Raw genomic sequence first — 141,621 nt, forward strand, 5'->3', positions numbered from 1 at the left:
CCAACAAATCCATCGTAAGCCGTGAATGCCTTGAGTCGAAGACGCATTTAAAACACCTAGTCCACCCGACGTCATAGCCCAGCCTGGCTTAAACGTTCTCAGAGCACCCGCATTAGCCTGCAGTTGGGCAGAATCGTCCGACAGAACGCCTATTTTATAAGAAAATGTCGAATATCTTGTCATTCATTCTGCGTCTTGCTTTCACACCCTCGTAAAGTCAAAAAAACCCCGTCCGTGGGACCCTCGAAGGTGAGGGACCATCACTATGTAGCTTCGCTGCCACGCCACGTTCAAGTGCTTTTCTCGCCCAGCTTTGCTCCTCCTGGGCGCACGTGCCCGCTGTTTCCTCCCTTCCGCCCGGAACCACTCAGGCGTCCACTCGTGTTCGCGCGCTGCGGAGCCGGACCTGGCCTGCAGCTCCGGGCTCGGGCTGAGTCCCGCGGACTCGGGGCGTCGGCGCGCGTGGTGTCGGGAGCCCGCTGTCAGCGCTTCTCCCGTCACCGTCCCTGTCCGCTGGTTCGCCCGAGAACACAGCTACTAATTTTTGAGAGAGCGGGAGGAGGGAGAGAGGGACTTGGGGATCCGGTGTGCCTTCCACGCGCGCGCACAACCAGGGATGCAGTCACCGCCCGGGTGAGTGCCCGCGCGCGTGGACCGTCCCAGACCCCAGTGGGGAGGACGAGGCACGGCCGCGGAAGGCAGGGATAAAACCGCGCCCCTGATCGCGCTGCGTCCTCGGTGGTGCCTCCTGGCCCTGGGCCCAGGGAAGTGCCGTTGCACCCTCGTCGAAGCGCAAAGTCCCCGCTGCCTCCATGGCGGGGCGCGGGCAGTGAGGGCCTCGCGGAGCAGGAGGTGGGGTCCGCCCGCTGCGTCAAGAGCGGTTCCCAAGTCTGCTGGAAGGACCCCCGTTGCAGGCGGAGCGGGGACGCAAATGCGGATGAATGGTTACAAGGACGAGCCATTGGTATTCAGGACGGTATGGCAGCCCCGAAGAAGCTCACTGAGAACCGAGGAGTGGGGGAGTTTCCAGAGGGTGAGGGAAGTGGGGGGCGCGCAGAGGAGGAACGCGGGGCCCGACCTGCTGGGCGTGTTCGGACCCGCTGTGCAGAGAGGACCGCGGGGCGGATTGTGCGGGCCGCGCCCATCTGGGACACACGCTCTGATCGCCTCTCCGACTTCGCTCGCGCCTCGTTACTTGGCAGCCCTCTCCTTTTCTGCCCTCGCCGGCCCAGGAGGTTCGGCCCAGGCGGTTCGACTGCGGACGGCGCCTCGCCCGCGCCCGCGCCCTGCTCCTGGACGTTCCCTGCGTCCCCACCTGGTCCCCTTCCCCCGCTTCCCCGGCAGTGCAGGCGCCTGGCGGTCCTTGGCAGGCTTACCAGATAAAATAGAGTGCGCAGTTAAATTTGAATCTCGTTCTAAATAATTCTTGTATAAGTATGTCCCAAATGTCGCAGTTCTTTGGACACATTTAAGCACCCCAACTACTAACTAGTGCTGAAACAATAGAACCCACCCCGCTCCAGGCCAGCTGCCCGCGGCGAGTTTTCTCGGGCCCCACGGGCGGTCTGGGGTCGACCCGCGGCGGAAGACGCACTCCGGCCGGGCGCAGCCTGCGACCGGCTTTGTCGCGAACGAGACCGGGTTGACCCCGTCCACCTGGTTCCCCCGTCTCTGTCCCACTTCCTCCAACGTCAGGCGAGCAGGGGCTGCTTCGTGGTCCGCACAACCTCTCGCCTTAGACTCCGTCGCGGCGCCGCGCCCAGGACGCGCCCGGAGGCCGTGCGGGGGTCCAGCTCTGCACGTAGCACCAGGCGGGGCAGCTCCTGCTGCGGGTCAAGGTCTCGGGTCCACGCGGGTTACTGCTGCTCGATGTCCCTCTGGCCGCCGGTCCAGGGGCGCCTTTGACCCGGCGACTCTGCGCCCTGTTTGCGACTCAGGACCTTTTTCGAGACGGCCCCTCTCCGGAGTCTGGGGTCTCCCGAAGGTGGCCTGGGGGAGAGCGGGCAGGACCGACACCCTCTCTCACTTCTCCAGCCCGGGGTTTCTCTTTCCCGCTCCGGTCACCTGGCCCGTGTCCTTCTTGCCTCGGGCTCCACTCATCTGGAAGCCCAAGAGGGAAGCATTTAAAGATTTTATCTAGTAGAGGGAGAGGAAAGAAGGAAGGAAGGGAGGCAGAGAAACGTGTGTGCGAGCAACAGAGATAGGCTGCCTCCTGCACACCCCCAACTAGGGGGCTGGCCCGCAGCCCAGGCCAGTGCCCTGACCAGGAATCGAACCTGCAACTCAGCGGCACCAGCCAGGGCTCCTGGGGCAATCGGTTTGCCTTCCCCCCTGCTGATGACTTCCCCCAAGACAGGGAGCGTGGAGCTTAAGCATTTCTTTGAGCTGTGAAGAAAGGTACAGAAAAATAGAAATATAACAAAATCATCGATACTATTCATCCACCCACACATGGTTGATGTACCGGGCCTCGCCATCATGATGATTTTAAATAAAAGTGGGAAAGAGAGGAAGGGGGTGGTGGGTGGGTCCCGGGATGGGTAATAATAAAATTCATCTCAGCTCACAGCCCTGGCCTCGAGGCAGGACCCTCAGGGACCCTCATCCAGGGCATCCTGCCCCCAGCAGGGTCCTGGGGCAGCTTATGTGATCTCCCCACCGGGACCAGCTGTTCCACGCCAAGGTCCACCCTCTGCAGCTCCGGTCTTTGCTTGGGTCCTGCAACTTCAGCCATTGGCCCTCTGGCCTGAGTTTTTTTTTTTTTTTTTTTTTTTTTTTTTAAGGAAATAAGAATTGGATTTTATAGTCTTGTCAGCCTGTGATCCTTTCCCAAAAAGCACTTGTGAAACAGAAACAAAAACAGGTTAACAATGCACTGCATTTTGTCCCTGCACTCCCAGCGGCTCCCCCTCCTCACGGATGGGGGAGGACAACCCCAATGGTCTCCACTTCCCTGTGGGCTGAGCGTCAGAAGCGCAGGTGTTTGTGAAGCGCTTACAGAGGAGCCTGGCCCTCGGAGAGTGCCCCAGAGCGTCAGTCCAGCAGCACGAGTGTGTCACGAGTTTTTCTTCTGCGAGGGACCCAGGCCACTCACAGGGAGGCCCCAGACCACCCCACCCCCAGCGCTCCCGCTGCTGCCCCCCCCCACGGGAAACTCCTCAGTCCCGAGGCTGGTGCGGCTGACGCTCAGGCCACCGGTTCAAGTGAGCGTCAATGTTTTGAGCCAAACAGGACCTTCCATTTGAAGTCACGACCTTTGCACTTCCCGGGGGTCATTTTCTTCTGCAAAGCTGAGGATAGTGTGAGTCAGCAATGGCCCACTGGATTCCTCAAAACATTCTCCCGGCTCCTGGTGCGGTGCTCGGCCGGCCCAGGAGGCCCGGCCTGCAGCCACGCAAAGGTGCCGGCGGGGATCTCTCGGTCACGGTCAAGGGCAGCCCAGCAAGGCTCGGCAGGTGCCCAGATGTGTGAGAACAGACAACCGGCAATGACATTTGTGTCATTATCTGCTTGTGTCCTGTTTCTGCACTTGAGCCGCATGCTCCCCGTGGATTATGGCACTTGAACTTCCCCACAGCTGATGAAACAGGTGCTCCTGTTATCCTTCCTCACTTAATGGACAGGAAACTGAGGCCTCGCACTGCTCCTCTCCTCAGCGGCCAACCTGGTGTGGGCCTGGTTTTCTAACCCAGAACCTGCACTCTGCTCCTGGTTCTGGGCTCTGGTCTGGTCACCGCCGAGGGGCAGAGGGGCAGAGGCAGAGGGCAAAGCCAGGGTGCTGCCTGGCTGCTGGGCCCCAGAGCACAGCTCTTATCCCTACAGCCTGCGGCACACCAGGGCCCTGCTTGGCCCCGCCCCTAGCTGTCCCTTTCTAGCCCCTCCCCCAACCTGTCCTCCCTTCCCTGAGGCCCAGGAAACAGCAGGGGGATGTGCTGCTCCTCCTCCTCCTGGGAGGAGTTGTTTTCCCACCTTCTGGCAAGTGTCGCCCTCTCCCCCACCCTTGGGTCACCGTGGCTTCTGCCCATGGTTGGCTCTGGCAGGGACAGCTCCACGGTAGCAAGTCCAAGGTTGGCACCTGCTCTCTTGAATTTCCAGCTGCCTGCATTTGAGTGAGTTAAACCCACAGTCGGTGAGATCAGCCATGCCACAGAGACCTTAGCGCACGATCCTCAGGACTCTCTCGAAGATTAAATGGAATGATTCGTGTAGAGGGTTTAGAACCGTGCCTGGCACACGGTAGGGGCTTAGACACTAGCTGCTATGATAACTGAGTGTGTTCAGCAGTGGGGCAGGCCGCGGTGCCCAGAATGCCCACCCACCCGAGGCCCAGAGGAGCCCCGGGCACTGACAGGCCCAGTGCAAACCCTCCCTGCTCCCACAAAGCAGGCAGGAACAGAACGAGCCGTGGGTGAGCACACAGGTGTGTTTCCACGTGCGTGTGGGACAGTCGGCAGGGGCACCCTGTCCAGGGCGGGTCCTGCCTTGTGCCACGAGTTGCCCGGACAGGCTCTGGCTGCCCCTGACCCTGAACTGAAATCAGTGGGTTGGAAACAATCCTCTCTTTACTCACCTCTCTCCAGCACAGCTCACGCTGACTTCAGCGTGTACTGCTGGAGGTGGCTGTGTTACAGGGTGCAGCCAAGGGGGGGGCCCCAAATAGGCATTTGAAATGGGGTCCAGAACTTAAGGTGTCCAGATTTTGGGATGTCTCCATCCCCCCCCCCCCCCCCCCCCCCCCGGCCCACCCAGGGTGTGGGTTGGGGGAAGGGACAAATGGAGCAGGGCCATTGAGAGCTGTTTAGCATAGCAATAGCCTTGCAGCTAAGCTCTGGCGTGGTCGTTTGGCATATCTATAACCTTTGACTGGTTGCATAGATATGTTAAGTAGCTGTGATCAGCTCTAAGCCAGGGGAATGGAAGTAACTTCCCCACCCAGATGTAACTGGGGGGGGGGGGCGGGTCCCCTGAGTTACAGTGCCTGGGTGGGAGCTCAAAGAGGATTGGCTCCAGGACATGGGGCCACGCCTGCCCAAACTCATGATGGCAGCCCAGTAAAGCTGGAAGGACACGAGTTCTGGCATGTGAAGCTGAGTGTGGGAGGAGTTGGAAATGAGGCTGCAGAGGAAGCTTGGCCGCGGGGATTTAAAACCCAGATTTGGCGGCCATTGAGGAGGAGAGCCCTGCACAGCCCTGAGAAGGAGAACCATGCGCAGCCCTGAGAGAGGGAGAACCACGCGGCAGCCCTGAGGGAGAGAACCACGCGCAGACCTGAGGAGGAGAGCCATGCACAGCCCTGAGAAGGAGAGCCATGCGCAGCCCTGAGAAGGAGAGACATGCGCAGCCCTGAGGAGGAGAGCCATGTGCAGCCCTGAGAAGGTGAACTGTGTGGCTGTGGAGGTGCAGAGAGGATCACGGCCATTGGAGAGAGAGCCACACAGCTTTAGCAGAGTGAAGACTCCCGCAGCTCTGAGAGAGGGAGAACCACGCAGCCTTGACAGAGTGGGGACCACCCCCCCGCAGCTTTAGAAGGGGGAACCACCACCTGGTTTTAGCAGAGATCCCGGTGACTCAGCCGAGGGTGCCGGGAACCCAGGGAGGTCTCCCAGTCGAGATGGAGTTCTAACTGGGAAGAACCAGAGGACTGCCTGAGCCATGGACTTCTATTTCCTTTCCTGAGATACGGTACTCTGGACTGGGCAAAGGGGGAAGGAAGGAAGGACTGTGTCTGTTTGTGGGTGTTTTTAGGGACTTTGGGATGTTGGTAAAGACATTAGGTCACTACTTTAAGTTGGTATAGCATTAAATAAATGTTTCCTTTCCTTTTCACAAATCTCTGGCATTGAGAGACGTCTTTCCTCGGGCGGCGGACATAACGGACCCGGGGCCTTCTTTCAATAATAGTATATCGTCCCAGGCCCCCCTTGTTGTGTTCTGTAACAGCTGAGTCTGTGTTCAGAAGTCTGGTGGCATCCATGTGACGGAAATGCGCTGTAGGGGCTGAGCTCCTGTCCACACCGGCTAGCCCGGGGTGGCAGGGGTTTTGCTAAAGGTCGTTTCCCTCCAAGGCGCAGTTTCCCCACAACCTGTTGGCTACGGCGGGGGCGGGGCAGGCCGGGGAGCTTACTGTGTCTGTCAGCCGCGCCCTCCTCAGAGGCAACCAGAACTGAAGAGAGGCGCCCTGATGCCAGAGAGGGAGCCCCGAGAAATGCACGGACACCCTCCCCAGGGGCCCGCTGCCTCCCGCCTCTGGCTCCAGCGGCGGTGTCGCACTCTAACTCAGGAATCCACGTGCAAGTTCGCCACGCGAGCGGCCAAAAAATGTCAGTGACAGGACTGGGCTTTGTTTTTCCAAAACGTTGTTTTATTTTAAAACACACACTGGCCGGACGCCACTGCCTTCAGGCCCGGGGTGGTGGAGACGTTCGCACCGCCCGCTTCAACCGCTCGTGCGCCCCGTCCCCCGAGCCCCAGCCCCGAAGTCTCGGGGAGCAGGAGAAGAAAGAAGGGCCCTTCCCTTCACGTCCCTGCTTGCTGTGACAGGAGTCCTCGGACACTTCATGACCGACATCTCCGTAACCGTTTGGCAATCGTTAAAGTTTCGCAGTTGCTGGTTTTCCTACTGGCGTCTTACAGCCTGGGGGGAAAGAGACAGCTCATGACAGGACACACACTTGACCTTTCCCTACACCCACTGGAGCCGCCAGCAGAGAGAGGCTCACACTTGGGCTGAGTGCCGCCCAGGTGGACACGGCCCCCGCGCCCGTGCTCGGAGGTGGCGGCACCCCGGAGAGAGGCGAGGCGGAGTGAGGCAGGCTACGCCAGCGCCCTGCGGGCAGAGGCAGGCCTGAGCCCAGTCAAGCTCTCTGGGCGTCCAGTCCAGGATGCCCCCGCAGGTTCACACCGGTACCGTAGTGGCCTTCCGTCGTTGAGAAATCGGTTCCATCATCCTCACAGAACGAGGGGTTTGGGGTTGTTTCAGCTACTTGCCCCTCTCCCCAAATTCAAAACGGAGCTTCAAGGTTCCACGTTCCGAGACTCCAGTTTCAACGTCTCGATCTATGTCCATGACTCCTCTGCCCTCTGCTGCACCCCCTTTCCTTTTACTACATGCCCGCCCTGGTCTTCCCGCCCACCCGGCAGACCCCCGTCTACCGCTCTCCCGAGCAGGCGTGACGAAGGGGCTCCGCAGGGTTGGGCACGGACACATGACGGGTAAGGATGCTGCTCAGTGCTCAGGGCTCCGTTCGACACAGTCGGCAGGTGATGCTTTTCCAGCGCCGACACCCTCCCCTTCTAAAGCCAGCCCTCAGCCCTAGGAGATGTGGCCCCACCTCTTCCTCTGGCACACTCTGGACTCTGGCACTCGCGTCCTGTCCACAGCGCCCCCACCCCTGGGGGTGAGCGGGTCCCCTGCGAGCCGACGGCCTCCGGAGAAGAGGAGGGTGGGACACTCCCCTGAGGACGCATCGTCTGCCACCACCCCCGAGTTCAGAGCGTGTGCGAGAGTGGGCGCCCGCCCCGCCCTGCCCCCGGGCCGGAAGGCACCGAGGGCCCAGGGACAGAATGAGTGTGAGGCTGGCATCATGAGCACGTGTGCCACACCCGCCGGTGCCCATGCCAAGGGCCGGGACCTGGGACCGTGAGTGGCCGGGTGGCGGCCTCCTGGTGGTGCAAGATGGCCTGTTTAACCATGTGGCGTTCTTCTGGCAAATTCCCTCGAACCTTCTCCCTAGTCCCCTGAGAAAGTCCGAGGTGACAGAACAGCTCTCAGTCTGTATCAGAACCCGACTGCGGTCCGCTCCGACCCGTACCTGGTGCCACAGCCCACCCTCTCGTCTCACTGCGTGTGGACAAGCGTCACACGGCACCCACTACGCCTAACTGAGCTGTACTCACCAAGCATGTCCTGTAGCTTTGTCACGACGGGCTCATTCACAGTAAGTACACACTCATTGTTTCTGGGGGAAAGAGCAACGAGCCTTCTCACCGCACAGACCGGGGGAGAGATAGCCTTCTCAGTCCCCGGTGCAGAGAGACGGCCTTCGGTTGGGTCCATGGCCCCTGGCCCCCTCCCGTCCCCCTTTCTGGCTTTTGGCTTCATTCCTTGGGCCACTGAAGAGACCCCCCACTGAGCTTTCTCACTCTCACATCTGTTCACGCAGAAGAGCTGTCTACCCCCGCACAGGTACGCATGTGTGTATTATATGTGTACGCACATATAAATGTACACACGCACACTACTCTGCACTCCCCAAGGTCTCTCTTACACTTTATGAACTTCAGCATTAGGCCAAAGTCAAGGGCTGGCCCGAAGCGCTGTCTTTCTTTGCTTCACTGTCACTTTTGTGTTTAACCGTGCAGAGCTCCCAGGGGAACGCCTCCCAGCGCAGCGGGAGGCGGGCAAGCGAAGCCCACCGCTGTGTCCCTCTGGGCTGTGGGCAGCTGTCACCAGCTGCCAGGGCCCCGCTGGCACCCACGGGAGTCTCCACTGCACTTACACCTTCTTCTTCTCTACCGCACCGAGCTTCACCAGAACCGCTAAGGCGTTCTTCTGCACGTCGGAAGACAGCACGTCGTAGCACTGCGAGGCACCTGCAACAGAGGCGGTGGGAGCGTCGGGACCGCTTCCGCTCTCGGCCAGAGAGGTCGCCGCCCACAGACACGCGACTGACCTTGATCGAGAAGCTGACTCGTGAACGTCCTAACTCTAGCCAAGTACTGCTTCTCGGTGAAGTGGTCTTCCTCTTCCTTCAGCAGGTATTTGCAAATGATCTGATTTTAAGAGGGAGGGTGAGGAGGACAGGGAGAGGAAACGGGCAGTCAGACACGACAGAACAGCAGACGAGCCTGCGTCACCTCGCTTCGGAGAATGACGCGTGTCAGAGCAGCCTCAGCCCCGGGAGGCTGGAGCACAGAACAGCTGCGGAACTGTTAAGTGCTCTGTTGAGCTCGTGTCACTGTTTACCATTAGAAACAAAGTTTTGCAATCGTATGGACAATTATTAAAATATAATGTTTACTTTAATGGGTTGCAAATTAAATGAATTACTATCAGGTTAATCTGTCTTATATTGCTTAGGAAGGAGGGCCCAGGTTTTTTGTGACTTTGTTTTTTCTGTAAAAGGACCTAACACCATGCTAGACCCCAAATACCTGGTGATTCCTACTACGAGCGGCGCCTACAGGCAGAGACAGTACTCACCCACTACCCCCCGAGGGCAAGGCTGTGTGCGTGGAGGCCACGGGGCCCCGTCAGCGACCACGGCACCCGGTGCCGGAAGTCGTCCCGGCGTCCCTTGCCAGCGCGGAGCTGACGGCCACGGAGGCCTCTCCTCGCAAACACACGGGCCCTGACGGCTTCCATCGCCCGCAGCCGGCCCCCTCCCCCACGGTGCAGGCACGGTTCCCGCTGGCCCGCACACCACCCGCTCCTCAATCCTCCTCCTCGGGGCTCTGCCACACCTTCAGGTATGCGCACCGGAACCTTTTCTTTTCCCTCCCAGCTGACTTTATGTGTCATTCAAATCTTGCACCTACTAAGTGCTACTCTGTGTCAAACACCTCGCTACACACCCTGAACGAACAAGTGTAAGGTAAGTGCAGCGGCACTTGGGTGTCCCTGTGGCTACAGGAAGACTGTGCTCCAAGGTGGCAGTAAGCTGTCATCCTCTTGGGTCTGCAATGGACCGGGTCTCCTCTGTGTGCAGGGAGCGAGGTCTCCCCTGACAGGGGACATCACTCACCCACTAATCGGCCCTCGTCCTCCCGTTCACCTGGGAGGATACCGCCCTCCCGGCCAGAAACAAGCACAGGGCAGGAAGATCTTACGGAAGGGCAACGGGGAGCTTGTGAAGTAAGTACGTACCTGGTAACACTCTATAAAAGGTTTAAAGAGTCCTATTAAAAACTCTAGCACGGTTTTTCCTTTCTCTGTCACTAGGATGTCCCTCGCTGTCATCTGAATGGTCTCACTTTTACTAAGCAGGTAGCAGCCTTCTTCAAAGTCCTGGGGGAAGTGGGAGACGGAATGTGTCACTCGGTCAGCACGCTGCCGTGTGTGGCCGGTGCCGGCGGAGCAGGAGGGCGCGAGCCCTGCCATGTTCCTCCCCAGAGGGCGCCGGCCATGACACGGGGGCCAGCCACGGGAGCCACACAGAACAGTTCGGGGCCCGTGGAACGACAGCCTGGGGGATGGACTTTCTTCCACTCTGCAAAGCCGCGTTCTTCAAGCGTAAAAAGGCAGTGCCAGCAGCAAGTCCCAAAACACTTAGAATCTCACTCAAAAGCCTGCACCCTGCCCTCCTGCTCGGCTGCAGGGCCCCCGTCCTCCTTAGCACAGCCTCCAGAGCCGGCCCTCCTGCCGAGGGTCCTGGCCACCCCCACCCCAGCGCCCAGCAGCCCAGCTCCGGCTCCAGGCACAGGCAGCCTCTCATCTTCAAGCGGCACACGCCACTCATTCCCACAGGCTGTTAACAAGAAAACGCGTGCTGGCTGGTAACGTTTTGTAAAATACAGCTGATTTACTCGGAGTGGCTGCACCACCAGTTCTGAGAACAACCCTCTTCTTCCCAACCCCTTGGTTACCGATCAGACTTAACCGAGAGCCAAGCCGAGCATGCTGGGTGGTGAGCGCCCAGCGGCGCGGCGCCCAGGCAGAAGGGGGCACACCGTGCACCCGTGGCCGACGCCCCAGCACTCGCGCCACACCTGTGCTCGCCCTCCGGCTGCGAGGACTTACCTGTAGCTCGCTTCCCGGAAGGAAGATGAACTCCTCCGACAAAAAGCCGCGCAGGAAGTGAAAGTAGCTGTAGATGTCCTCTGAAACACATTCATTACAGACATTACAACATTGTTCTTAAAACTTCAGGGAGTGGCAGGAAGTCCACGCTACTACCCCTAAAATGCGACATTCCGAGGACACTGCATGCACCTGTCAGGGACTGGAGGAGTGGAGGCCCCCAGTGAGAGCTACAGCCAATCCCAAGTTCAGCTGCAGAGCCAGCCGTGGTCCCAGTCTCAATGCCGAACCTCAGCTGTGACCAAACCCCTCCTCGGTCAGTCTGCAGTGAGCAAGACACCACACTCCCTAGAAACTGGGGGGCCCCCTTTGCCGACCCCAGGTCCCTGCAGAGATGAGACGGGTCCGTCATCCCTTCCGACTCTCTGCTCCCACCTCCTGACCACACCTGGGGCCCTGGGGCCCTTTGGCCCGGGAGCACACAGCAGAGAACGCTCTCTGGTTCCCCGGACGTGCAGGGCTGCCTGGCCCACCAGCTACAGAGGCTCCGCACCTTTCTGGCCTGTGCCGTGAACTGTCTCTTTAGAAAGACACACACACAGGCGACTGTCAGATGTCGCCTCCAGGCTTGGTGTGCCTACGATGCCCTGGAAGACCACGCGCATGCCCCTAGGTCACAGACGAACTCTGAGCACCACCTCAGCTGGAGCTGCAACAGAGACTTAGGGTCTCTGTGTCCTGAACTGAGTCCTCCGAGCTCTCTGGCCCACTCCTCCCTCAGGGACAAAGCGAGGGCACAGACTCAGGGCCTCCGAGGCTCCGCCCAAGGCTGCCGGTCTGGCTGAGGCCAGCACCTCTCCACTCCACTCCGAATGTCCCCGAGACTGACCCACGGAGCTCTGTGAACAAAACTGCAAGGGCCAACGTCCGGCCCACACTCCAGACCAGCTGACTCAGGGCTCCTGGGGGTGGGGCTCGCCCTCCGGTGCTTCGGCTGTGTGGCCTGGGCAGAAACCCCTGGCCTTGGCGACAGGCTCCCATGAGCAAAAACCGTGTTCTACTTTCATGCACACTGCGACCAGGGTGCCACTAGGGTGCCTGCCCGCCCCGTCTTGCCCAGTGAGGGAGCTGCCAGAGCAGAAAGAGCGTCCGGAGACCTCTGCTCCAGTCCCAGATCCTTCCCAGGTAATTATGCAACCTTCTATGCCTACTTTCCCATAGTTATAAAAGGAGAGGCTCAGGTTTCTTAGCAGATGGCCATGTATTTAGGGGGAAAACCTAACTTCTGAGTGTATGGGCCCCGACACTGGTGGCCGTGAGGGCTGCACACGTTGGGCTGAGCATTAACGGCTTCACTACGCACAACTGAACGGCCAGTCTCTTCCAAAATTCAAGACCACAGTCCCCGAGGTTACCTTTCCTGCACCCAGGGGCCATGTGCAACGCCAGCGCTACCAGGGAGGGACGCACGAAGGTGTTGAGCAGCTGGTTCCTGTAGGCCGCGCACGTGAGGAGAATGACGTGCTGGTGGATGAGGCCGTGGACCACTTCCGAGTCGCCGGAGTCCAGCTTCAGGGCCACCCGGTCTTTGACAAGGCTGGCGACGTTGTCGTGCAGGAGGATGCTGGACTGGACCACCTCGTCCGCGGGCTCGTCATCTGCACGCGAGACAATTCATTCAGGCCAACGGCAGAAAAGGGGGAGGGGGCGCTGCCGGGCCCCCACCCGTCCGTGCAGGCAGCCTGATGCGAATGCCAGATACTGGTTTTAGGCTCTTCCAACCGAGCTAAGGACATCACAGGTGAAGGGTGATTTATTTACTTTATTTTTATTACTATTACTTTTAATCCTCACCCAAGGATATGTGTATTGATCAGAGAGAGACAGAGAGAGAGTGCGTGTGTGCACAGAATATTGATCGGTTGCCTCCTCTACGTTCCCCAACGGGGGATCGAACCCACAACCTAGGTATGTGCCTTGACTGGGAATCAAACCCACACCCTTCTGTGGTACAGGGCAACGCTCCAACCGGCTGAGCCACACCAGCCAGGGCTGTGGAGGGTATTATAAAAATTCTGTTTCAAAAACCAAACTCTCTCTGTAAGGACATGTAACACATCCCCCCAAATTTTCCAGCCGTTCTGAAATGCCCGTCCGTTCCCACTCTGAAAACAAGTACTTGCTCAGGAACCAAGGGCACCCAGAGTTTTGTGAGCACGTCAAGCTGCCTGACTTGAAAGTTACGTATATGCGAGTTTAACAATACTAAGACAAGACGACCCATTAGTATCCATTAAAACATGCTTCACCCCACCCCTTGCTTAGACCAACTCCAAGCAGAATATCACTTTGCCACTTTACAGGTGAATCCAAGGGCAACGCAAAGCAGCCCCCCCCCACCCGGCGTCGAGCCTCCTGGAGTGCAGAGGGATGCCTTGGGGGTTCTCCGGTGTGCCTGCATCGGAGATCACTGAGGAAGTGGGCCCCCAGCAGTCCCCGATAACCCATGAACAGGCACCGTGATGTCCTGGAGATAACGCAGGAGCCTGGCTTACAGAAGCACAGGGAAGAGATGGAGGCATTTAATGCATCTTCTTGGCAGCGAGACTATTTTACTGTTCACCTGAACCGAAGGGCCGGGTGGCAGGCTAGTGGTCAGGCACGCTGCGCACGCAGGGCAGCAAATTCTGCCCGGGCTCCGGGGAAAGGACCAGGGAGAAGAGCGGGGTTTCCTCCGGAGGCCTCCCGGTCACTCTGCACTAACACGCCCTGTGCCAGCCGCCTGCTTGCGGTGATGACACAGAGTGTGATGGCACAGGTGGGAGAGGGGCAGGTTTATAGGTGTTTGTATGGGAAACAGCAGCACGGTAAGCAGTAACACAAGAGTAAACTGTTTCATACTCACAACTGTAAATCTACTTTTGCCCCACCCTGTATTATATGTGGTACATTTTTACATACATAATACAATATGTTCTATAACGATATACATCATAAAAAGCTCTAGAAATGAGAGCTTAACAATGTGCAATAATTTGATCGAAAATACAAAAACTGAGTACACATAACATTCTAACTTAGAGAGGATGTTTAATCACACCCACTATTACCGTACTTAGATACCAATGGCTTCTCACTTTGTAACAAGAGTTATTTCAGTGGCTGAGCCGATATTCCCAGCTATGGATTGGCATGTATTTGTCCCGTCTCGGAAGGAACAACACGGAAAGACAGGCGTCCGTGTGTTCTCATGCTCTGGGCCCAGCATGAGCTATGAGCTGGCCGTCTCATGACTTTCCATTCTGCCTTGTGTTTTAGCATCAGCCCGCGCTCTGCCTCCTGTCGGACCATTAAAGCACTGAGAACAGACACCGAGTTCACCTTTGCTTCCCCATCAGTGACCGACACTCGGCTGACAGCCTCTTCGGCAAGGAATTCCTCCTCAATACCGCCCAGCTCCACCCAGCGTGGCCCGGGCTTCTGCGTTTCTCATCGGGCACAATGGCCTCCCTGCCGCCCCCTCCCCACTGCTGTCCACCCTGAAACGGGTGCCAGGCTGCTTTCTGAAGGCCAGCTGGTCCTCCTTCCCTGCTTAGCACAGCCGACAGACAGCAGGGCAGACCCCACAGCACGCCGCAGGCTGGCAGGACCCCTCGGCCATCCGCCTCCCCCCAGGGCCCCATCCTCACTGTCCCCACCCCCGCAGGCCAGGCCAGGCCAGGCCAAGGCCCCAGCCCTCTGTCAGCAGCTCTCCTCTCCCACCTTCTTCCCGAGGACTCCTGTTTCCACCAGGGCGAACTCAGAGTCGTTCCTGCACACCCGCCCCCGAGTGCGGGCCCTCCCCTCTGCAGTGTCCTCGGCCCGGCTGCAGCCCTCTGTCCTCACTGGTCTGCACGGCGCCCACCCCTGCCCTGGACGCACCAGGAGGGCCTGCAGGACAGGCGCTGCACCTTGCTCATCTCTGCCTCCCTGGCATCACCAGCACCAACGAGGTGCCCGACGCAGGTTCCGTGCGTGAGCAGCAGGTGCCTGACTGCAAGTAACTGCCTGGTCTTAGCAGGAATTGCACTTCCAACTGCAGTCTCCACAATTTTAAATCAAAAAGGTTGAAAACTTGAGCTGATTATTGTCATCCACACCCCAGCTCCCAGCACAGTACCCATAACTCCAACGAACTTTCCACAGAGTTGCCATTAATACTCACAACAGTGAGGCAAACAGGTTGCAGATACCATGCGGTTTAAAAAGACCTGCGTGTAGCGGGAAGCTATGCGAAGCACATAAAGACTCAGTATTTATTCTCCCTTCCGCTAGGTGCCCAGGAGGCCGTGTTCTGCTCGGTCCTCGGGACAGAGTGCCATGGGGAGAAGTGACACGCAGACAGTTATTCTCAGAAAAACCAACGTGCAAGAGTGGTAAGAACGGATTAGGTTTCCTTTCTCTCTCTGAACAATGCTTGGCTCTCTCAGTCCTCTGCAGCTTTTTCACGTCTAGGCTACACCTTCCCCAAACTGGGAGGAAGAAGAGCTGGCATTCTCCTCCCGTGCATCCCACGGACGTACCTGGCCAGCTGAGAAAGCCCCCGAAGGTCTGGGTTAAGCCCTTCAGCCACAGAGTCTTCTCTACCAGCGCGCTGAAGCCCACGGACGGCCGGTTCTGCAGCAGGACCGCCGCGACAAGCACCCACGGGCTCAGCACCAGGTTCTGGATCTGCAGAAGCTGCACTCTGTAGGCCACCTCGGTGACAAAGGTGTGAGTGTCCCCCGACTGCTTCTGCGGAATGTACCTGGAGGCAGAGGACAGCAGGTTACAGCTCTGCCACCGAGATGAGTGCGAAGGGAGGGGGGCAGGAGGGGCCCGGTCCCCCAGACGGCTTCTCGGACTTTGTGCCAGCCAAGCTCTCCCAGGTCCCCTTGCAGGGAGCCTGCCCAGGCTTACTCTCTCCGTGTCTCCAGGCAGGCTCTTGATGGGCGACAAAAACACTCAAGAAAACAGGGTCCTATTATCTCTGCTTTGGTTGCTTCTGTGAAAACCGAGCAGAAGGAACCACTCTGTCTCTCCCAGACCCATGGGACTCAGACCCCCCCCCCCTCGGGAACGCACGGATCAGGTCACAGGGTAACTGCTCCTGTCCGCACTGGACAGGTGTCCAGGGCGCCTGACTGCCATGCTGTCCCCGACAAGCTTCAGCGCACCTACGGGGCACTGCCATGACCCTCATCCCACAGGGTCCTGAGGCATGGACCGCCAAGCTGAATCAGACGACACTGGGCACCTATAGGGCTGGCTGGGGCAGGAAGGCACATCTGACCTAGAAGCCAGCCACGTAATCAGGTGGCTCAACATAAAAGCCGTAGCCAATGAGGGTGCCCCGTTTGAGGTAACAACCTGATCTGAGCTCTACAGAGAGAAAGCTGTGAGAACCAAAGCAGACACCCACTCCGCAGGCTCACGGAGCTGCCAGTGAGGGGCTGGCTGCTGTGGGGCCGATGGGGGACCCGTGACTCAGGAACGATGCTGCAGTCACACGCTGCCTGGCTGGGCCAGCGCTTCCTGTCTCCCTGGCTTCCCCAGGTCTGTTTCTCGTAGTTAAGAAAACCTAAATGTGTGTCATACCTGCATCCTGAAAGAACCTAATTCACTTTCTTGCTCATAAAACTCCCCCCTTCCTGAGAACAGAAACTCACTCCTACTCGTTATTATTATAATACGATCCTTTCTGGGATCTAAACTATTCCGTGTGCACACCAGCTGGCCTACCACTTCCGTACGCTCACTCGTTAACAACGTGTCCCCCCACCCCCCCGCCGCGAGTCGGGTCCCGGCTGCCCTCGGAAGGAGGACCACTGCCTGACTTCGCACAGTCGGCACATGTGCCCTGCAGCTCACTGTTTTTGGCAAACATGGTAATTCTTCAATTGAGGCTTCGTGCTTCCCGACCGTGTGATCTCAGATAACCACGTTTCAGTTCTAGAAGCAGTCCAGAAAACCAGTCCCCACTCTCGGATGTTCACCCTTGTTTCTGCGTCAGTTACGGAAACACCAGCCTCGCACCTGGGAACCAGGTTGTACGGGCTGCGGCTCATCCTGCCCGCGGCCAGGGACCGCAGGGACAGGGGGTCTCCGAAGTACACGTGGACGCTGCCAAAATTTTCGGAGAGAATCTTCCTGGCTTTCAGCAACCCCTAGCAGCGTCACAGCAGGGGAAAGGAAAATGGAAAGAAGTAAATCAGGAAATTTGTTGATGTGTAAACTAGCGTTTCCCTGAAATCCCAACAAAATCGGGGGTGGCCACCCTTTACGTACAGTGGTGGACTCTTTCGGCTTGGGGACCCCGAGAAGCTCGTACGCATACAGAGTTTCCTCCAATATCTTATCGTAACTGATGCTAATGGGAACAAGGTAGGTGTCAAAAACTTCTTTTTTGAGAAATGGTTCCATCACGATATTCAGAAGACCTGTAAACATCAGGAGAAATGGTTTTTCATAAATACCAGTCTGAACACGAGAGCACAGGAACAGGACTATATGGAAAGTGCACCTTACATACAAGCCCATGAACAGACCGGCGTACACAGTCACACTTACGAAGAAAACAATACTTTGCAAAAGAGGTGTCAAGTGCATTGAGCAGCTATAGGGACACCGCGCCCAAACCTCTGGGTCTCTACTTCTCCCCCGGTTTGTAAGCCACCTACCGAATTTAGGGGTCAAGGTCTTGGCAGAGCGGCTTCTTGTCCCTTCGAGGAAAAATTCAACAGGAGCATAACCATTCTTTAAAGAGAAAACACAAACAAACAAAACAAAACACAAAACCCATTGCCTACGCTCCAAGTGATAAAGGCTTCTTCTGGCTCTGCCCCCCCAGCTCCCGGGTGGCCGGCGGGAACACAGGCCACTCCCGTGAGACTCCGACAGGAGAGGCACACAGAGGAGGCGGCCCTCTCAGTGCACGTCCCTCCAGGGGGAAAACGCCGCTCAGCGGTCCACGGGGAGCTTAAGCATCCAAACGCGATCTTTCAGCAAACTTCAGTGGGAAGAACACACAGCTGGAAAGCACGTGGTGCTTCTGTGCATTTACCCGCAGCATGGTCTTCACGTACTCCGAGAACACCGCCCAGTAGAGCCGGTTGCCGCGGAAGGTGCGCCGCATGAAGAAGGCGCCCGCCATCCGCAGCAGCTCGCCGACCATCTTCATGCCCAGGAAGTCTGAAACGGGGAGCGGCGGGGTCAGCGCCAGCCCTCGGAGCCGGGAACCTGCTGCAAGGCTCCAAACTCAAACTCCATTGAGAAAGATCTCGCGTATACAAGACACGCCCGAGGAGTTAATATTTCCTGAAACTCAGATCCCCAAGGAGAGACGTCTAGTCGGATTACAGAGAAGAAGGGACCCTGTGGACAGGTGCTCGCTGGGAGGTCACCCTGTGTGCCCTCCGCACACGGCTGCGTTTACCATGGGACCAGCCGGAGACAGAGGCCCGCCGCCAGGCACGGTGATGGCCGCCAACAGTGTCAGCACGCCGACGTCCCCAGTCAGCACTGCTGCTGACTCCACAGACCGACAGGCGTCCACCACACGCCCACCACGCCCTGGACGGCCAGGCCAGCACGCGCCCACTCTCGTTTCCACCCAGCAGGTGGAAACATACGCCTCTTCTCAGAGGCACCGACCTAACCGAGCAAGCCCTGGAGAAGGGGAGGAGGTCTGCCTCTGGTTTTACCACAGTCCCTCTTTCCCTTCCCCTCACTTTCCAGTAGCCTCCTCCCATGTCTGCACAGATGGGCACGCCTTTAAAGTGCTCAAGTCCCAGCAGTTTTTCCTCACTGTTCACCGCACTCATTAACAAAGGCACAACCTTAAACCCACTGCCCTGGAAGACAGTAAAGAAACAGCTCATTTGCCTTGGCAACCCTACTTTTGGGAATCACTGCTAGAGGAATAGAAGCACTGATATAGAAACATACTGCAAAACTGTTTGCAACAGCAAACCCAGAGTATCATGCATCTACCACTGAATACTCTACAGCTATTAGACGTGTCAGACATGAAGTTGGACTCTTATCTAACACCGGGGACAATAATTAACTCGAAATGGACCAAAGGTCTACACGTGAGACCTAAATCTATGAAACTCAGAAGAAAGCCTCATGACATTGCATTTGGCAGTGTTCTCTTGGATATGACACCAAAGGCACAGGCAACAAGAGAAAAAAGCAAATGATGGACTACATCAGAGTCAGAAACTTCTGTGCATCAACGGACACAGTTGACAGGGAAAGTTGGCCCATGGAAGGGGAGGAAATATTTGCAAATCATACATCTGACACGGGGTTGACATCCAGAACACATAAAGAATTCCTATAATGCAACAACAAAAAATAAACAAGCAGATTTAAAAATGGGCAAAGGATTCGAATAGGTATTTCTCTTAGGAAGACACAGTAACAGTCACCACGTATATGAAAAGATGCTCAGCGTCACATCATTGGGGAAGTGAAGTCACTCCTGGTGGTGTGAAGATCTGCACACACACACACACACACACACACACCCAGCAAACCAGAAAACAGCGAGAACTGGTGAGGCTGTGGAGAGACTGGAACCCCGCGCGCTGTGAGTGGGAAGGCAAAAGGCTGCAGCCACCGTGGAAAACAGTGTGCGGGTTCTCAAAAAATTAAAAATAGTATCACCACAGAGCCCAGCAATTCTGCTTTGGGGAGCACACTGGGAGACTGAACGCACAGCCCTGAGTAGACTTCCGTGCCCTGCTGTCCACAGCGGCGTTACTCAGAACAGCCAAAAGGCAGAAGCAACCCTACCGGCCATCGATGGGTGGGTGTGTAACACAACGTGGTCTACACACACATCGGAACATTATACAGCCTTAAAAAGGAAGGGAATGCTGACACAGACCACGACGTGGGCGAACCTGGAAAACACCATGCTGAGTGCAGTAAACCGGTCACAGAAGGGCAAATGCTGTGTGATTCCACTGATACGAGGTGTGTAGAGGAGTCACATTCACAGAGAGGGGGTACAGCAGCTGCCAGGGCCTTGGGGGCGTGTACCCGGGGGAGCCCAGTTTAATGGGGACAGCGTGCCAGCGCCGCAGGATGGGAGGACTCCTGCAGGTGCTGGTGGTGACAGCGGCATGATGCGATGTCCTTAGTGCCACAGAACCGTGCGCTCGGACGCGGGTGACGTGGTAAATGTCACGTTCTGTGTATTTTACCACAGTGTAAAAACATACTTAAAAAAATTCAGATGTATTTACTGACCTGCAGTCTTCGGTATATTACCAAAGTAAACAAAGCAAAAGGCAGGTAATGCACAAAGGGAGTATAATCCCCTTTTTCAACCCAAACCAGAAACCCTACAGTGCATGTCCTTGCACGCCTGTGGGCATGGCACAGGGGACACGTCCTTACACGCCTGTGGGCATGGCACAGGGGACATGGGGAGCATGCCCTACGCCTGCAGGCAGAAGGGAGGGGCTATCCTCCCCGTCTTCTTCAAATTCCTCGGCAAGGCTGAAGTCACTGTGGTGCTCGTTTTAATTTTTACAATGGGAAAAAACAAAGAGCCACACATACCCACTCCCGCGGCGATGACCGGCACGGGCAGGTCGTAGCTGTACAGGAGGAAGGACAGCATCAGGAAGTCGATGTAGCTCCGGTGACTGGGCAGCAGGACGACCGGGTGCTCCTGGATGGCTCGCTGCAGCTTTAGAGGAAGCAACGCGACGTGTTCGTGATTTCGGGTTTTAACTGAATTTACGGGGTGGCCCTGACTAACAAAAGTGTACGGGTTTCAGGTGCACAGCTCTACAACAATGTAGGTTTTCGCGTGACTGCAATCGCACCTCCAACCAGAACACGAAGGGTGCGGGCCTGTGGCGGGCAGGTGACAGTGTCTCTGCCCTTACGGCACGCACAGCACTCCCCTCAGAGGTCTCGTCGGACGACCTCACGCGATGCAGGCACGTGAAAAAGGTGCGTTTTTATGGATCTTCAGAATAACAGCGATGATCACAAATGCACGTGAGTTGGGCATCACATTAAGCGTTTTATGTGCCAAGCTTTCACACACACTGTTCACCACCACACACTGACGGGCAGCCTGAGCTCCCTTGTCTGTGACACGGTCATGCGTCTAGTAAGTGACAGAGCTGGGGACAGAGGTGAAGTCGATCTGAACTGAAAAGTCAGCTGTTAACTGCTGTACCAGACTGGCTGTCCACAGAGAGAGAGAACAAACTTCTCCCTGGGCAGAAAGTCTATGAATTTTGAGGACCAATGAGGGGAGCGATATTACCAGGGAGGAGGAGGGCCACATGGCTGGGAGGGATGCACCTAGCTGCCAGATGCGGTCCCGAGGCCGTCAACCCCCACAACGGTCACTGCAGTCAGTTAAGACTCGGCCCGCCCACACGCCTCAGCCCCACAGGCTGCGGCCCCACACGCCACGCCAGTCATTCTCTGGCAGAGATCCAGCGAGTGCCGGCCATCTACAGAGAGTCACGGGGGAAGAAGCTGGGGGACGTTTTTCCTTACGGGAAACAGCAAACGGGTAACAGAGTGATGTGATTAGAAAAAGCACCATTTGGCAATCATTACAGTAACAGCTGGTTCAGGAAAAAATCAATCAGTGGTCATAATTCTCAAAGTACCTCTCCACAAGATACTTATTGATCACAAAGTGGAGAAACCTGGCGAATACCGCCTTAACCCACTGATGCAAGGGAGTGGACACCGCCCGACATGGGACAGACGGACACCGTGTGTCCAGCTCTGATGCACGGAGGAATCAGCATCGCCTCCGCGGTGGGCCTGCCCACAGGCTATGGCCCGAGCCTGCTGCCGAGAAAACGTCACTCTAACTCCCATCGAGGGGCCCACACAATAACCGGTCTGTTCTCTCTGCAAATAAGACCATGAAACGCAGAGACCAGGCAACGGGCCCGGACTGAAGGAGTCACGGGGGATGGAAGCCGAGGGCAACCACACAGCTGCAGGGCAGGGGGCGGCAGGGACGGCAGCCTTGTATCAAGGTTAAACTGCTCACATTGATAACTGCACCGTAAACGAATGTCCTCGTTTATACAGGAGACACAGAACGTTGAGAGAAGGGTAAAGGAAATGTGGGGGAGTCTGGGCGAAGCCTACACAGAAATAACTTGTTTACTGCTGTAACTTTGTGAACACCTGTACTTCCGTAACTCTGTGACGTTAGCTTCGTCTGCCAGTCTTACCCGCCCGAGCAGGTTAGTCTGGAGTCTCTCGGTCTGAAGGCCAAAGGGGCAAACGCCACCCTGCACACAGGCGGAGCTGCTCCTGCCGGAGGGAGGCCTGCGGACCGGGCCTGCCCACGTGGTGCGGGGCGAGGAGTCTTGGAGTTCACCAAGTAGCTCACCAAATAGTGAGGGTGGAAGAAGGGACTGTTCATAAGAAGCAGTACTCACCTTCTGAATACCTTCTTCATTGACACACACTTTTGAGAAAATCTGCTTAAATATCTTGCTCAGGGTGAAGGCCAAAAACCGGATGGCTCCCAGCCGCAGCTTGTGGCTCATCTCGTCCAAGATCTGGGAGGCCTCCTCGCGGAGGGCGCCCGCGGACTGGAAGGGCTCCCTGGAGAGCTGAAAGGGAAGAGAGAGTGGGGCTACGTTTCTAGAAAAAAAAAAAAAGGGGGGGGACGCCAGAGCCCTCGTTACTCAAGCCAGTTCTGAATGGACCGATATTTTTAAACTCAAAAATGGTATGTTTTCTCCTTAAGTTAAACGCACACTTACTTTCCAACAAAAGCAGATAAGCGGCCCTATTTAGACAAGCTAAAAGACTCGAAATTCAAGCAGACTCAGCTTTGCAGGACAGCATCTGAGACCTAGGAGCACCTCTCACCCTCCACTGGAGGCGGTACACCCAGGAGCCAGGGCCCTAGACCCACGTCTCTTAAATCTGTCTGTGTCTCATCTTCTACCACCGCTTAGCAGTCTGGGAACTGCAGTCCCACACGGGGACTATTGAAAGAGCATCGTAAGTAGATTTCTTGTCTCCATTTAACAAAATGGGTTTCTAGAACATAAACGGGTCACACGAACTCCAACTTGAAATCCTGCAATGGCTTTGCCCAGAACTGAATTCCTCTATGGGGCTTACAAAGCCTTCGGGACAGAGGCCCTGCCTACCTCCCCAGTCTCCATTCCACTGCCGCCCCTTCTTTGCTTCCTCGGCCTGCGCGCACTGAACCACTTTCAGCGCTGAGAGCATGCACGTTCTCCGGTCCGTGAGACAAGCTGGTGGCCCCCGAACCCCTCCAGACCCTGGAACCGGCTTCTTTAAAGACTACTGAAGGCAGGCTCCCTCCCTGACATTCTGATGTGGTTCGTGTGGGGTGAGATCAATGCTCGGGAACTTTTAAAAGCCCCCGAGTGATTTTAATGTACAGTGAGGTTTGAAAACCACAGGGAAAAGTTACGGTATGTGCGCTGCTGGGAATACTGTTTTTCACGTACTTCACCTGGAAGACCCCTCACCATCTTCCAGGCCTCATTTAAAGATATCCCTCTCCAGCTTCCGACACAGAGTCAGCTCCCCATCTAACTGGTGGGCCCGCGTGTCTGGCGCCGTAACTGATTATAAAACTGTCACCATTCCCCATCAGACTACACCCCAAGGACCAGGAGCTCTGCTCAGCTTCCTCACTGCCAGACCCCCGAGTGTCTTGCCCAGAAACTAATGCACGCTGTGGCTCTCATAACCATTGGATGGTAGCTGGCCCTAAAAAGATACATTAAAGATAGCAAAACGCAGCCACAGAATCAAGAAGAGAAGGAACTTGTTGACAGTGAGCAACCCTGGCTGTGGCTGAAGAGGGACTCACTCACCTGTTTGATGACATAGACCACCGCTTCAGAGCTGAGCACGCTGCTTTTAATGTCGCTGGGCTTGCACGGGACGATCCCCTTGTACAGGAGAGGGGTGTAACACTTCATCGCGAACTTCAAGTCACTGATGTGCCTCCTTTCCTCTAAAATGTCTTCAAACTCATCCCACTTTTTGGGCTGCTTCTGCGGATGAGGCGAATGAAAGAAAGTAATGTACACACTGTAAAATAAATTAGGACAGAATAGGGCTATACTTGTACGGTTTCATTTTTACCGAAATTTTCATTCTGGGACACGTGAATAGGACCAGAGTGATCTGATGTTAGAGCTTTGTATACCAAGAAAAAATGCAACCAGGGTCAGCACACTGACACTGAATAATCACAGCGTTTTTTATTTTTATATTTCTGGCAGCTATCTGTGTAAAGCCAGGGCCCCTCTTGGGAAGGTTACAAAACAGCAGAGACGAGACGTTAAGCGGTGGAGGAATCTGACCAATCTTACAAGGTTTCACCAATCACATCGATAAGCTTGCTTTGTCTGCTTCCACTTAGCTTTAAAAATTACATCAAAGCATACCTCAGAAACTCAAAATTTTGTCAAGTCAAATAAAACTACGTGGGTGCCCACAGAAGGAAGATTCACTCGAGAAAAAAGCGCTCCCACAGAGGCTGCCATCGAGCAGCCCGCATCTGCTGCGATGACTTCATCTCCTTTCCACGCTCTGCGGTTCGGCTCCCACCACCGCTCCTGCAGCGGCTGTCTATCGGCTGCCGGTGACTTCTGCACTGTTAGTTCTTAGAAGTCTGTTTTTATGACTATAAAAGTCACAAGAGTAATAACAGTCACAGCTAACACACACAGTTGCTTACTAAATGTCGGGCTCTATTGTAAGAACTTTACATCCATTAAGGAACAATCTTATTTTTTTAAAAGATCTTATTTATTTATTTTTTAGAGAGAAGGGAAGGGAGGGAGAAAGGGAGAGAAATAGCAATGTGTAGCTGCCTCTCACGTGGCCCCCACTGGGGACCTGGCCTACAACCCAGGCACGTGACCTGACCAGGAATCGAACTGACAACCCCCTGGTTCGCCACCCACACTCAATCCACTGAGCCATACCAGCCAGGGCAGAACAATCATTTTTACATGCTAATGCATATTTTAAAGAGGTACAGTCCTCACAACAAACCCAGGAGAGCTATGAGGCAGTTTTGATTAGAACCCTCATTCCACAGCGGGGAAGCCGAGGCCCGGGGAGGAGAAGCAGCCCTGCCGAGGCCCCGCCCCACCACCGAGCATTCCCCCAGTTCCCACAGCCCGGCGACACCCAGACCTGCAGCCCCCTACTAGCCAGACGTCCTGTGGCTCCCCTCGTCTTTGCTCAAGTGGTGGCCACCTCTAGGGATAACTCTCATGATCAAGTACTTGAGCACCTACCGTATGCTTGGCACTGCGGTGAGTGCTGGGATTACAGACTCAGTCTCTTTTGGGAGTAACCAGATGCATGCTGGGCCTTTACAAACGGCCCTTCCCTGCTGGTCACCTGGAAAATGCTCTGCCATCAACAACAGCTCCTGTTCACCTCCTGCACCGTTTTCTGATTCTCCCGGAACCTACACTGAACTGGTCATCTTCTCCATTGAGTTTTTACTGAACCGTCAATACGTCTTCATGATGGCATGTAAAATGGTCAATAAATGGGTGTTTGGTGCCCCCCGCCCCGGCCAAGAGTGTGAACTTCTTGTCTGGGTAGGTAATGTGTCTTACATGTTTTTGTATTCCCAGTTCCTGGTAGGAATGCCATCGTTACAGAATGTAAAGGAAAGTTACTGAGTGAAGGTACTTCTCAAACCCTGTTGATGATTCCCTGCTATTCACAGGCTCAAGGTCAAACTGCTGCCCATCTGGCCCTCACCTAATGTCTAAGCCAGTGACTCTTAACCCAGGTTGCACATTAAAATAACCCGTGACACTGAAAAAATACCGATGCCCAGGCCCCCTAGAGATTCTTGATTAATTTGGTCTCTGAGAGCTGCCTGGGCATCAGAATTATTTCTGAAAGTACGCCAAGAGGTTCCTACACACAGGCTGATTAATTAATTGTCCTTCCCTATATCATGCTGGAGAAGCATTTACCCTGAGAAATAAATACGTTTACATGGCTACTCACCCATGAGCACAGTAGAGAGGCGGCCAAGTAAGATGTGGGTGAAGTCTTTTCCTCCCACTCTGTTTTCCTATCCTATCTCATCTAGGCCTGCCCTGATCCACAGCCCACCCAGCAGCCCTCCCTCCCCTTGCACTTCCTTTCCCTTCACCTGATGTTGACTGAGACCCACAACTACCAGGCGCTGTCCTACAGGCTGAGAATACAGCAGGGCCAGAGCGGGCCAGGAATGTGCCCCGAGGAAGCTCGCTCCCTGAGGAAAGATAGTGCTTTCACAGGGGCACTCTGCCAGCGCCAGCAGCAGCACCAGCAGCAGCCGCAGCTGCACCAGCAGTAGCGGGCCGCTGCTGCCGTGGGACTGTGGGAGAGCCCTGCCTCACAGCATTGGCCCCCTTCTGGGCCATACAAGTGTGCTCCCTACCATAGCGGATTTTGAGCTGCCAGCACAACCCCACTGGACACAGAGTGGGGAGAGGTGTGCAATCGGCCGCTGTTTCATGGGCTCTCCACCTCACAGCGTGATCGATCACCTGACCTGGGCAAACTCAAAAGCACAAAGAGTGAAATTTCGGAAGAAAATTAGGAAGTGCTGAGATTTGAGTATATATCACTTTTGTTTTTAACAGGATTTACTTAATGGTAAATTTATAACCTAATCTTTTTTTTCTTCTTTCTTGAATTTATTGGGGTGGCATATATCAATAAAATTATATAGGATTAGTTATACAATTCTGTAATACACTGTATATCGTATTGCGTATTCACCACCCCAAGTCTAGTCTCATTCCATTACCACCACCCCGGTATCTTCCCCTACCTCTCCGCACCCCCTTAATCTTTAATTTTAAACAATGGCTGTGTTTCAACAATGGGCTTGCAAACTTCATGCAAATTTAACAATCAGCCTGGCGGCGAGTACAAGACACTGCAGCCACCACTAGAAAGAGAACATAAGGACAGCGAGACAGAGTGAGTAATGAGAAAGCGAGCGGAGCGCTACTTTAGACAAAATGGTTGGTGAGTCCTCTCCAAGGGGGGATGATTTGTGCTGGGACCTCAACAACAAAAAAGCCAGCAGTGATGGCAACACACAGCAGCCACGCAGAGGGGACCCCACACACTCTGAGGAGAGGGCATGCTCACTGCTCCCTGTCTGGGAAACACGGAGCTGGGGTGGCTGCGGCCCGGCAGGAACGCGGAGTACAATCAGAGGTAGCGGTCACTTGGTGATGTAGCGTCTTGTAGCACATGGTGAGGACTCGAGATTTTTCATTCAGACCCTAACAGGAAGCGACAGTTTGGGTGGAGGGGATGCCAGGGACACCAGCGATCACCCATCCCCAGTCTTCTTTTCATTCCGTGGCCTTGGTCTCACTGAACGATTTCAAGCAGACCTGTGGCTTTGGACACAACCTATTTGCTGATGGCCGCCACATCTACACATCTAGGCCAGCCCTTCCTCGCCTGCTCGGCTCCTACGTCTAACTCTGTTAGGATGTCTCCCAAGTCCTTGTGAAGTGCCTGGTCCATAGCATAATAATCCACAAATTAAAAATCACTAACTCCGCCTCTCACATTGCAAACAGAACACAACCCCAAGTATTATACAACGCTGATAAGCCTTCTTTTATCCTGCATTTCCTATCTGTGAAAGGCGTCGTCACCCACCCAGGTGCCACGTCCCAGAAGCCAGGAGTCAACTTCAGACCGACCGCCTCCTCTTCCTCAGGCTGTTGTCCCTTCTCTGGGTTACTGCAAAGGCATCCGGACCCAGCTCCGTGAGGGAGGCACCAAATTTCCTCCCCAACCAGACTCTTTGTTTCTTATGCCCCCTCTATTCTACCCTCACCTAACGACTTCATTCCCCCAGACACGCAAGGGGGTTTTCTCACACCGATGTCTAGAACAGCTTCCTCTCCCTCATCACCCATTCACAGCTCAAAAACTCAGCTCAGCGTCACTTTCCCTTCGAGTCGCCAGACAGGTCAGGGTGCTCCTTCTCCTTCTCCCACAGCACTCTGTACATACTTCAGCCACTGCCTTTATCCCACTTCACTGTTGTTATTTGTTTGCTTTATGATTTCCTTAGAAGTCCTTGAAGGCAAGGGCCGGATCTTTAACTTCCATGCCTTGGACGCTGAGAATGACAACCAAGGACACTGTAGATACCCACTGCTGGAATGTCTGTCGCAATCAGCAGGACCTTAAATATCTCCAGTATCATTCTCAGATTAGACAGAGCATTGCACAATCGCAGTGTGGCTGAGGAAATAACGACGGCCCAAAATAGTTAAGAAACAGGTTACGAGTTAAAAAGTGTGCAGTCATGAGAAGTGTGCAGCGTCAGAGTGGAAAAAGCTCTCCTACAACTGCTCCAGTCTTGCACGTGAGAAGGTGACAAAAGTCTTATCGTAGAGAGCCACTGGTGAATGGGGAAGTAAAATATGAGCAACAGTTTCCTTCCGAGAGCTGTGCTCCATTCACAAGCCAGTTCAGGACTGAAAAAGCTACCCACCGGGAGGGGAGGCAGAGCTACAGGGCAATCCCCATTCCCGCATTCCTGGCATTCTCCCTCTGGAGTAGCAGAGTTAGAGGTCAAGACATTTCGGACTCAGGGTGGGAAGGCCCATGAGGAGAGGGGCTAGAGAAATGGACATTTAAGCAATTAAGAGCTCTCAACTGCGACAAATGGAAATCTCCCCATGGTCCAAGGAATACTGATGTCCCAACTTGAAGGTAGCCACGCTCTTTTGAAACTTTTTGGGGGGCATTTATCTTGCTTTTTTCTGTCTTCCCTGTTTTGACCTTCCTACACAAATTAACATTATGTTTAAGTCAGAAACAGACACTAACCGCTTACGAATGCAGGTAATGTACCATTAAAATACATTTTTATTTCCTCCTAAAGTAGATAAAAATTAATCTGGTGGTTACAAAAAAACCAAAATGACCAGTTACCCCAGGATTGTGTAATCCTGAGCTACAAAGCTCTCAGGAAAATTGTCAGCGATCAATAAACGTTTTATTGACAAAAGAAACAAAGAAGGACCCGTTCAGGAGAGAGAGACAGGCAGACACAGACAGACAGGGTTGGGGGTAAAAAGACAAGTTGGAGAAAGGCTAGGTGCCATTCATTGTCTTCCAAAATGACAATTGTGGGAAAAGCACAATGACAGATGGAAGACAAAACAGGCAACACAGATTTCCAAAAGTTCCAAATCTTCCCAGATTAAGAAAAGACTGAAGTCGTAAAAACTCTATGCCCACAGATGAACCAAATACTGTTCTGCCAGGAATACAGGATCAGCAAAAAGGCGGGGTGGGGAGCTCGGGCTGGGTAGGACCCGCAGGTTCCTCAGGTTTGCCCAAAAGGCAGTCCGACACGCCCTCGTTAGAGATGCAGAGCCTCCAACTCTCATGCCTCGTTCCCGAGTCAGGCTGGGGCTTTCTGAAGGCCCAGCGCCTAGTGGAGGGAGAGAGAAGGAACGCGTGGAAGGGAATCGGAGGAACCACCACCGGTACAAACTTCTACGTACACACACATTCACACACACAGCGAGGCACTGTTGCCGTGGAAACCAAGTCAACCACCCAATCCCTCCTCGCGGAAGTCCGGACCCGCTCTTTGGGCCAGGGATCGTAGCCCGGAGGAAACGGGACGGGGAGAAGGGGGTCCCCTGTCGGGCCCGCCCCCGGCCTTGCTTCCCTGGGCGCCTACCGAGTAATGCAGCACGACAGCACCGGGACTGGTGGAGCCGACGGAAAAACAAGAGTTAGATGGACTGGAAGAATCCATGGTGCGGCTACTGTCCCGGGCAGGCCCTGGGATGCTTTGCTAGGCGGAGGTGGTGTGGCGGCAGGGGGCGGTTCTTCCGCACGGGGCGGCCCGACCTCGCCTAGGGCGGTGGCACCCTCTGCGACCGCTCCGCGGGACCCCGGGCGTCGCCATCTTAACCAGGACGGAAGCCGCGCGGGGACCTGCGGCGCGCGCGCAGCCGGCGGAACCCGGAAGCGGGCGCGCGGCGCTCACGGCGCTCACGGCGCTCACGGGTGCGGGTGGGCTCTGGGGTGTCCCGCGGAGTCCCACCCCACGATGGCGCTGGAGCAGGGACTGGGATCCTCCTCGCCCCCGTCTTCTCAGCTCCTGGACGCAGTGCTCCAGAACCTCTACGACTTTGGTGAGTGCGGGCCCTCGGGGCCCACGTGGAGAGCTGATTTGAGGAGCCGAGGGTCTGCTATGTGCCACGAGCTGGGCCGGCCTCCGCTTTGGGGCTAAAGGTTCTTGCAAGCCCAGCACCCCTCAGTTCACCCGCTCTGGTACCGTACTGGGTACAGGACACACCTTCTCCGCCTGTCACCTTTCTCCTGCCCCTGTGGTTGAGCTATTCTGCATGAATCAAACCTCCCAACACTTCTCTTAAAGTGGGGACCAACCCAGATGTCGGAAGCACCAGGGCTTTCAGATCTAATGATGGTGGAGGTGGGTGGGTGATGCACACAGTTTCCGGACCTCCGGGAAGCCCCCTCACCTCGCCATACCCAGGATCCAGCTTGACCCTTGTACGTTAGTTAGTATCACCTCGTCACATGATGGGGCCTCGTCCTATAGAGTGTCTCCTTGCCCAGGACTTAAGAGAACGTTTTCACAGGAAGCTTTTCGCAACCTTAAATTGGCAGATTTATGGTCTCCTTCTTTTATCTTGATGGGAGGAAAGCAAAATAAACACTTGCCATTATAATTTGGCAACCGCCGTTTCCACACACTCAGAAGAACCGAGCCCAGGGAAGGAACGAGTCGCCCGCCTCTTGTTCTTGCATCACAGACAATCTTCTTAAATTTGGAGCATGATGTTGCAAAAGCCATTCTTATTTTGGAGCCATTGCTCAAAATTCTAAGCTCAGTTAAACAAAGTTGAAAACATACCGCATACTCTATGCTTTTCACGTATTTACTCATTTAATTTTCACAGCAATCCACAAACTAGATACTGTCAATAATCCCATTATTACAAGTGTAGAGACAAGCATGGGAGATTAAAACCCTTTCTGAAGCCGCTAGTGATCTGCAGAGGCTGGGTTCAATTTGTAGAGTCTAGCTCCAGTCTCTGCACTTGTGTTGACTTTGTACTGTGACCAGGGCATTGCTGTTCCCTTGGGAATATTGGAAGGGAGAGGAGACTTAGTTTCTGACTTTGAGAAGCTTACAATGTAGAGGAAAAGGCTAAGCTGCAAAATCCTGGACAGAGTATCTCTGAACACAGGATGGAAATGAGGTTTTGAAAGCACGGGGTGTTAACTGCTCATCGTTATATCCCAAACTCCAAAGTTTAGTTGGCTCTTATTACTGAGTAAAAGACTAAGCAAATGTAAACGATCAGCTGCTGTTTGGAGAGTTCTGTGGCATTTGTACTGTTAGGTGAGGGATGAGGCCGGAATTCTCGTCTGAACCCTCAGATGAGTGGTCAGAGCTGGAACAGGTGAAACAAACAGAAGCTATGGGGATTCAGACAATAAAGGTGTTCAAAATAAGCCCGGTGTCTTAGGTTCATTTTCATTCACAACTGACAGAAGAGAAGAAAACTAGAAGCCCTGCCTGTAACCCTAGGAAGTGTTAACAAGAAACACTAGCTGTGATTTTTAGTGCCCAGCGTGAGCCAAGTAGGTTTACCAGCCTGGGGCTATTGCCATGATGACACTTTAGTAAGGACTAAGGTGAGGGCTGAAGCAACTATGCTAACAGGAGTCAAAGACTTAAGTGTAGTTACTTAGGGGCAGATACTGTGCATTTGGGATTCTGTGAACTGTGCAAATGCAACCCTCTTTGAAGAAAAACAGTTCGTTTTTTCCTTTGTGTGCATACCAGGGTGCTTCCAGCTGGGGCACATGTATACATGCATTCACATGATTTGATATGGGTGGTAGCTAAAACCAAAAATGCTTATTTTTCCTTCTCGTGTTTGAGCAAACAGGGCAGACGGAAGAAGAAGCAGAACGGAAACGAATCAGAAAGAAGAGGGAAAACAAGAGGAGAGCTGGGGAGACTGCAGCGGCCTCGGGGGCGGAGCCAGCTCCCCCACCCGGTTCTCCTGTCAGAGGCCAGAGGAAGAGCGCTTCTGCCTTCTTCTTGGAGCTCAGAGAAGAGCTGCAGGGTGCCCCTGCCTCGACCCCCACTGGTGCCCCTGCAGGGCCACAGGTCCCTCATGCTGCCGCAGCTCCCTCTGCCCTGGACAACAGGGAGCGGGTCCAAGTGGTGGAATTCCACAGCAGAAGTAAAAAAAGGAAACAGAAGCCGGATCAAGGCGAGAACACAACGGTAATGAGTGGGCCAGCTTATATGTAAAGGGTGAAAACCCTGATGTTCAAATATTAGGTGACTATCTCTGTAGACTACACCAGGGGTCCCCAAGACCGCCCCCAGGCTCGAGGGTGTGCTAAAAGCGCTCATCATACTGCAGACACAGCACACAGTCACTGTCACAGGTATGATTTATCACAGCAAAGGGAGACAGCGTAGCATCTGCAGAGGTGCCTGGGGCGGTGTCTGGAGGAAACTGGGCGCAGTGTCAGGGGTCCCCTCCCAGGGGAGCCGCATGGGATGGGCTTCATCTCCCCAGGGGTGACGTGTGACAGCCTGTGGAAAGCGCTGCCAAGTAGGGGGGTGCGCCCCAGCCTGGGCATCCTGGCTTTTTAATGAGGGTCGGTCACGCAGGAGTGCAGACTGGCCCTAGTGAAGTTCTAGACCCACAGAGAAAAAGCAGGTGTTCACCATAAATCGCGTTGTTGGTGCAACATTCCCCTCTCATTTGTGGTTTCTCTCTGTGTGGTGTCAGTTTCCCACGGTCACCCATGGCTCGAAAAGATTAAATGGAAAATTCCAGAAAGAAACGGTTCATAATTTTGCAGTTGCGTGCCATTCTGAGGAGCGTGAAAAGCCTTACCTCATCCTGCACTGTCCCGCCTGGGACACGCATCGTCCCTTTGTCCAGGGTACTCGCACTGCAGGCGCCCCTACCCCTTAGGTGCTTGGTAGCCGTCTTGGTTATCAGAGAGAGAGAGAGAGAGAGACCACATGACTCTTCTCACAGTATGTGGTCGTGGTCGTGCTGTGAGTTATTGGTAGTCTCTTTCTGTGCCTGACTTGTAAATTGAACTTCGCCGTGGTCGTGTTTATGTAGGAAGAAGCGCAGTATACGTAGGGTTCAGCACTATCTGCATTTCAGGCAGCCACAGGGGGCCTTGGAATGTATCCCCGCAGGTGAGTGGGGATGGCCGGCCGTATTAACTCTCTAGGCAGATTTGGTGCCTACAGGGTGGGGCAGGGCTTCAGCTGTGAAGAAGCACTCTGTCAGAGAGAATATTCTGGTTGCTCCATCCCCAGGAGCCAGCCCAGGGCCAGTCATGAAAATAGCTTTCTTGGGAGGTGCAGGGTTTGGTAAACCCAAGCCTGCCACGGCAACCCTTCCTGCTGGAGAGCGCGCAGGGAAAACTGTCACTCAACCACTGTTTATTGGCCACTGGTCTAGTCACTGGGATACAGCATTGCACAAAATAGACAAACTCCTTGCTCTCAAGGAGCGTACATCCTGATGCAAAGTAGTTTGACTTCACTGAGCAGCAGTCTTTCTCAGACTGACTTCGTGAGCCTCACTCAAAATTCAGCCCCTGACTTTTTTCGCGAGGATAGCATGATGGTGTGGTCACGTTCATTGCTAAAATCCAGATACTCCATTCCTGTAGCGTTCCCCATGCCCTGCACATTTTTGTGTATCATGAAAGGATAGTGTTCGTTTCCTAGGACCGCTGTGTGGATACTCTGTCTCCCGATAGTTCTGGAGGCCAGAAGTCCCACATCAAGGCGGTGGCTGGGCCGTAATCTCCTCTAATGGGAATATTCTCCTTGGCTTCGTCCGGCTTCTGGTGGCTCTAGACTGCAGAACTCCAAACTCTGTGTCCGTCTTCCTCGGGCCTTCCTCCCTGTGTGTCTGAGTCTCCACTCCTTCTGCCTTTCTCTTGGGCGCCTGTCATTGGCTTAGGGCCCATCCTAAATCGAGGATGGATCTCATCATGACTTTCTCATTTATGCCACTAAGTCCCTTGTTCCAACTAAGGTCACGCCCACAGGGGATGAGAGCCTGGACGTAGCTTTTTGCAGGCTGCAGTTCACCCCACTGCAGAGATGGTGGTTTCTGAGCACATGGACGCGGGCTGGAGCCCAGCGTTTACCACGTCCTTCTCATGGTTTAGCACAGCACCTGTGTGGTCTTTGTACGGTTCGGGGAGCGTTTCCCATCCAGCTCAGCAGTGTCTCCTCCTCACAGAGTGTCGGTGCGTTCCGTAGTCATCCCCACCTGTATTTTAGGGTTCTAGGTCCGCTCTCCCACAACTGTACTCCCAGTTCCGAGGCACGGGAACTGTTACAGGCTGGCTGGAAGGCAGACTCCTTCAGCCCGTAAGCCCGCCAGAGCTCCCAAGCTGGCTGGCCAGGGCAGCTTACAGTGAGTAGCAGTAATTACCGTGTGTACCGTATAAATATTAGGATTTTCTGTATGTACCACTGCCTTTATTTAAAAAAAATTATTTATTGATTTGAGAGAGAGAGAGAGACACCAATTTGTTGTTCCACTTATTGATGCATTCATTGGTGGATTCTTGTGTGTGCCCCGATGAGGGGCTGAACCACAGCCTCAGTGCATCGGGATGGCACTCGAGCCAACTGAGCTGCCTGGCCGGGGCGTGCACCACGGCTCTGCCATACAACTCTGCATCTGGAGACCTTAGCCACCCTTGTTCCCTCGACGTCTAGGTCTTCAGTTTCCTCTTACACTCACTTGTCTTTCTCTTTCTGGAATGGGAAGTTTCCTTTTCAATAGAAAGGACAGGTGTTGGCATCGGGTGAGTCTGCATTTCCCTGTCTCTTAACAATGGCATGCCTGCGGGAGGCTGTTGAACTGTCTTCTCTTCCTACCCCAGATGGGCCCTTTTCCAGCGTAGTTGGCTTTTGTTGGGAACCTCGGTTCCTTCTACGTTGTGGACTTCCTAACATTAGTGAAAGTTTCCAGTTGTCCTCAGTGCTCTGCCCCTTCCCCCTTTTTAAAACTTAAACTCTGAAAACATGAATGTGTCTGGCTACGGAGACACTGTGTGGACACAGGAAAGACCATATAGGCACATAAAAAGGCTTTAGAATGTGGACGTTGCACCGTGTAAATATATACAGGTGAATACAGTGCTATTTATTATGTCGTATCCTGGGTGTAGGGGATGCCAGCTAAAGAATAATCAGTCAGTTGGGGTAATTGGGACATATAATGCTAAAAGGTTGTGTTGTGTTTTTTTTTTAAGATTTTATGTATTTATTTTTAGAGAGTGGGGAGGGAGGGAGTGAAACACTGGCCCACAACTCAGGCATGTGCCCCGACCGGGACCTGAACCTGCAACCCTTGCGTTCACAGGCTGGCATGCAATCTACTGAGCCTCACCAGCCAGGGCCTAATGCTAAAAGTTTTTATAACGTGGTAAAACATTGCGTGCCCTGGCTCTCTAAAAGCTTTCAGGTTATCATAGGACAGCCCAAACAGATACGGAATCAGCAAATGTATATGATGAAACAGTGGCGGCCTCCCTTGATCAGTCAGTCATGGACTCAGCTGGTCATCTCTGAAGAGTACTCGAGGACAGAGGAGGCGTTGGCGGCCACTTGGGCAGCAGTCCAGCCTGGACCCAGGAAATGACCGTTCCCGGAACTCGGGCTTGTGCCGTGAATGCTGCCGTTCGGCTGCGCTGTGGATTGAAGCAGGTGTTCACGGGGTGATGCGAGGTGTAATAAACACTCATTTGGTCTTTGTCTGCATTCTGGCTCGGAACTCGCCGAGCCCTCGGGCTTCCTGGGGGTGAGAGCGATGAAGGTGTCTTTCACCTGAGTGAGCTGATGGGGGGAAGCCTCTGGGGGCGGCAGCTGGTTGCCTGGAGAACCAGCCGTGTGGTTGGAGGGTGGGGATTTTCAGTCCCACTGCCCTTCCCTCCGGCAGGGGCAGTGGAGGGTGAGTTCAGTCACCAAGGGCCAGTGCTTTAACCCATCACGCCTCTGTGATGTGATGAAGCCTCCGTAAAATCCCAGGAGGGCGGGGTTCTGAGAGCGTCATGCGTGGCGGCCCCCCGTGTCTCGCCCTGGGCTTCTCTTCCTTCTGGTTCTTCTGAGGGCCGCCCTTTCACGGCAGACCAGGAACCTGGCAGGTAAATAGGTTTCCTGAGTTCTGTGCATCGCCCTAGCAAATTAATTGAACCCAAGAAGGGGGTTGTGGGAATCTCTGCATTCCAGCCAGCTGGGCAGAAGCACAGGTGACAACCCGGACTTGGGAGATGGCCGTGTGATGTGGAGGGCGGCCCCGCAGCCCTGAGCAGTTGGGTTGAATGGTAGCTTACCCAGCCTGTCGGGTGTGTGGAGAAACCTGCCCCCCCGGACATCGGGAGTGGTGACCAGAACCCCTTTCAGTGGGTTTCTTTGGGAGCTTAGCCACCATTTATTTAACATTTCACCCTTGCCAACCAATGAGTGACTTTCCTAGTCATGTCCCATTTAATTAAAGCTTTTTTTTAATCCTCACCCGAGGACATGTTTTTATTGATGGGAGAGAGAGAGAGAGAAACATGTATTGAGAAACATCGATCAGTTGCCTCCCGTACATACCGCGCCCGGGTATCGAACCCACAACCTAGGTATGTGCCTTGACCAGAAATTGAACCCTCAACCCTTTCATTGTACAGGAGGACACTCCAACCAACCGAGTCTCCCGGCCAGGGCGTCACATGCCAACTGTAGAGCAGTGGCTGTCAGAGTAGTTTGACAAGAAATAGTAGGTGAGAGATGCCTATCTATTCATTTATTTATTTCACAAGTAATGGGGTGCAGCTGTTTGCCAAACCCAGGAGAGAGCAGCAAGCCAGATAAGTCCTTTGCTCTCCTTGTGCATCAGGCCACCCCCGAGAAAATGAATAATGTGCTTAAACAGAGCTGGAAACGCTCTGAAGGAAAGCCACGGGGCCCCGAGAGTCGCAGGCAGAACCCCCTTCCGGTCAGTCTCTGAGGAGGTGGCGTCAGGCAGGCTGTTCTGCCCGGCATGGAAGGAGCCGGAGGCCGATGGACCAGAGCGGGTGGGCCAGAGGGGAGAGTGACAGTGAGACCTTCAGGCTTAGTTTCAGGAACGTGCAATGCCACCAAAAAGTTTTAAGCAAGGGAATGGGGGGATTTATATTTTAGAAAGATCACTCTGGCCCCTGCATAATAAATGGGGTACAGGTCTGCTCTCAGGAGAGCAGGAGGGGGCGATAAGGACTGTGGTGGTGGGCTGGGCCCGGTGGGGTGGCCTGGGCGTGGCGTCTGAGGATGGGTGGGGGGCCCACTCTTCAATGGGCATTGCAACCCTGCCAGCGAGGAAGGGAATTCTGCGCTCTTCACAAAGTGCCACGTATGGTTTGAAATACCCAAGTGTTGTTTGGCTCTTAGGGGCATGCCTTACTAGTGCCATTCCTCCACTCTTGACATTGGGCCATCTTGACAAAGGTCATTCCCTCCCTGGGCCAGGAACCTTATCTTCTTTTGTGGCCTGCGCAGAGAGAGATAAGAAAGATGCAGTAGAAGTAGTGGGGCGGTGTGCTGAGATCAGATGGGACTCGGCTCTGCGGCCTGGACGAGGTCCATGGAGACCGCTTCTGAACATGTGAGATTGCTAATAATCGCCAGTATTTACCGGTGCCTCCTGTGTACTGAAAGGCACTATTATATTGATTGATGCCTTATCTTTCCGAAGCCTTACAATTCCTGGGGCCTGCCCGTCTTCATTGTACATGATTTGTGTGTATTTCAACAGTAACCCCCAGTCTCAGATCCATAGCTCTAAAGCCCCCGAGCTGTGGAAATCACAACTTAGTGGTTGTTGGTTTTTGTAAGTTTAGTACAGCTTTCTTTGGCAGCAAAACCTGGCCTGAACTGACATGAGGCTTCAGGATTATTTTTGTCTGCTCTGTTTGGCACGACTGTTCATAGGTGCTGCACAAACATGGATGTGCTTAGTTACGGGTGGTTGTCTGGGCCCCCACCGGCAGTGGTATATAATGGTCACAACATTCACGTCTTACCTTTTCGAAGTATAAAAACTTCTGAGTTGTGCGGGAGTCCCACATGGAGGGTTGTGGATGTGAAGTGCGTGCCAGGGCTCGGGTTCGGGCCCGAGGCCTTCTGCCTTCTGCCTTAGAAGCTGTGCGCCTGCCTGCTGCCCCGCGGGACAGGGTACAGCTGGGCTCCTGTCCAGAGCCTGCACTGACAAGAGGACTTCGTCCCAAGTTACTGCCCCAGGGTCCTGCGGCCCTCGTCCTCTGTGCGTCCTCTGGGTCACTCCCCAAGACTCTGCCCTGGGTGGTCCCTTCTCCAGTGTCACCTCTTAACTTTGTGCCGCACCCCTGGCCTTCAGTAGCTCCAGTGTCAGGTACGTGTTGAGAAAGAAGTGATCTGGTTGCAGTAATGTAGACTCAGTGTGATATGTCAAAATTTTATCGGGACAGAGGTGAACCCAGCGAGTCACTGAAACGGAAAGGAGCGAGAGTGCGCGGCGCACGCTGCGTGCAGCCCCGGAGCGCGCACACTGACACGCGGACTGAGGCTCGGGGATGTTGCTCTGGTGCGGCTCCGCATGTGTGCGGGCCGGGACTTGACCCTTCACAGTGACTGGTTACAGTGTCAGGGTTTCCTGCAGTGGAAGGGAAGGTTAGTGGTTATCTCATACTAAGTTGGGGGATGAGTTTTTCACTTATAATTTTCAAAGGCAAAAGCAAGAAGTGACCCAGGTCAGGTTAGCCTCGCTTGTCTTGCAAAATGAGCCACATTAAGCTTGGCTTGTGTGACTCAGCTGGTCTTGTCTGCTCAGGGAAGCTTCAAGTCTGATCTCCATTTGTTCATTTTAACAGGTACGAGTACATTTCGCAGTATCCCTAGAACTACTTGAATTTTAAAGAGAGTGTTTATTTACCCAACTATGTCTAGTTGAACAAAAGTTGGACAGTATAACTAATGGAATAGGAAAGATGTCCTAACTTCAAAGTCCACATAGAATTTTTCCAGTCGTGGAAGAGGAAATAAGCCTCTCTGGGGTCTGTATGTTGAAGTGCCCCACACAGCAGCCGCTGGGCTCTGCCCGGGGCTCAGTGGGAGCATTCGATTCTGGGCACTGTGTGAGTCTGAACAAACCGGAAGCACAGTAGAAGCCTGGTAATGTGGACGGTGCGTCTGTGGACTGACGGCCCAGAGCTCGGCCACGTGCCCGAGCACGGCAGACGCCCTCTGCATGGGACCCCGTGAGCCAGCACCAGGCACATCCACAGCCGGTGTCCATGTGACAGCGGCCGAGCCGCGCTGCAAGGTCACCGGGAGCCGGTTGGCTCCTTGTCCATGGATTAGTGGGTGCTGAGAGCAGCAGTCAGGCCTTCCTGTTCACTGGCCTGTGCTGCCCCCTATGCCATCTTATCCTATGCCATTGTAACAGTCCCAGGGGTCCTCGTGGAGATGGAAGCCACCATGTGACTGACACACCCCACCACATGGCAGGGGCGGGCAGACAGGATAAGCTGAGGTACAGCTCCATTTGCAGAGGGAGGACGAGGAGACACGTGGGCTGCAGGGCGCCTGGTGGTGAGGTGGAGGAGGGGCCCTCGCTCTGCACCAGCACAGCCCACCCCACTGAGTGGGACGCTGAGTGGGAGGGGCAGGACTGCCTTCCCAGGCGCTGTGCGGCCTCTCCCCTCCGCTTCCTGGCCTCCTGTCGTCCAGACTGGGATGGGTTCAAGTCGAGACCTCTGTCGCCGGCTGGGTTCGACAGTACAGTGTCCTGGTCAGTTCTGTGGGGTGGAAACCACAGCCAGAGGGCGTACTGATGTAAAGAGCCACATATTTCGAAGACTTGCAGTATCGTTTTCTGTTGGGAACTATAAACTAAATCTCCACCAGGGTTGAGTTTTGTTAGCCATTAGAGTGGTCGGGAGAGAGGAGGAGAGAGAGAATTATTTAAATATAACCTTTTACCCTGTAACACCCCTGCACACTCAGTTACCCTCCCCCGAACTCCCCCTGCCCCCTGCAAATGTGGATGACGGTACATGGGGTACAGACATTGGTCTTGCTCGTCATCTTTTCTTTTCTATGAGTTTCCCTTCTGTCCTTTCTTAAGCCTTGGGACCTTAACATTTCCCTCCATTTTCTTCCATCAGGTGTTACTGGGAACGCGTGCTCCGTGCTCGTACTTTTGTTTGGCGGTTGGGCGTCGGGGCCGGTGTCACGGCTGTTCACAGCGTGGCCACTCGGTTGGTAGTAGATGCCGTAATGATGTAGCGACAGAGGATCTTAATGAGCAATTTTGTTCCTTTTCAGACCAAAACTAGTATCCTTGAGAAAGACGTGAATGTACAAGAATTTAACTTAGAAAAGGTACGTGTTTGCAACTGTTACTTTTTTAATCTTTATACTGTCAGAAGAGATGAACGTGTTAACGTGTCTGAGGGTTGGGGAATGGCGAAGCACATCCCTGCGTTCACGTACGTGAACGTCATGCAGTCCTTTGGGACCCGATGGGTTCCTGACCGCAGCACCAGTGACATCGTGATGAGTAGGACAAACAGGGATGCATGTACTCTGTGAGTGTAAATGGGTTTTTAACATGCGTGAGGAAAAAGGAAATAATTCAACCGCTAGGGGTAGGTATTGGTGACTTCTTCTCTCCTTTCTACAATCTCTCTTTAGAGAAAAAACATGGGTCTGTGTCTAAAGCTGTGACACATGGTTTGTAAGTGTGAGTAGGTAGGTTTGGAGAGGTGCTCTTAAGTTAAAGGTATGGCCTCCCTGGGCAGCAGCCCTTTCAGAGAGCGTGCCGGAGCACCGCAGGCTCCGCATTTACCCCTGGTTCTGTCGCCGAGGAGGGCAAGGAGAGTGCTTTGCGTCAGCTGTCCAGATGAGACATGGGAGCGATCCTGTGAGGGGACGGTCACTGGAGCAGACCTCACACAGCTCCTTCAACCACCATTGCCGAGCTCTCGCTGGCTGCAGCCACTGCAGGGTGTGAGGACACACACGAGTATTTGACGCACAGCCGTCGTGTCTGAAACGCACTAGTGCTGGGCGTGGATTTCCTCTGTGGTGTTTTTGGAATGCGCTCGGGTCTGATTTGCCCCGTGTCTGCAGGCTCGGCTGGAGGTGCACCGGTTTGGGATCACGGGCTACGGAAAAGGGAAGGAGCGAGTCCTCGAGCGGGAACGCGCGGTTATGCTGGGCGCTCAGGTGAGGGGCCGCGCAGCCTGCTGTCCCCAGACGGGGCCAGGGCAAGGGACAGTGGGACATGTGTGCCAAATAAAAATTACGATGTGTGTCCCTTCTCTTTCGTTTCAGCCTCCCAAAAAGGGTTATGTGAATTACAAGGTTTTGCAGGAGCAGATCAAAGAAAAAAAGGCAGCAAAGGAAGAAGAAAAGAGAAAGGTAGGTGTCAGGGCCTCCTCTTCATCGAAACTAGAACAGACAGATGGCTGTGGTTTGTCGCAGTGGAGTGCTGGGCCTGGCTGCCTGGGAAGGTCTAGAGTTATTTGATCCAAGTATCTCCCACTATTCAGGTCAGCAGCATTTTACTGTAGCAGCCAAGTAATCTGGCGTGTGTGCACGAACAGTTGGCTTAAAGTTGCTGCTCCTGTTCAGGTACCGTCAGCTACTTTGATCCATGGCCAAGTCAGCCCCTTCTTTTGCGTTTTATGTTGTATGGTGCACAGGGGCCGATGAAACACCACGGGCAGGGGTGCGGGAGAGGGATATTAGACTCCCTTTTGTCTGAAACAGATTGGGCATTTCTACCAGTCCTCTCTAGAGCAGCTTTTCACATTCTCCAGTGGGTTTTAGGATGAAACTTTGAATCTTATTTTAATATGTCTACTCAAAAAAAAAGATTAAAATAAATAGTATCTCAGTGACTTTCAATTGCAGACCTCTTGCCCTTTTTTTTTTGAATCTCTACATCCATTGCTGATGCATATGTTACCTTAAATTCCGAAATCAGGCGCGGGACACAGACATTTTCAAGAGGAGGAGGAAAGGGCAGGAAGACAGGTGAGTGGCACTGGCAGATGCTGGGGCGGAATGATCTGATAAACACATTGATTTGTTCTGAAAATAGTCCCTTGAGCATACATGGAGTCTCTAGCCTGCCGGCTCCGTTGGGTGTCTCTCCCGTCTCCTCGTCAAGCCCTTCAAGGGGCAGACAGGATTCAGTGCCTTGCCCAGCATCAAACACCAACCTCTGAAACTGGGAGCCTTCCCAGTCTCCCGTTTTCAAAGACCAGAGACTACCAGTGACCCGTGGGGATGCTGAGACTGACGTTCCCGACAGGAGAGCGCCTTCCCTGCTGGTGCACCTGACAGCGCGCTCTGGGCCTGCGGCGCCTGTCCTCCGACACGCTGCACGAGGCGGGGCGCTGAGGTTTGAGTAACGGAATGTCAGTCCTGTTGTTTAAGCGTGTCCCTTGGCTTTTATCCCAGTGCCTCTTCTCCCGCCTTAAGTCGCCGATTCAGAATTGACTCCTTTTGTCTTAGCCGTTTTCTCGAACTCCTTGTGAGTGTGCACATGTCATCAGCTGGTCACTCGTTCTGGTCACCTACGTGTGTCTGTTGAGGGCCCACTGGGTGCCAGGCACAGAGGTGCCTTAGGTGTTGGGATGGACTGGGATGTCATCGCTAGGAGGTGACATCGGAGGTGAGAACTGAGGGAAGAGGAGGGGCCAGCCTGAAAAAATCTGGCAGCAGAACGGTTCACAAAGAAGAAACCAGTGCAGAGGCCCGGAGGCAGGAGCCAGTGGTGCATTTCAGGGACACAGGGAGGCCGTGCACTGTGGGGGGGCAGATGGCTGTGCGGGGGAGGGGACAGGCCTTTGCAGGAGCAGACGGTGGTGGTCCGGTTAGCCGGGCTTCGATCCTGCTTTGTAGGCTGACCTGTACCTTCCTCCACTTCCAATGTAGGAAATCCAAAAAGAAGAAATCGGCTCCCAGTATTCTGTCAAATGGACGGATCGGACAGGTGGGAAAATTCAAAAACGGGACACTGATTCTGAGCCAAGTTGATATCAGGAAAATCAATTCTTCCCGAGTGCCGAAATGAGGCGCCCTGGGAGCCGGAAGTGCCGGAGAGGAGCCGGAAGTGCCGGAGAGAGGAGCCGGAAGTGAAGTGCTCTTGTGCTGCGGCGGGGCCGCGCGAGACCCCCGGCCGCTCTTGCTGGTTTCCTGCTGCGCGGGCTGCTTTCTGGGGACAGAGTCAGGGAGACGCGGTATGACTCCGGTCGCCGAGGCGTCTGAGGGCGGTAACCGTGTTGGGCCGACCACGCCTTGTGGAAGTAAAGTAAACCTGTTGGGAGGAATGGTTCATTTTCCTCGGCGAGGTGCTCTCGAGTTCCGCTTTTACCGACGTTCACGCGTTCGCTCACAATACAGTTTCCCCAAAATTTACTGATTTCCAGGTGCTGATAATTAGCTGTAAATTGCCATTTAATTTTCTAAAAGTGCTTTGATGTTACTATATATCATGAAAAAAATAGGAATGATCATTAGTCAGTTATTTTGTGGGAAAAGCAGTTTCAGTTCCCAAGGCCCACCCACGCAGCTGTGTGATAAGACGCCGCCTGCGCGGCAGACGCGACTGTTAGGCAGCGCGGCAGAGGAGTCGGACGTGTGTCCGGGCCCTGCGCCCGAGCGGACGTTGCCGCCTTCAAAGTCATCACCTCGGGCGGCCAAACGTGAACTTTTTAATGACGTCGCCGGCGCCGAGACTGTCTGGGACTCCTCGAAGCTTGTGGCACACTTAAAGTCTTCAGTGCTAGTAATCCATTTTGGGTTTGTTTGTTTGTTTGTTTTTAGTCCCCAAAAAGAGATCCAAACCTAACAGAGTTTTGGTCAAGACCGAGGGGTGTACATGGCTTTTTTGTGACTTCTACGGTGGCTCCGAAGGCCCTGCCAGGTGGGCGCCAAACACGTTCTGAATTGAAGCAAAACTGGAATCCGTGCTTTGCTTCCCAGGTCTGTGTTGAAAGGCGGTATTGATTAGGACATATATTTTGGTGGTTCTTGAAGTCTAGTTCCTTAAAAAGGTGTAGAAGATCCCAAGCGTGACAAAGCACCAGGGACATCCTCAGGAGCCAGAAATGACCTGTGCCGTCAGAGCCGGCGTGCTGAGCCCCCACTGTGTGTGAGCCGAGCCCCGGGAGGCGACGGCACCCCTCCCCCCAGCCTGCCACCAGCCGTGGGGGCTGAGACGGCTGAGCCCTCAGCCAGACGGGACCGGAGCCCCAGACTGGTCAATTTTGGAGCTCATGCAAGTCCCGAGTATGAGTTACCTGGTTATGGCCTCACCTTCTGGTTTGCCGTGTGACGTTGAGAAGAGGGGTTTCGTGACCATGGGGCGCTCTGGAAGCGCTCCAGGTTCGGGAGCTGGCTGCCCTCTGAGGACCGATCATGGAGCCTTCAGCCGTGCTTCTGTCTCTCCGTGGATGTGTTGCCTCCAGCAAGGTTAGCCGCAGAGAGAAGTGGCAGTGAGAAAGTCACCCAAGGAAGAGGGTTACCGAGATTCTGGCAACAGCCACAGAGGGCTGAGACCCAGCTTCAGAGCGGTGGAAAGTATTTCCCCCCTGCCTTCGTCCCACCATTCCCCTTGGCAGGGGTTTCTTCTCAGCCACAGACACACCTGCCTGGGCCAGTCCTGGCCACACCGACACCACGCCTTCGCTCACTCCCAGCAGCCGTCTGGGAGCTGGTGCTGCTCGTCCCCACACAGATCCAGGAGAGCCTGCTTCCCAAAGGGAGAGGCAGAGCAACACATGTCCCGCTGAGCCCAGAGTCAGCCTGGGTGCGAAGAGCCGCTCGCTGTCTCGTGGGGGTGACTGACCCTGACCCCTGAGAGGAGGTGGGGCTGCTGTCCCTGGTGTGGCAGGGAGGAACCTGCGCCCAGCACCCACCCAGGCACCTCTTGCTGCCCCCCTTGCCCTGTTTTGATGGTAAATGGATGATGGCAGCCGCCCTAGGCTGGGAAGGGCCCGGGAGTGGGGGCTCAGAGCCCCCAGGATGAGGATCTGAGTCTTGTTAGGTGAGGGCCAAGGGCCTGAGTGAACGGGAGAGGAGGTCCCCCTAAGCTCCTCTCTAAGCGTTCCCCCCCAGGTAGTCCCCCCTAAGCTGCCCCCACTGGTGTTCTGGAAGAGCTGCTCCCGGAGTCCCAGGGAGGTGCCGATTCGTGGCGCAGGGCAGGACCGTGGTGGACACTGGGATGTCCCCTCAGACCCCCTTTCGGCAATGAGGACTTCCTCCCTCAGCTGCTGACAGTGCCCAGACCACGGCTCGTGGCTGTCAGCTCTCTGGGGGCTGCGTGGGCCCCGTCAGTGAGCGAGTGGAGCCAGGGCACAGAAGTCCTGTCCTCCCCGCCCAGCCGGGGCAACATCGCAGCCCAGAGGCCTTCGCCTGGCTGCCCACAACCCAGCACCACCCTCGCCCTCCACACTCTTGCCCTCCACCTGGTCCCCCGCCTCCTCCTCTTCCTCCAAGTCAGCTCCCAGAGCACCTGCCAACAGCCTTCCTGCCCTCTAACCCCAGAGCCTGCCACTGTCCCCGCCCACTGAACGGTGACCTGCAGGAAACAGAGGGTGAGACCGGACTCCGGCTGTTGGGGCCAGCGAGGCAGCAGACCCTGAGGATCGTGATCTGGGGGAGGCAGCAGGGATGGCCTCCGGGTCAGATGTGCAGCTTTGACGACAGGGACCGGGCAGTGGGCTCTGATGCTCCAGGTTCGCTAGGGAGTTGGCCCCGACCTGTTTCCACTTACAACCCGGGGTCACTTTTATTCATGAATTACCTCTACCGTGTGTTCACTGCTCCCAATTTCCAGCCATGTCACCTCTAGCAGAAATGAGTTCCAAGAACTCCTGCTGTTGGGGGTGGGTAATTGACGGTTTTAAGTCACATGCAATCCCCTCGAGGTTTCCTGGCAGGGACCGCACAACCACATCGACCCGGGAGCCTGACACCAGGCCCGCTGGACCAGAGACAGGGTGGCCGTCCCTCGAGTACCCTCTGCTCCGTGCAGCAGCAGTGGCAGCCAGGGCCTGTTCGGGAAGGGGCCCACCCGCCGCCCACCAGCTGTCACAGACCACACGTTATCTCGTAGTTGTTGGCAGTGTCAAAAGAATTTATTTCAAATCTGCTCGAGACTGTGGTGAAACTCAGGATTTCCAAAAGCCAATACACAAAGTCCAACCAACCCCCAGAGACCAGAAAACACAGTGTTTGCAATCCAAAAGATACAAAGGCTTGTGGATACCAATACAAAAATTAGAAAAAGCACTCCCCCCGCCCCCTCCGTGCTTCCTGTGGAACACGAACACCAAAGGGACCAAGGGCTGCCACCAAACACCAACAACTAGTGATGAAGTGGATGCGATGGGGGAGGAGGGCAGGGAGAAATGGGTGCAGAAAGGCAGGAAAATGGAAGTTCTGTTGACAGCCAAAACAAGGACACAAAGCGCTTCGTTACTTTTTAAATTCCTTTGCCAACGTCAAACACACACCTCTCATGCTTAATACAACAGATCAGTGCGAAAGCAGCGATTCTGCGTCATGCATTTAACACTTTCCGCTCTGTTCGCCCTGCACTTGCTCCCGGGGCCAAGGACGCCCTGTCCCCAGCAGCAGGGGGTGGGGAAGGCCGTCCCAGGCAGGACTTGGGAGCAGCATGGGGGGTCCTGCCGGCACGCTGCCAGCCGTCCCTGTTCTAAACCTGAAGCTCGTTTAGGATTTTTGGAGCCTTCCTGAGCCTCCGGCCTGGTAGGCAGTGCCCACCTCGCCGGCCCAGGAGCCCCTGGGTCCTCCCCGGGACTAGTGCTCTCAGGGAGCAGTGCCATTTGGGAGAATACCAGTGCCTGGCCCTCAGTCTCAACTCCCAGCGCCTTCTGACGGAAGTCAGGGTCTCTCGTGGAGAAAACCGGGAACCCACCTTCACGGGCAGCGCCAGGGAAGCCCCAGGGCTGGCAGGGCACAGGCCGGCTGCCTTGGAGCCCGCCCCCCCAGCCCTCTAGCCTGTGGCTTGGGCGCATGTCCCCCTTCTCTGAGACCCTGGCTCCAAGCGCTCCCTTTGCCAAGACCTTTGGCAACAAAGGGGTCACGTGATGGGTGGAAGAGCCCTTAAATACCAGAAAGTATGGTGACCGAGGAGTCAGAAAGGGGGGTGTTCGTCTCTTCGTATTTGAAGGGAACTTGTGCACGCAGATGCCTCAGGGACCGAGAGCGAGGCTGCAGACGCATGGCCGGCTGACAGCGTCTGGTGCAGACTGCACGGGCCGCGTGGGAGCGGGGACACTTGGGTTGCTGCTGTCTGCAGTCACAGGACTGCGTTACATGTCAGCTTCGCCCCGCACGGCCAGGCAACTGCGTAAGAAACTCGGTCCTAAGAGGCTGGGATGGAAGACACTGTGGTCAGAGAAGACTCCGGAAAGCCACCAATGGACTTGATACATTGAATGTGAGCTGTGAGCCTAGACTTAATAGATGACAGACTTTTATTTTTTTTAAGAGTTATTCTAGAATCCTCACCATGTGTCAGAGGAGGTAGGTTAGTAGGACTAGTCCCACTTTCAGGTGGGGATACCGAGGCACAGAAAGATTTAGGAGATCCGCCCCCACCCACACCTGGCCCAGCACCGAAGCCAGGTTAGAAGATGAGTTTCTGAGGGTTGAACTTGGCGTCTGATCAGTACATCCTGCCCCAACCTACTCTTGTCTGTGTTACAGCCAGGAATGCGATGACTGCAAGCAGCCACGGGCTCAGTGTACCCTCAGAGGAGTCCCGGGACGTCCCAGGCTCAGCGCAGACCTCGAGTACCCCCTAAGGGTCTCTGGGCACGTTTCTAAGCAAAGGCCACCATCCCATTAGGAAGTTTCTGTTGATTTCAGTCACACGTGGCCAAGGGCAGCAAAGGAGTCTCGTTTCCAGGAATGGGGGTAGGGGCTGGGGGCATCTCGGTGACCGCAAAGCGCGCTGCCGACGCCAGTTCCCCCACCCGTCCCCAGCTGGCGGGACGCCGCAGGCCTGCGGAGAAGCCTGGTCTCGGGGACGGACACCAGGGCCCGCAGCCCAGTGATACAGGTTTCCCATGTCACACCTCGCAGACACACACCCCCGACCCGTCATCGCTCTGCCTGTTGACACGCGACAAACCACTTGCATAACTCGGTGGTCCTCAACCAGGGGTGTCCCCCCCCCCAGGGTACACTGGCCGTGCCTGTAGACACTTTTAATTATCACCACTAACCCGGGGGTTGCTGCTGGCACCTAGAAGGTGGAGGCCAGAGATGCTGCTGACACCCTCCAATGCACAGGGCAGCCCCCACAGCAGAGCGTTACCCGGGACATGCCCCAGATGTCCACAGTGCTGAAGCTGAGGAACCCTGGCACCCTCCACGGGCCTTGCAACAGTGCCGTTCAGCATCCACACGTTGGGTCCCCAAGGATCTGGCCTGCCCTGTCTCAAAGCCAGCAGGCAGCCACAGGACCACAGCAGCTTCACCTATATGCCACCTGTCACCTGTGCTGAAACACACCGTCACGAAGGCCCAGGCCTTACACCTGTGATTAGGATTAAGGCTAAACTGCAAATAGCCCTGCAAAAAGTGCACACGTAGGTCCTTCATTTTGCTGCCTTGCTGCCAGTGCTCTGGGCAGCCGAAGGCAGGGGCACCAAGAGCAAGGATGGACAGGCCTGTGCCTTCGGTGATCCCCACAGAGCGGCCCAGGCTCGCTCCGGGGCGCCTGAGGGTGCTGTCGCAGCTACGGACTACACACAGGGCTGAAGATCCAGCCTTGAACTATGTACAGTTTATAGGTCAGTCCCTCCGTGGGCCAGGATTTCTGATGTCCACGCTCGCTGGAACCAGTACCTGGTCAGAAAGGGGAAAGGCGGGGCTGAGTGATGTCCTGCGTTGCTGTGAATTAGGAGCTAGGGGGTTATGCAATGAGATGCCTTTGGAAACTTGGGAAAGAGATTAATTCCAAAAGGAAAGGCATAGGCTTTGACCAAACTTGCTGACCAGCAGAGGGACCGCCAAACAGAGGTGTTACTTACAAGGCAGGGGAGCTGTATGTAAGTTACTTTCAATCCCCTTCTCGCTGAAACTGCTTTGTAGATGGACACCAAGTTATTCCTCAGCCAGCCCAACAAAAGCATCCTCTTGATAGAATTTTCATGTACAAAAACGTCACCACGTGGTGAAGGAACAGGGAATGCCCGGGCCAATGAGATGCCCATGCCGTGCGGCTTCTCCTTTGACTCCCAGAGCCTCCTGGGAGGGTGACGGAAGGCCACGAGGGGCCGCCGAGCTCCTGCTCCGTGTCGCCGATCCCTCGAAAACTCCGGTGTGTGGCAGGGACCTGCCTTCTCTGTTAGGTCCGTTCTTGTCCCTGAAAGGCGTTTTGTGCTGAAGGCGGAAGAGGTGGCTGCAGGACAGCCTGGCGCCGTCCCCGGTGTCAGCCGTATTGCTTCAGGACCTCCCGCCTGCTACCCGTGGGGTGTGGGGTGGCGGCAGGGTGTTTTGGTGGCCTCTCTCTGAATTTTGGGTAATTTTCTTCCTATAGAGGCCACCTGAAGTTGTGGGTATGTCCCTTCTCCCTTTCCACATCTTCCTGGGACCTAGGTGCTGGCTCTCTGCGGGTGACACCAAGCCCAGGCTTAGCTGGAGCAGCTCCTCTCCAAAGACGCAGAGCCAGGGCCGCCTAGTGACCTGTTTCCATGATTCTGGGAGCTTTCCAGCCTCTCATCTGGATTCCACTGTAAAAAGCCACCTCCACCAGGCAGCCCTCCCTGCCTTCCCAGGCGCACTCTTATTCTTGGCACACTGGCCTAGTCTTTTCCCAGAAGACATTTCCTAAGGCCGATGCATCTGGACCCGCTGCCCATGGCTTCGCTGGCCCCAGGAAGCCATAGCTCTTCTGTGTCTTCCAATCTTCAGGACTCTTCCCCACCCTCCAAGCCGACTCCACCCAGAGCTACGGCAAAGGAGTGAAACTAAGGAACATGGAAGCAGAGAAGAGAGGCAGCCACCCAGATGAGGACCGGTGGCGGCCCGGGGCAGCCCTGGTTGCCAGGACCTTGGTGGGTGAGGCTTAAATACAGCACCAGACAGCTCCTGGAGCCACCAGGCAGGTGGCCCAGCCGGCCACACCTGTGGACACAGCCGGACAAGGCAGCCTTGAGGTCCAGTAGTGGGGGCTCGAGGTAGGATCGTCGGATCTGCTGAACAGAGGGCAGGGCCTGCCCCGCTGGGGCCGGGTCACTCGGAAAGCGAGTGCGGTGTCTCAACAAGCAGCTAGAACCAAGTGGGCACAGTAAGGGCCGGTTTACGGGCTAAGTTTTATAAAAATCCAATCCAGCAAATAGAGAAGTGACTCCTCGACCTCAAAAATAAAATGCTTGCTAAAATATATTCTTGTAGAAAGGTGAGAGGTTTACTACCAGATGGAGATGGAGGCGGCAGGTGACGAGGAGAAGGGGGAGAGGAAGGAGGAGCAGGCGCTCTGAGGCAGGAGCAGCCCCTGGGACGAGCTCTTGTGCCGAGAGATGGACATGACTCGACCCACGTGGGTCTCAGGGGAGAAGGGGCGTGTCCTCAGCGAGGAGGGACGGGCTCAGCCCGAGCCCCACCCCAGCCACGCGGCCTCCGCACACCCAGGCTCGTGCTGGGAAGCTGGGAGACGAAGAACACGATATTGCTGTCCACTTCCTGCCTTCCAGAGGCCCTGCCTGCCCCGTCACGGAGGACCACTCTGCCATGGCAGCCACTTCCTGTTCGTGAGGCGTTCATGATGACAGGCAGAGGGACCTCAAAGCAGAGGCGGGCCTGCCCTCAGAGGCTTCCCTGGGTCTCCCATGCCGCATGCTGTGAGTCTGAGCATGGCTGGCTCAGGAGAGCGGCTCGGACGGGTTTGCAGGTGACCTCCCCGGGGGGGGGGGGGGGGCCAGGTCCCAGTGGAGACTTGTCGCATAGTCATTGAAATTCAAATTTCAGTGTTTTCTTCTGCATTTAAGAACTGAGAACTGAGTGAATTAATTTTAGTAGACTATTGTATGTGTGTGTGTGAGAGAGAGAGACTGATTGATTGATTGATTGATTGATGCATGAAGGACCTAAGGACACGAGAGAGGCAAAGACCAATTGAATGATTAGTGCCCCTTTGCATCGACCCTGGGTTGGGGCAGTAAGTGGTAGAACACACTGACGTCCCCAGGACCAGGAAGCTAGAGAACTCTTCCCGGCAGAGATGAGAACGCTGGCACTCTGAAGGGGTGACACCCAGCAAAGGCCGGACCCTCAGCACGTGGGGTTCCAGAGGGTCTCCTGCCGTCTGCTCTCAGGATGGGGCGCCCCCTGCTAGACACTCGCACTCCCCCCGAAAAGACCAGCCCCGAAAACAGATGGCAGAAACCAAAACCACAACCCCCCACATACTCTCTCTCCCCCTTGAGAAAGGTCCTTCTTGGTGAGTATTTGGAAAGTCCGGGCGGGACCAAGGGAACGGACACTCTCGCCCGTGTTCTCCCCTGACAGTGACCTCCGCAGGCCTGGCCTGCAGACCCGTCCTCTGTCCCCCCAAAGAAAACGTGTCTCAGTGACTTCTGGGTCACACGGTGACGTGGTCCTCTGCCCGGGTGGTTGTCGAATTGAGATTTAGCGAGGGGTGGCGGGCTCCTCCCCGAGGCCCGTGCAGGGCTGGAGCTGGGGGCTAGTTGCCCGACAGCTTTGGCCGCCCCAGGTTGGTTGGCACTTCCAGTCCTGTGTGCAGGGTGACCTGGAAACCAAGGCAGGCTGGGTGAGGGTGGAGAGGCCGCCACGTGAGCCCCGAGAGCCCAGACAGTGCAGCGGCCACACGCTACATGCAGCTTGCTGGGTCCCCACAGGCCGCAGCTGCTCTGTGCTGTGGGTCCGCTGTTGATGCCACCGCTCAAACCACTACTGTGAGGTCTGCAAGTGCCCCCCAGGAGCTGGTCTGCACCCCCCATCATGAGAACCCCACCCCCAGGCCCCACTCTGCCCTCGTGGCCGGGATGGCGCTTGGACACAGCAGGTGTGCCAGCCGTCCATTTGCTCCCGCTTCTTCCTGTGGCCCGCTTTCGTCCTCTGCGTTTGTGCCGTCAACCCTGTGGAGCCACAGCCCACCTTGCAGGCTGCCCCAAAGCCCTCTTGCAAGTGGGCAGACGTACAAACCAATCAGGAAGCGGGTGGCGTAGACCATCGATATTCAGGGCCATGGGTACCACAGGGAGGCTGCCGCCCCCATCCGCCCTGCTCCCCGGGGGATGAGGACTCTGCTGTAGACACAGGACAGCTCCCCCTCACGTCTCTCCCTCCACGGGGAGCTCCTGGGCCATCAGCAACTTCTAGGGCCCACCCAGTCCTGAGCTCTAAAGGGCAAATTTCCCATCTGCTTCATGTGGGGGCCAGAGAAGGATAGGGGGGCTGAGAGGGAACAGGACCGGACTCACAGCGCCTTAGGACTGACCCCAACTCTGCTCTCGGGGCAAAGCCATGGGCAGCTCCATGATGACTCACCCCCTGCTCTTGCCAAAGGCTCTGGTACATGCCTGGCCATCAGGGTCCATGCTGGGCGGGGCCATGGACTGGCTTTGCTCTGGCTGCTTCCCCAGAAAATGGAAATGCTTCATCTTCCCTGGTCCACCCTCCTGCCCCAACCCTCCCCAGCCTCTCCCCAAATGGCTGCCTTAGCGCCTCTGCCCATTTCAAAGGAACAGGGAGAATTTATCATGCCACAGAGGATGGTCTCCAGGGAACGCCCAAGCTGGGCCACCAGCTAAGCTCTCTACCTGGGCAGGCGCTGTGATGGGCTTCTCCATGTCCCTGTCTGCCCAAGCACCCCATGGGGGTCCCTGGAGCAGCAGGGGGAGCAGCCAGACAGGCTCTGGCCCTGGGGAGGGGGTGGTACCTGCACGTTGCGGTTGAGGCTGAGGGCTGGCATGAAGACCCCGTCCACGTGGCTGAAGGCCGTGGGGCCCTGCTGCTGCCCGTTGATGAAGAAGGTCAGCGTGTGCTTATTCAGGTCCAGCAGCACGCCCACAGTGGCCCCCTTGCACACGCCACCTTCCGTCCTAGGGGAGAGAGGCCCGGGGGTGAGCCATCACCACTCCTAGCCTGGGAAGTAGGGGGGAGCTCAGGGACCGCCCTCACCTAAAACACACAGCCCCTCCATGGTGCAGGGAGCTGTCCTTGGGCTTGTGATCCTTCGAGGGAGGCACACCCAACCTGTTCAGGGGCCTCACAGGAAGGCCTTCCCCTCAGGTAAGGCTCCTCAAGCCAGAGGGACCAGGGTGTGCATGCAGCCCCTTCTTTCCCGACTGTGTCTGAGACCTGGACACCAGGGAGTTAGGGTCCCACTGAGCAGGCCCCGCGTGAAAATGTGGGTGGGGAGTGGGGTGGGAAAGGCTCCTTTGTTGCCAGAAGAAAGAACCCACTCAGCCCCTTTAGCCCACAAGTAGCCGGTGCCCTTGCCGAGGTGATGGCAGGGGCAGACGGCCACGCCCAGATCTGAAGGGCTCCACCCACTTCAGCGCCTTCCCCTGCAAGCATCCCGGACTCTGGTGAGGAAGCGCAGGGCAGGGGACAGGCGCTGAAGGCGGACTTGAGTCTCCTGCCTGAGTAACACCCCACAGGAGACCGGCAGCCCCGGGGATAAACTGCGAAGCTCTTGACAAATGTTGGTGATGCTCTTGTACGTTTTGTGGTGGTGGAAATTCACAACCACTGAGCGGGAAAAGCCTGGAATCCGGGGAGCAGCACTCTAGGGGCGCCTTGGCCCACTTGCCTCCTCCCTGCGGGGCTGAGGCTGAACCCTGACCGAGGCTGAGCAGCCTGATGAGAAAGCCATCTGTGTCCTTTTTGGATGGGGAATGAGCGATCAGCTGGAGACTGAAGGCGGGGCAGAGAGCAGGGAGGGTCGTGAAGGGGGGCGGCAGGGTCCAGCGTGAGGGAAAGGGCTCGAGAACCCGGCCTCTGGTGCTATTCTGACACTGACGGCCAGGGGGCGGTAGCCACCAGCCTGAGGCTCAGGAACGTGATTCCCACCGGAGTGCAGTCTCTGCCCAAGGTCAGCGCCGTCCAAGGTCAGCGCCAGCAGCCCCTGCTTGCTGCTTCGCTCCACTCGAGCGGCGCCGGGTCTTGGACTACGGACTGTTCTATCAGCAGCAGCAGCACCTCCTCCCCACCCCCACCCCGTCCCTAGAACCCAGCCAGGATCCCAAACTGAATTCTGTGGCACCACTAATTAGCCCAGTGGCGTGGGCCCTGGTTAACCTTTAAGCCCAGGTCTCATCATCTGTAAAATGGAGATGACACTAGGACTTTTGTAAGGCATTAACGAGATCCTGTAGACCGGGGCTTCCGGCAGCGTCTACCACCAAGCTGGCGCTGCAGCGATGCGGGCCTGCACTCCTGCCCTCCGTGGTCTAGGAACAGGGGATGGGACAGCCTGGGCCCAGTTAGCCAGAGAGGGAGCGGGAGGCAGAGGGCCAGAGCCGCCCTCCCCCAGGCCTCTGCCAGTGAAGGGCCGGTGGAAGGGGCCTTGGTGGGCTTCCAGGTTCCCTGGAGACCCTCCGGCGTCCTCTGGGTCCCTGCCCCAGACCACGACCCACATGCAGGAGCGGCAGGTGGACTCAGAACACAGAGAACCTCCGGGGCCCACTGTGCCCTGTGCAGGGTCCACTGAGTTGCTGCTTGAGGCTCCCGCCCTCCCCTGGTTGTGAAGACAACCTCCTGCAGACCAGGAAGGAAGCCCACAGCAAGGAGGTCTCGAGGTGGCCCCAACTCTCCATTTCTGGGTCCTCAGCCAATGCCGGCTTTGAGGACTCCCCCTGCCCCCACCTCCTACACACAGAACCCTGAGGGGGAGAGGAGAAGGAGGACCCCGAGCTATGATGGGAGGTGCAGACCCACGGCCTTCTCAGCCAAGGTGCTCACAGTCCCCGGGGGCGCCCAGGCATCGAGGTGTCTTCCCGGGGCAGCCCCTTACAGAGTCGTCAGCAGGGAGCACCCCGACAGTGCAGGGAGCGAGCCCGGGCTGACGGTGTGTGAAGGAAAGGGGAGCAGAAGCAGAGAGAGAACCACAGCTGAGGGTCCCACGGAACCTGGGAGCATATGCGGTTTGCTGCTGACTCACTGGGGCTGTGCTCACTTCCGCCTGGTCAGAGTCGAAGCCACTTGGAAATGAGACACCAGCGTGGCTGGAAACACCTCCCACATTCCTGATGCCTGAACTCGGGAACGGCAGGAGGGCCGCGGGTCCTCCAGACCCCTCCTTCCCAAACTCCCACGTGTGAGGAGGGCAGGGCGAGGGCCCGCGCGCACCTGTTGGTGTGGGAGTTGCAGTGCATGAACCAGCTGCGGTTGTTGTCCACGTACATGGCCCAGGCCTTGTCGTCCTTGCCCAGCATCATGTCCTTGACCACGCTGGCCCTAGCCACCCCGAAGGCGGGGTCCGGGTGGTTGTCGTACCGGTCCACGTGCAGCTCCCAGTAGTGCACGCCCTTGGAGAAGGCCGCGGTGCCCAGCACCACCCGGTCGTCGTAGCTGCTGCAGGTGGCTGTCTGGTTGTCATTGGATAAAATGATGTCCCGGTGCCCAGAGTTGGGGTCAAAGGTGAACCAGGCCACTGGAAAGGGAGGAGGCAAGGGGAGCGGGTCAGGGAAGGGAATCTGCTAGCAGTGTCCGACCTGGGCTCGGAGACACAGGCCTGCTTGCATCTATCGGGACGCTGGCCCCATATCACGTGTCCCTCCCAGTGTGATACACCCATGCACACACACAGGCACATGCACATACCCACTCCCCAGTCTGTGTTCATCCACGTTCCCAATCCCACTCACACAACTGGCCAAGAAACCCAGACGTTCAGGCCCGGAAGCCCCATGTCTAAATGCACTTCAGAGAGCCTTGGTTTCTGCCGCCGCTCTGCCAGCTTTGCATGCGGTCAGGGGTTAAATAGAAAGCAGACGCTCCTGGCCCACCTCGTCGTGGGTGGGAGACTTGAGACGCGAGGGGGGAAGCGAAGTAACCGAAGTCACAGGGCTCCATTCTCCCAGTTCCTAGCCCACGGGCTGGCGCCCTGCCTGCTCCCCAACCCCCTCTGGTCGTGGGATCCTCTGTGATTCTAAAATCACAGCCACGACATCCAGGGCGAGCGTGGCCCGTCTTCAGGCCAGGAGCTCCCAGGGGCAGAGAGCCGAGTGAGCCTTGTGCTGTGTAACACATCTCCACAGGTCACACCGTGTCCAGAAAAGCCTCCCCGCTGTGCTCCTGACGGCAGCATCTGCCCCTGCCCTTCCTCCTCCGGGGCCAGGGACCACCCAGGCCCCGTCAGGTTTTCCTGGGCAATCCGAGGTGTGCCGGGATAAATAAGGACAACGACAGAGGCTTGGCACCGTCCTGAACAATCTTCAACCCTGGGCAGGACGGCCTTGTTCCGTGGGACAGACTTTCTTTGGCACGTGTGCCTGATTTGCACCCTGGCTCCCGCTGAGCACTCAGCCATCACTGTGGGTGTGGTCGAGGTGCCTGAAACCTGGAAGGCCACAGCGAGCTGTGGAAGCCACAGATCGGAGCTCCTGCACTGGGTGCTCAGGGGGACAGGTTCCTGCTGTGACAAAGGCTCGAATCTGGGAGCTGGCATGCCTCCCTGGTGCTAGGGTGGCCGACTCCTCCTTGGGATTGTCTTGTCCACTCAGAGTCCCTCAGAAGTGGGACTTTAGCCTCTCTGAGCCTCTCAACACTAGTGCCCTTTGCCAGGCCCAGCCAGTGGGATGAAGGCATGTCTCTGTCCTTCGTGGCTTGTGAGGAGGGAGGAGAGGGCCAGGAGTGGGTGAGCCAAGCAGGGACTGGGTGGGCAGAGGTGCCGGCCTCACTGCCACCTCATTCCCTCTGCTCCGTCACTGCTCCGTCCACAGCAGCTAACAGTTGCTTTTGGTCCCAGAGATGAAGTGCAGGCTCCTCCCTGGGAAGCCCACCCATAGTGCCTGCGTCTGTCTCTCCCCTCACTGCACCCCCCATCCCAGGAGTGAGACCCCAGTGCTCACCGTCGGATGTCTGCAAGACGACAGTTTTACTATAAGGCCCGACGCCGGAGGAGTTGAAGGCCTTGACCCTGGCGTTGTAGGTGCTGTTGAAATGGAGACCGTCGATGGTGCACAGGGTCTCCTTGCCGACATACACCTCCTAAAGGAGAGCCAGGACTGCTGGTTAGGAAGCCTTCCCTTAGTGACACGTCAGCATTGAGCGCATCAGAGTTACGGAATAAGGAAGGCTTGGGTAAGTTGGTGCAGGAGCCCACGTCCACGTTAGGCACTGACCCTCGCCAAGGGCTGACCAGCCCTTCAGCCTGTGAGCCTGTGAGGTGTGACAGGGTCCAAGGGAGGCAGGGAGGGTCCGCAGGTCTGCAGTCAGCAGGACACAGCCAGACAGTGTCCGGCAGTGGCAGAGCCAGCCCTCGGACACCAGCGCCTCCAGGGCCATGAAGGTGCGGAAGCGCCCCTTCCTTCTTGCACGCGGCACTGGAAGACTGCTGGTCTCCAACAGGAGCTGAAGTTAGACAAAGGGGCTACGCCTCTACAGACACCAAGGGACCACCGTTTCAGAAACAAGGGCCGTCACACACACAGCGGAGAGAGGCAGACAAAGGAAGGGCATGACCAAGCGCAGGTGGATTCCGATTGATTTGGGCTGGAACCACTCCTGGGGAGAGAGGGGTGCTCGGGGCCTCCCCGCCTTCCCCCACCCCTGAGTTGGCACCTTCCACTCCTTGTGCACCCTTCCCCACCCTCCAGTGGCTTTTTTCTTGGTCTCCAGGAGGGTGAGCTATTTCTGCACCGGACCCCAAATATTTTTTCCTAGGGATTCACTTTGTTCCCTGTTCACTTCCCGTTTACCCTTGTCCTGCTAACATCCCCTTACACCTCTCCGTGTCTCCACGCTCTGTCTAAAGCGTCTTTCCTGCCCGGTTGTCTGGGCAGCTTGCTCTTCAGCTGTTTTTCCAAGTTATTAATGAGCAGAGCGTCCTGGGGACAGAAAGCAGGAGCTCTAACATGACCCCGAGTTTGTGTTTCCTGGTGTTCACGGCAACGAACCAACTGGACCAACGAACCGACCTGAACTTGAAATTCAGGTTACGGCCTGAACTTCACTGTGTCAAATCTCAAGGTAAGTTCTATTAGGGGTGTGGGTTGGGGTGGGGCACTCTCCCAGGGTTGAGACCAGACGGGGAAGTGGAAGACACATTTCTGGCTCACTCAGAGCCCTCGTCGTTTCCATGGTATTTCATCGCCGGGCCCATGTGTGTCCGCACATCACCTGATTCCAGCAGTTGTCTATCAGGTGTCTTCTACATGCAGGCGAGAGGAAGAATGAGCCAGGCCAGGCCAGGGGTGGGAGGGCGCTGAGGGACTAGGGAGCTGTGTGCGGGGAGCGTGGAAGGGTGTTGGGGAACAGACAAGGCCGGACTACGGTGTCCACGGGGAGGGAGGCCCGTGCAAGGTCACACCTTCTCTGAGCTCCTCACCAGCTCAGACCTGTGTCAGTCTTCACAGAAAAGTCACCTTGGGCTTTCCCTGTGGCTGCCACCTCCACCTGCTGGGCGCACCCTGATCTAGCCCTTGGTGGACAAGGCCCATCCTCTCCTGTGAGCCCGGCCTCCACTGGCCTCCTTGCTTTTCTTGGAACACAGAAAACCTAGTCCTGCCTCAGGGCCTAAGCACCCCCAGCCCTCTGTCCTTGGGGCCAATACCCTCTCCGGTGGTGTCAGGGCTGAGGGCAGCCTCTCGGGCTGGCCTGGATATCAGAGCGGCAAGAGACAACACAGCCTGCGTGTTCGGACCCCCAGAAGCAGCAGCAGCAGGGCTCACCCGGAACTGCCCCCCGTCCCCGTCGTCCAGCTCCAGGATGTAGCCGTCCACGGGGCTGTGGGTGAAGGGCGGCATCCTCCAGGCCAGCGTGACGCTGTTGTTGCGGGTGCAGCACTTCTCCAGCTGCAGCAGGGGGACGGGCGGCACTGTGACAGGGACCGGCCAGGTTTAGAGCGCACTCCCTCCTTGGGGCACCGGGACACCCGTGCCTGGCCCTCTGCCCATCCCAGGGCTGGGCCGCCAGAAGGAAATGTGGTGGAACCCCCTCCTGGCCACCCTGCAGCCACTCCCAGCCTCACCCGAGGGGTCCCAGCTCAAGGCAGCGGGGTGAGGGCTGGCCCCCGGGCGTCCAGGAAGCTCAGGGGCCACAGCAGGTGCCTCCACCCCTGTAAGGAAGGGCGGGTGGTCCCTTGCCACCACCCACCCACTGACATTCACTGGTTTCGACCGTCTGACAGTGAGGAGCCAGGAGAATTCCAGCAGAGGCTCTGCCTACCTGCCTCTGGGCCCAGCATGGCCCCCAGCGGCCCTCTGGGGCCAGCCTGCCGCCTGCACCTGGGGCTGGGGAGGTGCTGGGGGTGGGGGCCGCAAAATGCAAAGGCACATTTAAGCCTTTGGCTGGAAGCATTTTATTTTTTATTGTATTTCTTTTTATAAGAGAACGTTTAGAAAGTTGCAAAGGTAGTAGAAGTTAGCCACCTGGGCTGTGTGGGCTCAGGAAACAAGTTACTCAAGCAAAAGAGGGCCCTGGGAGCTTTGGAGAGAGAGAGCCCAGGGAATGGGCTGGGGGTGGGGGTGGAGGGGGGGAGGCATGGGTGTGCGCCCCAGAAGGAGAGGGAGCATTTTAAAGGCCCAGGGAACTAGATCCAGGATGGGGGGGATCATTGGGGGCATGGGACAGTGAACCCGTGGAAGCAGGGATTTGAATCAAATGTATCGTAAACTCTATTCAGGCGAGACTGGGAGAATGATTTTGTTGTGAAGCTGTGTTCAGGCTCAACCAATTTCAGAAATACACGCCGAAATACACAGCGTAGTTCACGCCGACCTTCTCTAAAGGGGAAATGGCAATATCAGTTTTGTAAAATCGACAGGTTTCCATTCAGTGCCAAATATTAGGGCACCACCCCCCAGGTTTCCCCCTCAGCCAGCCAGCGTGCAGGAGCCCTCGCTGGGTCCCCCGGCTCTGCTGTCCACTCTCCTGCGTCCTCCGTGAACCCCACTGCCCCCTCCGTCCAGGCAGCATCTGGAGAGGCTCCAAGCCTCCTTCTGCAGCACCCCCACTTTCAGCGCCACCCCCTCCTTCCTGCCCCCGCCCGCCAGTCTCCTCTGGTTCCTCATGGGCACTGGGACACCTGGCGTTTCCAACCCCACCTTCAGGTGTAAGCTGCATGTGGGGGTGAGCGTGGAGATGTGCGAGAGGCTGTTTTTTTTTCCTCTAGTTTACAAATGGCCACATATTTTGCAGGTGAGGATTTTCCTGAGCGCACGGATTCTGTAGGTGTGTCACTCAGTCCTTTGCTATTTCCGCTTAAAAAGTCTGAACAGCTTTATTCCTTCCCCTGAATGCCCCCAGGGTGCCTCTGGAGAAGCAGCCTGGAGAAGAGCCTTCTGGGCCTGGCTCATTCTGTAACGTGGGCAAGTCATGCAAAGTTTACTTAATCCTCAGCCCGTGTCCTCCGTGGCTCTCCGAACTCTCCTTTTGTCCCCCTCCACCTGTCTCATTCTGCACCCCCTCCCATCTCCTTGCTCTGCTTGGAGCACAGGAAACTCACTCCTGCCTCAGGGCCTTTGCACCTGCCATCCCTCTGCCACCTGGCATGTTCTTCCCCATATCACACCTCTCTCCTCCTCCTCACCTCAACACACCTCCACCGCCCCTTCCAGAAAATCGCCCGCCTCTGTCAGATGGTACATTATGGGTTTGTTTATGTCTAGTCTTTTTCTCTCTAGAGTATCAGCTCAGCCTGGCGAGGGCGTGTGTAGGGCTGTTCCCGGCTCCATCCCCTGGAATAGTGCCTGGCATATGCAGACACTGAGTGTCACTGAGTGAACAAATGACCCTCTTTTACAAACGGGAAAACCTGGGCTCGGGCCAGGGTGTCGCCTGCCCTCAGTTGCCCAGCCTGTGGGAGGTGAAGCCGGGACGGGAGCCAGGCCTGTGACCTGGGTGTCCCTTCCTCCCCGTCTGCCCCCCTCCCTCTCCCCCAGTCCCCTGCTGGCACTCAGCTGCCCCTCAGAGGGGACACCTGCCCCGACAGAAGCCCTGACAGAACTGGGCCAGTCCCGGCTCACCCCTACATTTCATCTGAATGAAGTCCAGCTGGTGGATGGCCTGCAGCAGCGGCTCACTGTCCAAGGTCAGGTCAAACTCCGCGGACACCTTCGGCTCCAGGGCGCCCTTGACCCACTGCTCCTGAGACACCTGGACACGCTTGATCAGGGCGTCCGAGATCTTAAAGGGAGCACACACACAGTTCAGGGTTTTGATTTGCAAAGGAGAAGCCGTGCAGCGAGTGGTGAGGGAGGAGTCGGGGCCTTGTCCCTGCGCTTGGGGACAGGAAGGGGCTGTACTCAGCTGGCACCCCTGCCAGTATGATGCGGGGCAAATGCAAATGCACTGTGCTGTTCAAACCATATTTTAAATGTGCAATCACGTGAAGTGGGAAGTGTGCTGGCTGTTTAAAAAAATCAGGCCAAACCCTTTTGTGAAACCAATGATACTTTCAAATACACAAAAGCATTCTCCGTTCTGCCGCTTCTGCTAGATCTAGCGCTTTGCACAGTGAAATGGGCTGTTTATCACGGGGTCTGAGGAATGCACCTCCCGCCGCCCCAGAGTTTGGAAGCTCACCCCACCTGGATGCGTGTCCTCCAAATGTTCTGCAGCCTCTGCCCCAGACCCTGTGGACCGCCCCCAGCTGTGCCCTCCTCCGCCGCAAAGTCCTGCCCATTCAGGTGTTTGCACACGTCCCCTTAGAGCGTGACCCCATACACCCATCTCGGGGACGAAGCAAGGGGAGTCGTCGTTTTCTCCACAGATGGAGGGCAGAGGGTGGAGCTCTGGTCGGAATATCTGTCCTGTGCCCGAGAGACGCCCCTGACCCTGGCAGCCTGGCTGCGGCCATCCGTCCAGGCCCGCAGGACTCTGCACCTTGCGGGGACCAGCCACGTGGATTCTGCTAACTCACCTCTTTCCAGCTGGTCTGGCAAAGACTGACCTTTCCATTTTGGGGGGCAAAAGTTTGCATGGGGGTCTCTGGAAGTCAAAGCATAAAAGCAAGGCATGTGGGCCCTAGAGATGATGACACTTGTGACCTGCTCCTGTCTCAGTGACACAGAACCAAGGTCACCAGTAGTGAGAGGGAGAGTCAAGATGACAACTTAGGTCTTCGGGGGCCCCTGAGCCAAGGAGAAGCTGCTCAACTCCAGGCCACCGACAGGGACCTTGCTACGACCTTGGCTGGTCTGGGGAGTAGTGGCGGGGTTGAGGAAGGAGCCCGCACTCGCCTGCTCTCCGCGGGAGCTGGCTCACCTGCAGGAACCCGGCGGGGTCGTTCTCCTTGATCACCTCCAGGCAGTACTCCATCAGCCCGGTGGACTGGCGCAGCTTCAGCGTGCAGTGGTTGATCTGGTCCCAAACCATCTGCGATGGAAGAATCCACAGTCAGCACCTCGCCGGGGTGGGGGAGAGCAGCCACGCTGGCTGCGGTGAGCGTCACAGAAACAGCTCGGAGGAAGGTCTAGAAGGGGCGGCCCTGGTCTGGACTGCCCTGTACCCTCCCTTCTGGCCACCCTGCTCCCGAGTGCCATGTGCCCTCTTTACTGGTGGACAAATGGACCTACTTCCCAACGTGCAGGGCCACGACACCCAATGGAGCAAACTTCCTGAGCTCCGGACAGAAGAGCGGAGAGAGCGCACAGTCGGACACTCTCCTGCTTCTTGTCTCCCTGCCCCTGGCCTTGGGCTCGGCAGCTCTGCTGGCAAACCACGGACCACCCCCGGCACTCATTCCCTCTTTTGTTGAAAGTAGTATCTTCTGATTCAGTTGGGAAATGTCTATAAAACAGACCAAGCCTGGGGACAATGAAGCCATCCTTTGTCACCGCAGCACGCTCACGGGCGCCTGCTTGGACCAGGAGCCCAGGGCCGTGTGAGGGGAACCCTCACTCCCTGTGGTGCGTGGGGGTCTGGGGGTCGTGTTGTTATCACTGGTTAGTGAGTGCACAGCACATCAGAGACAGCCTGGAGGAGGGGGTGGAGCTGGAGACCAGAGCAGAGCACGGTCACCACCCCGTGGCCACTTCCACTCTGTGAGATCTGTGAGATGAGAACAGTCCCTGAGGCGGAGCACTGAAGCCAAGACCGGGCAGAGCGGGGACCTCTGACTCAAAACCAGCTGGACTCAGGGCGTCTGACTCTGGCTTGGGAGGGAGAGCGTGTGTGCCGAGTGGCTTTGGCGACAGTCACACGTGTGAAAGGAGGCCCAGGGGCAGCTCAGCCTGCTCATCTCCTCCCTGTTTCATTCACTCATTCATTCACTCACCTAATACTGCCCCAGCACTCACTGCGTGCTCTGCCTCTCGCTGCGTGCAGAGCCTGCGCCACGGATGGGAGGTGTCCGCCTCCCAGGCACCTACCTTCAGCTTGTGCTCCCTCTCTTTCGTGACCTTGGTGAGCAGCTTGGCCTTCTGCCGCGTTAGAGCGTCCACCAGCGCGTCACACTGAGCGACCAGGCAGGCTTCGTAGTCCAGTCCGTTTTCCTGCGGGGAGCAGAGCGCCTTAGGAGGAGGCTCGCCGAGACCCGGGAGTGCTGGACACAGACCCACACGTGGGGCCGAGAGGCCAGTCCTGGAGCCCTCCGCGAGGTCAGGAGGTGGGGCACGGCGTGAATGCGGAGGAGGGGGGGCGGGGAACCTGCCGCGCTGCCCCATCTGTCTGCGGTGGAGCATGCCTTAGTCATTCGAACCTCCTTCAGAGAGAGTTTTCAACCTCTTGGGAGATCCTCACGCCAGGGGAAGGAGCGGGCTGCACGTCGTGCATGGCGGAGTGCCATCCTAGTGCTTGTGCACGTGTGTCTAAGGCAATGGAAACGCGTGTCCACGGGGTGAGGCCACTGCCTCGGGTCATGAGGTGCAGGTGACCTTTTCTCCGTTCTGGCTATTAGTTCCTCCTTTTCACAATTCCCGTAACACATCCGTCTGCTTTTTGTAATTAAACGGCAGGAAAACAAAGAAAAACACAGCGCTCCTGCTACAGGGTCTGCCTTTCTCAGTGTAGAAAGAGTCCTGCCAGGCCCCTAGGATCAGCGGGAGTCAGGCCTCCTATGAGGGGCTGTGTGGTGTACCCCCCAAGTTCCCTTGTTGAAGTCCTAACCCCAGCACCTCAGCACATGAGTGTATTTGGAAAGAGACCCTTAAAGAGGGAATTCAGTTAAAATGAAGTCATTGGGGTGCATCCCAATCTGATGCCGGGGTCCCTGTGAGCAGAGGAGGCTGGGCCCAACTCACAGAGGGAGGACCACGTGAGGACACAGGGAGGGGACGGCCATCTACACGCCAAGGAGAGAGGCTCAGAAAAAAACCCAAACCTGCTGACACCGTGATCCTGAACGTACAGCTTGCGGAACCATGAGACGATGAACTCCTGCTGTTTAAAACTCCCCGTGTGTGGCGCTCTGGTGCAGCCGCCCACCAGACCAGTGCGTCTCGGGCTCTGAGATGTCAGAGACCTGAGCCAAGAGGTCTGGTGGCTGAATCTGCGCTCCGCCCCGTGGGGCGGGACGGTCTTGCGGGCTGAGTAAGGACTTGGTGCCCTTTGTCCCTTCCTCCATCCCGACGCTGGAATGTGTCACAGGGTCCCCATGTGTGTGTTCCTCCACATGCGCACTCTCATGGAGCACACGCATGTGCCCTGCTGTGTGTCTGGCTCAGGGTGTGGCTCGGCACGAGTGCTCACAGACACACTCATTCGGTGAGTGAGGCAGTTACATTTGACGCATCGATTTTGTGGACACCGAACACTGTGGCGTCCGATAGACACCGCGCAGGACAGCGTGGCCACGCAGGGGGCTGCTGCGTGACTTCTTTCCAGCTCTTTCTATGACCCTCTCTCATTAAGCTGATGTATGACCTCCTTCCCATGTTGGGGGTCCCACGGGTGCCTGTGGACCAAGGGCGCGCTGTCTGCTATGTCAGAGGCTGTGCGGTCGGGCCAGCCAACCTGCCCGTGTCACCACCGAAAACACCCCTACTACTCACTCTCCCTTTCTCCGATGCTTCTCCTGCACTTGTGACACCCACTGCCCGCCCCCACCCCCCCGCTCCGACACCGGGGCTGTGCTCACCTGGATCTGCTGCAGAATGTTCTTCAGCTGGACCAGAAACTCCTTCGCTTCTTTTGCCTTGTCGGAAACTCCATTTAAGGCCTGAGACAGTTGGGCCTACAAGGGGATCACAGGTTGAACGGGAGGATGAGGTGTTAAAGGCACAGAGTTTGCATGGCATCGTGCAGACTTGAGTTCATAGAGGGGGCGAGGCTGGCGCCGCCCGCACGCCGTCCTCACAGGCGAAGGACCGCGGTGGACTCGCGGTGCCTGCACCACAGGCTCACTTCCCAGCATGGGTTGATTGATCTCCTCTCTTCTGTCTGGACCCCAAAGCTGCAGAGGGGCAGGGGGTGCTCGACTGATGGGCTCAGGCCAAAGGGTTGCTCCTGATGTTCGCAGACCCCTGGACAAGAGCCCGTGGCCTAATCCAGTCCCCTCCCTTCCCAGGGCAGCTCCACCCTCCCAGCTAAGACTCTCAGACACTTTGTAGGATAACCCAGGCGCCCCCAGGCCAAGCTCTACCTAACACACACCCTCACACCGTTTGTTGCCTTTGGCCTGGGACGGGGTGGGCAGCAAGCCTGTGCACCCTGGAACTGGGCTGGAGCCGTATGGCTGGGGATCCTGAGGTGTCATCCAGGCTCCTGGTGGCAGCCCCCTTAGCCCCAGGGACTCCCCACTTGCAGAGGGGGGTGCAGACGTAGGCGACTGGCACCCCGAGGTGAACCTGCCAGCTGGGGTCAGATCTATAGCCTTTAGCATCACGTTTCTTTTTAATAGAACACACACACACACAACTAAATTTGTCTCCAAAACCTAACAATCAAGTGAGTGACGGCCTTGCTTCATCTCACGTTTCACATTAAGAAGCCGAAGACACAGCCCACGGGGTCAGACAGGCCAGGGTTGAGCCCCCCCACGGCCCCCCATGTTCTTTACAACTCTGCTCAGAGGTCACCTTGTCGGCGAGGCCTCTTCCCTCGCCCTTTTTCAGAACACCCCTCACCAGCCACGTAGGTTCATCTGCTGCCTGCCTCCCCTCCCGGCAGGCATGCCCCCAGCACGGAGACCCTGCCCGGGTCACTCCCACCCAGGGAGAGCACCGTGCACACGTGGTCGCGTGAAACAGAACTTGCTGAAGGAATGAACCGGCGAGCGTGCTCCTTCAGACCACGTCGGTGGTTCTCAAAGGGCGGTCCCTGGACCCGCAGCCGCAGCGGCACCTGAGAATGAGCTGGAAATGCAAGTTCCCTGGCCCCGTCCCAGGCCCTCTGGTCAGACCCGGGGTGAAGCGTGGAGCCTGCCTTCTAACAAGCCCTCCTGGAGTTCTGATGAGTCTGAGGCCCACTGGACTGCACACACAAGCCTCAGTGGGACCACGGAGAACTACGGGGTGGGCGAGCGGGTGGGGAGATGCGTGGAAAGAGCAGGAAGGGCCCCGGGCCTCAGGGGGAGCACCAGCAGCCAAGGTGAGGTCACGGGAGGGTTTGGGCTCGTCCTGCCTCGGGCGAGCAGCGAGCCTGGGACAGAGGCTTGGCGTAGATGCGGCTCCTTGGAGGAGTTTCCCACTCTGCCCTGGCTTCACCCTCCCTCCCCTATCTCAGCTGCTGTAGGCACCTTCCTCTCTAGCTCACCCAGGGGGTCACCCACTCCCCTCAATGGTCCATGCAGGAAAAATATCCAGTAGAGTCAGGGAAACGGTTTGCGTCCTATGTCTGCTCTGTGTGGTACGGCAGCCACCGGCCCCAAGGGGCTGCTGAGCCCCGAAAGCCGCACACAGTGAAGGGGCTGGATGTTTCGTTTTATTCAATAGTTTAAGCTTCGAGCACCACCCATGGCCTGCGCCGCTGCTCCGGATGGCACAGATTGGCGCGCCCATCCTCAGAGGCGCTCCGGGCCTCGGAGAGCTGGTCCGTCCCCAGGCAACTGCTCTCGGAAGGAGAGTGAGGGGTCAGCACGATGCATAGGCCTGGGAGGTGGGGGCGGGGAGGCACTCTAGCAACAAGATTTTCAAACTGGAGTTTACCAGTGTCCAAAAAGAGTTGCCCTCTCTCCCTACCACATCCCCCCGAACGTGCAGCCCACTGAGGCTGTAGCTGTTTCCTCCCCAAGGAGGGGCTGCCTCCCGCTGACCTGTCCAGCCCCTGGTGATGGGCAGCTTTGTCTCCTCTGCGCATCTAGTCAGTGGTGCCAGCGCAGCAGGGGCTCAGAAAAAAAAAAAAAAAAAAAAACAACGCTCCCTGGCTGACTACAGAGCAGAGTGCTTGCTTGGCTCAGGGGCAGCTGAGGTAGGATGGTCCCAGCAGACCCACCTCCACTGCCAGCAGCCTTAAGGAGGGGCCGCCAGCCTCTAGCGGGCCCTGGGCGCCAGCACAGTCACCCCAGCCGGCGCCGGCCCCCCCTCGCCCCAGCCCACCCCAGGCCAGCCGACCTGCTTCCTGCTCGGTGAGTAGACCGAGAAGCTCGGCAAGGAGCCCAGAGCAGAGTGGCTTTGAAGGACATCGGTGACCTTAGGCAAATACCTGGCTGGAAAGGGAAGGATCTCAGTGGACCCAGCTTCCAGGCCCACCAGACTCGCTGCCCAAACTTTCCCTCTGCTTCTTAGTGCCCCTCGGGGAGGGGTCCCCAGCACACACCACCCCGGGCCCAGCTGGGGTGAGAAGAGCCTGCAGTCTGAGCAATGTGGGTGGCCTGCTTGTGTCTGGTCGTTGATCATACTAAACTCTCAGGGGAAAGGAAATATTTAATTTCCTTAAAATTAAACAATTTTTTAAATGGTGGATTTTAACATGAATTAAAAAGTTGCATTTTATGTCCTTCTTTCTTTTTTAAAATTGATTTGAGAGAAAGAAAGTGTGCGTGCGTGCAAGCGAGAGAAACACCAATTTGCAGTTCCACTTACTCACTCGTTCCCCGGTGGATTCCTGCAGGTGCCCTGACGGGGATGGAACCCACAACCTCGGTGCATCGGGACGACGCTCTAACCAACTGGGCCACCCGGCCAGGGTGTGTCTTCCTATTTCTTTAAGGTTAGAATTACGTTCCTTCAGAGTCTCGAGTTTAGATGAACAACCTAAAACTGCAAGTACTTCCACACTGTCTCAGACTGCCTGCCTGCCTGGCCCAGCACCACGTCTCCACAGGCAGCCCTGAGGGGCGGCGTTAGGGACCCAGGGCAGGCTTCTGTCCTACCTGCCCAACCACTTGGCTATAGTGCATTATGACGTGTTAGCCAGGAGGACCCTGGGCTGCTACAGTTCAAATCCTAGCCCTGTCACCCATCAGTTGTGTGTCTTTGGAAGACCCTCCATCCCTTTGCACTGCAGTGTCCTCCCTTGTAGGATGGGAACGAGAATAACAGTCCCTACCCCATAGGAGTTCTTACTATTACACTTAGTAATACAACCCACGCATTCCCCAAATGCTCTTTAATTGTTCAGTCTGGGTCTATCACCTGCGAATTGTTAGAGACCAGAAGAATGTTCGTGTCCCGCCCCCCACCCAAATCTGTATGCTGAAGCCTTAAACCCCAGCTCAGTGGCACCCGAAAGGGGCCTTCGGGAGGTAAGCAGGTCATGAGGGTGAAGCTCCCATGATGCCCTTGTAAGAAGGGACAGAGAAATCACAGGCACCGAGGAAAGGTCACGCGAGGGCACAGGGAGAAGGTGGCCATCTGCAAGGCAGGAAGAGAGCCCTCAGAGGAACTGAGCTGGCTGGCACTTTGACCTTGGACTTCCAGCCTCCCCGGTCCTGAGGCATCAGTCTCTGTTGTTTACGCCCCTCAGTCGACGGCATTCTGTTACAGCAGCCCAGACTAAGACATGAACTTTCTCTCTAAGTTACCCAACCAGGGCACACTTATATTTTCAGCTCGGCCTCGGAGACAATCCACGTGTCTGCCACGGTCTCTGGAGAAGCCCTAAGCTGCCTCCTTTTACACATGGCCTCGCTCTCTGTCATCAGGATTGCCCGGCAGACGTGCGTAAGGCTCGACACCGAGGATCCAGATGCGCTTCTGCCAACCCCTCCTCTTACACCCAAAGAAACCCAGCTCCCGGCAAGAGTTAACCGCGAGGGAGCAGACGGACGCTTCTGCGTACTGCTGCTGAAGGGCGCCGCGTGCACCAGTAGAGGCGCCGCGCCTGACGCCCAGGAGACGCTCGTTAGATGATTCTTTGGGCGACGCTGCCTAGACCCTATGGCTCATTGGAGGCCATTCCTGTTTGAATGTAAAAGTCCCAGAAACTGAGTACCCCCCTCAAGGAAGCTGTTGTCCCCAGACTCAAAGCGGAAGGAGGAGAAGAGCAGGGGATTCAAATGCCCGACCACCCGCATGCTGCTAACGCCATCTACCGGTGTCTGGGGAACGTGTTTCACAGGAGCCAGTCAGCCCCTCCCTCTGGCACTACACAGCCCACCAACGCCGATGGACGAGAGAAAGCACAGCTGCCAGAAGAGCCGTCAGACCTGGTCAGCTGGAGCTCAGGGCAAGGCTTGGGCTCAATGCCTCCCCCGTGCCTGGGTGGGGGCACCGTCCTATTACTTGCTGAAGTTCACCACTCAAAGTTCACTCCAGAAAAGTGGACCCTGCATAGCAAATAACCTCCTGACCGCCTCTCTCCAGCACAGCTCTGACCGTGTGCCGTCCCCAGCCACCCACGTGCACTCCTCCTCCCTGAATAAATCAAGGTCCAGCCCCGGAGCCCGGTGTCCAACCTCTTCCCCGGCATTACCTCCCTCCCAGCGTTGCCCACATGGTTTCCACCTTCTGGCCAAACTGGACTCTGCCATCCTGGCTGTCCTCCTCCCGGCCTCGGCCCTGCCGCCCACTCTGTCTCCTGGGCTCCCGGTTCCTGTTCTGGCTGTTGCTAGGGAGCACCTGGCCGGCTGCAAAGACCCCTCCAAATGCCACCCCGTCCTGAAGCTTCTGCGCCTCTCCCTGGGTGGCGCATGCTCTTTGAACTCCTTCCAGGATGTACATCTCGCTGGCTTTGGGACAGGCGGCTCGGGGAAGGTGCCTCAGCGTTCCTGTCTTGTGGCCTGACCCCCAGTGCCCCGCAGCCTTGTCGCGCTTCTGTGCGGGCAGTGATGTCTCCGTGCGGGAAGCGCTCCATAAATATCCGTGTCAGGGAAGTGGCTCCGTTCTAGATTTTGTCTGACTAGCTCCCCTGAGCTACTCAAGTCTCGATCCTGTCACACGCTGGGCATAATTAAAATGGCCATGTGGCCACTCTGAACGCTGTTTCTAGGGCACGGAGCCCCATATGCTATTGGGCACCGGCTGTGTGACCCTGCCCTGTGGGCTGAGATGCTCTGCACCACTCTGGGTGTTCCCTGTTTCTTGTTAACTGCCGCCACTGATCCAGCCCAGATTTCGTCCTACTACACGGAGCGCCTGGTGGTCTCCTGCTCCCCACTCTGCTCCAAGTCTGGGGGGTCCCTTCACCTGGCCCTGCCCCCTCCTTTCCTGAGCAACTTGTCACAGCTGGGAACCCCCCACCTCAGAGCAGCCCCCTTCTCCAGCCAGCAAAGACAGGCTTTGCTTCCTAGTTCTCCCTGAACTGCCAGCCACAGGCTCCAAGGGCACAGTCACCGAAACAATCAGAGCTGCCCTTGGGGTCAGCTGGACCGAGGCTGTGGAGCGCGGGCACAGTGGTGGGCTGCGCCTGCCCTGACTGCCCAAGCAGAGGCAGACAGAGCCGGGGACTGGAGGACACAGCAGTGCTCGCCAGGCACAACCCGCAGGGATGGGAGGAGGGCGAGGCAGGTGATGGAGGCCCTGCAGCGGGGAGAGGACAGGACCCCCTGAGCGGGCCTGAGAGGGGGCTGGGCCAGAGTCTCCCATTAGGTGGCAGCAGCCGGACCTTCTGGGCCCCCAACCCCAGAGCCATGGAGACTTTGCTCACAGAGTGTGAATGGTGGACACCAATGGCAAACGGAGAGGTGGCTGTTGGGTAGGAGCCGCTTGGGGGGAGAGCAGGCCAGGGTTTGCCAGGAGGGAGCACCTCTGAGGGGCAGGTCCCTTCTTCGTCCGACTGCGCTCACAGATTAAGGAGACCCTGCCTCAGACACAGAAAGGGTCTTCGGTGGAAGAACTATGATCTCGGGGTGACCCAGGCAGCCTTTTTCCAGGGGATGTGACCCAGATTTGGGGAACCCCCAGAGGTAAGACAGCTGTCTCCTGTGGCCTTCCCTGGGCAACCTGCCCTGGTGGGAGCTCCTGGACTCTCTCTTTTGGGCAATTTTAGATTCTCCCCCACCTCAGACAAGAAAATACAGAGGCAGACACGCTTCTGACATCCCTTCCTCCTTCCCTCAGGCCCCTCGAACGCAGGTGGGGGGGATGCAGGTGGTCTGGGGGAGGGTCCTGCCAGCAGTGGCCGGTGGCCGGGAACGGATGCTGTGTCACAATAAGTTACCCCATTTCCCACGGACAAGCGTGTCCCCGGAAGCCCTGGTCCTTGTCGGTTTCACCTTGGTATGAGCTACCAGATCAGAGAGACTACGTGCTTGTCGAATAAACAGATTCTTTTTTTTTTTTTCCTGGGCAAAGTGACAGGGAAGTGGATAAAATGACCCAGAGTTTAGGAGCCCGGACCAGAGCCCTACTTGCCCTTTGCATCTGACGTGCAGTACAACATCAGAATGGTCACACAAGTCCCCTTCTTACCCTTCGGGGTAACTTACCGTAGAAAAGGATGACGTGGGCCTCGTTGGTCCCTGACCTCGTAGACGAATTACGAGAACACGCCTGTGAGATGCACTAAATCTATCAGATGCACAGTTCAAAACACTGGTGATCAGGAAACTCACAGAATTGGTTGATTTTGGACTCATATTACATGAAAAATGCAGGTTACCATAAAAGAGATGAAGGAAGATGCACGGAGAACCATAGTGATGGGAAGGAAACTGGGACTCAAAACAATAGAGTGGACCAGAAGGAAGAAAAAAAACAAACAAACAGGAAAGAATGAAGAAATAAGAATTCAAAAAAACGAGGAGAAGCTTAGGAACCTCCAGGACATCTTTAAACGTTCCAACATCTAAATTATAGTGGTACCAGAAGGGGAAGAGGAAAAGCAACAGATTGAGCACGTATTTGAACAAATAATAGAGAACTTCCCCATTCTGGCAAAGGAAATAGACTTCCAAGAAATCCAGGAAGCTCAGAGAGCCCCAAAGAAGTTGGACCCAAGAAGAAACACACCAAGGCACATCATAATTACATTAGCCAAGGTAAAAATGAAGGAGAGAATCCTAGAAGCAGCAAGAGATAAGGGGACAGTCACCTACAAAGGAGTTCCCATCAGACTGTCAGCTGATTTCTCAAAAGAGACCTTACAGGCAAGAAGGGGCTGGAAAGAAATATTCCAAGTCATGAAAGACAAGGACCTACATCCCAGATTGCTCTATCCAGCAAAGCTCTCATTTAGAATGGAAAGGCAGATAAAGTGCTTCTCAGATAAGGTCAAGTTAAAGGAGTTCATCATCACCAAGCCCTTATTTTATGAAATGTTAAAGGGACTTATCTAAGAAAAGAAGGTAAAGAAAAAACATGTATAGTAAAATGACAGCAAACTCACAATTATTAACAACCACACCTAAAGCAAAACCAAAAGAAACTAAGCAAACAACTAGAACAGGAACAGAACCACAGAAACGGAGATCACATGGAGGGTTAGCAACAGGAGAGTGGGAGGAGGAGAGAGGGGGAAAAGGTACAGAGAATAAGTAGCATAGAATGTAGGTTGAAAATAAATAGGGGGAGGGTAAGAATAGTATGGGAAATGTAGAAGCTAAAGAACTTATAAGTATGACACATGGACATGACTAAAGGGGGGGATATGGGTGGGAGAGGATGTACAGGGTGGAGGGGAGTGAAGAGGGGGGGAAATGGGACAACTGTAATAGCAAAATCAATAAAATATTAAAAAAAAAGAAAGAAACTGCCCATCCCTTCTCTCCCCATTCTCTTACTCTTCACTGAGTCTTCAGGGCCCACAGCAAGCTAGCTGCCCACCTGACACCCCACAACCCCTCCCCCGCCCCGGCCTCTCTTCTCCCCGAGTTCTCTCTGAGTCGCCACAGGAATCTGCGCTCCACATCCCTGGTGAGCTTGGTGTCCACTGGTGCCGGGAGGAAGGCAGCTCGATCTGGCTGAATGTTTTCACAGGGTATGAGGAAACAGCTGGCTTAACCTTCCTGGGCTAGTCACTTTAACTCTCTTCCAATGTCCAGCTCTTTCCTTGTTTCAGTTCCCCACCCAGGTTAATTATTAACGTGATTGTGTGCTGTGGATTGGTGTCACCCAAATATCCTTGCGTTGGCATCTCCATCCTGAGTACCTCAGAATGTGACATGTTTGGAGGCAGGTTCTTTGCAGATGTCTTTGGTTACCGTGAGGTCATACTGGAGCAGGGTGGGCCCCTTCCCCAATCTGACTGATGAACACATATAAAAGGGGGCATCTGGATGCACAGACACACACAGGGAGGAAGCTGTCACAGTGGGGAATGGTACCCCACCCCCATCCTTCTGACACCATTTCTGACTCTAATACATGGCTTGTAGATAAACAGCATGTTTGTATAAGATGCTTAGGAACTCACTTCAAAAGCTACAGAGTTTGACCTGCAGTAGTCCCAGCTCTGGAAGACTGGCTGACCTTTGATCTCGACCATACAACCAAGATGACAAAAACCAGGGTGACACGCACCAGACCGCTGCGTGACCAGCTTTGAGGTCCTTGTCAGAATGGACTGGGCTGGCAGCAGTTGGTCTCCTCAACGGAGAACTCTCCACCCTTCCCACTGATCTCTGTTCTGCTTTCCCTCTCCCTCCTTACAAAAACCTCTGCCTGCGCTGAGAGGGGAAGGGGGGCTTTGAAACCTAAATCCCCATCTTCTTGAGATGCGCCAGCTTGAAAACACCACTTTCCTTTGCACCAGCACCTGTCTCACAACTTTGGCCTTTTGTGGTGGGCAGCTGGACCGGTGTCTGTCCAGGGACAAGGCCACATGGAAACTGGAGGTGTGCAACCACGCAAGGAGCCACCCCAACCCCCCAAGCTGGCAGAGATGGACCCTTCCCTGGAGCCCACAGAGGGAGCTCGGCCCGCTGACGCCCGAGCTCTGCCTGCTGGCCTCCGGAGCTGCGAGGGAATGTGTTGGGTGGTTTCCAACCATTCAGTTTGTGATCATTTGTCATGGCAGCCCAGGTAAACTAACACATTCTCAATGGTTTCCTTCCTGTTGTAATGCACGTTCTTTCATATATTTTCAGTAAGTAGAATCATATTACAAATGGTCTTTCTCCACATCTTATATATGGTATTGGGTTCTCTAGAAAAGGCGGGGAGCAAAGTTCCTTATAGCTGCAGAAAAGAGGTCATGGACCACACCGAGGATGAGGGATGCTAAGGATCTTATCTGAAAACATAGCTCCAAGCTGAACCCAGGTTTTCTGATTTCAGTTCTTTCCTTCTCATCCTTCTAATCCTCCTCATTATATCAGCAATGACTGACAGGAAGCTTGGTCCGGGAAATCCTGGGATGGATCTCTCTAGCACCTACTCCATGTGACCTGGTGAAGTGGCTCCTGTTGGGAACCGCCCTGCCTGGTATCAGAAGCTGTAACCCCCTGCCAAGGCTAAGGCTGAGTGAATGACCTTGGACTGTAAGCCAACAAGGAGACAAAAGCTCATCTCCCTGGCAGGAGCGCCACTTCTGCTCCTTTTACTTCACCCTGCCTGGCCCCCAATGCTTGGTTGGTTAGCCAATGACCAGTAAGATTCCCCAAGGGGGGAAAGACCTAAGACAGGAACGATCACGGGGGAGGCCCCCAAGGAAGGACTTTGAGGGCCACAGCAAAAGGGGGTGATGGAGCCCCACCCCTTGACTTTAACATAGCCTGAGTCCTCATTGTCTGTGAGAAATCTAATCTCTTGGCTGCCTTACTTCCCTTGCTCCACCTAAGCCTGAAACAATGACAAAGGGTGGTGCAGCCCTGTGCTGGAAAGGGCGGGTTCTCCGGGCGATCAGGCCTGAGAAAGAATATGTAAAATCCTGTGAAACCCGCTTTGTTTAGAATGCTCTCAATTGAATGATAAGGGTCCAAGGAAGAAGTACATTTGTTCCTTAAAGTTTTTTACAGCTCTTTGGCTATCTGACCCTACTCAAAATAAGCCCTCAGAGTTCCTTGTTATTTGATCCTTACTTCCTGGCAATGAGTAATGAGCTTTACCTGAATTCCTGTGTAAACGAATCCAATAAAAGCCCCAATAAAAGCCGTTGAGGAAAAGGTTCTTGGTCCTTTTCCTGTGAGAGATCGGCCACCTTTTCTCCCCAAGCAGATCATGTCTTGGTAGGCTTATTCTCATCCGTGGCGGATGGGGGGGGCTCTGCAGGTGGAGCCCCTGCCACAGGCCCCTACAAATGAACAAGAGTGATGAGGGCAAACGCTGCTTCTCAGCCCTCCCACAAGAGGGCTCTGCATAACCTCAGACCCTGAAGCCGTCCCTTCTTTCCCTCCCACGCTTGGCCTTGACACTCACAGTAAGGGCGATGATGATGGCTTCATCACAGTGGCTTCCCTTTCTTGAGCACTTACTACATGGTGTGCACCCCCCACGCTCTTAAAATGCATCATCTCATTCAATCAAGGTCATTCCAGGGCAAGTGGTAGAGTTTTAGGATTGTTGTCTCAAGAATGAATTTTCTTACTCCCTGCATTCCACTGCCTCCGTAGCATTAAAGATTTCAGTAATGTCAGTCCGGTAAACTTACGCTCGATCAACTCTCTGGACAAGATGTAGCAGTTCTAACATCTGGGAAAGCCACGCCAACACGCCCATCTGGCTTCTGCCATCCCTCCAGACCCCCTGGTCATTTCTGATGGCACTGCTACATCTATCGAGGAGGGAGAGGAGCACCACACCCGTGAGTGGGGGTGGCCGTGCAACAGAAGGCCCAGGGAAATGCATAGCTCCTCCTCCTCCACCCCCCCTTCCCCATTTTCCATACAGTTCCCCTCCTGCAGGAATCACTGCGTTTTCACGATTCACCATGAAGTTACAGGGACTGCCCTGGAAGAGTTATTTATGGCATTGATATTGCAATACATGGGGGTGTTAAGTCACCATTCATTTATCAAATAGATGCTTCTCGAGGCCTACCAGGTGCCAGCTGCCCTGCTGGGTACCGGGAGCACAAAGATAAATAAGACATACTCCTCGCTGTCAAAATGTTCCAAGTACAGTGTTATTTATGCATGTGATATGCAAAGTCGGTTACATTAGGCGAGGGAAACTGTAAGTCCCTGTTAGCAACGAGACATCACTGAGAGGTGTAAATAAGGAAAGCCTAATCAAGTGGGATTTTATTTGTAAAGCTGCCTGGGGTATTAGAATGTGTCCGTGGAGACTGAAAAGACTCAGTTGGCAGAAAAGTAAAAGCGAGCGCAGCAAGATCATGCTCGTGTGAGCAACAGCCAGAGGCCAGAGAGCAATCCAGATCACCCTCCGTGGGTACCCGAGAGGCCTGGGGTAGGGCATCCTCAGGTGCACGGGTCTCCCGGACCAGAATCCTGATTTGACCAAAGTGCAAAGCCAGGGGAGGTTCATTATCATCCAGTGGCCGAAACTGCCTCCTTATTAGGATCAGGCCAACTCCAGTCACTGCCAATCATCAGAGAATTATTTTTGTGACAATCGTGTCTGATGAGAGTTCATCTTTGAATATTCTCTCCATGGTCAAGTTACAATACATACACACACACACACACACACATACATATATAACATTTGTGTTTTTGTTTGCACACCTCCTTCCTTTTCACTCTCCAGACCCTTCCCACACTTTGAAACCCAACCAGCTCTCGCTTCCTCCATGCAGCATCCCCCCCCCGCCCCGCCCCCGGTGGTCTGTCTGGCCTCTACTCTGAGCTCAAGTTCACTGGCGCTGGTCCCACACACGGGCAGCACCAGGTGTCTGTGTGTATTTCCTGTGTGTGAGTGGGGAGACGAGCCCTCTCGTCCATCAGAACAAAACCAAGGCTCATGACCAATCCCAAACCGGCTTCTGAATCGACTTTTTCCAAGTCCCTTTCACTACCCCCTTCCTCTTGAGAGTCTCATTTCTCCTTCAGGTTCCTGATGTCTGTTTTGCTCCCTCTTTCCTCTCCCGCTTCGTCTGAATTTAGCAAAGCAAACGGAGACATTCAAAAGGTTTCACCTGCCAAGTTTTACTGGCAAACAGGGGAAATATAACAACCCGGGAAAGTGATGAGAATTTACAAGGCTCTTCAAAAGGAGGATAGCCAGGCTATTTCTGTTCTCCGCTGAAATTGGAGTGAAGCTAATGTTAAATCTTAGCCTCTCAAGCTAGCTGTTCCCTTACATGTGGCCCCTGGAATCCATTTATCCCACTAAGCTCTCACCACTGTCTCTGGGCCCAGCTGGTTTCCTGTAAGTTTCAGACGCTGAAGGGTGTGTGCCTCCAGTTTCCTCGTTTTTTGTTTTTTTTTAATCAGAAATAGCGCCCTATTTCTCAGTGTTCTTCTGCTTCATGTGAACGAATATATGTTAATCCCTGGCACTTGGCCAGCAGATAATAAGCTCTTTGATAGAAGGAACTAGGTTTTAAAACAGATTTTTATTTTTTTAATCCTCCCCTGAGGATATGTTCATTGATTTTAGAGAGAGAGAGGAAGGGGTGTGTGTGTGCGGGAGGAGAGAGAGAGGAAAAGAGAAGGATAAACATCGATGCAAGAAATATTGATGAGCTGCCTCCTGCACATAGCCCAGCTGGGAATGGAGTCCCCAACCCAGGCACATGCCCTGACCTGGAATTGAACTGGTGACCTTTCAGTTACAGGACGATGCTCCAGCCAACTGAGCCATGCCAGCCAGGGCTGAACTATAAGCTTTAACTCATATTCTCCTTGGGCCCCACCACAGACGTCATTACCATCTTCTTCATCATCATCATCATCATCATCAGGCCCACAGGAGCAAGGGGCCTGGCCAATGACAGCAAAGATCCTGCCTGATTTACTCAGGTGGCCCTGAAGCCTGTGTACCCCAACGAAAGTGAGAAGTTTCTAGAACCAGAGGAGCCCAGGAAGTTGCCCACAAGGTACCTGAGGCAGAGATCACTTGAGGAACTATTTGACTTTTGATGTAATCCTCCTGTGGGAACATAATTTCCAGCGGGTCTCTGTGGTTGCTGCAAGCCTTGCCAGGGAGGCACGAGTTGCTTTTCGTTCCAGACCACCTTCCAAACATGTCCGTAGAGACAACCACCTTGGAAGCCAGACACACTGCCTCCCTGTGGAGCAAAGTGCCTGCGCTCACTGCCCTTTATAAAAGATGGGGGCTCCCTGAACTCAGGGTTCCTCTCATGTCAGGTACCATGTTGTATGTACAGGTGTCACCTGGCCTTCCTCCTGTCACTCAGTGGGACTGAGGCTCGGGGAACTGCCACAAACCTGCTGCTGCTCTGACTGCTGCTGCAAACGGCTCTTTGCCTCTGACCCAGGAGTTCTGCACCTCCTGCCTATATTCCCAAAACCTTGGCAGGTGGACTGTTAGCCTGTCCATAACGTAGGCTAAGATCTCAAACATCTCCTGGTTTCTGACATGCCCCACCCCCTGCAAGGTCTTCTGGCTTTTAGGGTTCTGAGACTTCCCTCTCTGAGCATCTTCCTATTACCAAAAGGCTGCAGGCGTGGAGCCCTGCTGGAGAGGCAGGGCTGTGCGTGGGGTAAACATTCATCAGTGATAAGCTGCAAATACAAAGGAAACCAATTTGAGAGGCGGTGACCATGGCCTCCAAGTGAGCTGATGGTAGGGGGTGACATCCCAGGGAAGGCTGGGAAACGGCACAGATGACCCGGCTGTGCAGACCAGGCACGGTCACTGTGGAGTCTCTTTATTGCGTGGGATGGAAAGAGAGCACCCCCTGTCCCAGTGACTGGGAAGGTCTCGACTCCTTGATATGGATATTTTCAAGCCGCACTCAGTTCTTGTAACAGGAACTGAGCACTGCTTAGAAGCAGAGTCTATTTTAATAAGATTTTCCAGAGGGTTTTTTTTTTTTTGTTCTCTTTGACTTTAAGCAGACCACTTGTTTGTGCATTGATTAATCTATTTATTTCAAAAGAGATTTAAGGCAGCTTGCAAGGGTCTACAGAATTCAAGGCTGCTTAACTTACCAAAAAAACATACAACGGTGGGGACATACATGGAGCCAGGAATAAAGCTCGACATCTCCAAAACATTTATATCTGCTAGGTATGCACCAGATATTTGGCTCTAAGCATTTTAGAAGCTAAAGAGAAAAGTAAAACATGATCAGTTATACAATAACCTAAAGGGTCCATTCGATTAAAAAAGGGAAACCCATGTACTTACACCCTAGAAGTGGCTTGAAGGACGGATGTGACAACCAGCACAGGAAAACAAACACCCCTGCCGGGACCCTTCTCTCCTCCAGAACAAAAACCTTAAGCCTTTGGGACAAGCAGCAAATCCCGTACACCTCTCTTCCACCACCCTGAGCAAGGTGAAGACCGCAGGTGGCTGAAGGAAGTGCAAAGGAAAAAAGATTGCTTTTTGGGGGCGGGGGGGGGGGAGTTGCAGAAAACAGTCATGGGCCCAGATCTCAGGGAAAGGGGCGGGACCCTGAGAGGATGCAGAGAAAAGCTGGAAAGCGGCCACTCAGCGGACTCGACACAGCCTGGGAGGGAATCAGTGACCCTGAAGAGGGGCGAGAGAAATCATTGAAGCTGTAACACCGAGACAAAAGGAATAACGAAAGGAAAAAGAAGCGAGCACCCAAGAATTGCAGGACGATATCAAATGTGGACAAAAAAGGGGCCTTCTAATAAAACTGCCAAGTCCGGTGACAGAAAGCAGCCTCACGGGGTGATACGATCATACTTTCCTACGGGCAGGTCACGTGGGGAGTCAGGCATCCACTGGGGAGACTCCTGCCACCCATACAAACCAACTGGAGGGCTTGCCAGACTCCAGGCCCTCAGGCAGTAGGGTGCTGGCTCATCCGGAGACTGCACTTCCCGCGTTTCCAGCAGGCTCCTGGGTGACGCCATGGCAGCTCAGCAGACCACATGCTGAGTCACAAAGTCTCCGTCCAGAGGTCAGTACCCTTTTTTTCCGTCAAGGACTGGATTGTAAACGTTTTTGGGTTTGCAGGCCACAGATCTCTGTTGCAAGGACTCAACTCTTCTAAAAGCCATGTAACCAAAAGCAGCCACGGGCAACTGTACGCCAATGAGCATGGCTGCGTCCCAGTGACACTTGACTTGGGATGCAGTGGTGGGCCACAGTTGCTGGTCCTCTCCCCAGTCTGTCTCAGAGAGCAAGAGATCCCCCCCCCTCTAGAACACTCCATGTTGCGGACACCCACAGGCAAGGCCCCTCCCCCTGAGAGCCCGCCCACTTAGAGGACCACTGGCTGCAGGCTGAAACTAGGGTATCCCAGCCAGGGGGCGACCAGCATGCATCGGTAATAGAGGGGGGGTGTCCTTGTGCCATCTTCAAAGTCCTCCTCCATTCAAAACCCCAGTATCTCTGTACATCGTCTTCAAAAAGAAGATGAAAGCAAAATGTTGAAAGATTCTACTTTCAAGAAATTCAGGCTTTCTCTCAGCTTGTGCCTATTTCCAGGCCTCACGCTCTGAGGGGCATGGTGGATTTCCACTCAGTATCAGGGGACCTGGAATCGGCAGCTGGTGAGCAGCAACGGGGCGCCCAGCTGTGGACTTCAGACCCCCAGGAGGTCTGGGCCGAGCACTGCTCTCTGCCTAACTTTCCTTTCCCATCCCCACCCAAAAGGCCCCAGCTGGGCCCAGAAGGCGTGGTCCTCTCCAGGGCTGTGCACAGCAAACCAGTGCTTGAGGCCAGGCAGAGAAATCCCTAGCAGTGAGAAATACGAAATCTCGGTATTTGCGACTGTCTTTTAAACAGTTGTTCTAATAATAATGTCATGAAAATAGCACACGATAATTACGAGGAACAGGAAATTCCTTATTGTTCCCTCCCATGGTCCGTATCTACAGGAATTTTTTATTTACATAGCTTTGCTCTTGGGAGAAAAAATAAGTATAAACTTTATGGGAGACAATTTGGCAACACTAATCAGATGCCTTAAAGCCAGATAACCTTTGATACAGCTACTCCACATTTAGAAGTTTAAGGTAAGAAAATACTCAAGAGTGTAGGCAGAGATTTAACTAAAAAAATGTTTATAACAGCAAAAGACTGAAAACCACCAGAAACCCAACATGAGGGTGTGGATTAAATCAAATAATAAACTCGTATGATAAAATGTCATGCAGCCGTAAAAGATGACGTGCCTTAATGACAGGAAAGATGTTTATATTGATTATTAAAGAAAAAAAGGTGCAGGCCCAAAATAAATATGCTACAGAATTCTAGGAGAAGAACTTTAAAATGTTAGAAATGTTTTCTTCTGCAAATTGAAATTTGGGGATGGTATTTAATATCTACATTTCTACAGGTGTAAATCTAATTATTAACAACGAGCCTCTATGAATTGTATTACGAAGTGCTATCCATATTCAAACAGCTATACTTGTGACCATGTGACCTGCTGTGCTTACATACTCGGCCTTCGTCTTTCTTGCATTCCCTCTTTCAGTGGAGGAAGGCTTTCCCCGGAGGCTTTACAGGCTGAACACCTTTCCTTAGGTCTTTTGTGACTCGAGGTAGGACAGGGGGCCTCTGCCACAGCCGTCTGGCTGTCCTGAGATTCCCAGGCCTCTGGCTCCTTTGCCCTTGGGAGGTGCCGACTCACTGGGAGCGGTAGTCCTGAGGTGTCAGTGAGGTTCGGGGCTGAGACTCCTCTGTTTTCTAGGATTCTCAGAGACTCCTGAAGAAGGGCCTACCCGGCTTTCCACCCCTCAGTTTGGGAGCCGCTTCTGCCCGTCTCAGTTCAGGGTCCATTCTCTGCACCCGGCAGGCAATACAGATGTTGTCAACATGCTGCGACACGTCACACTGGGGAGGAGACGCGGCCCACAGTGACCCTGCCCCATTGTTAGCTTCAGGGAAATTAGAACTCCACAATCCACAGGCGATCAAGAGAGAAGCACTTCCCCTCCCGGCCCTGTCTTTCCCACCCTATTGTCTTTTCACCCCACAGGTTCTTTGACACAATTGATCCTCTCCCAGGAAAACCAGCTAAAAATACGTGAAGCCAAGACCTGGTGTTTTAACGCTGTTTTTCAAGGGTGATAATCAACCTTGGTCTAAAATAGGTTTCCGTGCTGCTGTGTGTCTCCTCACCTAGACGGTGAGCCCCAGGCCATCCGGGGAGGAAGACCAGCAAGGCTCCAAGGAAGGCTCCTCCAGGCTGGGGTGGTTGGGGAAGTGTTCCTGGCTGATTCTTATTCCAGCTGCGCAACTGCCTGCGTCAGGGTGTTCTGGGTCTTCAGACCAGGACAACAACAAAAATCCTGGGACGTTTTACTAAAGAACTTAAACTGCCACTGGGGGGCGGGGGGCAGAGTGTGAAACTATTTTACTTTATCTGTCACAAGTAGCCCCCTCCCAGGTCAAGATGGAGGTCTGGACGCCTGCCCACACAGCAACAGGGACCCCCTCCAGGGCCCTCCTCTACTTCCCCAGCCCCTGGTTACGATGCCCCCAAGCAGGCCCTGAGTAATTTCCCTTTCTGCAGAAAAGCAGCACCTGCTGAAGGAGAACAGCAGAACGCCTATTCATTCTGGGAAACAGCCTTTCACAGAAGTCCCACCTCGTAACATTCCTTCCGGATTTAGGATGTCTCAGTGTTGACAAATACAAAATAAAGACGCTAGACTCTGCATACGGTTGCCTCCCCGACCTGCAGGGGATACATTCCAAGACCCCCAATGGGTGCCTAAAACCTTGGATTGTACTGAACCTGATATGTACTTTTTTCCCTGCAAACACATACCAATGATGAAGTTTAATCATAAGTTAGGCACAGCTAGAAATGAACAACAATAACTTATACTAAAAAAATCATAACCATATACTGTACTAAAAGTAACGTGAATGTGGAATTACTCGGTAAACTAGGGCGACCTGAACACAAGCATTGCGACACCTCAGCCGCGGATGCGGTAACCTCAGTGCAGCTGCTGGACCAAGGGATGGTTCCCCCCCCAGCTGACACTGAGCCGGAAGGCGAGAGATTTCCTCCCTCTACTCAGAATGGCGTGAAATGTCAAACTCATGAATTGTTTATTTCTGGAATTTTCAGACAGTTGTCGGACCGGGGGGGGGGGGGGGTGGCGGCGACTGAAACTACAGAAAATGACACTGCGGACAAGGCAGGGACACTGTGGGAGCATTTCCCAGACGACTGTCCTGTGCTATGGAGCCGTGTCACATGGGCTTTCCTTCCTCACCCACTTCCACGGTCGGTCGCGTGAAGACAGAAACGTAACAAAACAGCTGTGAACACCAAGTCAAGGATGACCCATGACTTTCCCTGCATGACCTTGGTTCTTAAAACCATAACTCATTATCCAATGCACTTGCCCTTGTACGAGTGCATTGGATAATGAGTTACGGCTTCATCTCCTTCAGGGCTGCAAGCTCATCTCGATTTATTTGAGTTCCCACTCTTCACTGAGGCTAAAGATTTAGGTAACAACATCCTGGGTAAGTTCTAGCCTCCTCGGCTGTGAAAATTTAACAGCTCTCGAAACCTGAACCTGTACTTCTGTTCTTGGTACTGGATCGCCGCAGCCCCCTTTGCAAGAGATTTCATTTGGAAAATGTCTATTTGCTTGAAAACAAACAGACAAAAAAAGCAACGTGGCTGCAACTACTGTGAAGCCATTTGCAACCAAATGTCTAATAGGAATGATAAAGAACCCAAGGCGTACATTCCCATTTCCTCGAAGCTATTTTAGGATTCAGCATAAACAATGTCAGAAGGTGTCAGCGTGTTTTCTCCAGGAAACCGAGTCACTGAGGTCGAATGAGCACTGTTTGCTGCCCCCTGTAGCTTTGTGCAGGTCTAGTGGTTTTAAGGGAAAGAACGCTAAAAATAACATACTTGTTACTGTGGGTCACCGACTGTGGTAGAGACTAAAAACATACAGTATTACACGTACTTCTCACAACAACGACCTGAGTTAGGTATTATTATCCAGTGGGTTTTAAATCGCACCTAGAGGTTATAGCGAGTGAATATGAGTGCTGAGATCTGGACCCAGGTCTATGTAAGTATACAGGAGGGCTTCTCAACAGAGATACTATTGACATCTGGGGCTAGAGAATTGTTTGCAGGGGGTGGGGGCTCCCTGTGCACTGTAAGACATTTTGCAGCCTCCCTGGCCTCTGCCCACTAGATTCCAGTAGCACCCCCTGAAGGTGACAACCCACAATGTTTCCAGACATTGCCACACGTTCCCGAAGAGGAGTGAAATTGTCCCCACATGAGAACCACAGCTCAGGAATTAGGGATCCCACCCCAGATGGCCCTTCTGCCCTCCGATGCAAATTTTCCTCTCCAAAGTCGATTTCTAAAATCTTCCTCATTTTTCCTTTTCTGATTTTTTTATTTGAACACGTTAAATTACGACGATAACATGCGTGTTGTAGCAGAGGGAATTGTGTAGTAACCAGGTATAATACACCCAATATCATCCCTTCTCCTCCCTGTGTCTACACCCCCCTCCTTGTCCATTCCTGGTTGGCAATGGGAGAGAGTAATGACGAATCGTTCTATTTCCCTGTGTCTCTCCTCGACCAGAACACGCATTTCCTGTTGGGCAATTTGGAGACCTCCTGCCTCTTTAAGGCATGGGAAGTATTCTGGAAAGAGGACGCTAAATGACAAATGCCCACATTTACAGATGGGGTTGAGGGCCTTGAACAGGGGACTCTAACTCCGTCAGGCCCGACCCGCTGACCTCACCCGCCAGTGGGTCCCCTTGCACAACTCAGCCTTTGGATGAGCAACGAAGTGAGTGTTCCTTAGGAGAACCGCCCCCACTCTTGCCCTGAGGCCCTGTGAGGCGCCTGACCTGATTGGCAGCCACCAGTGAGCTCCAGCCAGTAGCATTTAGAGGCTGTTTCATTTCTGCTTGGGAGGTGGCACCCCAGGCAGGTCCCTGGGGAGGAATGCTCCCTGGCAATCTGCAGACACAAGAGTGCCTCCTTCACTTACTAAGAGCTTGCTCTCCCGCTGCACCCCACTCCCACTGCACCCCACTCTCACTGAGACTGCAGCAGAGGCCTGGTAGGGGAAGGTCTCTGGGGAGAACGATGCTCTTTATTCAAAGAGCACAATCCCTCCCCCCTCCGTTCTCAGACAATGTGCGTGAGGAATTACACTTCCCCTCTAGGCTGGGAAGCATTTCGGGGGTAGGAAGTCCCGCAGAGTAGCTGAGAGAGTAGGAAATTTTCTGCTCTGGAAAGTGCTGGGAGTTCTGCTCTGGGGGAAAGAGTGTGTCCCTTCGCCAGGGCTGGGATCAAATCCTTCCGCCTCCAGAGAAGATTAACCACGCTCAAAGGCATCAGGACATTTTCCTGGGGGCAGGTAGTAACACGTGACTTAAAAAAAAAGAAAGAAAACTTTTTAGGGAGAGGAAGGGGCCCTGGCTGCCTCCCACCTGGAGGGGCCGTCAAAGTAGGTAATAAGCCAACTCAGACGTGAGAGGGCCCTGCTTCTGCACTCTGGGCGCCCTTTGCGCAGAACCGTAAACTCTGGGGGGCCCAGAGGTGCCCACCACGTCGTCTTTCCACGCCCTCGACACCTCCTACACCCAGCTCAGAGTACCTGGGGTTCCTCCGAGTGTTTGTCAAATGACTGACGAGGAAACGAGGGAATAGACGAGTGAGAATGAATGAACGAACGAACGAACGAACGAACGAGGCATTTCCTGCTCGGTCCTCCGGCCGGCCTTCTCCGTCGATCCTCCAGGAAAGAAGGGAACGCCTCCCCGGCCCCCACCCCGCCCCGCCCCGCGGGCGCTCACCTTGTGCTGCTTCCACACGGCCCCCAGCGGCTTCGCCTCGTGCTGGCTGTGCCGGCCCTCCTCCAGGCACAGGTAGCACACCGGGGTTCGGCAGCTCACGCAGTACATGCTGTAATGCTCCATGTCGTGCTCGGGGCACGTGGGGGACTTGCGGGCCGCGCTGCCCCCCGTCGCTCCGGCGCCCGCGCCCCCGGGACTCTTGCAGCCGCCGCCTCCGCTGGGGGCGCCCTGGGCCGTGCCCGGGGACGCAGAGGCGGCCTCGGCGGGCGCCGGCGGCGGCGGCGGCGGCTGCACCAGGCGATGCTTAGCGAAGGGTCCCCGGGACGGATGGCACTTGAGCTGGCAGGCAGCGCAGTAGAGCACGTCGCACTGCTCGCAGAGCGTGGCGGCCGGCTCCGGCGGGGTGCGGTCGCACAGCTGGCAGATGGCCACGGCCGGGGCCGCGGGCGCCCCCGGAACCGCCCCGCGGCCCTGCTGGTACCGATGCACGATGGCCTCCAGGAGCCGGTTGCGCTGGAAGCCGCGGAGGCCGCGGTGGTCCAGGGAGGCGCTGCGGTGGCACTGCGGGCATGTGATGGAGCTGGAGGACGAGGACAGCGAGGAGCAGGCGGCACCCCGGGCCGCGGCGGCAGAGGAGCCCGGCGGCGCGGGCACCATGGGCAGCACGCGAACCCCGTTGGGGGACTTGAGGCTGGGCGTGTAGGAGCCATAACCGCTGTCCGTCTCACTGTACAGGCTCAGCTTGTCCGCGTGGTCCCCGCCACCCGCCGCCCCGCCGCCCAGGCCGCTGGCTGCGCTGCCGCCCCCGCCGCTGCAGGCCGGGCCAGCCGCGGCCTCGTGGTCCAGAGGGGGCGCGGCGGCGGCGGCGGCGGCGGCCGCGGGCAGCCCCGGGCCCCGCGAGTGCAGGAGCGGCTGGGGCAGGTGCTGCTCGCCGTCCGGCGTCTGCACCGCGATGGTACGAGCGCAAGGCAGGCAGACGTTGTGCGAACAGGGCAAGATGATGGGCTCCCGAAACAGCGAGCCGCACACGGGGCACTTCAGCTCCTCCTCCATCGCGGCGCGGGCAGGCCGAGCTGCTCAGGTCCCGGGGGCGGAACGGCCCAAGCTCCGGAGATGGGCGGAGGGGAACCAGCCTGGCTAGCTCCGGCGGCACTCAGGCGGGAGCATCCCACAGGCAGGACTGCTGCACAGCTCGGGGGCACGCCCCTCTCTCTGTTCTGGGGCCACCGCCCTAAGACGGCGGGGAGCGAGAGAAGGGAGGGGGTGCTCACCTCTACCCAGCGAGGCCCCTGCACCAGCGGCCTCACCCCGCGGCCAGAGTCCGGGGCCGGTCGGCCGCCCCAGCGGTGGCCCGGAGGCACTCCAGGTGATGAATCAGCACTGGCGCCCGCGGCGGCTGCGGCGCGCGCGCCCTCTCCGCATCAGGAGCAGCGGCCCGGCTGCCGTTCGCTGGCTTTCCAGCTCCAAGCCCTCGGCTCCAATGAGCAGCTGCCCAGGGACCTCCTTGTGCCCCCGCCCCGCCCCCAGTCGGGGCGCTGTGTAGGTGAGTAGGCGGGTGAGCAGGCCTCTTGGCAGTAGGGCTGCGATCAGCACCACGCACGGGCGGACAGCGCCCGGGAGCCCGAGGTGGCGCCCCGGCTGCAGGCGAGAGGACTGGGGGGCCGCCCGCCTGCCGGGTGGGTCGCTGAGCGGGCGACTCTCTCCGCGGGGCCTCGCCGGCCGGGAGACCTTCGTTCACCTCCCTTCCAGGCAGCTGCTGGTGCGAGCCAAATTCGCCTTGCGCTTTCTCCCGGGAAAGAGCCGCTTCTCCGGTCCCCCGCTGCTGCTCCAGCGGCGCCTCTGACCTTGGCCGCGCGGCTCCGCAGCCGGCGGGCGGAGGACGAGCGCCCGGCCGGCCCGGGGATCCCCTCCTCGCCTCCCTCTCGCCTCGGCGGCTTCCTCCCCGCGCGGCGCGCAGAGGAGTTGTAATTTCCAGAGCAGAGAGCGGTGGGGGTGGGGAGAGGCGTCAGCTCAGCGAATTGGGGCTCTCCTCTTGCTGCCAGGGAAGTCGAGGGGCAATTTTGAGGGTTTTGCAGAGAGGATCATTGTTAATAACAATCTATTATTGGGACGGAGGTTGCGTCTGGAAGCAGCGCAACGCCCCGCCCTGCCTCGCCCCTGCCATCACCTGCCCTGCCCACTCCCGCGCCCCCACCCACCGCCATAAAGGGCAATCACGGGGACCCCAAAAGCCAGTTGTTTACACATGGGCAGGGGGCTCGGTTGGACAGTCGCTTCCTAAATCTGTGACAGAGCGAAAGATGCGAGTCACAAAATGTCGGACACCCGGAGTCAGAGGGCGAGGTTTTATTGTATGGGAACCACAAGCCATTTTGTCTCCGCTCCGCGCCCGAGCGAGGTCGGTCGTCTGTGCGCACTGAGTGAGGACACCCGGTAGGATTCACAGGGCTCGGTTTCCCGGCGAAACCTGGCAACGCGCCCCTTCAGGCCCCCGGGCCATCCCCGCCCTGCTGCGGGCCCCCGCGGGGCGCGGCGGGCGGCCAGTCGGCCAGCGGGGAGGTTGGTTTTGTGAATGGAAAAATCTCCACCTTCGGCGACGCCAGCCCGGAGCGGCGGGAACAGCCTCCCACCCGCGCAGCTCCGCGGCTTCGCCCGCGCCGCTGTGTTGTCCCCGCCGCCGCGGGAAGGGCGCGTGCCGAGGCGAGGGCGCGGCGCGCAGCCGCCTCTGCCCACGGAGTTTCAGGCTGGCACGAAACAGACACACATTAGGAACCGTTTGTTTAAAAACGACAGGAATACTGAAGTCACGCCTCCCCCTCTTCTCCGGGTCTCCATCCTCCAAACAAAGGCAGGACGGGCGCCGCCGCACGAGACCGGCAGGCTCCGCTTCTGTCGGCCGCCGGGGGCGGGAGCAGCGCCGGCTGGCGGGTCACCGCGGGAGAGAGCTGCAGCGCCGGTGGGAGCCCGGAGCCCAGGGGACCGGGACGGCCCGCAGAGGGACCACTGCGGGGAGGTCGTGACCTTGCACTCGTGAGCACTGTCCGTCCGGCCCAGAGCTCCGGGAGACAGGACTCTGGGTGGGACCCTCGGTTCCTTTTCTAAGCGCACGCCCCACCCCTGGACCGCGCTTCTGCTTTCGCAGTCCCCGCCCCGGCCCTCTGTCGAGGGAATACGGTAATACTCGTGTGAGAACTAATCACAGTCAATACCGGGTGCACGCCCTGCTTTCCGCTTCAAAACCCTGTGACTCTTCGGTTCGCACTGGTTTGTGTTGAGCCGGGGGAGGAGACCAGCTGAGTGCCAGGTGCAGGCAGCGCCCAGAGGTAAGAGACCTGACTCTCCTTCCCCTCAGCAACCGGAAGCTTGGAGCAGTTCTTTAACCAGGCCTCAGTGTCCCCAGGTGGAAGAGGGCCACACCCTGGTCCTAGGTTGCCTTCTATAGATAAAGCCGCCGCGCGCTGCACCCTTCCTGCCTGCGGCACTGTGATGAGCCCCCAGGAAAGTCGCTGCAGTGTTGCTTCGTGTCCCGCTGGACATGCTGCGGCACAGGTGTAGGTAGGTAGGTAGGTCTGTGACTCAATGCACCTAAAGATGCATTTCTTGCAATTCTACCAGCGTCATCACTCACCCCAGCCCAGCCCAGCCTCCTGGTGTCTATAAAAAAGTAATAATCTCGTGTGGTCCTACTGTGAGCGGGCCTGCCACCAACTCGTCCTATACCTGAGACCCACTGTGCTTTGCCATTTTCAGACCAAGGTCAATGGCTTAGGGTGGGGGTGGGGGAGGTGGGGAGCCCCCCAGGAGGGTTAAATCTTTCTCTGTGCAGAAGGACCTGCAATTTCAGCAACTCTGTTCCTGAGGGGGAGCACAATTTTGCTTCCCAGGGAGGAGGCGCTCATAGAATACATCATAATTCTGCACCTTAGTATCTCTCACATTCACCCCATCCCCACCACCCCGATTTCGTGAGGGAAATCAGCTTAGCCTTGGACGGCCCTGTTGCTGAGACACTGCTCATGTTGCGGGGGGTGGGGAGTGGCACCCCACAGCTGCTTTGTATGAGCTGAGGTTACACAGCCAGTCTCAGTGCTATGCTATATATAACCATCGTTATTAAGAGTTGTCAACACCATCTATAAAAATCCTTCTTTCCGTCCCAACTGTGTCAGGAACCATATGTATAAAGAAAAGTCATTTTATTTCTTTGATCCTTAGTTTTTTTTCCTGTTATAAAATACATGGATAGAATTCATGCAGAAGTCTGTATATATTAGTTTTTAAGAATGATGTATCCCACTTAATAAAAAATGACTCTCATGAAGAAATTAGACCATAAGATTTGATTTCCATATATTCATTCCTTGAGTCTCTTTTATGTTATTAAAGGCTGGGCCATGCAGGGAGTGAGGCAAGTAGTAATACTTACACCTTCACATAGAGAGGGGGAGGGGAGAGCAAACTTTCCCGTCTCTTCTTACAAGGGCACTAATTCCGCTCAGGAAGGCTCCATCCTCATGACCTAATTACCTCGTAGTACTACCACATTGGGAGTCAGGGTATAGAAATACCTCATTTTGAAGGAGCACCAACATTTAGCCCTAGTGCATTGTGAAATTACATTCTCATCATAACCTCATTCAATCCGCACAGCAACCCTGAGAGTAGGCACCAGCGCATTCCCTCAGTTGTACGAAGTCCATGATTTTACATTGTGATGTGGAAATCAGGAAGTGTGTCTATTGCGATTGACACATGCTCCTCCTCTTCCCACCCTCACCTTGAAAATTTCTTATCAAATCTATGGTGCATCTGGCAATCAGCTTAGAATCATGGAAATATTTTATCATTTCCCTTTTACAGACAAGGAAACTGAGATGGGGAAACTCGAGGTCTTGCAGCTTGTCCTGGTGGACCTAGAACTGGACTGGCTTCAAGGTCAAAGCATTTGTCCTTAAGCCACAGTTGCCAATGGGGGCTTGTCTCCCAGCTTTGAGTGGATAGCAGAGGGGAGCTCTGGAGTGCGGGCTTGCCACCCTGTGTCCCCACCCAGGGCCACTGGACATGTAGTCCGCTCTGCCTTCCCAGGCTGCCCTTGCCGTCCAGGTTAGGCACCTCTCTAACGTGTTCCTGGAAGCACCTGTATTGTTCTTCTGCAGCCCTGGCGTCACCTGTCATTTTCACGTGGGCATCTTCCACTTCCAGACAGTGTGCTCCTTGAGGACTGTGTCTGTCTTGTTCCCCATGCTGTGCTTCCTTTGCCACAGCCTGGCTCTCACCAAGTTATCCATCATTGTGGACCAACGGGCTGCCCTAGTTTCAAGAATATCCATCCCCGTAACCTTCCCTGAAAAGCTCTTGTGGAAATAATTTTCTTTCTTGTAGAAGATATCAGTGGGTCCACCAGGAAATTTTCTTTTTAATGATCATGTTCAAATAGATTGTTCTGTTTTTGTTCTTGTGTGTGTGTGTGTGTGTGTGTGTCTTTTCCCCTTAATATCCTTTCCTTACTTTGATCTTCTTAGTCTTTTTAAAAAAGATTTTATTTATTTATTTTTAGAGAGGGAGGGGAGGGGGGGAGAGAGAGAGAGAGAGGGAAAGAGAGAGAGAAACATCAATGTGCAGTTGCTGGGGACCGTGGCCTGCAACCCAGGCATGTGCCCTGACTGGGAATCGAACCTGCGATGCTTTGGTTCACAGCTCAAGCTCAATCCACTGAGCTACACCAGCCAGGGCTGATCTTCGTCTTTAACCTCATGACTTCTATGTGGTTTTCTCTCCCTTGGTCATCTCCATTTCTACACTAAACTACTCATGGGTCTCCAAAAGACGGCCTCATTTTCAATTTCTGGCTGTGAACATAAGGGCCATCCTAGTCATCCCCATTTGCCATTGCTCCTTTTCTACTACAACAGCAGCATTTGGACACATCTGAAGAGCACATTGGTAATTGACCCCCCGCAGGGCCCTGGCATGGGGCAGAGAGAAGAACGCTGTCCCGGTTCCTTAGAGCTCCAGGATGGTTTATGCTCAAGGGTCCCCCAGACACTCCAGAGGCAGGACAGTGTTACTTCTCCTCCCGAAAGAGCGCGAATAAAGTTAAATAATTTAATCCAGACTACACAGTGAGTTATAAGATAAAAAAAAAATCAATCTGTTTTGCACTTTGAATCTCATGTGAAATAGAATGCAATGAAAAGCTTTTTTCAGCTAAAAAATAGATGCTGTGATCTTAAGCATAAGAATCCCTGAAACAAAATTTTAAATGAAAGCTTACAATATTTTTCTTTTGAGTTACTTTTGTTTGTTTTTGCAGTGTAAGAAGATCTAGTAAATTTAGTAAAATCTATAGCATAGGCACCATATGGTCTAAAGTAGTTTGCATTTAACTTAGAAGAAAGTGGCTGCATGCACCACTATGCACAGCACACACTGGAGCTCCTTTGTGGCCAAGTTAATGAGGAACAATTATCACTAGCAACACAAAGTATCCTCTCCAGGGTGTGCAATTGGTTTATTTTCCGGAAGACATATTCTATAGAGACATCTTTTTTTTTTAATTTATTGTTAGACAGAGGGGAAGGGAGGGAGAAAACCATCAATGTGTGGTTGCCTCTTGTGCACCCTTACTAGAGACCTGGCCTGCAACCCAGGCATGTGCTCTGACTGGGAATTGAACCAGTGACCCTTTGGTTCACAGATTGGGGCTCAATCCACTGAGCCACACCAGCCAGGGATATAGAGGAATCTTAAAATTCAGCCACTTTCCCCTTCAAACATCCTTGTTTCGTACTTAGCAATCTTCTGTTTTAGCTTTTGAATACCAAATAATGATCACCCCTTCTGTAACTCTGAGATGACTCTACTTTCCAGATGAGGAGACCGGGCCTTGAAAAGCCTGCTCTGCTCTCACTGTCTCCTTTGCAGGCAAAAGGGTTTAGAATCAAATCTAGATGAAGCAAATTGATTCCAATTTACAGGACTCTTCCTATACCCAGGGCATCTTTGTAATGCATGGAAACTAACATTATTACCACAAAAGCAGTTTGGGTTTCAAATATTCCCCGTGGTTATAAATCTCAGCTATGAGAATTGTAACAGGAACTGTGGATTTTCAACTGCACGGGAGGTTGGCACCCCTAACCCCTTGTTGTTCAAGGGTCAATGGTACTTGACATTTTCATGGTATCCTTTCACGTATTATGATCTAGTTTGATCTTTACAGCAACACGGACTAGCCTGGGAGATGGCGAATGTAGAGGGTGGGCCTTGACCCACCAGGTAGGTACTCACCAGCCATGCTAACACAACTTGATCCCGAGCTTAGGCACACTGTTTATTCCAAGGGCGGGCAACTGACCAGGCTCAGCCAATCAGAATCTTTTCTTCCTGGACTGTAGAATCAGAGCCCAGACAAAGAATCTGGATGGGTCTTTAACACTGAAGTCAAGGAGCTGTTGAAGTCTTAGAGAATGAAGTAGAAATGCAGAACCAGAACTGGGGGAGGGCCTTCTGAGCCCCTCAGCCTTGCAAGATTCTAAGACCCAGTTATATTCCTGTCCTTGGATCCCATACAATACCCCTCTACCCTTGTGATCTTTTGATACCCTTACTTTCCTTTCAGAAAAGATAAGGGCTCCACACGGAGCTCAGCAAGGTAAGATTGGGTTGACCCATCTGCCAATTGCAATGTTTAAGACAATGACCTTGCTTCATCGGATACTTCAGTTGCCTCTGTCTGCATGTTAGAATTTCTCTGCCACAACTTCTTTCTGCAGGATCCTGGCCTTGACTATTCACTGGTTTTGCTCTTTTTATTCTCGGATGTTGTGTTCTACCCATAGCTTGACCTTTTTAGTCTGTTAAGGTTCCCCTCCCTCTTTGTTCTCACTCTCACTGCCAATGCTAATGGGCCCTGACTTCCCTTGGTTGGCCTCCCTGCTTCCTCTCTCTGACCACCGCAGGAGCCACGGCTCCACGATGTCCTTGCTCTCCCCAGTCAATGTTCTCCTAGACAAAAAATCAATGGGAGGTGAGAATACACTTGGTTATGCCTAAACGTATAGCAGCTTCCCATATGAAAACAAAGGGCAAACTCCTAAGGTGTGTAAACTGTGAAGCACCTTACATGGGATAACCAGCTGGATACTTGGTGGGAATAAAGAGCATCAGAGAAGAAGGTGTGGAAGGGGGCATGGAAGTGCTTTCGGACTCTGACAGCTTTACTCACCCACCTCTCCTGCAAGGATCTACCAGCAAAGGGAAGGACCACACGGGCTCCAGGCAGAGCATCTTCTCTGTGGCAAAGTGCTGAAGACCACCGGCTCTGCCCCATTCACTAGCCCACATCATGACTTTAGGACAGAGAATGTGCTCATACTTGAGTGAACTATAGTTTCTTTCTTTCTTTCTAAAAAAGTTATTTATTTTTCTTTTTTTAGAGAGAGGGGAAAAGAAGGAGAAAGAGAGGGAGAGAAATATTAATGTGTGATTGTCTCTTGCATGCCTCCACCTGGGGACCTGGCATGTGCCCTGACTGGGAATCGAACCAGTGACCCTTTGGTTTTCAGGCCAGCACTCAATTCACTGAGCCACTCAATCCAGCCAGGGGTGGACTATAGTTTCTTAACATCAGCCATATGTGACTTATTTCTACTTAAGCATCCCTCAGGTATTGGTAGAAATTTGACAAACCCCGTGGGTCCTGGGGCAGCATGGAGGCTCAGAGTATGCACTTTGGAGCTGGACTTCATGGGACAGAATCCTGGCTCTAGTTGGAAAAATTTGGCAAGATGCTCAGCCCCTCAGAGACTTGAGTTTTTCAGCTATAAAATAAAGGTAATAACAATATATACCTCAAAGGGTTGAGACTCTAAACACATATAAACCATTAAGAAAAGTGGGTGGTATATAGTGCCCAGCAGGCATTAGATAGTATTATTCACTTACTTTTCTGCCACCAACATCTGTTATATCATTGATTCTCAATACATATTGGTGAAGAAATGAACTTCAGGGAGACCACATGGCTGGAGGGTAGGACTGTGTTTGAGAACAGTATCCTGTGTGAGTCAGAAAGGGGGATGGAAGAGCCATCAGAACCGACCCATCAGGAAATGGGTAAAATATCTACAGAAAATACAGTCTCTGCTCCCAAGGAGCTGGGTGTCTAAGACAGATATCACAGTCAGAGCAAAGAAAGCATGGAAGCCATGAACTTGCTAAAAATAGAGAACAAGTTTTTTTTTTTTTTTAACAAAAGAAAAAGAGAGACTTTAAAATATGTATACTATGTGTAGCTTAAGAGTTAAGGGCATTGATTTTAAAGCTTTTAGGGAAACAATGCTAAATAAAGGTAATTTCCTTATATGTCATAATTGACTAATATGTGTATATCTTTTTTTTTAAAGATTTTTTATTTATTTATTTTTAGAGAGGGAAGGGAGGGAGGGAGGGAGGGAGAGGGAGAGAGAGAGAAACATCAATGTGCGGTTGCTGGGGGTTATGGCCTGCAACCCAGGAATGTACCCTGGCTGGGAATCGAACCTGGGATACTTTGGTTCCCAGCCCACGCTCAATCCACTGAGCTACACCAGCCAGGGCTAATATGTGTATATCTTTTATAAATAGGTAACTGGGTAATATTTTGGTATATTAATCAAAATAATTTCAATACATTTTCAATAGTTCTCAATACGAAGCTTCTCCTGCACATTGATCTTTCTCTCCTTCTCTTTCTCTCTCCCTTCCACTCTCTCTAAAAAATAAATTAAAACACATTTTTTTAAAACCATAGTTGTAGAAGATCAGTTTGCATCAGTTTTTCCTGCCTCCAGAAGAAAACAAAAACCAACCACACAAAACACCACTTAAAGGAAGAGAAAAGAGAAAGGAAAATAGAGAGCCGAGATATTGGTGCATCACTGGGGAGGCCTCACGGGCCCCTGGTTTCATAGTGACCCTCTGGGAAGGGCTCAGGGACAACAGACACTTCCTGCGAGTCGGAGGGCCTGAGGGCAGGGGGAGTCAGAGCCTTCATTTCTGGGAGTGCATTGAAAAGCCACATGCTTCACGCAGGGCCGAGGCAGGTGAAAAGTCAGGAGGGCTGAATTGACTCTCTGCTGTGTCCAGACAGACAGCCCAGCTGGGTCTCTGTACTTCCCACACGTGTTTCAGGCCCACCAAAATGTTTGTGTACTTGTGGGCAGGCTCCTGTTGTGACTCAGACTTAGCTCAGAAGACCGGCAAACCTAAAGCAGTTTTGCAGTCAGAATCTACGGGAACTGAATGACAGAAGGTGTGGGGGTGGGGGGGTCCGGCTTCAGGGTCCCCCAGGCCTCCACGGAGGAGAATAAATCTACCAGGACATGATCTGCTTGGGGAGGAAAGGTGGCCGATCTCTCAAAGGAGAAGGGCCAAGAGCCTGTTCCTCAATGGGCTTTTATTGGGTTTGTTTACACAAGAATTCAGGTAAAGCTCATTAATCATTGCCAGGAAGTAAGGATCAAACAATAGATAAAAAAGAACTCTGAGGGCCTATTTTGAGTCAGGGCCAGATAGCTAAAGAGCTGTAAAACTTTGAGGAACAAACTTACTTCTTGTTTGAACCTTTATCATTTAATTGAGAGCATTCTAAACAAAGAAGGTTTCATAGGATTTTACATATTCTCTCGCAGGCCTGATTGCCTGGGGAACCCGCCCTTTCCAGCACAGGGCTGCACCACTCTCTGTCATTGTTTCAGGCTTAGGTGGAGCAAGGGAAGTAAGGCAGCCAAGAGATTAGGAGATTTCTCACAGACAATGAGGACTCAGGCTTTGTCAAAGCCGAGGGGTGAGGGTCCATCATCCCCTTTTGCTGTATCCCCCAAAGTCCTTCCTTGGGGGCCTCCCATGTGATCGTGCCTGTCTTAGATCATTCCCCCCTTGGGGAATCTTACCGGTCATTGGCTAACCAACCAAGCACTGGGGGCCAGTTATGGATGAAGTAAAAGGAGCAGAAGCAGCACTCCTGCCAGGGAGATAAGCTTTTGTCTCCTTGATGGCTTAGGGTCCAAGGTCGCTCCCTCAGCCTTAGCCTTGGTGGGGGTTACAGCTTCTGAAACCAGGCAGGGCGGTTCCCAACAAGAAGGCGGACTGGAAACCAGATGTCTCAGCCGATAATGAAGTGAGTGAGGATGATGGCATGTAAGTGGAGAGTCCTAGTCCCCTTACTCAGACACGCAGTCTCATGATGAGCCCTCCAGAGCTTGAGCTAACCCCAGGGAGCAGAGGAGGAAGGCAGAAGACATTTGCCTGGAAATGACTAAGAGGACACTTAGTGGTGATAAAATATATTTCCATCATCCAGTAGCACGGTGGCTGAAACAGAAACTCAATTCACTTCCAGAGGCAATAGCAAAGTTACCGTTCTTGTTCCCCTAAGTTTCTGGAATGAGATTCGTATCCAATTCATATCCTTCCCTAATGAATCATCATGACCCCCCTGTAAAGTGAAATGGTGACCACACCACTGTGTGGATGAGGATGGAAGGGCTGGGAAACTTTAAGCAACTGCTCAAGCCCACTTGGCCATGAAGCGGTGGGACTAAAATGTAAGCCACACTTTCTGATTTCATATCATCGCTTATTTGAAAATGTTTGCTTAACTGTTATGTGCCAGGCACCCTTAGCAAAGGAGACAGAAGTAATTCCTAACTTTATAGACCTTCCAGGCCAAGTGGAGGAAACAGAAATGTTAAACGTGTAGTAAAGAGCACCTGGGAGCATGCTTGCCCCAGGAGATCTGGATATTTGGTTCAGATTGGTGAATCCACATCACTGGAAAGCCTCAATCGCTTCACCAAGTTTTTAGGAGCTCACAGTGAGCTGACACTGTGTCACCTCTGCTTGTGGCTATCTGCTCCAACATGTCATTTCTGTTCCTGACTCATGTTGCATTGTCCTATCGGCTTGTCTTGAGTTTCCTCCAAGTACACTCGCCCTTCTCTCCAGCTCTGAGCTCATAGTTTGAATCAAGACGTGGGTTCTTTTTACACCTGTGCCTTGTTGTTCTGGCTCAGCTTCTACTCAAACCCTCTGACCGGCTCAGAGGAGTCAAACTCTGGTGCTGCTGTGGCTCCACCCAGCTCCTTTTAGCCCCCACCCTCCACTCCCATGTGAATGAGGGGTCTAGCTCACCAGAGGGTCCAGAAGGGCCATGTGGGATGCGGCTCTAGGAGTCTGGGGCAAAGTCACGTGATCTCACATACAGTAACTGGAGAGGCAGGTGGAAATGAGGGAGAGTGCTGATTGTGGTGCTCTAAGGTGTGGACTGTCATCCCAAGGGCAATCACTACAAATAACATAAAGTGGGATAATGGAGTCAATAGTGAAGGTAAGTGGGCTCATTTAAAACATCTCAATACAAAAGGGGACAAATAAGGAACAAATAGCAAGATGGCCGATGTCACCCCAGTCATATTAACAATGACATCAAATGCCCATGTTCTGATCCTGTCAGTGAAAAGGAACAGATTGCTAGGCTGGATTAGAAAAACAAGAAATGCAGTTTATTTATTATTATGATTATTGTTATTATTTATTATTATTATTATTTAAGAAATGCCCTTTAAATTTATAAACATAAACGGATGATAAGTAAAAGTGTGTGAAAGATACGTTATGTAAATACTGTGGGCAGTGTCATGTGTCACCCCAAAATAGGTCACTTTGGCATATTAATTATTTCCCTTTAAAGTTATTTGAGAAACAGCCGGGGCAAGAGGGACACTCTGACCCTTCCTTGGCCCCCTGAAAGTAGCAGGTCAAGCTGCCATGGAAAAGGTACGCCCCCCCACCCCCAGTGCCAGGAGAATAAGGGTGTCCACCATCACAAGAGGTAGGCAATGCGGGGCTCAGAAGGCTGTAGAGACAAACCGCATTACTTCATCACTGATTTACTGCCCCAGACCAGCCTTGTCCTGATTTCACAGATTCACTGCTGATCTGAAAGCTGCCTGCTGTGCTCACTTCTCTGAGTCTCGTGTTTTTATGGGCTTCTGCATGTCTGAAACCACACTTCTTTCTCTCCTTTTAGCCTGTCTTGTGTTAATGTCATTATTAGACCACCAAAGAACGTAGATGGGAAGAAGGAAAAAGATTTCCTCCTGCACAATACTAACTAAAATAAAGCTAGAGGGACAAAGAACACTCAGAATGAGACATTTTAGCAGAAAGACAGAAGATTATGATATAATTAGAAAGGGGTGAATTCAAGAAAACAAAACAATTCTAAATGGGTATGCAGAGTGTAATAGCAGAGTTTGGAAACATCTCCACAGAAAAGGACAGAGTTGGAAAGGAAATAGACAAATCTGTAATTACAGTGGGAAAGTCTAACACACCTCTCCAATGGATGCAGCAAATAGACAAAATATCAGTGAGGGTATAGCAGACTGAACTATTTATTAATCAGCCTGATGTAACAGACATTTATAGAACACTCAATCCAACATTAGCAGAATATATAATCTTTTCAAGTGCACATAAAATACTTTATCAAAATAATCCATATTCCATGACACAAAACAAATATTAATAAATCAAAAAGAATTCTAGTCATATCAATTATGTTTTATGACCACAATAATACAAAGATATCTGGAAAATTCACACACATTGAAAACTAAATAAACATGGATAAAAATACTTCTAAAAGTTCTACAGGACAGAAAAACCAAAAAGAAGATTAACAAGTATTTTGAACTAAATGGAAATAAAAATACAACATATCAAAACTCCCGTGAAACAGTGAGAAAGCAGTAATTAGGAGAAAACTCACAGCACCAAGTGGCCATACCAGTAAAGAAATGTCTTAATCAATGACCTCAGCTTCTGCCTTACAAAACTAGAAATAGAAGAGTAAATCATAACCAAATTAAGTAGAAGAAAGAAATAATAGAGATAAGTGAAATAGAAAAATCAATAAATCCAAAAGTTGCTGCTTTAAGATTAATAAAATTGATAAACTCCTAGCAAGACTGCTCAGCGACAGAGAAGGAACAAGAGAGGAGACACTGCTGTAGATCCCTAGTTATTAAAAAGTAATAATGAGCCCTGGCTGGCATAGCTCAGTCAATTGAGCGCGGGCTGTGAACCAAAGCATCGCAGGTTCGATTCCCAGTCAGGGCACATGCCTGGGTTGCAGGCCACAGCCCCCAGCAACCGCACATTGATGTTTCTCTCTCTCTCTCTCCCTTTCTCCCTCCCTTCCCTCTCTAGAAATAAATAAATAAAAATCTTTAAAAAAAGTAATAATGAGGTCATCATGAACAATTTTATGCCAGTAAATTTTACAGCCTTGATGAAAAGCATAAATTCTTTAAGAGACCCAAACTACTCAAGAAGAAATAGACAACCTGATTAGTCTGGGATCTAGTAAATAATTCTACGGGCATATAATAATTTTATTAAATGAACTCACAATTTAAAACTTTCTTAAAAGAACATTCCAGGCTCAGATGGCTTCACTTAGTAAATTCTACCAAACATTGAAGAAATAACAGAAATTTTACACAAGCTTTTCCAGAAAACAGAAGGCGATGCAACGCTTCCGAATTCACACTATGAGACCAGCGCCGTCCTGATGCCAAAACAAAGCAAAGGTCTTACAGGCGAGACAAGTTACAGACCAATGTCCTTCATGAGCACAGTCCTTAACGGAATTTCCTTAACAAAAGTTTTACTCAAACTCTTCAATATATAAAAATGATAATACCATATTTCATGACCAAGTAGGTTTTCCCCCAAAGTGCAAGTCTGTTTCAACATTAGAAAATTGATCAGTATGATTCACGCTATTGCTACACTCAAAAAGAAAAAACTATGACCATATTGACAGATGAAGAAATAGCATGAGACAAAACTGAAGACCCACATGGGATGGGATTCAGAGCTCTGGGCAAGCTAAGGACGGCAGGAACTTCCTCCGCCCAGGAAAGGGCATCGATGGCAAGCTGACAGCTGACAGAGTATTTAATGGTAAAAAAACCATATGTTTTCCCCTTAGGTCCAAGAATAAGGGAGGGAATGCCTTTTACCACTTCTATTTAGTATTTTCCTTGTGGTCCCAGTCAGTGCAGTAAGCCAGGAAAAAAGAATTTAAAGGCTGACAGATTAGAAGGAAAAAGGTAAAACTTTATTTGCATATGACATGATCATCAACATAGAAAATCCCAGGAATCCACTGAAAAGCTACTAGAACTAATCAGTGGGTTTAGTGATGTTGCTAAGGTACAATCTTAGATACAAGATACAAATACTAATTATATTTCTACATGCTAACAATGAGTTATTAGATATAAGAATTTAAATACCATTATATAGGCATCAACAAATGAAATATTTTGGGAAATATTAATAAAATATGTGCAAGACCTATAAACTGGAAACTATAAAACACTGCTGACAGAAATTAAAGAGTTAAATAGGTATAGGGATACACCTCGTTCCTGGATTGGAAAACTCAACATTGTTAAGCTATCATTTTCCCCCAAAGCAGTCTGTATCTTGAACAGATTCCTTCACCATTTTTTTTCCTGGCAGTTGACAAGCTGACTCTAAAATTCATGTGGAAATGCAAAGGATACAGAATAGTGAAAAGGGTTTTGAAAAAGAGCAAAGCTGAAAGACTACATCATTTCAAGACTTACTATGAAACTATAGTAACCAAAGCATTAAGTGTGACTTAAAAGTAGATGTAAAAGTGACAGAATAGTCTCACATACGTGGTCAATTGTTTTTGTTTTATATTTTATTTATTCACATTTTTTTTAGAGAGAGAGGGGAAGGGAAGGAGAAAGAGAAGACGAGAAACATCAATGTGTGGTTGCCTCTCCCATACCCCCAGCTGGGGATGTGGCTCATAACCCCGGCATGTGCTCTGACTGGGAATCGAACCAGTGACCCTTTGGTTTGCAGGTCCATGCTCAATCCACTGAGCCACAGCAGCCAAGGAATTGTTTTTTTTACAAAGATACAAAAACAATTCAATAAAGAAGTATAGTCCTTTACTAAGTGTATCTGGAACTGCTAGGTATTTATTTATAAGCAAACAACAAACCCTTCCCATTCCTTTGCATCATGCATAATAAATTAATTTAAAATTGATGACAAACCTAAATACAAGAGCTACTGTGGTAAAACTATCAGAAGAAACGCTTTGTGACCTGCAGTCAGGCAGGGATTTTTTTAGATATAACAGAAGAAGCACAAACCATAAAAAAGTTAATAAATTGGGCTTCATCAAAGTTAAGAATCTCTGCTCTTCACAAGATACTGTTAAGGAAATGAAAAGATAAATCACAGACTGGAAGAAAATGTTTGCAAAATGCATAGCTGATAGAAGACTTGTATCTAGAACATTCCAATAAAAATTAGTGAGTGGTTTGCATAGACCCTTCACCAAGGAAGACACCCAGATAGCACATAAGCAAATGAAAAGATGCTCAACAACATTAATCAGTAGGGAAATACAAATTAAAATCTATGAGATACTACCACATGCTCATATGAATAGTTCAAATGAAAAACCTTGGCAGTTTCTCTTACACACAACATATCGATATTTCCCAAGAGAAATAAAAATACATGTCTACACACGGGCTTTCATGCAAATGTTCAGAGCCGTCTTTATCCATATCTGCCAGCCACCGAAAGCCATCGGGTGCATCAGCAGGTGAGCAGATGAGTCACGGTGCATTCACACAACGCAACACCACTCAGCAACTAAAGAGCGAGCCACGGATGCTCACGGCGACGCAGAGGAATCTCACGAGTACTGTGTTCCATGAGGTAAGCCAGACGCAGAGGGCTATGAACTATATCTTCCATTTATATGACGTTCCAGAAAAGGCAAAAAATGACAGGAACAGAAAACAAGTGGTTCAGGGAGTCGGGGTGAGGGCACAAGGGGAGCTTCGGGGCGCTGGAAGTGTCCTTCTGTGGGTGGTGGCAGCGGCTGCGTGCGTGACCGAGTCAGCGTATCAAAACTCACTGAGCTCACCGCTGAAAAGTGGTGACTTTATTTGATGTTAGTTGTATCCACATTACTTTTCTTTTTTAAAATAAATATCACTTTATTTATTTACTTTTCCTTACCCGGGGATGTTTTTTTCCCATTGCATTTAGGGAGAGAGAGAGAGAGAGAAACACTGATGTGAGAGACAAACGTGGATTGGTTGCCCCCCACCCCCGTAAGCACCCTAAAGAGGACTGAACTCTAAACCTAGACATGTGTCCTGACCAGGAGTTGAACCCGCAGCCTTTTGGTGTACAGGACGATGGTCCAACCAACCAAGCCACACCAGCCACGGTCTGTGTCCCTTTCCTACTGCTGTAGCAAATCTTCACAGATTTAGCAGCTCAGCAGCACCCACCGAGCTCACAGTCCTGTGAGTCAGAAGCCCCGTGCAAGGGGGCTGGGCTCTCAGCTCAGCTGAGCAAGAGGTCAGCCCAGCGGAGCCCGTGGCCGGACACTCTGGACAAAATCCTGCCTTCAAGCTCATTCTGTTATTGGCAGAATTCAGTTCCTTGATGACAAGACTGAGGTCCTCCTTTTTGTTTTGTTTTTTTTTCTGCTGGCTGCCAGCTGGGTCATCTCTCAATTTCTAGAGGCCACTTGTATTTCTCGCCACACGGCCCTCCCCACCTTCAAGCCAGCAGAGCCTTGGCGCACCTCTGACTTCCTCCTCGGAGACCAGCTGGAGAAAATGCCCTGCGTTAAAGGGCTCGCAGGGGGAGATCGGGCCCACCTGGATAATCTCTCTATGTTATGCTTGACTGTGCTGTGTAACACACTGTATTTTGTCATATATAATGTACTCCCATGTGTGATGCACAACCAGGTTCCTGTGCGCGTTATACACAGTGTTATTACACCCACGGTATGTAACCATTATACCCAAGTATAATGTGCACCCTCATTTCCCCTAAAAAATTTGGGCCAAAAAGGTGCACATTTTACACAGCAAAATACACTGACTTCATTATGAGACTGAAACTCACTGTTTACACTGTGACAGGGATTCTGCAGGGCACACGGGGTGTGGGGAGGGGCAGTAATTCCAGGGGCCATCCCAGAATTCTGTCTGCCACAGCACTTGAACAAGTCTTTCTTTCAAGACAAAACTTCATGGAATTACACCTTTAACTGTTGCCTTTTTAAAAAGGATAACACCATTTACATTTGGGACCGTCTCAGAAAATCTGGGATAGATTATTGCCAAACGATCTAGTCACTCTCCTGCTACATATGTTAGGGCGGGAGAGGGGGGCCAAGCTAACATATTTTGGATGCCTACCATGTGCCAGACACGTGCTAGACGTTTTGCATAAAGAAAGCATCAAAGGGCCTCTGATTCCAAGGGAATGATGGAATGGGGGCAGAGGGGGAGGGGAGGCAGCCACAGTTTCCAAGGCGCAGAGCTGAAGAGAGCGGATGTGTCGGAACGCAAAGCTGGGTCACTCTGGGACCCTGTCCCCAGCAGGGCCGAGAACGAGGGAGCCAAGACGAAGGCCTTGGTGGTGGTGATAAAGCCATAAACGGGGTCCGTCTGATGTCCCAGGCAGAGCTTCCCAGCTGGAGGGTCTGCAGTGGGTTCAGGTGTCAGGGGCTAGGCGAGGCCACATCAGCTTCGTCTGTTTGCCTAGTTGATCTATACCAATGGCAGTCTTTAAAAATGTGCTATCAGTCCTGTCTGGTGTAGCTCAGTGGATTGAGCATGGCTGCGAACCAAAGTGTCGCAGGTTCGATTCCCAGTCAGGGCACATGCCTGGGTTGCAGGCCACAGCTTCCAGCAACTGCACATTGATGTTTCTGTCTCTCTCTCTCTCCCTTTCTTCTCTCTCTAAAAATAAATAAATAAAATCTTAAAAAAAAACTGATGTTTAGTCAGCCCACTCACCCCAGCCCCACCCTCTCCCCCGAGGTCCAGGCCTCCACCGTCTTTCCTCTGGACTCTCCTGCACCCTCCTCGCTGTCCCCCTGGACTATCCCACACTCTCCTCGCCAGCCACCCTTCTTTCACTTCTGCCCTCCAGCAGCTACAGTGATTTAAAACATGCACATGCATGCACACACATGCACACACACAGTAGCACTCTTAGCAAGGCTTAAAATCCTCCTCTTGCTTCCCCTGCTCTTCCAACAACCCCCAACTTCCCACCAGGGCCACATGTCCTATGAGAACGCAGCTGGTGCTGACTCTCAGGTGGCGTCACACGTCCTTCTGCTCTGCTCCTCGGCTCCCACCCTGCTGGCCCCTGGCTGCTCCTGGAGCACTGCAGGCCCTTCCCTCCCTCCCAGTGGCAGGATGCTGCCGCTCCTGCAGAGCCTTCTCTGACCACCCCCATGCGGAGCCGCCCCTGCTCACTGCTGGTTCCCGCTTCTGCTCATCCTCAGAGAACTTGCCCTGGTCTGCAGTGTTCTTGCTTTCTGCTGACTGACTTCTCAGTGGTTTGGTCCCTGATGGAACAGTACCATAGGAGGGCAGAGACCCTGTGGGTCATGTTCACGGCGGTCCCCCAGAGCCCAGCGCGCCTGTGGCACTGTTGGGTCATAAGCAGTATTGGTCACGGGAAGAGCCCGTGCATGAGGGTGGAAAAGGAAGTCAGATGAGGCTCTGGCCCCGGGGGCGCGTGTGTAACCTGTGTTCCTGACATAAGGGGGAGGCTGGGGCATGGTCTAGGAGGGAAGGAGGCCTCTCAGGCTTGGGGTGGTGCCGGGCAAGAGGACAGGACACCCCCCCAACACACACACATTCTCTCTGGAGCAGGAGCTGGGCAGAGGCAGCCTCCCCCCCACACTCTTTCCAGCTGCGGAGCTGGGTCTCGGTGAGCCAGGCGGCCTCAGTCTCACCGTGCCAGAGACCAGAACTCAGCCCCGCTGGGCCCACTAAGCAGCTTAGCCCCAGAATCTGCCTCTGCCTTTGGACAGACATTCCAGTACATTCCACTCACCCTCCCCTGCGGGCTCCTGCAGCGGCGAACTCATAAAGGCCCCTTTCACCAACCGCACATGCACTGAATGTACCGGCTTCGGGCTGGGAAACGGGGCCTGGAACTGGCTGTGTCTCAGAGATGAAGGACTCTGGAATTTACAGCTTCACTGAGGGCTTTGAGCCCTCTGGCTGGAGCACAGCACATAAACTTTGGCTCTGGGAGCACGGTTCCCTGTGATGTTCCTGCCTCGGCAGTGCAGTGTAATAGCCGTTCCAAACTGCAGCCCTTGCAGAGAGAGTTATAACCTGCTCCCCCTGGTCAGCATGCGGCCCCTTCCCCCGTGTCCCCCGTGGTCAGCACGCAGCCCCTTCCCCCCGACCCCCTGGTCAGCACGCAGCCCCTTCCCCCCTGTCCCCCATGGTCAGCATGCAGCCCCTTCCCCCATGTCCCCTGTGGTCAGCATGCAGCCCCTTCCCCAGACCGCACTGTGAGTGCATTCTCAGACCCATGCTTTGTGTTTTTCATGTACCAGGAACAGGACAGATTCTTATTAAGTGAAAGACGGTAGCCCAGAAAGCAAACAGCAAATCTGTGGATTTGCCAGTCCACAGAAGATCTTGCCAGAAGACTTTCTTCTTCTCTCGAGTTGTTTTGGAAAAAATCTCATCATCTCCCGCGAGAATCCGATTACTCTGCCTGCACGCCAGTCCAGAGCTGGTCCGCATGAGGCTGTTGTGATAAACGGGTGGAAAACTCCCACAAATGCCAGGTGTCTCCACCAGCAAGGCTGTGGGCCTGAGTTGCCAAAAAAAAGAAGATGAGAAAGAAAGAATTCAAGGCATGCATCAAAGCCGCTGAAAGGGAACCAAAAGACAAGGATGTTTGAAATGTCAGTGGCTGGAGGCATTTAGAAGGAGCTGCATAACGGAGCAGATGAGTCACAGGGAAGTGAAAACCCCCTTGTTGGTCAGAACACACAGTCACCGGATAGCTTGTTGAAGGTTTCCGTGCTTCTGGGATATTTACAGCAAAGAACAGAAATCAGCCCTTGGGTCAGAAGGCTGCACAGGAAGCCTTGAAGACTGGGGAGCACGTTGCATTTGAGAGGGGAGTCCCAAAGCAAGGACTGAGAGCAGCACCTGCAGCCTAGTACATAAACCTGACCATGACTGACACCTCTGGGAAGTAGGCGTCATCATTCCTGGTTCACAGGTGTGCACTCCGGCATTCAGAAATGCCTAATGTTGTCTTTTTCTTGTCGAGTCACAGAGACAGAATCTGCTAGCCCACACTTCCCCTTATCCCACGGCGAAGTGACAGGAGGCAGCCTGGCATCGTGGAAGTGGCCACGGATTCTGGAACCGGACAGTGTGAGATTGGGGAGCGTCTCAGAAATCTGCCCTCTCCTGGTAGTGGTCAGACTGTGCCCCGGTTCTGGGGCCAGTCTGTTACCTGCCACCCCTCCCCGTGCATGTGTGCACACACCTACACACACATGCTGCATGCACACAGGCACATGTGCATAGGGCAGTCCATACCCAGGTTTGCCACGGGTGGCCCTGTGCCCCAGGTTCCAGGACTGTGGGTCGGGGCTCCGCCCACCGCCGTGCCCGGGAGGGACTGGGGTGGCTGGGAGAGGCTGGGGCTGGGAAGCTGCGTTTTCCTTTAGCTCTTAGGCCCTGTGGGTATGAGCAAGGACACTTGGTAAGTCTTTTTGAAAGGTGTTAGTAGAATTACAGGAGTGCCAAAGCCTCTGGGGCCACCAAAAGTGCCACCAACAGTGCCACCCCTGGGAGGGAAAGCTTTTGTCCCCTGCTACAGCATTACCATGTTGAAATAGGGTGCAGCCAAGAGGGGGACCCAAATAGGGATTTGTAACAGGGTCCAGAAGAGCTTGGAGATGATTGGCTCCACACCACAGGGCCACACCTGCCCGGGGTGCTGGCAGCTGTGGCCAATTGTGGAAGGAGCCAGAAATGAGGCTGCAGAGGCAGATCGGTGCTGGGGTTTGATGGGGGCATGACAGCCATTGGATGTCTCTCTTTTGGGGACCACATGTCTGTTTAGGACCACGAAGCTTGGGTGAGAGTCAGGACCACAAGGCTTTGGAAGTGCTCTGGTTTGCCACATGGAGGGTGCCGGGAGGACTGTGTGCGTTTGTGGAGAACTTTAGTTTGTATTATTTCAAATGAATAATAAATTCCTTTCCTTTTCACTGATCTCTGGCATTAAGAGACGTCTTTCCTCAGGCGACAGACAAAACAAACCCAGTAGGTAGGGAGGAACCCCGGGAAAAAAGGGGGGTCTTTTATATCGTTCAGTGCCCCCCAATCTGTTCTGTAACAATGTGCCTGTGACAGGGGTAGGCCGGTGGGAATCTGGAGACACAGGCCCCTCCCCAGGATCTCAAAAGCCACATGAAGTAGCAAGGATTTTTGGCATGTCCGTGTGCCTCCGGAACCGTGGAGGAGATGTTACATCTTTAAGCAAGCGAGGCAACACCAGGTGCACCCAACAGCTTCCAGTCTGTCCATCTGTCCTCTGCCCCCTGGCCCCACCCCCACTGCCTTATCATCAGTCACAAGGTTCAGGAGAGACGGTGAACAGCCCAAAGAGAGCCACGCAGAAGCAGACTGCAGTGGGCACAGTCAGCCCCATGGGGGAGCGTGGCCAGAGGAGAGACCCGGCCTGGAGCCTGAGCAAGGAGTGGAAGCTCCCCTCTGCCCCATCCCCTTTGCAGGAGGTTCTGAAAGCACATGTGATGAGAGAGAGAGAGAGAGCGCGTGGGCAGGATGAGGGAGAGGAAGGAGAGAGCGTGCAGCGAGGGGGCCTCTCAGAGGCCAGTGGGACTCTGTCACGTTGCATCATCACAAAGGGACCCAGGGTGGACTAAAAACACGTGGCGAAGGCCCCCGGGAAAGCAGCAGCACAGACTCAGGACTGACCTGATTGAAAGCTGCTGCTCTGCCTGCTGCCAGCTCCCCTTCACGGCTGGAACACCAGCCGTCCTGACAGTGAACGTGAGTGACGGCAAACCCAAGGGTTTAAGGCAGTGGGTTCAGGTTTGCTTCATAAACCCTCCCTGTGCTCATGAGGTGAAATGTTTTCATTCACACGATGTTTCCTTTTCGATGACTTTGTGAGTTCAGTTCTCTGTTCTGCAAGCCCTGATGGTCCAGGGTGCATTCATCATTCGGGGATTTGAAGAAAGAAGGAAAAGGGTCCTTTTGTACAAAACCTTTTGCTAAATGCACATGAACTTCATATCCACGCCCCTCAAGACACCTTAACTCTTGGTCGCAATGCTGGGTTTTCAGGTTCTGTTGCAGCTGCTGTTTTCAGAGATCACCATACATGATAAAATTTTACCAAAATCACCACAAAAACCTAACCAACACAAAAAATCTTTTAACAGGAAGGATCTAGGGCCTTCTACTGAATGTCAGGAGGAAAAAGCAGAAGGCATGGCCCTCGGTGAAGGTGCTGGCCGGGCCCCTCGCTGCTCTGGGAGCGGGGCCAGCGTTAACCTCTCGCAGGAGACCACGCTTTAGTGTTTGGGGAAGAAATCTCTAAGAGGCTCTTCAGTTCTATGGACAGTGCCCTTTAACTTGAGGCTAGTTCAAATGTTTTTATGGGAAAGTAAGTTCACAGACCCTCCCCACCCCCACTCCACCCAGTGTTGAGTTAGTGTTCTCATTAAAATACTGGATGTATTTAAGGCAAGATTTGAAGTCCTGGCTCTTGTATAAGTTTAAAACCCCAGATAAGCTATGGTGTTTAACTTTGTGTATCAACTTGGCTGAGCCACGGTGCCCAGATATTGGGGCAGACTCTGGTCTAAATGTCGCCGTGAAAGTATTTTTGGATGAGGTTCATACTTGGATCAGTAGATTGGAGGAAAGCAGACCAACCTCCATGGCATGGGTGGGCTCACTCATCCGGTGAAGGTCCTCAGAGAGAAAGACTGGGGTCCCCCAGAGGAAGAGGCAATCCTGCTCCAGACGGTCCTCGGACTCAAGTTCAACATCGACTCTGCTCTGGGTCTCCGGCCTGGGCTTGGCTCTCCGAATTTCAGAGTCAGGAAGCTCCAGTAATGATGCGAGCCACTTCCTCACAATCTCTCTCTCCCTCCGCCTCCATCCACAGACACCCACACACATATCTTATTGGTTCTGTTTCTCTGGAGAACACTGACTAATACACAAAGCCACAGATTACATACTCCCAACTACAAACCAGCAAAACCAAACAATCTGATATGATGGTACAGACATTGTCAGTCTGGTGGGATTTCTGGTGGAAAGACATCTTCTCAGGAAAGTTTCAACATTTGTCTGTTTCTCTATCTGACTTTACAAACATGAATGCCAAGAAAAGTTGTTTATATAAACACATCGTACACAACATATAAATAACATTAAGCTGCTTTTGAAAGTCCTGGAAAATTAGAACTTCTACTTAATTAAAATTTTACCAACAAGCAATCTTCTCTAGGGTTCTATAAAGCAGATTTATTCATTGGAGGATGAGATTGGCAGTGTAGCATTACTTAAGCCTACATTAAATATTATCTAACTCAGTTACTGCTGGAGCTGGAAGAAGAACATTCTTCCCTATAAATAAACTGCTTTGCTTGGTGCCTACAAATACAGGACACTCGAGCACAGCCTCTCTGAAATGGAAAGATGGTGCTCCCAGCCAGAATGCAGGGTCTCTGTGAGCTCTGGGTTCATATTATCACAAGCTGTAGCTGATTCAGGTCTTCTACCATGCATGCAAGCTGTCACAGGCCCTCCATTCAAACAGTGAGCCACGATCCCATCTGGGTTCAGTTCACAAACTTCCCAAATGCAAATGCAGGCATGAAGACTTCTTACCGGCCCTCATGTATCAGCTGGTCTACCAGATAATCCAGAATACACTTGTATTTTTTTTAAGTATCATTGAAATGAAAGCACAATGTATTTAAAGTGATTATAATCCTTTATATGTTGAGTTCTTAAATATGAATAAAGATAAATAATCTTAGTGATAAAGAACATGAATAGTTAAATTGCAAAACAATGAAATGAAAATGGCAGACAACACTGAAAAGACTTCTGTTGAAGCACAGCCGGTTAAACATGCACATCTATTTTTGCTTCTCCCTGATACCCTGCTAAAATTGCGGAAGGAACTAAAAGAGCAAAACTCCACAGTGGGAAGAAGTAACAGCAGCTGAGTAACATGGATGTCATTTTGGAAGCCAGAAAGCCCACAGACTAAGGGGCACTTGACTTAGAAGTCAGAGCAGAACCTAAGACTACAAGAGTGGGGTGGGGGGGTGGCAGAAGCCAAGAAGCAGCCAACTAACTCACATTGCAACCCCCAAACAGACACCAGGTCCAGGTTCCTCTGAAAACAGAATTATGAAGGCGAACCCCAAATGGGAAGAATTTGTTGGAAGTGATCGAAAGGAGCGGTTATACTTCAGGATCCTCTGTCCTCCATGGCACCGCTAACAGCGGCCCCCCTCCCCTGGCCCGTCCGGGCAGAAAACTGGAAGCGGACTCTCCCCTGAATGTGGAAACACCAGGTGTAACTCAACACGGGGGAGTCAGCAAAAGTCCACATGCTGGGTGGTGACCTCCCCTGACCCCAGTTTTCTCCCCATCTTGTGTTCAGAAATGTGAAGCAAGTCAGGAGACTGGAGAAAAATGAATGAGCTGCATGAAAAAGGAGATACAACAAGTGGCCCTTGGGGGCTTCCTACAAGGTACTTCACACCTGATCACCCTGCAGGGATGCCAAAAAGTCAAAAAATTCCCACCTGTGCGCACAAAGCTTCCAAAACAAGATTTTGGGGGTCTCACTTTTAACCATGAATAAGCAGCGAAGAATTATCAGCTCTCTCAGAAAGGCTTGTAACATGAGAGACAGAGGCACTGAACTTCCAGACAGCAACCCTAGCAGGTAGAAGACTGTGGAAGGATGTCTTCAGAATTCTGGGAGAGTTATTTCCATACTGAAATTTCACATGCAGACAAATGAATAGAAAAAAGGCATTTCTAAACATGGCGAGGCCTCGAAAATTTAAATCTCAGGTACCCTTCCACAGAAAACTACTGGGTGGAGTTCTTCACTAAAACCGATTAGTAAGAAAAGAAAGAGGAAGATGGGGTGTTCCAAAAACAGGAAATCCAAGAGGAGGGTGGGGAAAGGAACTCCTAGCTTTTCCTGGAGAAGAGAATCCTAGAATCACAACAGCACAGCAGGCCTACACGGAACAGGCCCAACTGGAGCCAAAGAACAGAGGGTGCTAGAGAAGAAGTCTTGTGGGGGTGGGCCACCATTATCTGTCCTCCACTTGCATATTGGACTGTATTGGAGAAGACTTAAAAATTCTGCCCTGAGATCTTGAGGTGCATCAAAAAGTGCATCACCTTTGATACATCATAGGTGCATCAAAAACCAAAGCAAATAAAATGTAAGGCAATGATCAACTCCAGGAGAAACAAACAGCACAGGAAAAGTATCATATTCTATAATTGACTGAACTGTAAATAATATTCACATGCACATAATAATACAACAGTCTATACGGAGGTAACAACAGAACAGAAGGAAGTGTGTGACGAAGGGTGAGCCCGAGGAAACAGTGTGGGGGGTCTCACCCCCATCTCCTACGGTGGACACTGCACTGAGAAACCAGGAAAACCCACATTCTGGCACTCTGCCTCCCCATGCTTTCAGGTTCCACCAGCCGATCACCCCATGTTAGCATGTCTTGCTTTCAAACATGTGGTTCACAACATTGGTTCAGGTGTGTGTTTACAGTTACATTCCAGTCCGAAGGATTGGAGCTGCTCATCCCACTGGGCTGGGGGTTCTCCTGGTCTCCTCGGTCCCACAGAAACCCTCTCTGGGGGGCAGGTGGCGCCCCCATCATTGGTGTGTTAGTCTTTCTCTCATACGGTGCCCCCCGCTACGCATCCTGAGAGTCTCCTCTGTGCAGTCACAGGAGTGTCTTTGAAGTCTGTCTGAGCAGGAGCTGGGTAATAGAAAGGGACATCCTCAACTGGGGATGGTGTATGAGAAAAAGTGCACTGTGCAAAAAATATTACATAATGAAATAAGTTTCTCAGTCACAGTCTAGTGGTGTCACGGACTGAGGCCACACGCTAGGTTGAGTTTCCTTTGCATCCTCATGTCCGTCTTTCTTTCTTTTTTTAACCCTCACCCAAGGATATATTTATTGACTTTAGAGGGAGAGAGGAAGGGGGAGAGGGAGAGAGAGAAACATTGATTGGTTGCCTCCCATATGCACCCCGACTAGAGATTGAATCCTCAACCCAGTTAAGTGCCCTGACCAGGAATCAAACCTGCAACCTTCTGAAGCATTGTACTGGACGATGCTTCAACCAGTTGAGCCACCCAGCCAAGACCATGTCTTTCTTATTCCAAAAGAAATGCCCAAGTCCACTGTGGAAAGAAAATGACTAGACCACTGAGAACAATTTGCCTGTATACCAAAGACACCTGAATGAGCTGTCTGATGGCCACGGAGTGTGTCTGACGCTGATTCGCTGCCCAACTGGATTCCAGAGAGACAAGTTTCCGGTGAGCCTTGTCACTCATGCTGTGGTTCTCACCGTGGAATTCCAGAGCCACCCGGCCTTGTTTCAAGGGCAGGGTTGGACTTTTTGTTTGACATCTGCCAGGGGAAGCTGCACTGTTTGAACTTGGCCTGGAAGGGGTGGGCATGGCAGCACGCTTCTGGAGTTGGAGGTACTCTGAGCATTGTGGAAACTTGTTAAATCTGCTGATTAAAAAAATCCTCACCCTAGGATATGTCCAAGGATATGTTTACGGATTTTAGAGAGGAAGGGAGAGAGAGAGAGAAACATCAATGTGAGAGAGAAACATTGATTTGCTGGTTGACTACCATAGGCGCCCTGACTGGGGATCGAACCCGCAGCCTTTTGGTGTACAGGACGACCCTCCAACTGACTGAGCCCCCGGGTCAGGGCTCAACCTGCTGGTTGTGAAGAGCATCTGATCCCAGGAAAAACTAGAAGTACCTTTAGTGTATTTTAGACACGAAAAGGTCTGGAACGCTCTTCTGTTAAAAGTCCAAGGACATGGAATCTATTTTGCTCCTTACCTCTGGATATCCCCACATTACATTCAAATTAGTTGAATTCCATTAAATTCAGTAGATATTATATTTGAAGAGTCAGCTGGAGTGTGAGGGGTACACACACAAAACCACACACACACACACACACACACACACACACAACCAGAGTGATTTCCCAAGCTGCTTTCCCAAAGGAAATGGGTTTTGAAAGGTCTCCACCAGACTCACATCAACCAAATGCCACCGAGCGGCTGGGCACAGAACCTGCCAGGGAGGCCCTGTCCCCCGAGGGAGCCTAACGGGGTTTCTGCCTGAACGGGATCCCAGCAGGGAGGCCAGCATCACGAAGGCAGCCACCAGGCCAGATGCGGGGGACAGGCGGCACTTGAACCAGGAACTGGCTCCAGCTGCAGGTACGTGGGCAAAGGTGGGAGAGCAGAGCGGGGATTTGGGAAGCCACCAGGCCCAGGGTGTTGCTTGGACGGTTTTCTTCTCCCACAGTGTAGGAGGGAGAAGTCCTTTCCACCTTCACGGTGGCTTTTGAGGTGGACGATGCAACCTGCTGGGCAGGCGCCCACCAGCGTCACTCTCCAGGACACCTGTTTCCTAGGTCGGGGGTCTGGTCGCCCAGGTAGGAGGTACTAAGGGAAGGAAGGTGGACAGAGACAATCAGGTGACACCTGAGTGATCTTATTTCGGCAGCGCTTTCATTCCAGGGCAAGTGAGAGGCTGGCCCACAGGGTTCCCCGGGGCGAGCGCCGCCCTGAATTAGACCGTGTCCAGAAACTCCCCCATGAGGGACCGTTGGGCGGCCTTTGTTTTGAAGGTGACCAGGCAGCTGGGCACTTCAATTTCCAGCCCTTTAGTAACACTCAGCTGTTCATACATCGTGACCTAAATAGGCTTTTATCATTTTATTTAAAGAAACATGATCGAGAAATAAAGTGATTTCCCTCAGATATTTACTTCTCTTCATCCCACAGCTAAACCTGGAGTTGTCGCACAATACCCGCCTGTAATTCTGTCTGTGAAGCACACTTTGACCCTACAAATGCTCTAAGAGTGAGAACTATCACTAACTGAGCACCCACTGAGTGATTCTGGTTGCATCTTCCCAGGGAGCTTCACAACCGCAAAGAAGCATCACTGTGCTGGCACTGTTTTACAGATGGGGAAAGCAAGGCAGCTGATGAATGGGAAGAGGCAAGGCAGCTAATGAATGGGAGGAGCAATGAATGACTGACCAACTTATAGAGCTGGGAACCAAGGAAGCCGGAGTTTGACCCTGGGACACGCAATTTCCTTTTCCGCCTGCCACTCCCACAAAATCTTCACGGTCTCTCGGTCTCTTTGCCACATAAGCGGCTTTGTTCCTACCTGCACCCCGTCCTGTGTTAACTAAGACCCCTGTGTGATCCCCAGCAAAGGCTGGAGCAAAGAGTGAATCGCAGGCCCAGCTCCCAGCGGTCCCCACACAGAGTGGTCTTTGTCGCTGAGGAAGACAGGTCTATTGTGAGACTTGGAATTTGGTGCTGTGGCCACAGGGCCGGGAGGGGGGCCTTCACACACCCCTTCTCGTGCACCTTGAAATCCAAGCAGAGCTCACCGACAATCCCCTTCTCCCGGTGCCAGAGCAGCACGGATTTCACAGGCTCTGAACACAAGGACCAGTCGTGGCTACAGAAAGAAAGCAGTGACTTCCTCCATCTGCATTAGGGACAACGAGACACCTGGCCAGGCACCCCCGTGGAGCTCACAGAGGACAGGGGCTGAGTTCGCACTTCCGCAGGGGAGCCAGCTCCAGCTCCTGCTCGCTGTGGGAGGGGGGGGGGGGGGGGGGGGGGGGGGGGGTGTTGTGTCGTGTTTCTCAGCCCCACTTTCCTCCTCTGCAGCAGCCACACGAGGACTTTGAGAAATCACATGGGGTCAGACAGTGCCTGGGAGTCAGTAAGTACTTCTAACTGGTGGACACTACCTTCAGAAACGGGTATTTAAAAGTCCTGGAGAGAGAAAGAAATGGATGATACCACAGCCTCTCCACACATGGAGCACTTCTGAGCAAAATGTGGCTTAGAAACAGTGCTTCTCGCCTACCCCATGTCCTAAACGCCACGTCATTGTCACAGCTATCAGTGACAGATCTTAGGGTGGCTGTGCATGCCAGAAAATGGCCTGAGAACGGGCTGTTTTAACCGACTAAAGCTGTGGAAGGCACTTGGGTGCTATTTTTAAATAGTACACAGGTACACTGTAGATCCCCTCTGTTTCCCAGGGTCCCTCTGGAAAATCCTCCCCTGATGTAATAAATGTTTCAGCCTGAAAGGATACAGTTTCCAGGGACTGGTCTGCAACCTCACAGGGGCATCTGAACAGCGAGTGCCCTGGAACCCCACTGCCTGGGTCTGAATCCTCGTCTGGCTACCTACTTGCTTACCTGTGTGACCCTGGGCAACTTATTCGACCTCTCTGTTCCTCAGTTTGTAATTTACCAGACAGACAGTGACAGTATGCATTTCATAAAGCTGGGATGAGATGACCGATGTGCATAAACACCAGACCCAGCGCCCGCTGCATCATCAGGTCCCTTACTGCTCATTTCACAAACAGTGAGCGAGGATCTACTGTTAGCGAGTGCAGGCCCTGAAGGACCTCAAGATCTTTAGAAAGTGAGCGTCACACTCTGTGTTAAGTGCTGGATTCTTGCATGGTGCTGGAACTGGATGAGAGAGGATTATGTGCACAGTGCTTCGGGGTTATGCTGCAGGGAGCACACCCATCTTGGGGTGTTGAGGGGCAAGCCACCGCAGCTGGAATTTGACATGTAGGAATTCCTAGGCAGAGACAGTGATTGTCTTTGGCAAGTATTATTGGAGCTAAAATTGATTTGAATAACCTCGAATAAAATGGTACATCGAATGGGGGAGCCTGAAGGAGGTCTGAGACCCCCTGGGGCCCGCAGCTGGGAAGGGGAAGCTGCCTTCTGGGTCCCCATCTCCCCCTCCCGACAGCCGCCCAGTCAGGTGTCCTTATCTCTTCCTCGTCTCCCGTCCACAGTGGTCTTTTTGTTGCATCGCTGGCCGGGGCCTGGAAGCTGCTCTCTGTCCTCTCGCTGGTCTTTTCCTCCAGGCCAGCTCCAGGGAACACCACAGTATGCGGGACGGGAGGCGTCCCCAATGTATCAGAAAGCAGTGTCAGGTGATTATTACAGATGTAATAAGTTGGCTTATCGATGTGGCAAATTACATTCAAATTGTTCACTGTAAAACAATCTTACATATCTGCAAATACATACATCTATTTTTAAAGATTTTATTTATTTATTTTTAGAGAGGGAAGGGAGGGAGAAAGAGAGAGAGAGAGAGAAACATCAATGTGCGGTTGCTGGGGGCTGTGGCCTGCAACCCAGGCATGTGTCCTGACTGGGAATCGAACCTGTGACGCTTTGGTTCACAGCCTGCACTCAATCCACTGAGCTACGCCAGCCAGGGCCATATATCTATTTTTTAAAATCTCATTGCTGGATTTTGTTTGCTGATATTTAATTTTGCAACTGATTTCATGAGTGAGAACCATCAGCAATGTTCTTTTCCTGTACTATCTCTGCCTAATTTCAGTATGAAGGTTTTACTAGCCTTGTAAAATGATTTGAAGAATGCTCTGTTCTTTTCTGTGTAAGATTGAAATGTCCTGTCCTTAAATGTTTGCCAGAATCTGCCTGTGAATGGTTTGTTAACTATAGATTTTATTCTTTTGCTAATTATAAAACAATTAAGGTTTTCTATTCCTTTTTTCTTTATTTTAATTTAAAAACATTTTTAAAGATTTATTTTTATTTTTAGAGAGAGGGTAAGGTTGAGAGAGAGGAAGAGATACATTGATCAGTTGCCTCTCTCATGCCCCGTCCTGGGGACCTGGCCGGCAACCCAGGCACATGCCCTGACTGGGAATTGAACCAGCAACCCTTCAGTTTGTAGGCCAGTGCTCAATCCACTGAGCCACACCAGCCAGAGCTGATTATTGATATATTTGAATTTATTTACGCTTTCTATTTTTCCTCATTTTTTCATTTTCTTTAGTGTTTTTCTTGCTTTTTTTTTTGTTAATTGGACTTTGCTTTCTTTCCTTTCCTTTTTCTTACTGCATTTTGTTACCCAAATAGTTTGGAAATTTGCTCTAATAGTGTAAAGCCACATTGTCTAATGAAGTGGCCAGTAGCCAAATGTAGCCATTTGCACCTGAAATAAGACTAGTCCAAACTGAGACATGCTCTAAGTGTAAAACTACACAGCAGGTTTTGAAGACAAAAAAAAAAATCCCATAAAAGACTTTGGCAATGATTACTATATTAAGTAACTGCTGGAAAGGATATTACTTTGGATATGTTGTGTTAAATAAAACATTATTGAATTAATTTCACCTGTTTCTTATATATTATGTTATATTTCTGTTGAACAGCCCTGGTTGGAAGATTACACTAAATATCCTCACAAATGTATTTAACTTAGCAAAGTCTAATGTAAACAAAAACCCTTACTTCTTCCTGGATGACAGAAAGACAAGACTCCTTTATCTGAAAACACACCTTTTGAAGTGTGTTAATAAGGTATGTATTAGCTACTATTATTGTGGTTTTTATAAACCTTAAAGAAAAATAATATAATTATCACAATAGATGCAGAACAATTATTTAATAATATTAATACCCATTCATGATTTTTGGAAAAAAAAAAAACAAACGAGGAGTAAAAGGGATTGCTTATAGCTTAATTTATTTTTTCAAGCACCTGAGAGCCCTTAAAGCAAACAGCATACTCAAAATTGAAGTCGCGAAATCATCTTGCTCACACCGGGAACCAGGTAAGGATGCAGTTAACTTCTTTGCTGGTGCAGTGAAGCAGCAGTCGGGGGAGATGGACCGAAAAGAACAAACCTGTCCCAATTTCAGCGTGATGTGGTCGTCCTTGCAGAAAGCTCAAAAGGACCTACAGGCACAGTAATAAAATTAACGAGAGATTATAAACAATGTGCTAAATGCAAACATCAATATTTTAACTGAATTTCCATTGCATTTCTGCGAATCTACATTAATCATTGTTGCAAAGTAACAACACACTAGCAACAAAAATGTTAAGTGCCTTGGAACAAATCTTAAACGCAAGCTCTTGATGAAGGAAAATGATAAAACTTTATTGAAAAACATTTAAGTCACCTAAATAATGGAGAGATACACCATATAACGAAGCAGGAAGAGTCAATGCCTTCAAATGTAACTTCTTCTCAAATCAATCCATATGTCAGCACAAGGCCAATAAAAAGCCCAACCCAGTTTCCTTTCCTGCTGCTGCTGCTCTTTCTTCTTTGCCTTCTTTCTTGCCCCTTCCCCCCCATCCTTCTTTATGTTTAATAAAACCTGGCCACCTTTTTCTAAAATGTATAAGGATGAGCAAAGGCTCCAGATTCACTGTGACGCTCCTTAAAAGCAAGGAGGCGGGGCTCTCTTCGCCACGGAAGACACAGAGGGAAGGCAGACACTTGTCTGAACCCCTGGTCTCAGACTCCAGGCCTCCGGTGCTGTGAACATAAATGTGTGTTTGGGGGGGGAGGGCGGGCAAGGTAGAGAGGCCCACCTACCAAATACATAACTAAGTAACAATTTTCTAAGTTATTACAATTAAGACCAATTGAACAGTGGACACAATGGAAGACCTAGAAACCGGCCCAGGCAAGTTTGACTTATGACAAAGGTAGCATTTCAGATGAGGAAAAAAAGGCGAAATAAACTCCCCATAGTATATCCTATGCAATGATCAATGCCAGATAGATTAAAGTCTTAAAAGCTGTAAAACTCCTACAGGACAAAATCTGAAACTATTTTAATGAATTCAAACTAAGGCAAAAAGGTTTTTACATGAGACAAAAAAAACTGTGAGTCAAAAAAGAAAGATTGATACATTCAACTACATTAAAAATAATAATTTCTGTTCACCAAGAGACATCATACAGGGAGTGAAAAGACCAGCCAACATGCTGATGAAGACATTTGCCACCTACAAAACTGACAGAGTTCCTTGATTAGACCGTGTCAGAAATTCGTGTGCATCAATAAGAAAACGATAAACAACCCCCTCAAATGAACAAAAGATGTTTAATCTCAATGACCAAGAGGAACACATAAATTAGAACCACAGTGAGATATTTTGTCGCATCCACTAAATTAATATATATATTAATATATAATATATGAATATATTAATGAGAGGGAGCCTCGTACATATTGTTGGTGGGAATGTTGACAGGTACAACCGCTTGGGAAAAACAGCTTGGCATCATGTCATGCAATTGTGCACGCACTCAGCATTGTGCCTTGAAAGACCTCTTGCATCATGTGCGCCCAGAGACAGCAGCACGGTTTGTGACGTCCTCAGTCTAGAAACCACTCGACCTTCCATCAAATGGAGCAGTGGATGCATCATGGTATGCACCCGCAATGGCGTGTTTCATAGCGAAAATGAGTGACTGTGGGTGGGTGAATCTCAGTACTGGGTGAGAAAAGTCTCGGCACACACACACAGGGAGACTGAATTTTTGTAAGTTAAACAGAGGAACTGAACGGCACAGGCACCATTTATCTGTTATTTATCATCTCACCCAAGTGCGCTCCAGGAGGCCTGAGAGCTGGGCATGTAGCTTTTCAGTGAGGATTTGCTAAATGAGTGTATTTTCAGGGCTTAACACACACCCACATACATGTTAAGGTAAAACCACATGCAATGGAATCACAAATGCAGGTGTCAGGGGCAGAGTGGGACCGTGTTGGCTGATGAGAAGCAAGCACGTGACAGCTAAGATCCTGGTCAGGGTTTGTTTAGCAAGGTCAGATGCTATGCAAATTTGCTTTACCTGCGTTCTTCGCACTAGGCACAGATGCCGTATACTCTCTCTTCTGTACAGTCCATGTGCTTCACACCATTTGGAATTATTTTCATTCTTTCATGGCGTTTGAAGCTGTGGGGAGGAAGACATTCCTCAAATAATAGCACAAATACATGGTTACAAACTGGTAAGTGAGAGAAAGGGTGTCTAACCTAGCCTAGGGGATCATTGGCGTTTCCTTGCGGAAGTGACATTTGAGCTGAGATCCGAAGGGCGAATGGGAGGGAGTAACGGAGGTGAAGGGTCTCCAGGGTAGAGGTGCAGAAAGCTTCCAGGCAGAGGGAGCCGCATGTGCAAAGGACCTGAGGTAGGAAGGAACAGGCAGAAGTCACCATGGCTGGATACCATCAGGTGGGGAAAGGAGAGGAGATCGAAGGAAGGCAGGCTCAGCTCATGCAAGGCCCTCAGGGCCATGGTGAGGTTTGGCCCTTCACCCACAGAGCAATGGGGAGTCACTGAGGGATTTCAATGAGGCAGGGAAAGGTGGCATGATTAGAATTGACTTTTAAGGTGGTTACTCTGGTTAGTGTGGAGACTGAGAGGAAGTTGGGGCAAGAGTAAACGTGAGGCAGGTGCGTTGCTGGGCCGTCCGGTCCCTGGCCGGGACTAGGGTGGTGACACCAGATGGAGGCACAGCAAGATGAAACTGAGCCAGCAGGCTTTGGTGATACAATATTGAGAGGTGGGTTGCCGAAGATATCACAGGAAAACGAGTGAAGAGAACTCCTTGCTTCCGGTGGGCTGCTACCTGGGCGGCTAATACTATTGACTGAGATAAGATCCATGGGGGAGGATGTGGTTTGGAATCTGATGTACCTTTGTCCATCCAGGTAGAGGTATCTGGTAGGCACTGGGCTAAAGAATCCAAGGAAAGCTCAGAGGAGATGGCTCAGCAGAAGATATCAACTAGGGAGAAGTCTGTGAGTGTAGGGGAAGCTGTGGGCAGGTGAGAAAGCCCAGTGACAGAGAACAGATGGGCTAGGGAATGGTGCTGAGTCCAGGCAATGAGGCAACCTGGGGCGCTAAGGAGCTGGAATCAGAAACGGGAGGAAACCCAGATAGGGGATGCCCCGCTCACTTTCCCCTTAAGTACGGCAGTTCTGCAAACAACGAAACCCAGCGTTCGCATCTGACCCAGCAGTTTCACTGCTGGGAACGGACACACAGGAATTGAAGAGGAGACATGTGGAGGTGTTTGTGCACCCGAGCCCTTAGTGCATTAAGGCCAAAGCGGGCATCGAGTTTTGAGAAACTACCCAGCAAACCAACGAGTCTGAGTTACTTGTTCAACAAAAACGTCTTGCAAACCCGGTGCTGAAGACACAGAGACGAGGCTCTGCCCGAACGCACACATCTTCAACAGCCGTGGATGGAGAGAGACTGTCCGTTTTGGAAATGGGGTCGGGTACGCCAGCGTCACCTGGGCGGCTCATCTGGGATGAGGTCATGAAAGTGAATGAAGGGTTAAGGATTGTGGTTGAGCGATAAGAAAAGATGGTGGACAGTTTGATCACACACACACACACACACACAGTCTCCTGTTGCCATCTTCCCTTGAGAAGATGGATCCACTGAATTACGGCGAGAGGAAGATTGGATCTGCTGCACCAGAGGTGAGCACACAGCACACAGCACACATTCTGAGGGAGCCGCCCTGGGCGGTAAAGTCTGGGGAAGGAAGTTTCACAAACACCCTGTTTCCACCGCTTCTGGTGCTCACAGTCCGTGTCCTTCGGCCCTGTCGTCCCCCGGCCTCGGTGTGACGAGCAGACGGGAATTCACCTTTATTAATTAATCCTCATAGAGTTAAATACTATTCATTTTCTACATCTGTAAATGGCCAAATCCTGAAAATACTACAGGGAACACCCCTGGTCCCAAAGCCTCCTTTTTGTTGTGACGCCTTTCCCCTCGGGGGGGGGCCTCCCCGTCCCCGTCCCCGTCCCCTTCCACCATCTCCTGGCTGCGCTCACCTGTTTCAGTGCCCGCAGGTACCTGGGCCTCAGCTGCAGAGACTCAGGTGAGGTCTGGGTGTCGGGGGCTTGGGGCCCCCCAGGAGGCTTCGGTGTGCAGCCGAGGCTGAGAGCCCCTGTTTTTGTCTTCCTGGCAGGTTACAGTCACACACATGAGCACGCACACACACACACACACACACACACGGGGCACTTTATTCTGATGAAAACTTAGGGTTGGCCTTTTCATGCTTCAAAACCATGCAATCCGTACGAGTGGCCTATTCTACATTACATCAGTTTCTCTTTCACTTTGGTGATCACAAAGGAGATTTTGTTTTGGGTTTTTTTTTTTTTAAGATTTTATTTATTTATTTTTAGAGAGGGAAGGGAGGGAGAAAGAGAGAGAGAGAGAGAGAAACATCAATGTGAGGTTGCTGGGGGCCATGGCCTGCAACCCAGGCATGTGCCCTGACTGGGAATCGAACCTGCAATGCCTGGTTTGCAGCCCACACTCAATCCACTGAGCTACACCAGCCAGAGCGAGATTTTATTGTTTTTTTTTTTAATAACCCCAGATGATCTCTAAGGAGGGATCATGAGGCGGTGGAAGAGAACGTCTTCATTCTGTTCAGCAGCTGATGGGTTTGTGATTGTCGGTGAGAGGGCTAAAGCCAGAGAGGACTGAAATTGCGAGGTATTGAGGTATCGCCGTCACTCGGAAGGCTGGGGGCCGCCGTGGGATCTGTGGAGGAGGAAGAGGAATCTAAGGCCGAGTTTGGGGGAGGACCACAAGGAACGGCCTTTACTCATTCATTCGTTTATTCAGAAACCAGATCTTGAGTTCCTGTCGCGCCCAGGACCTGGGGCCGCAGCGGTGAACCCCAGTAGGAGTTTAGGGGAACGGGAGTGTCTGTTGTGTCACAGAGCTTTCAACCCCCTGCTGCCTCCCCTTTTAAGTTTTCCGTGAAACCTCCATTCCCTCACTACTTTTGGTCTGGGGCTGGGACCTGGGGGTGCTGGATTTCCCAGCGACTTGTGGGAACACCTCAGGGTGCAGATGCTGGGAGCCAGAAGCAGGCAGGAGAGAGTTAGCCCCTGGGAACTTGCAGAAATCACACGGAGCATAGGAACTTGGAATGTGGAGTTCTGAGCCATCTCGTCTACATTTCTAAGGCTGGGGAGGGAGGGGACTTCCCAACCCAAAAGTTGGATTATCCCTTATTGCATCATTTCCCCCCACCGCACCCCTAAATACTGATACTGAACAAATTTCTCATCTCACCCCCTCTTTTCTCAATCTACATGGTTTTCAAGGAAATGTTGTCTCTTATTTTTGAGATTGACCTTGGACCCCTCAGATGTCCCATATACACTCAAAACACACAGAACTGAATGCATTATCTTCCTCCTTAGTTGTGTTTGTCCATGTTCTCTGTCTCGGTTGGTGTCAGCACAAACTGCTCACGATGCCTTTTAAAAAAATGATTTAACTTATTGGGGTGACATTGGTTGATAAAGTTACACAGGTTTCAACTGTACAGTTCTCCATAAGGGTGTATTTTACTGTTTCTCCTTCTTCCAGTCAGGTTCTGAGTCCCGTGAATTCTACCTTCTGACATCCGTCAGATTCGTCTCCTCTCCACCCTCTTTGTGGGCGCTGCTGGGACTCGGCCACTCATCCCGTGCCTGTCAGTTACAGGAGGGACCCTACTGGCCTCCCCTCCCCCCAGTCTGACCCATCTCCACCCTCCTAAGAGAGTGCGTTACAACTGTTCACTGCTTTCCTGAGATCCATTCGTTTCCTTCTCAATGACCTCACCCACCTCTTTCTTCCTCTCAGAACCTGATTTTTGTTCAGGCACCCTCCCCTCCCCACACAGCCCCGGCACCCCAGGGAAAGCTGACCCTGACCTCGTCCCTGCAACTGACCATGTACGCAAGGGGTGTCCCATCGCCAGCCATTGGTTAGGGAGGGGCGTGTGGCCAATTCTGCTCAGCCAGACAGGAGGAAGGGTGTGTGGGAGCCTCTGGGACAGGGCTCCCTATTCTTCCAGGGCTATGGGGAGCCCCCACAGGTGTGAGTGAGGGAGCGTTCAGGTTCGGCGGGTCTTGGCCGCTGTTCTCCAGCCCCTGGAAGAACCAGCGTTAATGTGAAAGCCAGCCCTAAGGAGGGCCTCCCCGGCCTCTGGACTCAGAGCTACACCCCCTCTGGACTTCTCGTTTCGTGGGTCCAGAGACTTTCTGATTGCTCGAGCCAGTTTTAGTTGGCTCGTCTGTTACTTGAGGCCAAGTGAATTCTATCAGAGACAGAGAGAGATTTAAAATGAAAACCTGGTCCTACTATGTCCCTTACTTAAAGGCTGTTCACAGCTGGAGACAGGCCCGCTCCTTGCAGCGCTGGTGCAGGATGCACGCAGACCTGCCCGGCCGGCAGGAGCTGATGGCTCCCTTCCCTTTCCAACTCCACGGTGCCGCCCAGGGCCGAGGAGGGAGTGTCGGCCGGCCATGGTGGGAGAGTTTACACCCACAAAACTGGCAGACACTACAAATCAGGGTGTTGTTGTTGGTTTTTTTTTTCTTTCTCCAAAGAGCTGGCTGATAAGCATGGCCTAGCACACCACAGCCTTAGTGTAACTTTCCAGACCTCTCTCCACCGGCCCGGGCCTGCCTCTTCAGCTTCGCCTCCTCTCCTCAGCTTCCCCGTAGCTCTAGCCCCAATGACCTTGCGACTTTACAGACACGCTACGCGGTTTCCTGGCCCCGAGTTCTTACACACGGCCCCTCTTCCCTCACCTCCAGGGCCGGCTTCTCCAGCAGGCATGGAAGTCGCTTGTGCCTGGGGTTCTCGGGACTCGTAGGGGCCCATGAAAATGTTTTCATTTCTTCTAAAATTAAGAGAGAAAAATAAACTTTTAGGGCAAAAAGTGCTTTAATATGTAATATATTTTTTAATCCTCACCCAAAGACATGTTTCCAATTTATTTTGAGAGAGAGAGAGAAAGAGAGAAAGAGAGAGAGAGAGAGAGAGAGAGAGAGGGAGAGAGGAACGTGGACGTGAGACAGGAACAACAGTCAGTTGCCTCCCATGTGCACCCTGACTGGGAATCGAACCCACAACCTACCTAAGCATGTGCTGTGACCGGGAATCAAACTGGCCATGTTTCAGCACATGAAACGACCCTCCGACCAATCGAGCCACGTGGCCAGGGCTACACATTTTTCTTTTACCAGTTCAGTTAGTAAAATATAATGGTAACAATTTTTTTAATGGAGGAAGGAGCCCACAAAGGCTGTGTCTGGCCCCGTGAAAGTTATCATGTGGCCCTGGCTCATTGATCTGTCAGATTCACCTCTGTGAAGCTTTTCTAAATTCCTCCAGGTTAATTCTCCTAGCCTCCACAATACCCTTGTTTAGCTTTTCAAATAATTTTTAGAACAATGCAGGTGCAAATAAATAACATTCCTCTATAATAACACATGTGTGTATAACTATCCTCTTCACTAACTTGTGGCGCCATCTGAAGATAGTGATTGGTTTTATTCTGCAGCTCCAGGATCTTGCTCAGGCTTGACACAATATGTGCTATCTGCACCTTTTCTCTGAATGAATGAGTGAATGAGTGAATGAATACTATGTGTACTAGTCTGCTCTGGCAGCCATAACAAAGTATCGCAGACTGTGTGGCTTAAGCAACAGAAATTCATTTTCTAACAGTTCTGGAGGCTGAAAGTTCAAGATCAAGGTGTTGGCAGGGCTGGTTCTTCCTGAGGTTCCTGGCTTCTCTCCTCCGCTGGCAGGGGGCCTGCCTCCTCCCCGAGCCTTCACTTGGCCTCCCCTCTGGGTGTCTGTGGCCCGATTCCTTCCTTTAAGGACACTCCATTTTAACTTTGATTGCTTCCTTAAAGACACTTTCTCTACATAAAGCCACAAACACTCAGAGGGCTTCCGGGCTTTTTAAAGCTTATTGATTTGCATAAAATAGTCTTTTAAAAGAAGCAGCTGTTTTCTCTTTTTCCAAAAGGCTCACTGAAACAGAATAAATCACAGAAACACTCCCTGGTTGCATCATCCCAAAGGGATGAAGCATGTATACAGCTGGTGGGAATAAGAATATGTTTTTGATGGGCGGATGGGGGGATGCAGCCCCGTGCCACGCATCTCCACTCAAGTGGCATTTGCCGTCTTTAGAAAATTGAAAACTGCTCTGAGGTTCCCGCATGCCAAGGGGCCCTGCCAGGGCAATACAGATTTCTCAGATTATGTCCCAGTTTTCACTCTGGTCATTTTGGCTTCTCATCTCAGATCACTGAACTCTGGAGCTGGAAACCCAAATTCCTCACCTTCTGGCTGAGGAAAGAGAGGGAATCTAGAGCAGGAATTTACCCTTCTCCATCCTGTGATCAAAGAATAAAGTTTCTTCTCTGCTTTAGCAAACTCAGCCTCATTCTATGGGCGCAAAGGGCCCTGGGCAGAAGGACCTCGGTCTGGGTCCTCAACCCCAAAGGGTTGGTTACGATCCTCTCAGCATGGGCTCGAATGGGGCCAGCGGGGTTGATAGTCACTACCCCTGATAGTCACTACCACCTCGTGGGTGAGTGGCTGGACAGTAATCTGAGTTGCTAACCCTCAGTCTCAGATTATGGCCACCACCTTCCTGCCACCTAGTTCTCAGTGGTTGCTTTAAATCCTCTCTGGAACAGGGTGGAAATTAAATAAAAGTTCAAATGTGCAATAGATAGATATATAGTTAAACTGCAGGAGTCTGCGGAGGATTAGCCTCTGGGCCCGCCCACCCTTGAGGGAAAGAAGGCTCATTCCGACCGGGAAGTCTGCCGAGTAACACTGAGTTTACATTGTTTCATGCAAAAGTAGCAAGCAGCTGTGGCCTTGCCCCAGGATGTTTGATAACATCTTTTTTAAAAACAATTATTTTGTTGTTGTGCAATTACCGTTGATAACACCTTTGTTCTTAAATCTTTTTCTTGGCAGTCACACACTACTCTTCTCAGTGGGGCTGAAGGCAGCACCTCCGTGTTTGCCCCTTTCCTGGTTCAGAAAAGCTGGGAAAGACCTCCTCTGATCCCAGGTGGGAAGATACAATGAAACCCCTTGGCCTAGCTTTGTAGCACTTGGGTTTCCAGGCAAATGAGCTAGAATGACCCCCAAGGGGCCCCAGGTCGGGAGTGGGGTGGGGTGGATAAACTCAAGCCTCCCTTGAGACGATTTTGTGCGGGAAGCACTGAGCAGCCCTCGTGGCGGATGCTGCCCTGGGGGCAGGGGGCAGCAGACACTGGTGCCCCAAAGGCCTGGGAGCCGAAGCATCGCCTCACAAGAAACGTTCCTCCCTTACCGGATTCTCCTCCACGTCCGAGTTTCCAGACCCCACCGTGGAAGGTCACTTAGTGCCTGGACTGTGGTTTCTCCAGCCTCACTCCAGCTGGGAGTGAGCTGTCTGTGTGCGTATGTGTCTCCGTCTTTTTGCCACACTGTCACCGGTCTGTCATCCAACAGACCCTAATGTTTCTCTACTAAACCATGTTGGGAGCTGTGCTCACTTACTGGAACCGACAGGGTTCCCCACCATGAAGACCAAGGTGCCGGACACAAAAACCAAGATGGTGCTGGGGACTACGCATGCCTGAAAGAATCTCATCACCCCACGCTGCAGCCTATAAACACCGAGAAGGCCCCTCCCAGGCGGGGAGAAGGCGTCCTTAGAGCATGAATTGACCCTTCTCCATCCTGTGATCAAAGAATAAAGTTTCTTCTCTGCTTTAGCAAACTCAGCCTCATTCTATGGGCGCAAAGGGCCCTGGGCAGAAGGACCTCGGTCTGGGTCCTCAGCCCCAAAGGGCTGGTAACAATCCTCTCAACCTGGGCTCCAATGGGGTGAGTGGGGTTGGTAGTCACTACCCCTGAGATTGCTACACAGACCTGAATGGGCCTGCGGGAGGTTCCACGTGAGTCTAGAAATCAAAGGGCACCCGATGTGGAATTTCAAATATTCCTCCCGTTACCGGGGAGACCCAGAAACACCCTCCCGCCAGCGCCTGCCCAGTGAAGGAGGGCTCCACGGGTCTCGAAGCTGGACTCAGGAGTCCAAGAGCAAAAGGTGAGAGTGGCGGCAGAGGAGGTAGGGCGATGCTGAGTTTTGTTATTATTTCCTTAAAGTGATTATTTCAGTTAAAGGCAGCAAATTCTGCTGCGAGCCTTATAGGCTCGTCTCTGGGCAGCGGTGACCCAATCGCAGGCCTCCAGTCTGTGGATTAAATGCAGCTGGGTGTTCTAGGTCCTTCTCACCCTCAGTGGGGCGCTGATACACCCCAGGGAAGCCAGAGTCACGTTTCTGTCTTTTGTAATGACGCCTGCTGCAGCCGAGAGTGACGACGTGTTTTCTTTCATCATCGTCTTGTCCCTTCGCCATCTTTTGTGTGCCCCGGCCCACCCCTCTTCCCCGTCCTGTATCGGGAAGGCTTCACACGGGAGGCGTGGGCTTAGGGAGGGAGCATGGGGACTTGGAAGGCGGCATAAGTGGCAGAAATAACCGGTGGCCCCTAAGACAAGGCCTCAGACCATCTGCCTGTCTGATGCAGGACGCACTCCCACCCAGCCCTGTGATGCGCTGCTGCCTTATCACCTCCCGAGGGGGCCGGAGAACTCAGAGTGGGCAGGGGCTCACTTCGTGACTGGTCTTTGCAACCCGCTTGCTGCCATGTACCAGTTGCTGTGGCCTCACGGCTCTCTCCCTCGGAGGCTGGGGACCCCTGGAGGTGCCCTGCCAGGGCCCCCCGGTCACCCCCACAGCCTTACACTCTGAGGGGCTGAGGTGGTGATGGAGCGAAGGTCTGAGCTCTGTCCATCCAGCAGCAGAGAGACCGACGGCCTTTCTCAGAGGCTTCCGGCGGCCGCTTCCTCCCGGGAGCCCCGCACTCTGCCACTATCCATTCGCTCTTCGCTTATTGGCCGGATGCTTTCTGCACCTTTCAACCACAGAACCTGAACTACAGCCTTTCCCGGGATGAAGTCTTACTCAGAGCCCAAGGCGTGTAGAAAGAGATGACGTTGTGGCTGCTCTGCTGAAGCAGAAGAGGGGGTGCTTCTCAGCTCTTCTCTTCCTCTGTTTGGATGTCTTTGAGGGGCTGCCCTGGGCCCCGAGGGGCTTCTGCAACAACAGTTTAAAAGTCGCTGCGCTAGCACATGGCTCCTCCATCGAGGGGCCTTGGGCTCCTCCTTCCCGCCAAGCCACAAGGAGCAGACGTGAGGGCACCCTCGAAGGTTAGTCACAACATCAGCTTCACTGAGGGGGCAGAGAGAGGGCCTGTCTCTCTGGGTGTCAGATCTCATCACGCCCCTTCCAGCCCGCCCCATGCAGGACCACCAGATGATCGTGCAGACCACAGACATCCTCTGGTTTGGTTCGACGGTAAGTCTCTGGAAAGACACCCCTCGACTAAGCTCTCTCTCCACGGGTGCAACCTTGAAGGTTAGAATCCCGCCACCGTCGAGGCTCCTAGCTTCTGGGCCAGGTGGGGGCCTCTTCCTAACATAACTCGCCTACCAGACAGTCTGGTGTTCTCCCTGGCAAGCACTCACACCACCATCCCCTAGCCCTGAGTGTGTGGGGTTGGCTGTATGCACAGTTGTGCACACACGTGTGAGGAGGACTTCCCTGAAACGGGATGGGGGGGGCAGTGGGTTTTCCTGGGCCAGGCCCCACCTGGACCCTGAACCCTGAGGTTCAGATGTACGGAAGGTGGTGCGAAGGGCCCCCACTTTCAGGTGAGAGCCCCACCGTCGCACTGTCAGCGAGGGGCTGGATGAGGACTCACACCTGGTCCGTCTGACTCTAAGGAGCTGCTTTTCCAGCGCAGCTGCTCCAGGAAATCACACGCTGGTCCCTCACATGGGACGGCACCCTCCCTCTGCCACTGCTCCCTTTGTTCTCAGGCACAATAGCGGAGACACCCTTTCCTCCGAGGTCCCCTCCCCATCTCTTGTGGAATTTCCTTAAGTAACAAGGGCCACTTTTGCAGGCACAAGCCCTCCGGGAGCGGGGGTGGGGCCGTCCCTGGGGCTTTTCCCCCACAGCTGGCCCCTTGCCTAGCTGAAGGACAGGCGGTCAGTGGGGCGGAGACTCCCCAGCCTCCCCGAGGGCGGTGCACAGGGAAGGTGCAAAAACAGACGTGCCTGGACACACACGGGAGAACTGGCTCTCAGAAGTCAGTTAAGGACATTAGCCCAGACTGGACCAGGACGTGCCCAGGACAGAGGGTGGTCAGGGCAGGGGAGAGGGGACACTTGGTTAATATTCCTTAGCAGCCACCTCCCTCCCACTCCCTCGCTCTTTACCAGTTGGTGGGGTGGATGGTTTCTGTGACTGTGGGTGAGCCAAGGGCAACAAAACCGTCCAACCCGGCTTTGAGGGGGTGCCGCCTCTGGACAGAGTCTGTGGGCAAGGCTGGGACCGACAGACAATGCAGCAAGATAATGCTGAGCTGGGGATGTATCTGTGTCTTCTGAGAAGCAGGTGAAAGACAGCTCTGTGCAAAGGGAGGGGGAGGGAGGGAGGAGGGGAAGAAGGGAAGAAAGAAGGAAAAAGCTGTTCAAAATCGCAAACCCTACAGAGGAGAAAATATGTCACAACTGCATACATCTTTTTCAACATCAGCTTGCTAGACTTTCCTGCAGGAAATAATTTCAAAGAGAGAAGAGCAGGCAATTTCAAATTGCTTCCTGCTCACTCTTCTTGAAAGAGCCTTAATCTTAGCAGGGCAGACGATAAACAGAGATCACTTTCAGCAAACACTGATTAGAGAAATTGCATCTTTTCAGACAGAGGCCTGTGGACGCAGCTGGCAGTGACCATCTTAGGCCCTCCCTCCCCATCCTGCCCCCCAGCCCTCCAGCCCCCCAGCCCCCACCTGCCTTGCATGACTGCCTTCTCTATTGCCAGCGATTGCTTCTCAATGGCACGCTGAGACTGTGCCAAGTGACTGGGTTTTGACCAAAGCAAATGCAGGCAGAAGGCAGGATGCACGAGATGTGCCGCAGACACATCTGCTTTTATTTGTGGCCCCGCACAGATGGAGTTCAAGTTACTGTTCCCCGTCTTCCTCTGAAAGCAGCTTTGTCTTCTTCCTGGACCGAAGCACTGCGTTTGCCCTAATCGCACAAAGATCGGAGCAGCTAATTCTTAAGGTGGCCTCCGTTTTAGGGCTCCCGCCACGAAAACACGCAGGCCCGCCCTCTCCACCCGTACGCGGCCGTTCATTGGTTGAGAGTCGCGCAGGGAAAGGGTGAGAGAAGGTGCAGGGTTTTGGCGTACTGGTGTGCTGGGGCTGCCGACGCGAAGTGCGACACCACGGGCGTTTATTTCCTCCCAGTTCTGGAGGCCAGGCGTCCAGGGGCCAAGGTGCTGGCAGCTTTGGTTTCTCGGGGGCCTTCCTCCTTGTAGATGGCCGTCTTCTTCCCGAGTGTCACACGCTCTTCTCCATGGGTGTGTGTCTGTGCCTAAATCCGCTCTTCTTACAGGGACACCACTCACAATGGGTCAGGGCCCACCCTAAAGACCTCCTTAAAACTTAATGGCCTTGCCCTGGCTGGTGTAGCTCAGTGGATTGAGCGCAGGCTTCGAACCAAAGTGTCGCAGGTTCAATTCCCAGCCAGGGCACATGCCAGGGTTGCAGTCCACGGCCCCCAGCAACCGCACATTCATGTTTCTCTCTCTCTGTCTCCCTCCCTTCCCTCCCTAAAAATAAATAAATAAATCTTTAAAAAAAACTTAATGGCCTCTTTAAAGACCTCTCTCCAAATACAGCCCCCATTCTGAGGTACTGGGGGTTAAGATTTCCGCATATGAATTTGGGGGAGATACCATTCAGTCCAGAACATTCAGCAAAAGTTGTACTCTTGTTTGGACTGTAGGCCTTTCCTATGGAGCGAACACTCTAGAAGGCTGAAGACAGAAACCCTTGACCAACTCTGCACACGCCAGCCAAGGACCCTCCGTCCTGTTGGACGGGAACGAGCTATTTTAAGTACCGCATTATGGGAAGTGCTGTTATGGTAAACCTAGATGCACTTTCTCATCTAGGGCTTGCCTCGGGGACCTCATAGGCCGCCCTGAATGGATGCCCAGAGGTGACGAGTGCAGGGCAAATAGATCCCGTAAGCACTCAGGACTTCTGCTCATAGGCCTGCATGGAGGCGGCCGTGTGATGGGTTTCTACACTCAGAAGTCGTCACTGATGAGAGTGAGTAGAATGTCTTTCAGCAGCAATTCTCCCAGGTCAAGGGCTGTGGGTTTTTCCTTTCTGGATGAGACAATGCTGGTTAGGGTTATAAGAATGCACATGGGAGGAAGGAGAAGGAAAAGGAGGTAACAGAAGGAGATTGGACTTGGGGTGGTGAATGCATGGTACACTATACAGACTGAAACCTGTGTAATTTTATTAACCAACGTCACCTCAACAAATTCAACAGAAATTTAAGAATAAATACATAAATAACCTTACAGACAAAGGCTTGCCCTGGCTGATGTGGCTCAGTGGATTGGGCAGCTGCCGCTGGTTCGATTCCCAGTTAGGGCACGTGCCTGGGTTGCAGGCCAGGTCCCCATTTGACAACCAATTGTTTTATCTCTCACACATGGATGTTTCTCTCCCTCTCTTCCTCTCTCTCTCTCTCTAAAAGTAACTAAATAAAATCTTTAAAAACAAACAAAGGCTCCAAGTTAGGATCGTATCAGGTAGCATTATGATTATTCATTAACATATAAGAATTTCTCACGTGGCCTGCTCTAGGAAGAAATTCCTAATCTTCCTGAAGGAAAGACATGTATCTCACCTCTGCACGTGCTAATGCACGGTCAGTTCTGCAAGCCATTGGCTAGGAAATCAATAGCCCAAACTACTGCAGCCTTGAGGACAGAGGCCGCGTTCCTCACCAGCTTCCCCTTCTTGCTTTCCACACCCCAGCTGGCTTCGCCTCCCACAGCCAAGCTTACACCTCCCACACCGAATTCTCCAGCCCGTGTCTCTCTTCTGAACTCAGATGCGAGGCCCGTCTGAGTACCGTACCTTTCCACTTCATTTCTCCGCAGGAAACTCAAACTCAGCAGGAGCCCAATAGAAACTGTCCTAAGTATGTCCCGCCTGCCCCTCCTCCTACACAGTCCCTGCTGGTTAAATGGCTCCATCCTCAGCCTAGCTGCCCTCCCCTTTGATTTGCCGATTCCTGCAGGCTCCGCCTCCTCGGGACCTCTTGACCACTCTCCAGTCTCTCTTCCCTCATTGCGGCTGCCCCAGACTCCGCCCTCAAGTCTCCTCCCACGGGCACTGAACGGCAGATGGATACAGGGCAACATCACGGTTAACGGCATGGCGAATAGCTTTGCGAGACAACCCACATCGTGGCTTGAGCTTTAGACGATTTGCATTCACGTTCCGGGTCCGCCCCTTTGTCACTGTGTCACTTTGGGCAAGGAACGTAATCTCCACAAGCCTGGGTTTTCTCATCTGTAAAGTTGAGAAACTTCAATGACCTAACACATGTAAAGTACTTAGAACAGTGCCTGGGATATAGACACCACAGAGCTGATCATTCCCTTGTTCGGATCGCAATATTTCAATGACCCTCCATGTCCCTGGCACGGCACACAAAGCCAACCCCATTTCCTCTCTGACCCCATCTCCACCCTCCTCACCCAACCTTCGCCCCGCGGCCACGCTGAACCCCGAGGTTTCAAGAATGAGCTGGGCTTCCCCTGCTCGCTGTACCGTCACGTAAGCAAGAAGCTTCATGACCTGACCACGTGCCTCCCCCTCCCTGACTTCTCCATCGTCAAGACCCCACTTAGCACAATCCTGCCAGGACCTTCTCTGGGGCCTCCAGACTGAGGCTTGAACTTCTCCCCCTCCTTCTAGTAGCTTCCCCCTGCCATGGCACCAATTGCACGCCATTCTATTCTTTCATTTGCTTGTCTCACTAGTTTTATATTTTGTATTGCGCCTTCCTAGGACTGAGCTTTATGTATTATAGGTATTATATATGTTCAATGAATGAGTGATAACTGCCAACGTCTATGTAGCACTTTCTATGTGTCAGGGTAATATGGACTCTGAATTCTTCTTGTTAAGGTCCGTTAATATGGCGTTCACTTAGCCTCCTAATAGTCAAAACCCTTTTCTGTTAGTCTTTTTGTTATCTTATCAGATCTGCAAACAGCATCTGCCCTGATTCCTACAGGACTGAGTTACGGTCCTTCGTGCCTGGACGAGAAAGTTCACAGGGGTGAGGCCAGGACGGGCCCCAGTTAAGTCCCTTCCGCAAGCCGGACACAAGGAAGGACTACGAGGTTCAGAAGGTTTCTTCCCAGACCAGCATCCTTTGGACAAACTTCGTCCTGGTTCGCTCATTGAAACCTTATGCAATGAACCCTGAACACACTACGCTAAGTGAAAGAAGTCAGACACAAGAGATCCTGTGCGTGTATTGTGTGATTCCATTTATGTAAAGTGTCTCCAATAAGCAGAGGCACAGAGACAGAAGTAAATTAGTGTCCGCCAGGGTTGGGCGTGGGGACGGAAATGGACTGCAAAGGGCCAGGAGTTACTTTCTGGTAACAGAATGTGCTGAAGTTGCGTTGCCCAGATGGTTGGGCGACTCTGCCCTTTACTGAAAGCTATCAAATTTACACTTCAGGTGGATGAATTTTATAACATATAATCTATATCTCAATACAGTTGTGGGCTTTTTTTTTTTTAAATCCTTATGAGAGCTTTCCTCAGTCCTCCCTTGTTTGCTCCAGGAAAGCCTGGTTTGGGACAGATCTCTGCAAATCCAGCACCCTGGGAATGCAGACCCTCAGGGCTGTGGTTTCACAGCTCAGCCGGTAGCCTGGGGGCCTGCGACTCACACAGTCAGCGGCACCTTAGACCGACTTTTCCAGACCCCGTTTCCTCTGGGCCACATTCCTGCTTCTTATCTGCATTTATGCCTGAAGTCAAATTTGGGTGCTTATTTTTCTCAGTGGTGGAATCTTATCCAAGGCCATTCAGCATTACATTAGCCATTTCAGGGAACTCTTCATAGGAGCAAACGTGTTTATCTGAGAAATGCCTTGGAACAAAAAGGAAACATTTCCAAACATACAACATTCTGCATTTTTTTGGACTGGTATGGGAAGTTGTCCATAAGAAATTCAGATTCTCAAACTGCTTCTTTAAAGAGGTTCCTTGGCTGAGGCAAAGAAAAATGTAAAAAACATAAACTGTCTTTTTTTTTTAATCCCTTAATTTTAACTCAAACCTAATAGCCTTTATTCTTCATATTCCTTTAATCATTCTGGGTTCCTCCATCTCCCTCGGCCCCACTCTCTCCCCCGATCTACCCCTATTCCTCCTGCACAACCAGAAACTTCAAGACCCAATTATCCTTGCCCATTAAAGCCTCCTCGGAACAGATAAAACTGTTGCTCTGAGCTGAGATCCATTGCCAAAGTGTTTCCAAAGCCTTGGGAGAAATTAGCAGGGTGGAGTGAAAGTGACAGAGCCGTTCAGAAGGGCCTCCGACATCTAATCCAGGACCCACGGATCTACACCGATTGGTTCATGTGTTGGCAGGAACCTTAGCTGCAAAGGCGGCTGGAAATGCAGAAGAGGAAAACCTGGGGGTGAGGGAACATGGCAGAGGAAACCAGAGGGATTTAGCGAATCTGTAGGTGTTGTGCGGATTTCTGGAAGCATCCTATATCTTTCCTATGAAAACAGAGTGGGCTCTGACTCAGTCCTGCAGGCAAAGAAAGAACGAGCCCGTTGGAGATTTCAGGAGCAGGCTTTTCACGTCTCCGGACAGTACGCAAAAGGACATCCTTCGGCAGATGTGACCCAGCTCTCTCCTCACTCTTTGTAAATCCCCTTCTCCCAGGAACAGGGTTTGATAGAGAAGCAAAAGCTAGAATGGAAAAGAGCCCCATGCCTGACCTCCAGCTCCTCCCTGAGTACTTTATAAGACAAAACAAGGCCCCGAATAAATTCACAAGCCTACAAAAGTTCCCTCTCGTAACTACCAAACCTGACCCTCCGCCTGTTTGTGTAGATAAGTCTGTTGGAATGCAGCCATCCTCATCGTTTACCTGTCCCTGGTGCTTGCACAACCGCAGAGTTAAATAATTACAACAGAGATGCTAAGGCCAGCAAAGTCTAAAATGTTGACTGTCCGCCCTGTTGCAGAGAAAGTTGGCCAGCTCCTGGTATTACGAATGGGAACAATCCTCCCCTGGTGCCTCGCCTCATTAATCCCCAAAAGAAACAATGTCTAGGCAAAGATACTTGTGGGAAGGACATTAGAAAGTCAAATTGTTCTGCGTTAGCTAAGACACTAAAGAGGAAGAAACAGAGTGATCAGCGAAAGAGCTAAACACCTAATTTTCTGTTTTACCTTTACACTCAAAGGAGAAATTTCTCTAAATATTAAAAACATGTTTTCAATCCTCACTTGTTTATTGATTTTAGAGAGAGAGGAAGGGATGGAGACACAGAGAGAAAGACAGAAAGAGGTTGATGTGCGAAGGAAACACTGATGGGTTGCCTCCCCGACACACCCCGACTGGGGGGTCAAACCTGCAACCTTTTGGTGTATGGGACGATGCTCCAACCATCTGAGCCGCCTGGCCAGGACTCTCTAAATATTAAAAGGACAACCTTGCACATTTTGAATTCATTCAGGTGCTACATACACACTTTAAACGCCACCGCTGTTTCAGAGGCAGCAAACTAGTCAAATGCTGGGCACCTCTCTTAATCCTCCAACATTCCCAGCACTGGGAACAGCCACCCTAGACTTCACCCAGGGAACAGCCTCTCCCCCTCCAGACACAGCAGCGCTGATCCATAGGAAGGGGATTGTTGTGCAGATAAAAATGCCAGATTAAATGTTCTCCTGAAGGTCTCTTCCCTGAAGTCCCTAAACCTCCCTGTCCACCGCGATGAGATCATAGCTCATTTGAGAGACTGGCTGACTGTTCCCCTAGTATCTCAATCAAGCCTAGACCAGAGATATCAAGGAAATGCAAAAAATTCTTGGGCACAGGCAGGATTGGGGAGCGAAAATAAGTAAGGTTCAGATTGATTTATTTAGTCTCTATCTAAATTCCACAGTGCCCTGCTAAACCAGAAGCCGAAAAAGGACTAAACCAATCTTTAAAAGCCTAATCCACAATAAATTTAGTTTAAAAAAAAGGCAAGAAAACCCCAAGTAACCCTAACCCTGGCCCATGGTGTAACTCTTAGCGTAGCTTTTACCCTAACTTGAACCAAACAATCATCAAAACCTAAAAGCTAATCTCAAAGCTAACGCTAAAGCTCGCTTAACTAAGGCTAACCCTAATCTTAAACCCAACCCTAACCCAAACACTAATGCTTCATCTAACTTTACCCCTGACCCCAAAAAACAAACAAACAAAATAAAAAAAAACAAACAAAACAGCCTAACAGGGAAAACTCATCAATGGGCAGAGCTACAGATCCATTTAGGACTTTGACCCAAAACTCTGAGCTGTGCTACATTAAATCTCAGCAGGCTGAAGGGCGGGAGGGAGAGACGAGAGATCAATCAGCTAACGCCTAGGGGCTGAAACTGACCCAAGACTGCTCACATCCCTCAGTGTGTGCTAAAACTTGGAATTAACTACGAGGACCATTGCCTAGAGAGAACAGCCGAGCAACCGACCAGGAGACCAGCAGGCATCGCGGTGTCTTTCTCATGCACGAACTTTCTGGAATGTTGCCCTCAGCCAATCCAAAGGAGCAAACGCGTCTTTTTTTGCTAAGTAGCTCCCAGAACCCCTCTCCCCATAACTATACTGTATCTGTAGTTCTGTTTGCTTGATCGTATAATAATAGCATTATTGTCGTAATATGTTTGTATGTCGTAATATGTCGTAAAAACAATGTCACATTGTTTTTACCAGGCTTACTAGAATTTCTTTTTTCAGATAACCACTTTTTCATTTTAGTGTTCCTTTCTGATTTTATTAGTTTTTAGTTCTTATCTTTATTAGTCCCTTTTTATGCTACTTCCTTTTGGTTTGCTCCATTAATCTATTTTCAACTTCTGAGGTGAATCCTCAGTCCATTTATTTTATTTAGTGATTTTTAGAGAGAGAGAAGGAGGAGGAGAGAGAGAGGCATGGATTTGTTGCTCTGCTTGTTTATGCACTCATTAGTCGATTCTTGTATGTGCCCTGACTGGGGATCGAACCCACAACCCTGGTATATTGGGAACCCAGCCAGGGCCCTCAGTCTATTTATCTTAAATCTTGATTTCTAACAAATGTATTTAGGTTTAGCTGTTTCTCTGTGGGGACAGGTTCACAATTTTTGACATACCATGCTCCCATTATTGTTCAGTTCTAAAATGTTCATCATTTTTATTAAGACTTCCTTTCTGAGCCCTGGCTGGGGTGGCTTAGTGGATTGAGTGCCAGACTGCAAACCAAAGGGCCATGGGTTCAATTCCCAGTCAGGGCACATGTGGGCCAGGTCTCCAGTAGGGGGTGTAGGAGAGGCACCCACACATTGATGTCTCTCTCCCTCTCTTTCTCCTTCCCTTCCCCTCTCTAAAAATAAATAAATAAAATATATTTTTAAAAGGCTTCCTTTTCAACTTATGAATTACTTGGCTGTGGGATTGCTTTGCTTCTTTGTTTCAAATGGGAGATATGTTTCCTGAATTCAGAGAGACTCTGGGGAGTCACATGTCATTCTTCTCCTGGGCCACCTTGCTCTCTCACCAAATGGAACTCTACTTGGTCAATGGAACTCTACACACAAAATCTACAAAATCTCCTGCCGAAGCACAAGGAACCCAGCCCCTTTTTGGACTCAGGGAAAGATGACTCCTTCTGCATGGATTTTTCTTGGCCTTCCTGAAAGGTTTCTCTTAACTGTTTAAGCCCTCAAAGCTTACTTATTACTAGTTACACTTAAACTGTTTTCTTCACCTCTTTTCCACCTTACTGGAAAATCTGAGTGAAAACTGTTTGGGGAATGGTTTCTTGGAAACTGCAGCTCTCAGGGCCTAAAAGCACCTACAGTGGACAGCATCTGAGCCCAGATCTGCTTTCCGGGCCATTAAGCTGCGTGTCCCCAGGAGAGGCACTTAATCTCATCTGTAGAATGTGGGCAGTAATCTGCGCTGGCCTGCGGTCGATGTGATGAGGGCGGGAGATTATGTAGGAGAAAATGCTCTTAAGAAGGGAACAGTGCAAAGGATGGTTATCTTTATTTTCTTCTTTGTGCTATCTATAGTTGATACTCTAAAAATAATTTTATTTCTGTAGTTTTATGTTTCATATTTTATAAATAAAATATAGTTATTCATATTTTATAAATACAATATAGTTATTTATATTGTATTTCAAAAATCATTGTGTTGCACAGATAGAAGTTATCACAATTCTTCTTCTTTTCGTGTTAAGCTCTAATTTTATCAGTTTTCCTAACAACGTGCATAAATTAAGCCTCAAACAGCCCTGGAGGAGTCTCGCGGTTGGTTAGACCATTGTCCCCATGCACCAAGGTTGTGGGTCCCATCCCGGGTCAGGGCACGTGCAGGAATCAACCAATGAATGCAGGGATGGGTGGAGCAACAAACTGATGAGCGCGCTCGCTCTCTTTCTCTCTCTCTCTCTCATTAGTAAAAAAGATAAGTATTTTTTTCTTTTTTTTTTCCAGCTGATGGTGTCAAGGTGTCGCTGGGAGATCTGAGCATGCAGAAAATAGTTAAGCTGTTTGAACACAAAGAAAGAAATAGAACTGCTCATGTTTCTTAGAAATAAATGCCTTCTTGGGAAATTGATTACTTTCAGTGCAAGTACGGTCCTACTACTAGGAAGTGACTCTCTGGTTTCCCCACTGACTGAGGCGGGTATTCCCCCGAGCTCTCTCCTGTGGGGGGTTGGAACTTAGTGACCCCCAGCCCTGTGGACGCTCCGGCGACAGCGCCTTACCCGAGGTTCTTCAGCACTGCACTCCGCGCATGCGCAGCTAGGCAGACGCGCCACCAAGACTTCAAGGTAAGCCCCACACAGATTTCTGGACGTCGTGGCCTAGTAGCTCTTCCCTCTCCTCTCCCACGTTCCGCCCTAGAAGATCCAGCTGCCTCTGCCTCCCTAAATTTCAATTGCAGTCCTTTCTGCAGCGAGCCCTCCCTTTCCTGCCTGAGTCCTGCAAAGTGCTTCCAGATCTGCCTCTTAGGGCCCCCAGTCCCTGGAGACCCGTCGTCTAATATCTGAAAACAGACGTTCCTAGATTGTGTTCAGTCTTCCTGTTGCTTAAGGTGGGAGAGCAGCTTTGGGACCCGCGACCCCACATGGCCAGAGTCGGAAGTCAGACAGATTTCTGAAGTTACAGCCTTCGCCTCCTCAGAGCGGTTGCTCGTCTTTGGGATTGGAGACGGGGTGAGCGTGGGACCGATGCATAACCCCCTTC

At 52.8% G+C, this 141,621-nt stretch overlaps 3 protein-coding genes across 4 annotated transcripts; 1 reads left to right on the forward strand and 2 right to left on the reverse strand.

The window, feature by feature from the left end:
- Positions 1-6,515: 6,515 nt before the first annotated feature.
- GNPAT (glyceronephosphate O-acyltransferase) lies at positions 6,516-29,775 on the reverse strand. Its single transcript, XM_028531195.2, has 16 exons — positions 29,514-29,775; positions 23,626-23,808; positions 22,201-22,377; positions 20,333-20,462; positions 17,820-17,947; positions 17,437-17,512; positions 17,045-17,196; positions 16,793-16,923; positions 15,301-15,524; positions 12,154-12,396; positions 10,739-10,818; positions 9,866-10,006; positions 8,673-8,772; positions 8,499-8,592; positions 7,897-7,958; positions 6,516-6,634 (listed from the first exon to the last, which is right to left on the reverse strand). The coding sequence occupies exons 1-16, from the start codon at positions 29,589-29,591 to the stop codon at positions 6,591-6,593; spliced, it is 2,043 nt and encodes a 680-aa protein (XP_028386996.1). The 5' UTR covers positions 29,592-29,775; the 3' UTR covers positions 6,516-6,590.
- C15H1orf131 (chromosome 15 C1orf131 homolog) lies at positions 29,635-43,240 on the forward strand (the record flags this gene model as incomplete). The annotated part of the gene is made up of 6 exons (XM_036016177.1): positions 29,635-29,973; positions 40,212-40,268; positions 41,019-41,114; positions 41,223-41,309; positions 41,878-41,927; positions 42,834-43,240. Coding segments are annotated over 6 exons (768 nt in total), but the record flags the coding sequence as incomplete, so codon positions are not given.
- A 7,621-nt stretch (positions 43,241-50,861) lies between these two features.
- TRIM67 (tripartite motif containing 67) lies at positions 50,862-88,554 on the reverse strand. 2 transcript variants are annotated; one of them, XM_036016142.1, is made up of 10 exons: positions 86,149-88,554; positions 65,146-65,241; positions 63,440-63,562; positions 62,334-62,444; positions 61,100-61,253; positions 58,799-58,944; positions 56,978-57,116; positions 55,254-55,557; positions 52,840-53,002; positions 50,862-51,687 (listed from the first exon to the last, which is right to left on the reverse strand). In XM_036016142.1, exons 1-10 carry the CDS (start codon positions 87,199-87,201, stop codon positions 51,622-51,624), a joined length of 2,355 nt encoding a protein of 784 aa, XP_035872035.1. In that variant the 5' UTR covers positions 87,202-88,554; the 3' UTR covers positions 50,862-51,621. The 2 variants fall into 2 exon arrangements, with proteins under 2 accessions (XP_035872035.1, XP_028387130.1); XM_028531329.2 differs by having other exon boundaries at positions 61,094-61,253.
- Between the last annotated feature and the right edge of the window lie 53,067 nt (positions 88,555-141,621).

Source organism: Phyllostomus discolor, chromosome 15, assembly GCF_004126475.2.
Source record: "Phyllostomus discolor isolate MPI-MPIP mPhyDis1 chromosome 15, mPhyDis1.pri.v3, whole genome shotgun sequence".
Lineage (NCBI taxonomy): Eukaryota > Metazoa > Chordata > Mammalia > Chiroptera > Phyllostomidae > Phyllostomus > Phyllostomus discolor.

What these genes read in the sequence shown, in the direction of transcription:
- GNPAT (XM_028531195.2), bottom strand. Translation starts at nt 29,591, where the DNA reads ATGGATTCTTCCAGTCCATCTAACTCTTGTTTTTCCGTCGGCTCCACC. An exon ending in AGCCGAAAGAGTCCACCACT is followed by an intron (nt 16,924 to 17,044) that starts GTACGTAAAGGG and finishes TGACGCTGCTAG; the next exon opens with GGGTTGCTGAAAGCCAGGAA. An exon ending in AAAGCTACAGGACATGCTTG is followed by an intron (nt 6,635 to 7,896) that starts GTGAGTACAGCT and finishes CTTTCCCCCCAG; the next exon opens with GCTGTAAGACGCCAGTAGGA.
- TRIM67 (XM_028531329.2), bottom strand. Translation starts at nt 87,201, where the DNA reads ATGGAGGAGGAGCTGAAGTGCCCCGTGTGCGGCTCGCTGTTTCGGGAG. An exon ending in AGAGGGAGCACAAGCTGAAG is followed by an intron (nt 62,445 to 63,439) that starts GTAGGTGCCTGG and finishes CTTCCATCGCAG; the next exon opens with ATGGTTTGGGACCAGATCAA. An exon ending in TGCAACTCCCACACCAACAG is followed by an intron (nt 53,003 to 55,253) that starts GTGCGCGCGGGC and finishes TCTCTCCCCTAG; the next exon opens with GACGGAAGGTGGCGTGTGCA.